Source organism: Podarcis muralis, chromosome 2 (genome assembly GCF_964188315.1).
Source record: "Podarcis muralis chromosome 2, rPodMur119.hap1.1, whole genome shotgun sequence".
Taxonomy (NCBI): domain Eukaryota; kingdom Metazoa; phylum Chordata; class Lepidosauria; order Squamata; family Lacertidae; genus Podarcis; species Podarcis muralis.
The window spans coordinates 83,079,483-83,189,305 of record NC_135656.1 but is presented as its reverse complement, the minus strand read 5'-3'; the positions used below and the strand labels follow the sequence as shown (position 1 = coordinate 83,189,305).

The 109,823-nt window shown below is 46.7% G+C and overlaps 1 protein-coding gene across 3 annotated transcripts; it reads right to left on the bottom strand.

Moving 5' to 3' along the window:
• Nucleotides 1-8,012: 8,012 nt before the first annotated feature.
• CELSR3 (cadherin EGF LAG seven-pass G-type receptor 3) lies at nt 8,013-97,264 on the bottom strand. 3 transcript variants are annotated; one of them, XM_077924947.1, is made up of 36 exons: nt 92,980-97,263; nt 65,817-66,449; nt 55,614-55,836; nt 54,468-54,583; nt 51,518-51,606; nt 50,694-50,851; nt 48,095-48,258; nt 47,259-47,384; nt 46,249-46,418; nt 45,800-45,985; nt 45,427-45,537; nt 44,713-44,881; nt 44,238-44,379; nt 43,701-43,821; nt 41,814-41,997; nt 40,698-40,799; nt 39,624-39,638; nt 35,585-35,679; nt 33,607-33,816; nt 31,638-31,821; nt 30,797-30,946; nt 29,630-29,816; nt 29,268-29,435; nt 28,559-28,685; nt 28,001-28,207; nt 27,104-27,278; nt 26,407-26,519; nt 25,340-25,419; nt 24,761-24,887; nt 23,257-23,370; nt 22,725-22,861; nt 21,843-21,949; nt 20,818-20,991; nt 19,981-20,181; nt 13,991-15,113; nt 8,013-13,504 (listed from the first exon to the last, which is right to left on the bottom strand). In XM_077924947.1, the coding sequence occupies exons 1-36, from the start codon at nt 97,031-97,033 to the stop codon at nt 13,477-13,479; spliced, it is 10,470 nt and encodes a 3,489-aa protein (XP_077781073.1). In that variant the 5' UTR covers nt 97,034-97,263; the 3' UTR covers nt 8,013-13,476. The 3 variants fall into 3 exon arrangements, with proteins under 3 accessions (XP_077781073.1, XP_028574990.2, XP_077781074.1); XM_028719157.2 differs by lacking the exon at nt 39,624-39,638; XM_077924948.1 differs by lacking the exons at nt 8,013-13,504; nt 13,991-15,113; nt 19,981-20,181; ... (2 more) ...; nt 22,725-22,861; nt 24,761-24,887 and having other exon boundaries at nt 23,262-23,370; nt 92,980-97,264.
• Between the last annotated feature and the right edge of the window lie 12,559 nt (nt 97,265-109,823).

The window sequence follows — 109,823 nt, the reverse complement described above, 5'->3', positions numbered from 1 at the left end:
TATCTGTAATCAATAAAATGGTGGCCATTTCTGATCCAGATCATTGCCTGTTTGCAACAAAGCAAGATTCCGTTTAGGTTTTGTCCTAGCAAGTTAGAATTGTTGAACATATCCATCTTGTAATAACATGTAAATCTTAAAATCTAAAGCATCTAACACAGTAATAGTTCTTAAACATTTATTGCTACAAATTTTAAAAGGAGAGCTTTTGTTTAAGTCCAAAATGTTACCCAGTTCTGTATGAAAGCTCACCTGCAGAGGTGGGGATATCAGGTGGTGGGATGACTTTTGTTTCAACTTTTATGACGCTCAATTTTGTCATGTTTGCATATTCCCTACACAAAATGTATTCCATTATTTCTAGACTAGTAATTGATAAGCCAAACTTCAGGTACGCTTTTGACCTTCAATTATAGATTGACCATCCAGCAAACTTCAGATAAACTCTGGCCTTGATCATTAAAATTCCTCAAATAACCCTTTGACCCTTAGCAACGGGGATTTAACTCAATACTCTTCCTTTTTTTACCCAAAGCCCCTTGTGGATTTTATGCTACCCAGAATTCATTATGAACTGGCTTTGTCTTTGCGTCCCCCCCTTAAAGCAATCACTATTCTTTGCTTATTTACATCTCCAAAGACTTGGCCATCCTGCATGACCGTTCTCATTTGCCTATACTATAGCCTACCTTTATAAAATAAGATATTTTCTGTTTCTTCTTCAGAGATGGATTGGTGCTGTTCTCGGTTGCCATTCTTAGCAATACTAGAAAAGCTAAATAGACGCGCCCCTTAAGGAGACTTTTTTTTTGTTTTCTTTGGTTCTCATTTAAAAAACAAAACGAAAACACAGCTGCTGCATTTTTAATTAAATATTTTATTGTAGTTTTTTTAAATTGTGGGATGTTATTGGATAAATAAAAAAAGAAAATTTACCGGTACATTTGCCCTTCTAGAAGTTTCTCAAGAAATGTGGGATAAGTAACATTGAATAGGTTGGGTTTTTTCCCCTTGGTGTAATATGGAGCCTTTTATTTCTGGTACACCTTGTGCCTCTGATGGTTTCAGCTATGAGCAGTGCTTTTTTCTGGGGTACGCATACCCCTAAACATTTTGTGAATCTAAGTTTGGCCTCATTGAGGGGAAGTATTTCAATATAAGTAGGAAATTGAGAGTACCCTGAAACCTTGTTTAAGAAAAAAAAAAAAAAAAACACTGGCTATAGGTATAAGTTTTTGTATATCCTGAAAGTCATGTGCACCACACACCTGTTCTCCCCTTTCTTATGACGCTACTCTGCACTTACCTGCCTGTATCTCATTGCAAATATCTGTGTAACCAGTTTTATCATTTTTTTTCTTGTGAATGAATATAACAGCCAATGCCAGCCTTGGTTTGATTTGGTTTAGTTTCATGTGTTTATTCCAGGAAGTTCTATTTTGTTATATGGGCTATATGGGTAACATTTAATAAAAATACTTTTAAAAACATTTTATTTCCAAGTCTCCTTGGGATAACCCGTGGGAAATAAACGAACTATGAACTAAGGATATAAACTGTACCCAATTTATTTATTTATTTTTTGAGGAACACACTTCTAGACACAGGTATCAGGCAGTGAATGGCAAGACTAGGTGCTTCTTCCCCACAAATCATTGTGACTGGAAATATTAGCAGAAAGTCAGTAACTGGGTGACTACCACCGTCTCTGCTCCATCAGTGTGGCCATGTTCACATCAGCCAGTGAGAATTCAGAAGCAGAGTGCCTTAATTGTATTAGTCTCATCTTCCTTCTCTGTCCCTTTTCCTCCTCATGAGTAGAGCCCTGCTGGATCAGGCCAAAGGCCCATCTAGTCCAGTATATTGTTCTCACAGTGGCCAATCATAGGTCAATGGGAAGCTCACAAGCAGGACTTGAGTGCAGTAGAACATGCTAGAATCTGAAGGCTTCTTCTTTGGCTTCAGAGGCCTCGGGTAGAGGTGGGCAGCCTCAGGCATGGGGTCAAAGCTGATCTTTAGGCATCTCTAACCCTCCTTCAGGACTCCCCTCAGGCCACAGCCACTCCCCAGACGACACACCTCACAGACTCTGCTCCATGTCCTCTTCTAGTACTGTTGTCTGGCTGAAATGTTTTTGCATCTGAACTCATCTGTGTATAAATAAACCATATAACATAAAGATACCAGTCTCTGTTCTAGTATCCGTTACTGAATCTGTTATTGAATCTGAGGAGACTCACATTGGAAATGCAAATGCTCCTGGCAGATGTGTCCTACAATCAGCAACCATTGGCAAGTGCTGGTGTTTGCCAAACCCTGGAGAACACGGTGTGCTCTTTTCTGTGGAATCGTGGCCCACGCTATTATGAGTTACACACATGGAAGGCCCCAATCACCTTCCTTATCTTGTTATGAAATTGTAGATCGCAGATGGCAATTCAATCCTTTATGTACTCCATGACCTTGATAACAAGATCAGATGTTGGACTGTGGTGGGTTTTGTTTTTGTTTTTTTGTCTCGTTAAGTTCTCTGTTGCTGAACAGAGGACAGCATGCCATGCCACCTTGTTATTTTTAGATTATTACAGTAGGAAATGAATTAAATGACAACAATAAAGCTTGGGTCACACACTCAAGATGCAAATGTGATACAGTCAAGCCAATGAGAGCGATCACGGGATTTTCCAGTGCTTCATATAGCCCATGCAGCAATGCCATTAGGAAATTTCAGATTGTGAACTTAATAGTCTTATGGGGGTGGAGTCATCTTTAGAATGATGACAACATATTGTTATGAATTTGTGGGTGCCAGGCTTCTAATCCCTATAAATCAAGCTTCTGCTGCTTCTGTAACTACTGGTCTTAAGTCTTATTGCTGTGATAGTAGCTTGTGTGCTACGCTTTTCTAATCTGAGCCATGCTTTCCTCAGGGAGTTGAGAATGTTGTTGATATCTGTTTTGGCACTGTCATTAAAACATCTGATTTTATTTGTCTCTGTGTGCCACAACTCTGGTCCATTCTCTTTACTCTTTTTGGCCTCTCCTCTTACACCACAAAACCTATGGCCCTCCAGATACAGCTCCCATCATTCCTGACCTTTGGCAGTGCTGGCCAGAGCCAATGGTATTTGCATCCTAGGACCCTCATCCCTGCTTTATATAGTTAGCTTTGCTTGCAGTTATTCTGTTTAAGGTATCAAAAGAATTATTCTACAGCCTCCAGCCAACTACCAGTCTCCCAAAATTCTGTTTTTCTCCATAATTCCATTACTAAGCAGTTTTTATCTAGTGCACAACCATTAAAAATGTAATAGACCTATAGGATCAAGCCAAAGGCTCATCTCTTCCATCTCTCTGCTCTCACAGTGGCTAACCGTGGTTTGTTTTGCTCTTGCTCTTGCTTTTATTTTGTATTTTGTGTTTTTTATCTTGTATTTTTATGTAGTGAACCGCCCTGAGATTTTTGGATGAAGGGCAGGATACAAATTTAACAAACAAATAAATAAAAATGAGTGTTCAAATATACGTCAGGCTAGCTTCCTCGTGAGGTGATTGCCAGGGCAAGTACAGTCGTACTTTGGTTCTCAAACAGAATGCATTCCAGGAGTCTGTTTGACTCCCGAAACCATTCGAAAACCAAAGCTCAGCTTCTGATTGGCCGCACAAGCATCCTGCAGCCTATTGGAAGCTACACCGGACATTCAGCTTTTGAAAATTGTTCAAAAACCAGAACACTCACTTCCGGGTTTCGATTGTTCGGGAGCCAATTTGTTCGGGAACCAAGCATTCTGCCTCCAAGGTATCACTGTACTGTACACATTGGAGCAAAAATGGTCAAAGTCATATATTCCGTATTATTCTCTTTGAGTTTGTTTGTTTTTGTACAATCAAGCAGTGTATAAATTCTGTGAAATTAGTAAATAAGGCTGTTCATTTTTGGACATCTAATAAAGTTGAACGTTGGACAATTCAGGACTGATGAAAGGAAATACTTCACACAGCACCTAGCTAAATTATGGAACGTTGTCCCACAAAGACAGTGGGGGGGGGTCACCAGCAGCTTGGATGGCTTCACAAGAGGATGAGTCAAATTCTCATAGGATAAGATTATCAGGGGCTACTAACCCTGATGGGTATGTTCTACCTCATCAGTGAGAGGTGGCATGCTTCTGAATAGCAGTTGCTGGAAAGTGCAGTAGGGCAGAGTGCTCTTGTGCCCAGATCCTGCTTATGGGCTCCCCTTGGACACCTGGCTGGCCACGGTGAGAACTGATCACTGGACCAGATAGGTCTTATGTCTATAGCAATATGGCTAGAGCCAAGAGCAAGGCAGACTTTAGGCTTTGTTCTTCCCCTCCTCCTATCCGGTTACTGGCTATTGGATTCCCATTAAACCACTCCTTTCCTTATCTGCTTGTTCAAGGCTGAATTGCCACTTAAGCAAGAGAGACACAACCCCTCAATTAAGCTATAAACGAGGTCCTTGCAGAAAAGGACCCAGAGACCTTTCAGTCTTATCACTTATGCTTTCACTCTCCTGTGCCTGCCTAGTTTTCTTGGTTGCTTTCTTGCAGTCGGTTCTTTCTTCTTACCCGCCCATGAGTTCTCTTGCTTCAAAGCTAATTTTCGGTCCTCTTCACAATCAGGAAGGTGCAAATCCCGTGTAGACAAATGGCATCCCAAAGCCAGCACCCTACAGCACCCTATACCCTACAGCAGCTGAACTGCCAGTTGGACTTTACCTGCTGTTATGGCTGCTGGCTGACAAGCTTAACTTTCTTTTTCAGTTCCTCAAAAATACATATAACAAACAATCCCCATATTACCACCCCCCCACAGAAACATCCCACGCATAAACAATCTTAATGATGTAGTCAAACATTATGCAGGTCTGTGTAATGGTTTAGAGTTGGTTACATCAGGTAAGTGCCTTCCACCCTCTGTTTCAACCAATTTTCCCAGAGTGAGCCATGCGGAGGTGGCGGTGAGAGGACACCATCCTTTCCAGTTCCCCGAATGGGCCATGCAGTTTCAAAGCTGTCTTTGTGTTTCTTAGCGCTCCAAGATGCTTAGTTTCTCCATAAGAGTTTGTGTTCCATCTTCCTGTGGATGCTGTTGAGATTCCTGCATTGCTGGAATTTGGGCTGGATGACCCCCGGGTCCCTTTCAGCTCCGCAATTCTACTCTGCTAGCATCCTGAAGCAAAAGAGAAGACGGGGAGTGTGAGATGCCTGCCACTGTTTGTGTGAACCCAACAGTTACATATGAACAGGGAAGGTTAGAGGTAAGTGAGATGTGTCGGCCTCACATTGCAACATATTGTAACTGCTTACTCAAAGTTCTTTTGTTTGGAATCGAGAAAGTAGGGTATGAGTCAGCAGGGGGGTAATTGAGCATGTGCAGACAGCAGAAGAAGAAACCAGACCTACGCAAGCATCAGCAGGGAACAAGGAAACGTAAACTGTGCGTGGCTGTAGTTCAAACAATTTCCGATCATTTATTTATTTGTTAAATGTGTATACCACCATTCATCAGTAGATCTCAGGGCGGTTTGCAGGATAAAATGACTGTGGTTCTCTTTGTTCGGGGCAGTTCCCATTAGACTCATTCTGTGGAGGCTGTCCTTTGCTGCAGCAGAGAATAAAGAGGGCACCTAGCTTGCTTCAGATTTTTTTAAAAAAAAGATTGTCAAGGAAATGCCCGTAGGTGTTTGTCCCAGGTGGGATTAAACAAAGACACGACCATGAGAAGTTCAAAGCAAGGCACCCAGCTAGGGGCATCCTCCGCACCACCATGCCTCTAGGGTTAAGTTAGTAGATGTTTTCCAATATTTCCATCTGCAGCCATGAAGAAGATTAGTAGGTCTTTTAGCAGTAAATTCTTATGTTCATCTATAGATTTAACAAAGCAAGCCTTGGATCAGGTTGTATATCACCTGTCCCATAACAGAAGAAACTTCTTCGGAGATTCTTTTTCCAAAATAATTGTACCAGTTTGCAACCCCAACCATATATGGAAATATGGAACATAGCTGTTGACATCCTCTTCAACAAAAAGCAGTTGAAAGAGATATTAACCTGTGGCATGTCGTGGGTGTCTGGTGCCATCTGTGAATTGTTTTAAAACCACTTTCCCTCATTTTAGCAAACACTGACTTCAAAGGGTTTCCCCACCAATTTTTTGCTAGTCTGCGTTGTCAGTTCCACAGTGTACATGCATTTCCAATACAGATTTTAATGAGATTAGATCCCTTGTGATCACATCACAGATAATCTTGTAGACATTTGAGGGAAGTTTTTTTTTTAATGTCTATTCTATGTAGAATTAAAAACTAGTTGTTCAAATGTAGAATATACTAGTTAACAGTTCAGGATGGTTGACATTCCATCAGTGGGACCTGATGTTTAGGAGATGGGCACAATTCAAAGTGTTGGTGCTGACCTTTAAAACCCTAAACGGCCTTGGCCCAGTATACCTGAAGGAGCATCTCCCCAGAGTGGTTGGGGAGGCCTGGCCAGATGGGTGGGGTATTATTTTTTATTATTATTATTATTATTATTATTATTATTATTATTATTATCATCATCATCATCATTATCATCAAAGCTTGGATAAGGTAACCTACTCTTGCTTTTATATCTGCCAGTGGCTTTTAGCAGGTATAGGCAAACTTGGCCCTCCAGAAGTTTTGGGACTACAAATCCCATCATCCCTGACCTCTGTTCCTGTTAGCTAGGGATGGTGGGTGTTGTAGTCCCAAAACATCTAGAGGGCCAAGTTTGCCTATGCCTGGCTTTTAGTCATGATGTATCAACAGAGACTCTATGTATCAGTTCCTGGAGATGGAGGACAGGGGAATGTCCCTCTATTCATGCCTTGCTTGTGACCACCCAGTCATTTGACTGGTTTCTGTTGAAAATGGGACGCTACAGTAGAGCGACCTTTGGTCTGTCCTAGCAAAGCAATTGCTCGCATGCCCTTTACAAGCTTTTCACTCTGGAGTCAGCTCAAATAGTAGCCGGAAGAAGAGAGCAAGTTTAAGATTGTTCATGGGGTGGAGTGGAGGGTGGATCCATGGTTTGCTGTAAATATTTATCCCTCTTCACTCTTCAGAGGAAAATGAAACTCCGGTATGCTCAGTAACACATTTCTTGAGTGTTCCAAAGTTGGGCAAAGCTATTGGGTTACTTTTTCTTCCTTCCATGTTTAGCTATTGTTTTCAAAGAGATACTTATCCAACTATGATGACTGACCATCAATAAAAAAAAAAACAGTAATCAATTAATGTCAGTGCTTTTTTTCTGGGGGGACACATACCCCTAAATATTTTGTGAATCTAAGTTTGGCCTCATTGAGGGGCAGTATTTCAATATGAGTAGGAAAATGAGAGTACCCCTAAACGTATTTTTAGAAAAACAGCACTGATTGATGTCATTCATGATGAAGGCTGCAAGCCTTTGTAAAGCTTACCCGTGATTAAGTTCCACTGAACTCAACAGAAATGACTTTTGAGGAGACATGCAGAGAGGAGTGTGTCCTACACACATTTACTTGGAAGCAGGTAGGCTGTACTGAAATGTGGGACTTAAATCTTGAGGAGGTAGGCACAGACTCACATTGTAAATTGAACAGAATAAGCCCTACAGTCCAATAGGTCTCCAAGTGATTCTTACTGGTTTACCAGGGTGGTTAACTAGGAGCCCTTCTGGTGTTGCTGGACTACAGCGCCCATCACCGTGGACCATTGATCACGCTAGCAGGGACTTATGGGTGCTGGAGTCCAATGACATCTGGAGGGCCATAGGCTCCCTAGTCTTGTTCAGTGGGGTACCATTTTATCCAGCGGAGAGGACCAGTCTTTTAATTTCCTCATCCACATAATGAAACTTTCAAAAACCCTGGAACTTCAGCATGGCTCATCATCATATAAGCACTTCTGCCATACTTTTTTCCATGAATGAAAAATTTAGAAGAAGTAAGAAGCAGACAGGCACAAAACGAGGGAGCCACACTGTGTTTTATCTTTTATTTCCAAATCTGTTGCTTTCATGGTACAATTTTACATGGCTGGGGAGGACGTCCACAGACCTCTCTCTGCCCCTTGCCAACAAACTGGAGAGGGGGAGGGAAAGACAAAAAAATAGAATTAACCAACCAAAACAAATGCTCTCCAGAGCCTAGGCCACCACATGTACAATCAAAGAACCGCTCTGCAGATTCGCACGGCAACTTCATCTCCCAGGAACATTCTGAGCCCTTCAAGGCAGTGATAAGAGTGCCAGCTGTCAGCAGCAACACAGCAAACACTAGGAAGGCATGAGAGAGGCTGACACTTTTGCCTACAGCTCAGTGTCATTCTTTTTGGCACACATCTCTGATGAGTTTGGTGGATCCTTTCCTTACCTCCAGAGAGGCATGCAAACCTCTTGGGCAGAAGTAACGCCTCTGAACATGACCCATCTGCTTTCTTCCTCAAACTAACAAACAGGATCGGTGTTGTTAAAGGAGTGCCCTGGTAGACCAGGACAATCTGCACACAGCTTTGGAGGGTTTGATGGCCTCGCACCCCTCCAAGACAAAACCATGTTCAACATGCTGGGAAGTAGAAGTGGAGGTTCTGAAAATGGAAGCCTCCTTCTAAGAAAGATCTGTACTGATGCAGTTATGTGTGTGTGTGTGAGAGAGAGAGATGAGGGCTTTCCTTTGATGGCATGGCCTCTTCTAGATATTGAATCGAACCCACAAGAAAACATAGCCACTCACCCAATCAAGCCCTTCCCGAAGAGAGAAAAATCTGTTTAAAATGAAAACAGAAACTCCAGTATTCTACCAACCCACCAACTAGCTTTCTTTTCTTTTCTTTGTGATGATCAATAAACATTGCAGACATCAATTGAATTATAAAGAGGGTAGAAAGTACAAACAGCATTCAAAGAAAGTTAGGAGACAATCTTTCTTGAGATCAGTGGAACAAAGAGAAAATCTGGATCCTGGTTTGGCTATATATACATACACAGATTGAAAAAACCCCAGTGTAAACAAGCTCTTTAATGGAGCCCAACAGGTCACATTCAGGGATGATGAGTACACAAAGGACTTTTGCATTCAGCACGTCTGGAATGATCTGCACTTTTACATGAGAAAGAAGTTGCATTTCATTTCTTTTACATATTTGCACAAAAGCATGCCTGGGTCTTTGCTTGCTTCTCAGCCTCGTTTCCTCCTAGCTTGATTCTTATAAACAAGTAAGTTCTGCTTAATTCTTTTTTCTGGCCCCAATCCCCCATCTTCTGCCTTTGCAAGGATCAGTGATAACTGTGCCCTCTGCTTGGCAGCAGAGGTAGATTGCCACCTGCCTCTCGGCTTGGCACATAATGGTTTCCTCCATTTCTACATGGGAGGATAAAGGCAGCTCTGACCAAAAGCTGGAGCAATCCCACCTTTGCTCAGGCAACAAGTGGGAAAGGTCAGAAGGCTAACGGGAGCCCTTTCCCTCCCAGGGTAACAGACTGTGGAATGTATTTGAGAATCATTAAAAAAGAAAAACCCCATTCCTTTTTCTTAGTCACAGTTAGACCAATCAAAAGGCGTCTGGCCTGAGCGAGTGGAAGGGGCGGCCACAAGCCAGCTGCCACCCACCTTGGACCATCACAGAAAAAAAGTCCCCCAGTGTAAACATTAAGTCAGTTTTGTTTAACATTAAGCTGTAGCATTCTGTGGTAATAAGGCAGTAAACGGAGCATTGTCGCCGCTGAAAGTGAGTTAAGAGACATCGACATGCAAGGGAAGCCTGAGATTGGAAATACCGTAGATCTTATATAGCACCAAAAGACCAGTTGCTTCTCTTATAAGCACAATCCTCTCGGCCACCAGAGCTAGAAATTTAAACATTCAGACAGATATGTGGTGCACTCCTCGTGTGTGTGTGTGTGTGTGTGTGTGTGTGTGTGTGTGGTGTTATTTGGAAGCAACCTTCTCAAATTATCCCTGTATTTGGAAGAAAACAAAATTAACATATCTGGGAGGAGGCTGCCTTCTCCCTAACGTGGAGATTTTAATGGATGGTTCTGCTTTCAAACAGGCAATTCTTGGTGATGGTTCTGAGAGAACGCATTGCCACGAAGGGACTGTATCACTTGCCCTGATGAACATTCAAGTCCTACTCTCTGATCTGGGCGAGGGCAAGGGTTTTATTGGTTGTTCTGTAACATTTCCTCAGTGTCACCACATTATTGCTGTCTGGAAAGGCACTCTTCCGCTCTGGCGCAATAAAAGTGGGGCACTTTTCCACTTACCTCAGCCCATTTGTGGAGTGAATAGTCACAGGATTTCTGCAGGAAGCTTATGGGACACACACCAACTTGTTTGTCTACCTTGAAACTTTTGCAGGAGCAAACAGTACTGGCAGGGATTGCGTATTACTGCCCTGACACCATCATGAGCGCAAATAATCACAAATGCACAATGAAAAGGTGATCTGGAGAGGCGCAGAGTCCTAAGTGGAGTTAAACATCACTAGTGGTACCCCACTATTGCTTTAAAAAAAGTGTGGTTAAAAAGAAAACAAACATTTGTGCACCGAGGCCCCAAAATTAACTGGGTGCCCTTGAGAGTTGACTAGACTGCCACACTCCCAGGACAAAGAAGAAATGAGTATATGGGCACCCAAAGGAAGAGTGGAAGAAAGTGTGAAGAGCAAATTAGAATTGCAGGTTGTTGCTTTATGTGTGTTTGTGTGCATTTTGCATTTCTATTTCAATTTAAATAAGCACAAGTGCAGTGATGAGGGCCGTTTCTTCTAATGCCTAGATTGAAAGGATGGCTTTTGACAGCAAAGCAGCTTTTCTGAATCTTTTAAGGCCATTGAGAGCTATAATTTGTTAAAAACAAAAGCACCTGGAAATGCATTTGGTTTAGAGCTGGAGAGGTGTGTGTGTGTGTCCATGTACAACTACATACAATGCTGTAAATGTTTACTTCATTTCAAGACAAGAGAGAAATGCTTACAGTCCAGGGAGTAAGAAATCATGTACTGTACTGTGAAAAAATGAGCAAGTCAAAGCTATTGACTAATTCTGGAATAAGTGAGGCGAAAGTGTACAGTTAAAATGCTTTGGTACTACTGTAATGAGACTTAGGGCTACAGTCCTTATGCATACTTACTCACTAGAGAGTAAACTCCATAAAAATAGTGGGACATTTCCATGCAAACAATAGGATTGCACCATAACATGTATAGGATTGCGCCATAACATATATAGGATTGCACCATAAATCACAACTGGATTTCACTAGTTTCTACCTAGAGAACATATTTGTGTTGTTTTGTATATATGCACACCAGGACATGAACTGCTAACTGAAAACGATGAATGAAGGATTTCCTCCCTTGTTTAATTCGGTTGTGGTCTATAGCTCATATTCGTAGGTTTTCTAGATCCGTATCAGTATCCAAACTGCAGAATTACAGAGAGAACTCCTGGAAGATTATGAATGCCAGGAGTCAGTGGCAGACCTGAGCAGCAGCATGAAAGGTATGGAGAGATGGTGGAAGCAAGTCAGGTGCCACTTCTGCGTAAGCTTGGGGTGCCACTCTGGTACCCTTCTCCAACCTGGTGCCCTCCAGATGTTTTGGGCTCCCATTGTCCCTGACCATTGGCGACTATGGTACTGATACTGATGGGAATTGGGGAAGGCTGGCACTATGGGATAAGCCTCAGATTGACATAGATACTTCCTGAGTAACCAAGAACCTCGCCACATGTGGATTACATCAGTGGTATAGCATACAACAAATATAAAAAAATGCTATTCCACGGGTGGGGAAACCATTGAAGGACCCTTTAAAAACAAGGTTTTGAAAATAATGCAGAAGAGCATCCTGTCAGTTTAGGCCAATCACTGCCAAGATGAATGAGATCAGCATCACATTAATGGAATGTCTGGAATCCTCAGAATGCTTTCTTCTTCATTTGATGAGAGGGAACATGCAGAGGTTGGGTGGAAGGAAATACGTTTTCCACAAAGGATTTCTTTTGAGACCTCAGGGCAGGAGTCCCATTCAAAATGGGATGCTTTGGAGAATTCTCCAATCTCTCTTTCAGCTTTTAGTGAAGGTTGCCCATTTCCTGCCCCCACACACCCCAGGCAGGACTTCTGAACTTTTGTTTTTTAAACATATCATTCTGAATTTTTCAATGCTGTGTGATGCCAAAAAAATTCAGCAGGTGGCTGTAGTCAGGGGTAGATCCTGATCTGCTAAAATCCTGCTGCTGTTAAACGTAAGAGCCCCACGGGGGAAAAAACAAGCCACCCTGTTTTTGAAGTTGTGTCCTAAACGCTGTATACCATGACATTCACACTCAGGGTCCAAGCAAAGCACCATGGTTAATGCCCTTGTCAAGAAGGAAGAAAATGAATGAGAAAGAGGAAGAGAAACACAAGTTTCTCACGTGCACCACGGCTAAGTTTAGGAAGAAGCACCTTAGAGGGCTCAGATTCTTCCATCTCTTCACTGTCAGCCCAGCTCACAGGATGGATGGTTCCCAATAACCACTCTGGCTGCAAAAATGTCTGAGAAGAGGATGGAGGCCATGTATGGAAGAGCATATAAAATATATGCGAGGCCTCTAAATTGAAGCAGTAAAGCTGTGCCCACATGGGGAAGCATTCACAAGAGCTCCACGAAAGCTCCTGGCTGAGGGAATTTTGGCGCATTCAAGGGTCCAATCACGGGACTGACGGCTTGGGCCAGTGGTGGGTATGTTTGGGCCTGCCCCTTCCCCAGCAAGATGGCCGCCACTTCGTGCTGCCACCATGAGGATGTCAGGCAGGGGCCAGACTAAAGGGCAGTCAGAAGAGGGCCTTCAAATGATCTGTCGCTCCATTTTTTCTACCCTGCAAGGCCCTCCGAGGAGCCTTCACTTGGAGAAGAAGCCTGCATAGAATCATGCCACAGTTCGGACGTTATCACTGCCAAAGACAAATGAGATCAGCATCACGGCAACGGAAACAGCAGGACCGTAAAAATAACCATAGAAATTTCTCTTCTCTCTGATTACAAAGTTACAAAAATGTATAAAAAACCCCTTCCCGGACCCTCCCACCCTTTCACGGTTGCACAGAGTATAGAAATGTATCAGAAAGGAAGATTTCAATTGGTCTGGGTTGTTGTTGTTGTTGTTGTTTATATGATTTGCTCATGGTGTGTTAACTTCCCCACCTCATTCCCTCGGAGCAGGGAGGGTGGCCAGTGTGGCACAGAGGTACCCCCCCCCTTCAAAGACACCTTTCTTCCACAGCCAGGTCATGCCTGACTCTCGGCCCACGAGTTCTCCACGTGGTTGATCTGGGCCCCCAATCAGCCTCAGTCCATCCGTGGTAGGTGCCCTGAGGGATTCCCAATCCTCTGCTGGAAGTGCCTGGCCCCAGCAACCATTCCTGCTTCTTCCTTTGTTCTCACAGCAGCTGGACCCCTCAGGAATGACCTTCACTTCTTGTTATTCTTTGCAGGGGGGGTTGGAAAAAAGGAAAGATATAATTAAGATGGACACTCCTTTCTTAAGACACCTAAAAACAGAACATCTCTGTTCAGAAACAACTGTGTATATGAGTTTAAGGAAATGTGCCCACCTCCCCAGATTATGCCAGCAATTCTTCACAATTTTCCAACTTCCTGACTGCTTCCCAATTTTCAGCCAAAATTTCTCCAGTGAGAATTTTCAGCTCAGTCCTGCAACTGATGGGGCTTTTAGACCACACTGAGTGGTGGTGAATCCCAAGCACCTAGTTCAAGGCAAGAAAATCACAACCCTTCCTGACATGCGAATACCTTCTCCACCCTGAATCAAGATTTTCTCTCGTTCAGCTGTTTTCTCTTCAGCAAGGAGATCCACATTTCTAAATTCACCCACCTTACTTGATAGGTCACAGGCAACATGAATTGGACCAAGGAGGGGGGAAATGCCCCCTCAGAAAGGAAGCCACTTACTCTGAGTCTGGCGAGAGCTCGGAAATACTGTGGGATGTTGCAGAGCGAGGTGGTGAAGGGCACGGCATGGAGGGTGTCGAGGAAGTCTGGGCCACGGAAGGCGTGGGTGTGGTCTGTGGGCCTGAGGGCGTGCTGGATGATTGCACAGTGGACAGAACAGAGGAGTTAAAAGATGCTAGGATGGAAGAAAGGATATCTAATTGCTCTGTGGAGGGGTGGCGGCTGGGGATGGCTTCTAGATTTTCTCTAGAAGGGAGCCTCCTGGAGAGGAGTTCAAGGTTTTCCCTGGAAGGCTGCTGTCTGGAAAGAGGCTCCAGGTTTTCCCGGGAAGCCTGCCTGCCAGGCACTATGTCCAGATGCTCTCTGGAATTAGATCTTCTGGATAAAAAGTCCAGCTGCTCTCTCGACGTCTGCCTAGCTGTTGCCAGCTGCTCCCTCAGAGGCTGCTTCCTGGAAAGCAGATCCAGCTGTTCTCGAGAAGGGTCTCGACTTGGCAGTGTGTCCGTCCGATCTCTCGAGGCTTGCCTGTTCGGCATAGTGTTTAGCCATTCCCTAGAGAACTCCCTGACTGCTCCCCCACAGTCTAGCGGTTCTCTTGACCCAAATCTACAGGGCAAAGTATCTAGATGGTCTCTAGATCCCTGCCTCCTGGGTAGGGTGTTCCCGTGATCTCTTTGATCGTGTCCAGAAGCTGCTTCTGCTACATTTTCTTGAGACCCATGCCTGCTGGGTATGCTTGCAAGGTGCTCTCTGGACCCGTGGCGGCTGAGGATGGTGTCTAGGTGCTCCCTTGACCCAGGCCTGTTCAGGATGGTGTCCAAACGCTCTCGAGAGCCGTGCCTGCTGGCAACCGCTTCGAGGCACTCGCCGGAGGTGTTGCGGCTCAGCTGCTCTCTGGACATCTGCCTCCTCATCAGCATGTCCAGCTGCTCCCGGGAAGAGTAGCGGCTCGCGGGCTGAGAGAGGCTGCCTGCCCCCGAATAGATCCTGCCGTAAGAAGCGGCGGGGACGGCCCGGTGGCCCAAGGTGGAGGTTTTGTACCAGGAAAGGTCGTTGGCCATCCTGCCCACAGAGGGCAGGCCTTGCAAAGTCGGAGGGTACTGGAGCCGGTTCTTCAGGATACCTACACAATGTAAGCAAAGCAGAAGGTGAGAAGGGTGAGACTCTTTCCCAGGGCTCTCTCCAAGAGCTTCCCATTGGCAATGCCCATCCTATCTATAGTCATCTTACTCTATCCTGTTTCCTAATAGCAGGTCACTTTTGCATTTCTATTGATAGGAGAAAACTTCCTTATCCTACATTTACTCTTCTCTGCCAATATCCCTCCTCCTGTGTCTCTCTTTATGGCCTCTTCCTGCTGTTTCTGCTTACTTGAAGAATCACCTTATCCTCTGTATGTCCACTCAACCGCTTCAGTCTGTGGAACTAGCATTTTACAAGTGCTACACAATGTTGGAAGGATTCTATCCTTCATTATGGCAGAACCTACACTCTGGAAATCCCTGTCCACGGAGGCGCCTTTTCTGTATTTTTGGCATATGCCAAAACCTTTTTTTAATGCTCCCCCAGACATGTTCATTTGGCATGTGTTATAACATGCAATTGTACTTTATTAGGCATATTTTTAAATTGGCTATTTTTTAAAAAATCTAGACTATCTTGTTTTTAACATCTTGTGTATGCTGGTATTTCAAACGTATATTTTATGTAAACTGCTTTGTGGCTTTGATGATTAAGCAGTATATAAATCCTCTTACGTGAAAAATAAGGAAGGTCAGTGGATGACATACTAACCACTGATAATAATAATACATTTACTAAATTTATTAGCCACGTGTTACGGTTGTATTTGAACAGATTATTCTGTATTGCAACACAGGGGTTTGTTTATACCAAGTCAGAACACTGGCCCATTTATCTCAGGATCCCCTCCTATACTGACCAGTAGTAGCTCTCCCTGTTTGAGACAGGAGTTTTCCCCAGCCATTTCTGGAGACATCAGGGATCTTTCTCATTCAAAGCATGTGTTCTAACACTACACTATGCCCCTGACTTTCCCTGGACTTTCCCAAGCTACCCAGCAAGCATCATGGATGAGTAGGGATTTGCCACAAAGGCCATCTTAGAGGCCCATGTAGGCCTGGGCCACTTCCTTCTGAGCTTCTGAGCCATAATAAAGGCAGTGACAATAAAATTATGACACATGAAAACAAAACAAGGTGCTCCCCCTCCCTGGACAAAAGAAATAAAAGAAAAAGGGGTGAGACATAATCTGAATAGCTTTAACAAATTCACATTTCACTGCAAATGCACTCATTACTGAGGGAAATGATGCTTTTGTGGAATTTCACAGATGATGATGATGAATTAAATTTATATACCACCCTTTACCCGAAGATCCTAGGGCGGTGTACAGCATTAAAAACATAATTGACATAGCATAATAATAAAAGACAAAGCAACAATCACGGGGGGGGGGGGGATTCATAATAACAGCTCTAAGCTGAGTGTGTGTGACACAATTTGATCCACTACTCATAAAAGCAGCTGTGATGCTTATTAAAAGTCTATATATATATATATATATGCAGGTTTTGGTGTCCTCGGGTGTCTTCCCGTGTAAAAGTTGGGGTGTCTAGGCGACGTTTCGACGAGGTCTCACTCGTCATCTTCAGGCTGGTGCTTTCGGCTTCTTGTTACTGGAACAGAGCAGGATCTCAGTGTTTGAGTTCCTATAAATACTGTTGAGGGGTGTGGTGTATAGCCTCCAATGTTCTGGGCCGAGAGGAAGTTCCCAGGCTAGTGTGCCTTTTCTTCTTTTGTTCCTTAGTTGCTTGAGGGATATCTTGAGTGATTTCTTGAGTGATATCCTGAGTACCACTTAGGTGGGTCATTAGGTGTGGATTAGTTGCTAAAGCCTTTGTGTCTTGACCTCTTGAACTTTGTGAAGAGTTTTTCTGAGAAGATGGCTGTAGTTGTGCTCTGGCTTGGCTTCGTGTATAGGGGCGAGCTGTGGTTTTGTGGCCTGTGCCAGCCAGATCTGTGTAGGGATTGCAGGGGGGTGCAGCATCCGGAGGTGCCATCATGGTTTGGCTACTGGATGGTGTCTGTAATTTATCTGTGGAGAGGGTCTGGGTTTGGGTCTGGTGTGGTTGATTGGTGATGGCGTTCTGTGTGCCTCTGGATCTGGTGTCAGTTTTTGTGGGGAGGGCTAATTTCCAGATGTCTGGCAAGCGGGATGTGTCGTCACGCTTGTTCATGTTGTGAGGGTGTTTCTCTATCTCGATGGCTTCCATGATTATTCTCTTGTGGTGATGTTCCATGTTAGAGAGCAATTTGGAATCTGCAAAATTAATTTCGTGTCCTGTTTCTTTCATGTGTTGGAAAAGAGAGGAAGTTTTTTCTTCTTTTTTGACGGCATTCTTGTGTTCTGCGATACGTGCATTTATTCGTCTGTTTGTTTGTCCAATGTACGTGGCTGGGCAGACTTTGCAGGGTATTTCATAGACCCCTTGGTTTTCCAACTGGATTTTATCCTTGGGGTTTCTGAGGATATTGGCTATCTTTTGGTTGGCGCAAAAGGCTGTTTTGATATTGTGTTTATGGAGGATTTTGCTAATTTTATCTGTAGTGCCCTTGATATAAGGAAGGAGGGCCATGCCATTGTTTTCTTCTGTGTCTTGGTTTTTGGGGGGTGTTTCTTTTTGGATTAGCTTCGTAACCCTGTTTTGCTGGTATCCATTGGCAATTAACACATTTGAGAGATTCTGTAACTCAGTTGTCAAGTGGTCTTTGTCAGCCAGGCGTTTGGTTCTGGAGATGAGAGTCTTGGCTACGGAGTTTATTTGTGCAGGGTGGTGGTGTGATTGTGCATGTAAGTAGCGGTTGGTGTGTGTTTTTTTCCGGTAGATAGTGTGTCCTAGGGAGCCATCAGGTTTTTTGTAGATTAGGACGTCAAGGAAGGGAAGTTGGTTGTTGGCTTCTATTTCCATAGTGAATTGTATTTTGGGGTGTAGGCTGTTGAGATGTGTGAGGAAGCTGTCCAGTTTTTCCTTCCCGTGTGGCCAAATTACACACGGGACAGCCATTCAAAACAAATACAATCCCCCCGAATACATCTTGGACCTGACCAACCACTGCCTAACCAACACGTACTTCATCCACAATGGACAAAGATACAAACAGATAGAAGGAGCACCTATGGGATCACCCCTCTCACCGGTCATCGCAAACCTGTACATGGAACACTTTGAAACCAATGCTTTAGACAAGTCAGAACACAAACCCAAACTTTGGCTCAGATATGTTGACGACACCTTTGTAATTTGGCCACACGGGAAGGAAAAACTGGACAGCTTCCTCACACATCTCAACAGCCTACACCCCAAAATACAATTCACTATGGAAATAGAAGCCAACAACCAACTTCCCTTCCTTGACGTCCTAATCTACAAAAAACCTGATGGCTCCCTAGGACACACTATCTACCGGAAAAAAACACACACCAACCGCTACTTACATGCACAATCACACCACCACCCTGCACAAATAAACTCCGTAGCCAAGACTCTCATCTCCAGAACCAAACGCCTGGCTGACAAAGACCACTTGACAACTGAGTTACAGAATCTCTCAAATGTGTTAATTGCCAATGGATACCAGCAAAACAGGGTTACGAAGCTAATCCAAAAAGAAACACCCCCCAAAAACCAAGACACAGAAGAAAACAATGGCATGGCCCTCCTTCCTTATATCAAGGGCACTACAGATAAAATTAGCAAAATCCTCCATAAACACAATATCAAAACAGCCTTTTGCGCCAACCAAAAGATAGCCAATATCCTCAGAAACCCCAAGGATAAAATCCAGTTGGAAAACCAAGGGGTCTATGAAATACCCTGCAAAGTCTGCCCAGCCACGTACATTGGACAAACAAACAGACGAATAAATGCACGTATCGCAGAACACAAGAATGCCGTCAAAAAAGAAGAAAAAACTTCCTCTCTTTTCCAACACATGAAAGAAACAGGACACGAAATTAATTTTGCAGATTCCAAATTGCTCTCTAACATGGAACATCACCACAAGAGAATAATCATGGAAGCCATCGAGATAGAGAAACACCCTCACAACATGAACAAGCGTGACGACACATCCCGCTTGCCAGACATCTGGAAATTAGCCCTCCCCACAAAAACTGACACCAGATCCAGAGGCACACAGAACGCCATCACCAATCAACCACACCAGACCCAAACCCAGACCCTCTCCACAGATAAATTACAGACACCATCCAGTAGCCAAACCATGATGGCACCTCCGGATGCTGCACCCCCCTGCAATCCCTACACAGATCTGGCTGGCACAGGCCACAAAACCACAGCTCGCCCCTATACACGAAGCCAAGCCAGAGCACAACTACAGCCATCTTCTCAGAAAAACTCTTCACAAAGTTCAAGAGGTCAAGACACAAAGGCTTTAGCAACTAATCCACACCTAATGACCCACCTAAGTGGTACTCAGGATATCACTCAAGAAATCACTCAAGATATCCCTCAAGCAACTAAGGAACAAAAGAAGAAAAGGCACACTAGCCTGGGAACTTCCTCTCGGCCCAGAACATTGGAGGCTATACACCACACCCCTCAACAGTATTTATAGGAACTCAAACACTGAGATCCTGCTCTGTTCCAGTAACAAGAAGCCGAAAGCACCAGCCTGAAGATGACGAGTGAGACCTCGTCGAAACGTCGCCTAGACACCCCAACTTTTACACGGGAAGACACCCGAGGACACCAAAACCTGCATACCTATACCCGTGAAAATCTACGAAAGCAAATATATATATATATATATATATATATATATATATATATATATATATATATATCAACAAGCATCTGAATGGGAAGCCCCCTTTGAGCTTGAGGCCTGGCCACATGGCTCTCCCACATTGGCCCTGCTTGCCACTACAGTGCCGTTTCTCTTACCTTTCCGCTGCCTCTGGGTCTGGGTGAGGGAGTTCTCATCGCCACTCGTCAAGGCCAAGTCCGGCTGGTTGTTGTTGGCAGCATCCTTATTGGCATCGAACCCAAGTTTCCGCTCGGAGCCCCATTTCTGGAGGGAGCAGGGGTGAACTTCGCATTCACCCAGTGCTGGCCAATAGGACATCAGGTCATTGCCATCTACATCTAGAGGGAGGACATGACTGGTATATTACAAGGTGGACAAAGTGCATCTCAGCAGATTAATGTGAGAATTCGCCAGGGTATTGACTATGTGCTGAGGGGAAGAATTGGTTAAGTTTTTCATCCTTTGCAGTGGATGGTGCAAAACTACTACGGATTGGCACATTGCCAACTCCCCCCCCCCCACTGCATGCTGCGCAACTCTGGGGGCAGAGAAATAACAAGTGCCTGGACGACACCTGTAATATACAGACCATCAGGCAGCGCCCCCTTTGGGATGTTTGCAGAGATCTCAGAGTGCCTGCATGAGTTGGAAGAGATGAGTTGCAAGAAGACTAAGACAGCAATTAAGTATTTAGTTTAATGCACATGCACAATTATTTTTCTTCTTCGCAGTGAAATGCAGGCTCCTTAATCTTAAGAGGAGCTACCCACAGGCAAATCCTTGACCACTGGGCCATGTGGGCTGTGGATTACGGGAAATGGAGTCCAAGAGACCACAAGATCTACACTCCTGTCTTAAGATGTGCGTTCCATGTTTTGTAATGGGCCCCGACATGTTAACGTAGTGCATAGCTCAGAGCTTGTTGCCCAGCTTGGCCTGAGAGTCAAGGTGTTTCTCTGCCCAGGGGCACTTGCCTTTGGGTGTGGTGTTGGAAGGGTTGGTGAGGAGCCTCTCGCTGTGTGCTGCCCTTTTGAACTGGCGCTGGAACCTGCCGCGGAGATGCACGTTTTCCTCACTCTCTGATGATGGAATCGAGAGGCTGCGCTCTTCGTCGAGAGAGAGGTCGCTGTCCGAGTCAGAGTCTTGATCTGCAGGGAGATATGTAACACATGTAAAGAAGGTGGGCTTGAGGGAACAGCTTTTCAAGTGATGGCTAATAGCTTTCCAGTACATAAGCTGCCCTCTCCTGAGCAAGCTGAAGTTATGAACTCTGCCAAACTGGAACAATGGGTCAGTCTAGCAGCACATACCATGTCACTGGTTCAAAGCCTCTAAAGGACAAAACATTAGAGCGGTGGTTCCCAAATGTTTTGGGGCCAGTGTCAGGGACTGGTTGGATGCAGAGGAATTGTGGGAAGAACCAGCTGAGGAACCCCAAAGGGAAGAAGGCTCAGAGCCCAGGGAGTGGTGGTGGGACAATGATGAGTGGTCAGATAGAGAAGACTGGGAGGAGGAGGTGTCGGAAGCTGAAGGGACAACAGGGCTGTGTGAGCTGGGAGAGTCTGTGTCAGACAGCAGTCCAGGATCAGAGGCAGAAGCTGAAGCAGGAGAAGAGGGAAGCTAAGAGGCAGAGATGAGTCAGGCTGGTGAAGAGCCACAAGTGTCTCCCCCTCCTGCTGTGACAAGATCCCACCCACTGGTCACCCAGAACTAGAAGAGGCATGAAAAGATAAGAGAAGTTAGTTTTGCACAGGCGCAGTCTCAGATTGCTTAGGAAAAATCCTGGAGGGGAGGGAACTTGCTACTTCTTCCCTTCCCTAGAAAAGTCTGCTCACTTAGTCACTTGCCCTTGTTGCAGGCCTGTTATATATAAAGATGTGTCAAGATGGCATACAGCGTTGGAAGATTTCTTTTTAATTTGGGATCTGGAGACACCCCTTCACCTTTCACAGCCACAGACTTCCCCATCAGAAGCACACCTCCTGGATTTTGGCCTTACCTGGTCCTGCATCACGATGAAACATTGCTATGTCAAGGTCTGTTGGACCAGCATGGTTGAGCAAGTTGTTATCCAGAGCAGAGCCTTGATGCGCCATCATGTTCTCTCTGAAACTCGTAAGAGAGAAATACTCAGAACTCTCGCCTGTCTCTTCAAGTGAGAGGTCAGAAATCAACGTTGGGAAGTGCACAGTGGTAAAAAGGTTTGTTAGACAGGCCTAGTCCATGGAAACCTAACATAGGGTGGAATTCAACATAGCGCTAAGGAGATTGTTCTGTCAACGCAAGCATTTCCACATGCCTGATGGAGCAATCTCCCCTCTCCTCGTCCCACGTGCTGTTCTGGGAGTTCTCTCAATGCTTCAGAGCAAATCCTTGTGTAGTAGGGAGGGAAATTGAGGAAAGCGCCATTGGGCCAGTAGGATTCCTTGCACTAGCTTCTGCTATCAGAACTGATTAAGAATCATAGAGTTGGGAAGGGAAGGTCCAACCCCTGCAATGCAGGAATTAGTTGAATCCGGCCCATAGTAAAAGTATAGTCCATGAGCTCTGTTGCTGGGTTTTTAAAATAATAATAATAATAATAATAATAATAATCATCATCATCATTATCATTATCATTATCTCTGTTCTTTTGGGAATCTCTGTCCTGCATCAAGAGAGAAATGTGGAGGTGAGGGGTGTCATTTTGAGGGATGGGAGGGAAATAACCATTCCGATCTGCATTGCCATTCCATTTGCTTTCATACCTAGCCTCGCAAACAGAGGAACTGCAATTAAGTCCCAGGGGCTGCTTTGGTCAGCAGTGTATATATAGCTGTATGTTCTCAAGTGGTGCTGGGGGTGGGCAGGACAGAGACTCATCCCTGCTGCTGCTGCTCACCTGAGGTAGCCCCGCTGGCTGGAATGGGTCCGAGCTGAGCGCACACTGCTGACAGAAGAGATGGTGGAGGCTCCCAGGGTGATACGGATGAGGCCGCTCTCCTCAAAGAGCGCTGTGTTGTTGTAGGCGTTGGGACCCTGGAGTGGGAGAGTGGGGGGGGAACACACACCACAGAGTAGCCTCTCTAGGGAGATGCTTGAGGCGCTTCCATGCCCACCTGTCAAAACTGGCCTGCCCAAGAGTGGTTCAGTTCTGGATTTGACCCTCAGACTGGAAAAAGGCTCCCTCTGCCCCAGATAAATTAAAAGGACTATTTCCTTTAGAAGTAATGAGGGCAGTAGGAAGAAGGCCTGAACCCCTTCAAGGATGCATGCCTGGGGTAGGCCAGGTGACTACAAGGCAGTCCTCCTGCACTTTTTGATCACAGTGTTAAGGTCTCCTTGGGGAGAGGACAGTATCCTAGGCTTTAGATGGAGCAAGTTATCCTCCCATCTCCCTTAACCCAACAAGTAAGATCAAACGCAGCTCCCACCTGACCGCTTCTGGTGGATTCCTCGCCCTGACCCTTCTTGCCAAGGCAGGCTAGTTTCCAGGCTTCCTGTACTTCCTTGTTCAGCACACAGAACAGAATCAGTACTGCCAAGCCCTGTGGGGGGATAGGGAAGAGGGGCTGTGAATCTGAAACTTAGAAATTGGTGTTACGCTGTGTCAGGCCATTGGTATTCGGACTAGAAGCAGCTCTCCAGATTTCAGGTAGCTATACCTGGAGATGCCAGGGGCTGAAGAGGAATCTTCTGTATGCAGCACATATGCTCTGCCACTGGCCTATGCGCATTTACTGAATCTGAGCAGCAAATGCCATTTATGAGTCACCAAAGATGGACCAGGAAAGTGGGGTGCACACCATCCACTTGTCCTGTCTTGCATGGCATATGGCAATCTAAATTCTTCCTCCGTGTTACGGAACATGCACAAAACCACTACTACATAAATACTGAGTGTTAATGATCTAATTACCAGAATGACTACATTAGCTTTCTGCTAGAGGGAGCAATTAGTCTCTATGTGAGCTCAAGGATAGGAAAACTCTACATAGAAGCAGGCAAATATGAATCATCAGATACTCTAAACATAAACTACAGGAAGCTCTGTGAGTATAGAGATCTAACAAGACTACAGCAAATCAGAAGTACTGAAATAAGCATACAGCCACCACCGGGTATCTCAAAATGTCTGCAAAGTCACACGATATTTAATCTGCCTTTAAGTAATATTTTGCAAGAATCTTAGCAAGTGAATTCCAGGGTGGTGGTAGACTAATTTCTGCTCCCCCTCTATATGTTTCACTCATTAATTCCTTGCTTCCTATTTAATTTTTTCCATGCAAATGCCTTCTGTAAAAGCTTTAATGTATGTACTTGAAAATAGGGATGCGCAAATCTGGTCAATTTTGTATTCTGTTTTTGACTGCCCCCCCCCCGCCCCCTGGTCTTAAATTCAGTTTGCCGCATTTTCAGTTTGCAATGTGTTTTACGTGCATTTATTTTGATTGGAGAAATCCATGGCAAAATTTGGAAACAGCATGAATTGTTTTGTAAAATGTGAATTAGGTAGATTCATATTGAAACACGAAATATCTTGCTTCTGGACTGGGAAGGCTGCCATCATGCATTGCTTGGTATGTTAATCACCACACACTTGCCGGCTGATATATCGACACTTGCAAAGCATGTGCAATTTACAACAAATGTGCCAGTTGCGTTTATTTAGATCTGCACACCCTCTAACGTAATGTAATGGAGCAATCACACCAGATTGGCGCATGTGACTTGATCCAGAGAAATTTGCAACCAGTTCTGTGAGTGAAGAAGGTGTAGACTTATGACTCCCAAACCACATGTGGTTCGTTTGGGGGAACTGGTGATAATTAGTTATGTTCTGCAGGATTGCTCCCACCAGAAGCCACTATCCTCTTTGTCTGCTCCACCGTATCCTGATTCCTGCCTGACCATCTTTATCCTAGCGCAGAGAGTTACCTGAAGGCTGCAGAGGACAGTGTAGAGGTAGTGGAAAGCCAGGACACTGTTGTTGACAGCCAAGAGGCCAAAGAGCCAAGCAGTGCTAATAACTAGAAGCAGAACGAAGGAGCTTCGCAGCGTCATACTGGAGAGAGAGAGAGAGAGAGACGGAGAGAAAGAGCCACCCAGAAGGACAGACACAGAGGTTAGAATCTGTAGTTGAGCTGCAGGGGAAGAGACACCAAGGAGGGTCACAAACCCATTTCTACACAATCCAGCCACACCCATAAAATGCTCTGGGAACAGGCTCCCAACAAGGCAACTCTTTACTGCTGAGGGCGCAGGGTGTTTCCCTAACTCACAAAACAAGTGACAGCGGCCAATACTAGCTGAGTACTGACAAAACTCACCACTCCTGCCTCAAGCAATTTCAGTTGTGGAGGAGGCAGACAATCCAGATGACATTTAGAAGGAGAGCATCTCAAGGCAGAGTGACAGAAAAGTGGAAGGACACTTATGGGGAATGGAAAAGTGATGCTCAGGCACTATAGAGCACGTTTCTGTCTGAGCAGATCATTGTGATAAGTTAATACTCACAGAACCGATTTCTTCTTGGCTTCCTTCTGGCCTGGTGAGCACAGCATCTTTGCAACCAGCAGAAACATCACCCCATTCATCTGGAAGCAGACTGGCTAGTTAGGAACAGGCACTCAAGGGGAAAGCTCTGTTTTGTTTTATATTTATTGTCTATATCCCACCCTTCCTCACTTTCATGATCCAGCTGGTCAACATTGCCCACACTGTCTTTGAGGATGCTGTATTTGGTGTGCATTGCACAGCTGGCTTCACTGGACTCTGCAAAAGAAAAGCTTTGTCTCCCCTCTTCCGATTCATGGGACAGGGCAAAAGATGAGAAGGATGGGGTCACAATGCTTAAAGGCTCACAAGCCTCCAGAGTCATAAAGTGTGGGAAAATACATGAAAGTTGAGCTGGATCAGGCCAGGAGCCCATCTATGTCCATCATCCCCAAACAGATGCCCATAAGAAACTTGCAAGAAGGACTTGAGCACCAGAGCACTCTCCTCTCCTGAGGTTTCCAGCAACTGGAATGCAGAAGCATATTGCCTCTTACACTGGAGCAACAGCAGCAGCATCTTGGCTGGTACCAGTGTTAGCCTTATCCTCCATGAATCTGTCTAATCCTCTTTTAAAGCCATCCTAGTTGGTAGTGATCACTGCCTCCTGTGAGAGCCAATTCCATGCTTTAACTATGCCTTCTGGGAAGAACTACTTTCTTTTGTCTGTCCTGAATCATCCAACATCCAGCTTTATTGAATGTCCACAAGTTCTAGTCTTTTAAGAGAGAGAGAGAGAGAGCTTTTCCACTTTCTCCATGCTGTGCATTATTTTATTCACTTGTATTATGTCACATATTTCTAGAGAGTGGACAGAAATGATAAAATAAGAATGAAGGGCCAAACTACGGGGGGGGGGGGGCGGCAGGGGGAGAGGAGAGAGAGGAAAAATAAGTGCAACACTAAACATTAATGACAGGAAAAGGAAGCAGAGGTACAGCAGAACGGGGACCAAATATGCTGAACAAGGAAATGGAAAGGCTACAGCATCCTGGCAAAGAGACTGAAGAAATCTGAGAAGTGCTTACCACAATGACAACAGCAATGGGCCCTGCAAAACTCCAGATCAGTTTATCATGGATGGAAATCCAGCAGAAATCTGGATTCCCAAAGCCCTCTGGATCTAAGCCAACAGATAATCCTGTCCAAAAGGAAGGAAGGAAGGTCATCTGAACAATGTATTATGTTCTACATTCCTAGTCAATATACTTTCCACATCCTTGTAGGTCAGTGTAAACCTGCTTCCTCCGTTCTCCTTTGATCTACTCAGCTTCTGATGCAATCATGAGCAGGAACGCTACAAACAGAACTCTCCAGTGGTCTTGCTTTTGAAAAGGCTTTTATACCCCAGGAGGCTCATTTCTATGACAAAGTTTGAGAACCTCTGATCTGTGAGACTTGCTGCTGACTAGCCACACAAAAGAAGACCTGAAGTCTAGGCTCCCCAAAGACATAGGCTTATGACTGACACAAACAGTTACCCGCAGCATTTCAGCTGAGCAACGGCTGTGGGAACTGGGGCGATCCAGACTGCAATGCCTGCAGCTTATGCATAACGTCTTGGTCACATGGCATCGCAGAAAAGGCACAGTTTGAAGCGCTACTGTAGGTTTGTTCCAAACTAAGCACATTCTACATGTGAATTGCCAGGATACATGTCTTTCTAGAGGCAGAGAGAGAGAGGGAAAAAGGAAACCCTCACTTCCTAAACACATCTGCACTTACCAGTGATGATGGCAGGGACGCCCCAGCCAATGGCGTAGTAGAACCTCATCGCTCCATAGTTGATGTTGCGGGCCTCCGTCTGCATGCGGTAGATGTGGAGGCCTTGCACAAAAAGCCAAGCAAAAGTGGACAGGAAGAAGTAGTGGAGCAAGATGGCAATCACAGTGCAGAAGAACTGAAACAAGCAAGAGCACCACAATTCAAGGATGTCCTCTAAAACAGCGTGAGTAGCTTTCCCCTGATCTGAAACTAATATTTTACAACATTTCCCTTAAGATATCTATTGCTTCAAGGGACGTGGGTGGCGCTGTGGGTTAAACCACTGAGCCTAGGGCTTGCCAATCAGAAGGTCGGCGGTTCAAATCCCCACAACGGGGTGAGCTCCCGTTGCTCGGTCCCTGCTCCTGCCAACCTAGCAGTTCGAAAGCACGTCAAAGTGCAAGTAGATAAATAGGTACCGCTCCAGCGGGAAGGTAAACGGCATTTCCGTGTGCTGTTCTGGTTCACCAGAAGCGGCTTAGTCATGCTGGCCACATGACCCGGAAGCTGTATGCCGGCTCCCTCGGCCAATAAAGCGAGATGAGCGCCGCAACCCCCGAGTCGGTCACGACTGGACCGAATGGTCAGGGGTCCCTTTACCTTTACCTTATCGATTGCTTCAGGAGCCCAAGGCATTTTGTGGCCTGAGGCAAAGATCAAGATGCCTCCTTCAAAATTCCATGTGCAGCAGCTGACAAGTTTGGCAGCTGAATCTTATTTCAGTACTGGCAATGGGACAGTGTCCTAGACTAAGAGCAGCAGTCTTAGTTGGGGGGTGCAGACCGTGTGGCACACATAGCTCAAAGCCTCCAAACATGCTGAACCTAGGACTTGCCTCTTGCTCCTCCTCCTCCTCACCTGGTTTTCAGTGCGGTTGATACCCAAGAGGAAGAGCAGCTCGGAGAAGAAGAGGGTGACCGAGATGTTGCAGTGGATGCCCCGCGTGTTGGACTTGAGACCTTTCAGGCATATCAGGAAGGAGAAGGCCAGCAGCAAGAACAGAAGGGAGAGGGACACCAAGGAATAGGTCACAATGGCCAAAGTCTCCAGGTCACCTTCCAGTTGCTGCAAGGAGAAACCAAAGGCAAAAGGAGAAGTCAGAGAAGGAAGCACACAGTAACCTGATGGGCATGTTAACACCAAGCCATGGTTTATTAACCATGGTTTACTAAATGCCAACAACACTCTTGTGGCTCCATGGCGTTTCCTTGCCAGCCACTCCTGGAAATTAGACCTCCCACTCATTCCCTGCTTTATACACTGCACATGAGTAAACAAACATGGCTGTCTCTGACACATCTAGTTTGGTCTTTAGCGATACCAAGGCCCACTGTTTTGCTTTTTATATCTGGCTTCTCTGATCACACCTCACTTATCACTTGCTAGGTCTTGCTGTGACCTTGTCATGAGTATTACCTCTCGGTGGGAGCTGTCCATCAGGACCCCAAAGGTGCCAAACTGGGAGCAATGGCAGCGGACGTGCGTGGCGTTTCGATAAACAAGATCACAGTCCCGGGCTGTCCAGAAGCCAGTGGGCTCAATCCTGCAGTCACAAAGAAATCCAAAAAGAGAGGCCTCAAAGGAAAGAGTCTTCAAGGTGACATTTTCTTTTAGAGGCAGGCATGAGGATACTCACTATGAATTATGCTTGAATTATTGACCTTTTCGGGTCAGACTCAGGTCCATTGATTTTAATGCATTTTCTCTGAGTATAACTAACAATAGCTATCACCCTATATCTTTAAGTTACTACAGAGGGTGCCTGTGAATGGAATTCAGCGTGGCATTGAGATGAACAGTCCATCAATGCAAGGATTTCTTTTAGTGCCATGGAATCTACCCCCACCTCTTCCCTGCACCCCCCCCTAAATCTGTTCTAGGGGTTCCCTCCAATGTTCTGGAGCAGATTTGGGGATGGCGCAGGGCATGTGCAGGGGGAGGAACACCTAACTTGAAGACCGCTAATTGTATTTATGCTTTGAATAATTTTTATGCCCATCATGGAATCCATTGGGCAAAGGGTGGCTTAGAAGCATTTCAAATGAATAGAATAATGTCAAAGGCCTCAAAGTAAAAAAGGAAGTGAAGGATGGCTCCCTGGGAAAGAGGCAGCAAAGCAACTTACTGGCTGGAGTGATTCCACTGGACACAGAGGGGCTTGCTGCGGTTGGCTGTCTCCAGCAGGCGGAATTCTAGCACTAATGGGGTTGCCAAAGTGCTCTGGAGGAAAGTGTGGTTGCTGAAGACAGATACGCTCACTATGGGGGAGTTCATAACAGGGTTTTTGGGCAGCCTGCAAAGAACAAAGGCAGCTTGTTACTTGACGCCACCTGGCAACACCACTGGGCCCAGACTGGTCCATGCAATGGGAGAGTGGGCTGTTGCTGACCAGTCCTTGATAAACTGTTTATGGTCCATTTAAGTAGAAGATGTAGAACTTGAGATGGTAGCAAAGAGCCCAGAAGAGGAGTAAGCAATGAGTGGTACCTGAGATTGCGCCGATCCACCTGGTAGCGGGCAGGAAGAAGTCCTCCTAGAGTACGGTAAATTATGAGGATGAGGATGGTTACAGCAGGCTCAGGTTCCGGCAGGAAGTGCTTGGGAGGGGAGGTTTCCACAGTGTCATTGGTTTCACTGTTTACCAGTGTCAGTGCTGCTGTGCTGGGAGCTGGAGCTGGGAAGGCAGAACAGGAAGGAACCAATGGTATGCACCATTTTGAGGCAGGACAGAAGAGGAGAGAGGTGCCTAGCATTGTAGTGGTATCATCTCTCAAGTTCTTATACTTTGACTGAGCTGAGCCCATTGAGCCCAACGGGCCAATCCTTTGAAGCAGAAGGAAATTCCTCTCCTTTCAACACAGGGGTAGGGAACCTATTTGGCCCAGCAGGCCAGGTATTTATCTTCCTCTAACCCCAGGAGTGAATTCTTGACAGATGGGCGAGATCACACACCTGTCAATCATCTGACATCATAGTGACACCAAGTGATTGACTGGTGGGTGGTCCTGACCACTTGTCAAAGTCAACCAGTGGGGTGGGCGTGGGGTGATAATGACCAAATAGCATTGAAACCCCCCAACCAATCACCTGATAGGCAGAGGGTTCAAGTCTGTTTTCTTTAGGCATTGACCATCAAACCCTCCCATCTGCCAATATCACCCACCCATTGAGCGGAGGTAATCTGATTAAACAAGGTGTGGTTTCACAAAAACGGCAACATGGGCCAAATTGGAATCCCTGGTGGGCCAAGATCAGCCCATGGGCTAAACGTTCCCCACTTCTGGTCCCAAAAGAGAGCTGTCTTTTTGTTGCTCAGAAGGTGCTGCTTCCCACCAGAAACTTCTCCTGGCCTTTCTTTCATGGGAAGCAAAGGGCTTCTTCTGTTACAAAGCCAACTGATCATAAACTTCTAACAATGCTTCAAGTAAATTAAACAGCCCTTCTCCAAGGCTCCAAAAGAAGAACAGGAAGCTCTCCGAGGGGGTTCCAGCCATGAGACATCCGTGTGCACTTTGCTCTTTCCCCACAGCACTGTGCAAAGGAACATAAATGGGTGCCCAGTGCAACCTGAATGAAGCATGCTGGGAAGGAGGCAATCACTTCCTGGTTACCTTGGTTACCTTGGTCTGGGCCTGGTGGAGCTCAGTCACTTACCTTCCACTTTGTGGGGTGTAAGGACTGAGAGGGGAAGCACGACGTGGGTGTGTGGGTCCCACATGACCTGGCCACGGAAGAGGGTGCTGTGATATCGGGGGTAACGCCTCCTGAAGTGGGTGTGGTTCTCCATGCGGTCAATGCTGAGCACTGCATGGAGGGGGAGAGAGAGAGAGAGGAGCAGATTCGAGGTCTCTGAGTTGGCCTACCTGAGTGAATGATGAGAAATGAAAAGGGCCCCTTGGCCAGAGAGATCCTTCCAGCTTTGATGGAAAAACATGCATAAGGATCAAGTAAGGCACAAATATGCTGGCTTATGTTTACTGTTGGAGCATGTTTGATGCTCTCAGAGCTACTTTCCACAGTGGTTTCTAGCAAACAGAGATTTGCACAAGCAATGTAGTCATAGGCATCTGTTTGTAAGAGAAGGCCTGCTTTGGGAGGTTTCCTGCCCAACTGCAGAAAACATACCTGTATTACTTCTGCATGCATGAAGCATGAAGCACCTACATGGGACGAAGCCAATGGCTTGCCAACACTTGCCCACAAAACTTGAAAGGAACAGTGTAAGGCAGGCCAAGAAATGCATTCACACCTGACCTCCCACTGGTGTGGCATTCTAGCAGTCCACTCCACCTGTGCTGCCTTGCCCCCACGATTGAGCCTGTGTTACTCCAGCCTCTAGCCCAGAAACCCAATGCAGCCTCAGCAAGCCCATGGCTGCCTGCAAACCAGGAGTTGACAGATGGTGGCACAGATCATACAGACCTTCAGGGTGGTCAGTGAGCTGCTTGCGGCCTTCCAGCAACACCTCCCCTCCCCGCACAGTGCTTCTACTTACCAATATTGGGGGTCACCACGCCAACAGGGTTGAGGTAGGTGAGTTTCATGTTGCTGGCCAGTGTGCCCGTGTACTCTCTCAGCTGTTCCATCAGTCCTGCGCTGCTGTGGTCATTCTGCAACAATGCTTCCCAGTGCTCTTGGTTATCTAAGGCCAGCACCGAGCTGCCGGCCCGCAGCAGGTTCTACAGGGCAAAGATCAGAGGTGGAACATCAGAGGACGTAAAAATCCTCCTCGCACAATGGGCTGCATCCAATTCAGTTCTACTTAGAGTAGACACAAAGAAATTAATGATCCTAAGCAAGTCATGCCTATTAATTTCAGCAGATCTGCTCTGTTTCTGCTTCAGTTTCCAGAACCATTCGGTTTTTAAACCATTTATTTCATTTGTAGCCCGCCATTCTTCCATGATGGAGCTCAGGGGAGCATACATTGGTTCCCAGGCAATCTCCCATCCAGGCACTGACCAGATGGGGAAAGGCTGTATCTCGGTGGCTGAGCACATATTTTTAATGCAGATGGTCTCAGGTTTGATCCCTGGCATCTCAGTCTTAAACTGAATGGGTACATGGATCTTTTAGGTGGGAGGCTAATCACAGAAGAAAGGTAATGAGCTGCCTTTTCAAATCAGGCACTTCTTGTCTAGACACCTGCCTCAAGAATCTATTAGAGGCTACTTGTTCTGAGGCTTTTGTAAACTGCAGACAGTAGGTGCAAGAGGCTTTATTTCAGAATTATGCAAGTGTTGTATAAGGTGGATTTGGGGTGGAGGGAAGACCTGGGTACAGAGGTGACAGAGGAGGGGTGGCTGGATATTTGAAGAGCAAATGCTTCTGATCAGAGGCTTTCCCTATAAGCCTGTGAGCAGATGGGTATACCACACAGGAACCAATTAAAAGTATGTGTAGAAAGGGCAATAGGAAATGTCGGAAAGGTTGCGAAGAAAATAAGATTATTTTCTCATGTGGCAGTCATGCAAATAAATAAAACAGCGCAAGGGAAAGGGGGATTTGGATAAAACAAAACAGGTGAGAGAAAATAAAGGGCCTCTAGATTCACAAGTTATCCCATTAAAATGGTTGTTTGAAAGAAACATTGCTGTCATGAGAAAATGCTCACAGATAAGGTGCACACAGTGAAAAGAAAGAAAAAGAGCACTTGTGGAAACTTGGCACTTTGCTCCAAAACTCCTAATGACCACCCCCAATGGCTTCATATAGATGCTAAATAACACTGGGGACAAAATGGTGCCCCCTGGAACCTCTGTGCTGCGGGGACAAAGACCATTCCCCAGTGTTACCCCCTGGACTTGAACATGCTGGTGGAAGAGGAACCACTGTAGTACTCAGATACCTACCCCAGAAGTTGATGCAGGAGGGCACCATGGTCAAGGGTATCAAAGGCAATAGCATAATGTGATAACATTGAAGAAGCATTGTAGTATAACCAATGAAGTCCAGTGTAACTCCATCCTAGTATATGCAGTTGTGTACACCTCACTTGGCTGGCGCTACTGCACTGCAAAATTCACACTAGCACGAATTTCAGTTTGCGTATTGTTTTGAAAAGCGCTGATTAGGTATATTCCGCTTGAAATGCAAACTGAATCAAATCGCTCCCCCCATCCTTACCTACAGCTAAGCCATCTTTGCTCAAGATGTTTTAAATATCTTAAATCATTTTTATTGTAAGCTGCCCAATCTAGAGATATGGTAAGGAAATAAATAAGCAAGCCCTGTAGCATGAGCGTAGCAGGTAGGAAATGTCCACTTATGTTTTGTGGTTTTTTGGCAGCATCTTCTGTGCTCAGCTTCATAGAGAAAAGCATCTAAGCCCAGAGACTCCCCCTGCCACCCACTTCCTTGAGGTTTCTACCTGCCAGTAGGATGGGCGAGCAGCTTCCTTGCAGCCTAAATCCCCCTCCATCTATGTTCCTAGCATGCTCAGTAACCAGAAAAAGTCCCCTCACCTCGTTGAAGTGGGCATCCTGGGTGGCTGTCAGGCCAAAGCCATGCTGCCTGCTCTCAAACGCCATCAAGTGGGACAAAAGGCGATAGGTGATGTGAACGTCATTGCCGAAGTAGCGCTCCATCTGATCGGTCACTGCCCGCAGTTGGTGGGCCAGCTTCTTGGCTTCTATGGTGTTCAGTTCTGTCTCATTCCTTTCCAGACCTTCCAGCTACCAACACAGAAAACAAGGGAGGTGGGTGTGTGGGGGACCATGCAGTGGCTCTAGGAACTGAAACATAGCTCCTGTTTTTAAAGAGGTGCAAATCACATGGAGAGGAAAGTGGCTTCTTATGATGTTGCTGATGAAGTGGTGGGGATTTGGGACCGCTGGAAACCGTGAAACAGAACTAGCTAGAGGTGAAACTGCCACTGTGTCCATGGCCAAGTTCTAGCATTTACTGTGTCAACAAGGGAATGAGAGAAGAGAAAAATCTAGTTAACAGATGGTTCTGATATTTAATCCCCTGGGGAAAAAGGAAGCAGAAAAAGAGAGAGAGAGAGAGAGAGACAGAGAGAGAGAGAGAGAATTTTATGGTAAAGCAATAGCTCATGTTGAAACCTATCAATTGAAATGAGTGAGTACTGAAAGAGTTTCAACAGCATGATTGGTCTATTTCATCCCTTAATAGGTAAAAGGTAAAAAAAAAAAAAAAAGTCCAGTTAAGTCCAGTCAAAGGCAACTATGGGATTGCGGCGCTCATCTCGCTTTCAGGCTGAGGGAGCCAGCGTTTGTCCAAAGATTGCTTTCTGGGTCATGTGGCCAGCATGACTAAAGCGCATGTAGCGCAATGGAAAACCGTGATAGAAACCAGAGTGCATGGAAATGCCGTTTACCTTCCAACCACAGCGGTACCTATTTATCTACTTGCACTGGTATGCTTTTGAACTGCTAGGTTGGCAGGAGCTGGGACAGAGCAATGGGAGCTCACTCCATTACGGGGATTAGAACCACCAACCTTCCGATCGGCAAGCCCAAGAGGCTCAGTGGTTTAGACCACAGCGCCACCCGCGTCCCTATCTCTTAATAATATATAACCCTTAACACTTGCCAGCATCTATCCTCACATTTCTGTACTTTATCCCCACCCCCACCCACCCACCCACCCTGCTTTTCTCTATGAAAGAGCCATATGGATCTTAGGTAGAAGTACCTATGCTAAGTTTCTTTACCATGCCTGGTGTATATGATGTCATGTAAGCAGGATGCGTAAAGGCATTTGTTTCTATAGAGTGATGGGAGCAGATTCCCTCTTATTGATAGAGTGGTAGAAGTATCCATCTAAGTATTTGGCTAATGGTATAACAATGGACGCAGGAGCCCCACTGCAGAGTGATGGGGTGGGCAGAAGCTGTTCATTCTGCTTTCCTAACGTTCAATTAGCTGTCTCTTCTAATTCCAGGCAACTCAACTGAGTGGTGATTGATCTGACTGGATGGTACACAGTTTATGGCCTAGTCAGTTTCAGCCCTAAGGGGAAGTTTTGCACTTTGAATGCCCTCAATGGGCTACTTAATTTAGTTAGACCTCAGCATCCTTTATGCTTCAGAAGTTATTGCTGTACAAGCCGCTGCTTGCACTGTCACCTTTGCTGTGGGTCAGCAGAATCAAACCAACAGATTTGGTGCAGGCTTTTTGCAGGAACGAGTTCAGAGTCATTGCACAAAACAGGCCAGGAAAGTTTGAAAACCACTGTTTTAGCATAAACGTAGGCATAACACTTGGGAGAGAAGCCATGCACTGCTGACAACATTCATTCTGAAGCAGGCTGTATGTGTGCAGCGCATAACACAGATTATCTGCTGTGCAGACATACTAGGGCAGTTAGTGTAGGCTTTGCACAGATACAGTGTTGCTTATGCAACTCAGAAATACCACAACTGTGAGCCAAGCAAAGCCCACCCAGACAGGAGACAGACAGACAAACAGAGAGGGTTACCAATGCTGAGAGCTCCTTAAAGGCAGGTGATGTGCAGTTGAAGAGATCGGGTTCCAACCAGCCTCTTTCCTCATCGCAGTGCCGAACTGCTGCACCTAAGAGAAGGAAGAATGCCTAAGTTAAGAAATGCGTGACTGAGGACGTTCCCTGCTGTTGCTGCTGCCTCCCACTAAGAGATTGTCAGGGCAACAGCATCATGCCAGGTCAGGCTCACTGAACGAAGCATTGGCAATACCACCAACACAGAACACCAGCATCAGTGAGGGAACAGATTCAGAGGAGGCTGCACAGACCCTGCATTAGCATCTACGAGCCCTTTGCTAAGGTCACCACCCTGATTTCACATTCACAAATTTGAATTTGTGAAAGTCCCCTCCAATGCTGGGCTTACTTGTTTTCAAGCTGGATCTGGGAGAACTCACCAGTCACAGATTCTCTGCCATGTATCTAGCACATCACATGATATTTCAGTTACCCCATGAAGGGACAGATAAAAGCTTTTGAAGGAGAGGGGTAAATATTATGTTTTGTAAACCCTTATCAAGCTCAAAAACAATTTCTGATTTGTAAGACTTTCTGGACTACCGTAAGAGTCACTTGAAACGACTCCACAAAGAAGGATCAATGCACAGCTACAGCAAATCAGAACTGATGTAGAATTAAAATTTCATTGGCCAAGCTAATATAGCTCATTATCAGCCTCTGGCTGAATGTGGTCTTTTCTGTTTTTTTGCCTTGTGCACTCCTGAGAATGAACCATCTCTCACTGTACGCCTGCAGAGCTGATCAAAGAAGGGGAGGAAGTTTTGAATCATGATAATGATTTGTCAAGTGCTACTGGGAGGGACAACTGCTCTCCAAACTGAGATTGCAATTTATTTATTTTTTAAATGAAAACTGGGTTAGTTCTCATACAGACATCCAGTAAGTCTGACCAACTGGTTGTATGGGACTTTAGCATGACTAGGTTTCTCTGGATTGGGGCAAGATTTTATTCCCTTATCAATTATGTTTGCAGAACTGATGCTTCTTTGACAGTGACACATTTGATAAGGAAAGTTGGGGAGGACTCTAGAGGGTAGGAGGCATGTACAAACATCGGGAGAAGGAAGGAAGAGCTGAGGATCTGAGTGAAGCATGAAAGATCCACACCCAGGACAAGTGGGGATCCCTCACTAAACCTCTTTTGGGAAAAGGCAACAGCTCAGTGGTAGGACATCTGCTTTGCATGCAGAGGATTTCAAGTTCAATTCCCAGCATTGCCAGGTAGAGCTGAGAGATTCCCCTGTCTGAAATCCTGGGGAGCTGCTGCCTGTCAGTGCAGACAACACTGAGCTAGATAGGCCAAAGGTTAGACTCAGAGCAAGGCAGTTTTCTATGTTCCTCTTAGATTCTGAGTGACAGCCAGATCAGATGTTACAGGCAATTGTCTAATTTGGAGAGACAAAAACGGAAGATGACGGAAGAGGCTGCATGGACAATTTGGAGCAGAAAAATGCCATCTTTCCTCCACTGTTTCTCCACTCCACATCACCTCCTCCACATCACAAGCCATTTTTCAGTGGGGAGGAGAGGTATGTTTGGGGCAAAGTACACATGTTTGCACATAACGTCTGGCTTAGCCCCGACATGCCACCTGCATGTTTTAAATTTTTCTGCAACCCAAAGGGCTAAAGACTTGCATGTTTTAAGTCAAAGAAACGTGACAGTCCCAAATTGTGTCTAAGCCACAGAACACGGCACTGGAGCGCAAGGTCCCACCATTTGTGGCACCAATCACAGCCATGCAGCGTTCTAGAACACTTGAATGTCACCAGCATCACAGAAAGCCAGAAGGCCCACACTACCAATATCTATACAGAAGTGATATAGATATCTAGTGGGAGCATTAAGACACCCTTAATGCTATATTCCATATCACAAACAGCACTGACACCATTATCAGCATGACCTGCGCCATCTGCCATCCTCACCGGTGGCACTAGAAGTGTGTTCAGCAATGACCTGAATGGGAAAGACATCAGCAAAGTAACAACAGCTGTGATCTCTAATAGTTCAAAAGCATGGCAGGCGAATCTGTCATCTCTGCTGCTTTACAAATGGGTTGGGGAAATGAAGTTGTGGCAGGGCCGGGATTGCGTAAATCAATGCTGGAGTCAAACGAATGCTGCTCCTTAGCAAGTACGGGCTTCTATATCTGAGCTGAGATCTCCTGTGTTGAATAGAGTGTCCACAGTCCAGTCAACTGAGATCCCCCAGGCAGTCGCTAAAGCTTCCACAGTGGAAGGCTACCCATTCTGCTAGCTCAAGATTCTAGGCTCATTCCTCCACACTTTTTGTTAAACGCTCTCAGGGAGAAAGTCTGAGAAAGTCCTTTCCAAGGGCTAGGATATCATGAGCCCTGCAGATCTATTTTGCTCAGCTGGTCCATTGGTGCGACGGGTGGATTGTCTGGCCCTCATCTGTTGCCTATCGGGCCAGCTATTACGACAGGCTGTATGGCCGAGGCTGGACTGCTCCCTAAGCCACCCAATTTTTGAACATATATAACCATCTTCCCTGAATCAAGATCTGGGGGAACCTGTCCTGAGTTTCAGCAGCAGTCAGAATTACGATGAATGTCTGGCCCTTGTGTCAGTCCCCAGCCCCTTCACAGAGCAGTGTAAAAAAACTACCTGTAAAAAACTGAGGGGAAGCATCAAGGAAAAGGTTTGAGCAGTTAATCATGCAAGGCTCTTGAGGTTAAACGACAATAGCAAGAAAGCAGTCGGCCTGCCTGAAGCACAAGAACTAGAATCCAGAGATTGTACATGTGGTGTTATAAGGTGGGGTAGAAACTGAGCTTACTCCACAGTAGAAAATGTTGCATGTGCTCCTAGGTGAAGATAAGTCTGCATGCAGCCAAACCATCTTATTGTACAATTCAATGTCCTTCTTTCCTTTTCCTCTTTATTAGAAAGTGGCACCGTGGGCTGCTTTTTGAGGTGTGCACCTAAGACATTTAAGCAGACACAGAGGGAGGCTGGTGCCCATTGGGATGGATAGGGTGGAAAGCAGCGAGGCAACACTACATGGAACCACAGCCAATGATAGATGGAGCCTGCTCTGATTTTGTCCCCATCATCCTCCACCTTGCTGAATTCTACAAGAGCAAAACTGAGACTAAGGAGGAGCATGCTGACAGCCAGTGCCACCCCCTAAGTAAGGAGGCAAGTACATGGGGGTTGACTAAGGGCAGGCAAAGTTTGGTGGGGTAGTGCCCCATCTGCCCAATAGACCAGCCTCCACTGGCATATACCTAAAAATGTGAAGGGTGAATGCAGCAACTGAGGGTCTGCAAACAGGTGTATTTATGTATCTTCACCCAGTGAGTCAGGACTGGCTGCATCTCCTTGCTGAGTTGGTCAAACATGTGGCATGGCCAAGACAATAATTAGCAGAAAGCAAGAAAGCCAACACAACAGGCAACAACCAAGCTGATTTCTTATGTTCGTACTAGCTTTTGTCAACCTGTGCTCCAGCATCATCACCATCATCACCATCACCACCATCATCATCATCATCATCATTATTATTATTATTATTATTATTAATTTCCTGAAACTGAGAGGTGGAAAGCAGGCACAGTCTACACCATTGGCTGTGCTGGCATTCCACCTCTCAGTTTCAGGGCTCATTGGTTGCTGGGATGGTTGAGGAATTTCTCATAATTCCTAAGAGAACATCAAGGCAGTAAGCAGAAGCGGAAGCAGGTTATACAAGCGCAGAGGGAGTGGGAGGAAATAAAAAGGGGGAATTGCAGGCCATTTCCTGCAGGTTAGTGTCTGGTGAAAGGCAAAGAAGCTGAAGGTTCAGGCAGGATTACAAGGAAATCAGGGCCAAGCAAGGCAAGAACGATAGTGCCAGCAGCCCTTGCAGCTGATGGGGAAAGTGTGGGGTCCAGCGGTGTCTCAAGCAGGAAGCAGGGAATGGAGAAGCCACACAAAGCAGCCCTTATAAAGCAGGTGAAGGGAGGAAAAGAGACAGCGATAGGCCTTACCTGCACCCCGCAAACCTGCACAGGTGGAAGAGAAAGAAATGTAGAGAAAAGGGACAACATTAAAAGTTCTAAAGCAATGCTAATGCACTGTGAGTTTCCCAGGACAGAGTCTCTGCTGAAAGGCAACTGTGTAGAAGGTTCCCACTCCTGTGTGTGTATCGATCCTTTGCTTTTAGGGTACCACAAAACTTATCCAAAGAGCATATTTTGATCCAAGTGAGCAATGGCTTAAACAAAACAACGGTGTGACTCCCCCCCCCCCCATCTGTAAACATTCCAAGGCAACCCATCTCATCGAGCCTTAAAGACAACACTTCCCCAAATCATTCTGCCAAATGCTGTGCCTCAATGAGAGCATCTATATGTGGGAATGGATGGGACCACCCAATGCCCTGCAACCCACTCCCCCACTAAGGATGGCAGTAGTACAAGGCAGTGCTAGAACTAATAGGTGAGAATGAAATGCTTGCGCTGACTAAGTGATCTCCTTAACACCTCTTTGAATTCCACCCTACATCTCTCACCTTTCCACCCAGTGGCAATCAAGGTGGCTAGCCACAAGAATTCAAAGGCAGTAAAAAATACTAGAACAGCAACAAAAGTACAAAGGGAAGCACAGCAAAAAGAAGGCTAAGATAATGCAAAACAACCACCACTTGTTAAAAACACCATCCATATATTTACAAATCAGCTTGTTGGATGGCTATCTGACAGGGATGCTATGGAGATTTCTGCACTGAGCCGGGGGTGGGCTGGAGGATCTCCAAAGGTCCCTTCCAACTCAAAAAGCCTGAACCTTGGCAGCATCACCAACACATTTCTATTTACTGTCAGAAATAGTCTATTGCCAGGACAACAAACATCTTTGAGCCTACTTCAGAAGGCCCAATTTCTTCAAAATCTTATTGATGACAATGGCTCCCAGAAATCAGCTAGGCCAGTGTTGGAAAAAAGAAGACAGAAAAGATATGCCTTAGAAGAAGGGAGACTAGCAGTGACTTGGGTCTGCTGAAACCCAACAGGACAGATCCAATCTGTCCATAAAGTCATCGCCCTGCAAGTGGAAACACTTACCCAGTGAACCTTTGGGACAAGGCACCACAGCTGTCAAGCCAAACTTGGTTTGAGGCCACCACACCCCAGATCTCAAAGATTTAGGACATGCATCGTAGAGCACTGTGAAGTCAAACACAGAAACATAAGTCACAGGGAATCTAAAGGAGGGGTTTTATTCCACACAATGCCTCGATTGAAGACAGGGAGGCCTTCGAAGAACTCTCAAAACTGATCAGTGTAACATCAAATAAAATAAAACATTGTCTAAAATGAAATTTCAATTTTCAATGGTATTTAATAGCTTATAAAGCACAAAAAAGGAACCTAGAGCACAAAACTACAGAGGCAGCAGATTTTATGCACATACAGTGGCCTTCTGAGAAAAATCTAAAATTACTGCGGGGGATGACAGAACTCATTAAAGAAATATTAGGCTGTGAACTGCTGAAGGGACCCAGAGGGGCAACTTCCAAATCCTTTGCAGCATAGACCCAAGTTGTGTGATACAGAATCTGTGCAGAGTTGTGTTCTGCAGAAAGAATTTCATATAGTACTTGAGCAGTAGTGACCAGGAAGCCTCTATGACGGATAAATGTCTCAAATATGGTCATGCTAACTAATTATGTTAAAATAAGGAATGAATAAAGGTGGGAAGGTTGGCTCATTGGGAATGAGATGATTTGCATTTAGTCCTGGAACAAGAAATGTAATGATCCAGTTCAGATTTTTTTTCCATGTTGCCTGTAGTGTAATTGCTTGTCTTTCAGCTTAAGCTGCCATCTTCCATGAAGTTTCAGTGCTGAAGCCGCTCTCATGAAGAACCCCTCTAAAGCACCCTGAGTTTACTCTCCCATCAACCTACGACAAAGCCATTGGTGAATGAGAGGAGAGATATATCCCCCCCCCCTTTGAAAAATTGGGGGAAATGACTATTCCCCTCAAATCGGCTATTACATTCACCTGACCCCCCCCCCCCAAAATTTATTTGGACTTCCTGAAGGGCCAGAAGCAAAAACGGGCAAAGCAAGTCCAGCTCTGAGGAATGGACAGCTACAGGTGGAGCAATCTCCCCAGTTTGACAGGGGAGACGGGAGGCTCCCTCAGAACTGTTTAGAAACGTGGACGCCTACTCACCCTGGCACCCGCTGGGTGTCACCTCGGCAAAAGGGCTGTCGCAGCTGTTGCACTGCCGGCCAATCACGCCAGGCCTGCAGTGGCACTGGCCCACTTCCTGGTCGCAGGAACGGGAGGAGGAGCCAATGGGGTAGCAGTCACAGGGGAGGCAAGTGTCGCTCCCTTTGGGGCGGTAGTGGAACTCCTGTGGGGAGAAGGGAGAGGGGCAGGGGAGGCGGTTAGAGAGCCGGGTCGCAGGAGGAGGAGTGGGGCAGCAGAGGGAGCGAAGGGCAAACTGTGGGCAAGAAGGGAGGGCTAACATAAGGGAGCCCAACGAAAGAAGCAGGAGAAAGGGAGCAGGGCCTGGTGGGACAAAGAGAGGAGCACTGTTAGGGCAGCAGAAAGCAGAGGCCGGCCCAGCCCAGTCCAGTCGGTCAGTCAGAACAGGGAGATTCTATACGGTGTTTCTCCAACTTGGGACCTGGCTGTTGTTGGACTACAACTCCCATCATCCCAATAGTCCTGCTAGCTAGTGATCAGGGGTGATGGGAGTTGTAGTCCAACAATAGCTGGAGACCCAAGTTGCAGAAACACATAAGTTGTTCCTGCCTCCCAGGCCTGGTACCGGCAGCCAGTCAGCTTAGGGACACTGGTTCAGAGTCCCAGGGGCTCAGAAGGTTCCTTTGCCGACCTGATCCAGCTCTGCTGCTGGGCCCTGCCCTGCCTCAGGCAGCTGCTTTTGAGTGAGAGCCAAACTTGGCTGCACAAGTGGGTGTGGGTGTTAGTAGGAGGGTGGCATTGGCAGCACTGTGCCAGCCCTGCTCCCTCCATTCCAGTGCTCCCAAAGTGCTTTCGGCTGTCTGATGCTGCAGGGTCCTTCCAATCCACCATGCCTAGTAGGCGCCAGAGTGAACAGCAGCTTCTCAGTTCCTTAAACAGTCTCTATCCTGGTTCAAGCACTATTCCTAAGCCTGCAGCGTTGGGTTCGGGTCAAGGAGTCCTGATAACAGGCAAGAAGGCAGGCAGGGACAGGTATTGAGAGAAGGAAATGGAAGACTCTTGCCAGGTGGCGCATAGAAACATAGAAATGGAAGGGACCACAAGGGTCATCTATTCCAGCCTCCTGCAATGCAGGAAACTTTTGTCCAACGTGTGACTTAAACCCAGGACACTGAGATTATGGGTCTCATACTCTACTATCCCAGCAATCACACAATTTTTATTGATTTATTTCCCACCTTTCCTCCAAGAGGCTCAAGGCTGGAATACAGTGGTACCTCGGGTTAAGTACTTAATTCGTTCTGGAGGTCCGTTCTTAACCTGAAACTGCTCTTAACCTGAAGCACCACTTTAGCTAATGGGGCCTCCTGCTGCCGCCGTGCCACCAGAGCATGATTTCTGTTCTCATCCTGAAGCAAAGTTCTTAACCTGAAGCACTATTTCTGGGTTAGCGGAGTCTGTAACCTGAAGCGTATTTAACCTGAAGCGTATGTAACCCGGGGTACCACTGTACATGGTTCTTGTGATTCTTCCCACCGCCCATTTATCTTCGTAACAATCCTGCGAGGTAGGCTAGACGGAGTGAGATGGACCAGGCTAAGATCACTCAGGGAGCTTCATGGCTGAGTGGGGATTTGAACCCTGGTCATCTCAGGTCCGAGTCCAAGACCCTAACCGCTATGCTGCACTGGGTCAGGAGACCTGAGAACAAAATCTGGAAATGCATGAGAATGAATATCAAGGTGAGGTTTACATTCCCACAGCTTGGTGCAAGCATTAGGACATTGCAGAGGGTTGAAAGGCTATATTGCGGGTGGTGGGCAAAGTGAGTCAAGTGCTGCCTCAGATCCTAAGGGGAGCAAAGCCCCAAAACATTTCACAGAGAGAAAGAAAGGTCCGTTTTCTTACCTTACAGCGACATTGCCCATTGGTCTTATTACAGTCTGGGTCAAATCCTTTGGCCGCATCGCAGTTGCAGGGCCCACAAGTTGGATTCCCCCACCAGCCCTTGGGACACTGCTGATCCATCCTGCAGGGGGGAAAGTCAGATGGATCCCTGATGTTATACACCCAGCACAGCACAACAGCCATCTTTATCAGTCTTCCAGGAGCTTGATGGCCTTCTTGGTTTTCCTCTCTTCCCCAAATTGCATAAAGGGGGCTGCTGGCCACCTGCCTTGGTGGGTCACGAATTGTGTGGGCCTGCCCAATCTCACACTGATACGCTCAGATCACTTCACTGCTAATTAGCCATGTCCAAAGTAAGCTGCTAATCAACTCTAACGGGAGGAACAAATTGATGCACAAAGAATGAAATTCTCTGGTTTTTCTCCTCAGTGGCCTATCTGTTAAAGACTGGAGTGGAGGAAACCAAATGAATAGGGAAAAGAGCTTTACCTAGGCCCATAGGATGTTGAGAAGTACGGGAGCAGTCCTGGATCTCACCTGTGCTCACAATATTGCCCAAAGTGATTCTCTCCACATTCGCAGACATAGCCGTGGGGAGCCCCAGGCTTCCGCCGACACACTGACTTGTTCTTGCAGGGGTTCAGATGACAGGCGTCAACGCAGTTGGCACCATAGTAACCTGGAAGGACAGGTTAGAAGTAAGGTTCTAACTGAGCCCAGTGAGTTTATTAAGGTGGAGTGGATCGCAGTGCCAAGCCCTTATCAATTCTCTCTTTCACCCACCCATCCAAAAAGAAAATCCTGCAACAGAAGAAGCCAAAGGCTATGGTTGACGTATAGGGATTGTGCAAATCTGCTTGATTTACACACCTTTGGCTGAAAAATTTGGCTTATTTGATCACTGAATTGAGAAGGACAACCCCCCTCTCCACCTCCACACACACACAATGACTGGGCAGCTTGTGAAAATCATGGGCAAGTGAAGGATCTGTGTTGCTTGTGCATCTCCTACCTGGCTGGCAGACGCAAGTGTAGCTTTGCCACTTGTCCTGGCACAGACTGTTGGCAGGGCAAGGGTTGGAGTCACAAGGGTTGGGCACAGTACATCCTGCTTCCACGTTCAGAGCGTTGCTGGGCTTGGGTAATGCCATCCCTGTGGCTGTGTCACCCAGGCGTACTCCCTGAAAGCCAAGTGAAAGGGGTATTATACGGGATCTCTTTAGGAAAGCCAGTGGACCATTTGGCCAGCCTCTCAAGCGACTCTTTTATAAAATTGCCCAGTAGCCTTTGCCAAGCTTTCCTGATATTTTCTCTCCCCTTATTACCAACTATTCAGGTGTCCTATAGAAAGCCGCCCCACCACCTCTGCCCACAAAGAGTGGCAGTCCCTGCAAGGGAAAAAATCTGTGGCTTGCGTCACATCCATACTATAGATTTAAAGCACTCTTATACCACTTTAACAGTCATGGCTTCCCCCAAAGAATCCTGGGAGCTGTAGTTTGTTAAGGATGCTGAACTCCTAAATACTCAATTTCCAGCACCCTTAACCAATGAAGGTCCCCAAGATTCTCCGTGATTGTTAAAAGTGGTAGAGTGATGCTTTAATGTATGGTACGGATGTGACCTTTGTGTTTCTTTGTTTTCTTAAATCTCCCCTTTGCGAATACTGCCTGTCACAGAATCAAGACAGAGAAGGTTTGACATTTGGAAAATTGCCAGGACTTACCTGGATGCAACCCTCCAAACCGTGATGCACTTTACCAGACTCTAGGATTCCCCCAACGTGGAGATGCTTCACTTTCAGGCCATGTAGCTCATTTCCAACAACTACAGTGTCCTGAGAAAAGAAACCCAACCGATAGCAATTTCATACTTTACATGTTCTCTACACGTTTGAAAAAGAAGCTCTCAGTTACAAGGCTGGAAGAGACAATTGGTATTGGTGAGAGAGAGAGAGAGAGAGAGAGAGAGAGAGAGAGAGAGAGAGAGAGAAAAGGAAACAGGCAACAAGGTTCTGTTAAGAACACTCAAAAGGGTGGAAGAAGACTCACAAAATGTGGATCATTTGGGGATAATGTGCCCCCACCTTCAGGGCTCACCTGGTAAAAGCCAAAGTCCAGGTTGAGGGTGATGATGTAACGTGTCTCTCGACCACTCCGGACGTCCTGTAGCTGTAGCTGGAGGTCGTGCCACGTCCCATCATTCAAGTGCATCTGATCCAGGAGGAGCTTGGTGGTGCGTCCAGAGCCCCTGTTCACCATGAAGGAGAGCAGGCCGGAGTCCAGCTAAAGAAAGGGCAACGTTAGAATGGAGGAAATTCTACCCAGGGAGCAAGACCCAAGAAAGCTCAGAGCGAGGCTGGTAAGAGATGGATCCAAGGGAGATTTCCAAAGGCCAGAGAGGCCTGGAGGCTGGAAGGTCACACTCAGTCCCTGAGCTAGATGATCTTTGGTTTTACAGCTTTAAGTGGAATGAATAGCTCTCACAACATTTGCTCACAGCACAGAGCGGAAGCAGACGATAGGCTTATGGGTACTGGGAACGGTACCTGGCAGAGTATGGTGGTGTACTGGCCAGCATGTGCCTGAAGCAGCACTCCGTTCAGTTTGCGTGTCCGGAATGCCAGGCCCATATACCAGGGGGTGGAGATCTTCACTTCATTCTTGAAGTCCCAGAAAAGGATGCTGTTGCCACGGAAATGGTGAGGGTGATGCATGGCTGGAAAAGAAAAGAGGAGCATCAGAACAGATGCTGGAGATCAGAACAGTGTGATGAAGCTTGTGATGGGAGATGCCCCAAAGCCCCCCTTGCTTCTTTCACTTCAATGGCTTTTGTGCCATTTTGTGCCAAGGAAATGCCCCTGGATTAGGCCTGGGGAGAGGAGCTGGAGGTTTAATCTCACTTAAAATGCCGAGGAGTGGACGCACTGTGCAGAAGGAAGGCAAGCAACATGACCAGATGACAGGTCTAGCAGGTCTGGGTCAAACACTTGAGAACTGCAAATTTTGATGGTTCTACAGACTAAAAAAACATTTGAGGGCTGGCTTTTTTTTTTTAAGCTACGTGTTAGAGCACGTGCTTTGCATGTAGAAGGTCCCAGGTTCAATCCCATGCATCTCCAAGTTGGGCTGGGAGAGACCCTGGTCTGAAATCCTGAACGGTTGCTGCCAGTCAGTGAGATAATACTGAGCAAGATGGGCCAATGGCCTGACTCAGTCAAGCCTATGTTCCTCTGTGAAATTGTGCTTTTCTCTTCAACATCCTCAAAACTGATGCCTGATTCTTTCCTGACCACCACTCACATGCAGTTTGAAGGGGAAAGTCACAATTTAGATATACATATGTGCTCTATAAGGCAGCATGTTTTGACACTGAATACAAAACGTACTATCAGTTTTGCCTGACTTTCCTTGGGAACCCACATCCCCTTCCAACAGAACCTTTCCAAGGCCGAAGTGTTGCATTTCGTTTTGACTATACCTCCTGGCTTGCACTCCCATGACAGTCCCGGCCACCCCTTCCATGTGCCTCCTGAATATTCCACAAAGTTACACTCACCATGCCTGCACTCCTTGCCTCCAAAGCCTACTGGGCATTCGCAGGAGAAGGAAGACCAGCCCACAGTGCAGGTGCCACTGTTCTTGCAGGGGTTGGAATCACAGAAGGAGTGCTTGGCATGGCAACCTGGGGACATTGCAGATGGACAGCACAAGTGAAGACAAAGGATGTTACTTGGAATAGCTTCTTCTTTGGCTTCAACTCCCAACTTTCCTAAACTATGATAACAGGCCCTCAAAGCTGAACATTAACAATAGGCAGGAACATCTCCCGATGCCATCAATTTCCTCATTCAGTCCTTCAAGCCCTGCCTTTCTTCACAATGTCTGGAAGCTGCAGCAGACACCAAGAATGGTCCTCTCCAAGTCTCACCTTTCCCTCTGGAAATGCCTTTCTGGTTAGGCACAACAAGTATGAAGTCCCCAAGAAATCCACAGTGGGAAAGACTAATTTGGGATGGTGACCCCATTAGGTCAGTGGTTTGGGTCTGGCCCACGTCCTGCCCGGGCAATGAGAAAGCAGAGGTGCCCCTATTAGTATTACAATTGTAGCGTCAGCCAAATGGTCATGCACGTTCGTTAGATAAAACAAAGGGCCAATAAACATACAGAGCTGAACCTCTCTTCTTCCAGGAGTCTTGCCAGAGCTGCGAAAGAGAGGGCCAGCTGGTACTGGTGCAGCCTATGGTATAATTAAAACAACGGCCTGGTTCCCTGAACCATCAAGCCAGCTATAGCCAAGCTCTTTGCAACACTGCAATGGAAGGCAAGGATGATATGGGAGAGGAATGAGCCATGGCTTGGGAGAGCCATCCATGGTTAAGCAGCTGACATTACCTGTTGCGGTCCCATTGTTTGCAATGTAGGAAGCCAGGTCAATGCGTTTACTGTCAATGTACAGATCTCTCATGCACCCCACAAACTCCCTGTGCTCCACTGGAAAGTTCTCAGGCAGATTGGGGACCCCTCCAAGGAGCAAAGGCCCAGTGAGGTCCAGCGATCTGGAGGAAGAAAAGGCCCGTAAGTGGTATTTGCTGCGGGTCAGCTTTCCAAAAGGTTACCTTTAAGCTAGAAATGGGGAAAGGGGACAAGCGTTTTGCTTAATCTACAGATCAGGGAAATGCAGAAGCCCCGTGCACAGGCGTTTTGACATTAAATGCAGCCATACTGTTCCGGTAGTCCCACCCTCCCTGAGCCAAGCATGCAGGATTTAGGACAAGCCATTGGCAGCCAGGACTGTGGTGGGACACCAGATCTTCCACGTATCACCACAAGGAAGGAAGAAAAAATGAAATTCATCCCACCAGCCCACACTCTCATTGATGCTGTTAGATATTTAGCATATAGAGTCCTCTAGGGTTCTGCCATTATAACTTTGACAAATGGTATGTAATATCAACCTACCTTGCAAGGTTGCCGTAAGCATTACTGAGATGACATATAATTAGTGCTTGAAACATTCAAAACATGCTATATAAACTACTCAGAAGCCTAGTTTGGTATCAAGCGGTGGAAAATAAATATATAAATAAAATGAAGCTATCACAGTTGTCTTTACTACAGAATAGTTACCAGCCACAATTTTAATTTTTATCCCCACTTTGTATACGTGAACTGAAATGACAGGAAGACCTCAAGACTTTCACTGAATTAACCACCCCTGATTTTGTATGTTACAAGGTTGTTAAAGGGTAGACCAATTTGTGTTCAATGGTCTTAGACATTCTGAAGAACACCATGAGAAAGGCCGGTGTAGTGGGAAATTTGGGGTTTTCTTAATGAAAGTCATTGATAAAAAACCTTTACACGCCCACCATTTCATTCAGTTCACTGAAAAGCAAGTGTTAGCATCCAAGAGCCAATGCAAATAAGGCTATCAGACGATTACTTGAGACCCATGACTGATTCTGGCACTCACAAACAAACATCAGTTGGTAACACAATATACTAATCCCAACTAAGGAAAATCCTGAAAACGAAGCTTGACTTGTATAAAGTCTTTGACAGTGTTCTTTCCAAAACAGACACTCCAATATTAAGAGGCCTCTTGTTATTTCAGAAGTCATGTTCAAACTTTTCTCATGTCCCATTCCCTTGCATCTATTTTTCATTATATCCAGCTCTTCTTTTGAGTGGAAGCTTGCATGTAGTGTGTGTGTGTGTGTGTGTGTGTGTGTGTGTGTGTGTGTCCCTAGTCCACTATAAGGACTATCTTCTTTCCTTGCCATTCATTCCTATTTGCTTCTAACTTTCTCTGCCTTTTAGTGTGTTTGCAATCTTCGCTTCCCCTCTTCCCACCCTTTCCTTAACCCCCATTCCATTTTTGCCCTGCTATCCTCCTCCCCACTTTCCTCTCTTGGCCCCCTTTCTGTAGGTGACTTCTGATGCATGACTTAGTTACACAGAAACAGCCACAAGCAAAACAAAATTCGCAAAACGAAAAGCTAATATTTCCCTTGCCTGGATCGAAGCTCTGGACTGCCTTGTGCATATGCAATGCTTTCTAGCCAGTCTGAGACATCACACACAGGCAAGTGCAGTGGACCTGACAAGTAGGGTGTCCAGAGGATTGCCCGAGGTTCCTGCTTGCAATTGCTACACTGTTCTAAAGGTACTGCTTTATTGTGCATTTTAATTATGGATATTTGTATTTCTGTGGTTTGTGCAACTTAGTTTTGTAAAGTCTATTTGGGCATTAGACAGCATGTGTGTATGTGTGTGTATTGGGGTAGCCAAAGTTGTGCCCTCCAGATGTTCCTGGACTACAACTCCCAGCATCCCTGACCATTGACTATTTATTTATTATTTATTGATTTCTATCCCACTGTTTCTTCCAAGGAGCTCAAGATGACATACATGGTTCTCCCCCTCCTCAATTAATCCCCACAACAGACCTATTGAGGTGGATTAGGCTGAGAGGCAGTGGCTCGCCCAAGGTCACCCAGTGAGCTTCATGGCAGAGTAGGGATTTGAACCCTGATCTCCCAGGCCCTAGTCTGACACTCTTATCACTACACCACACTGGCTGGTGTGGTGTTATGCTGGCTGGTCGGGGTTGAAGAGAGTCCAACTACATATGGAGGGTCACAGATTAGCCATTCCTCCTATACAGGATACAGAGCTGAGTAATAAAAACTGCAGCTGCCTCTGTAGCTGTGGGATGGGGAGGCAGGCAAAAACCCAGAGAGAAACAATGGCACAGAGCAGTCTGTGTGGGTAACTGTGAGACTCCCGCTCACACTGCAGTAGGGTGTGGCCTATTATAAATCACGTGACCACACTCCAAGCTTCTCATTCCCAACCTCCACTTGAGAATGAACTGGAGAGGGAGCTTTGACTGCATTTGGGGGTGGGGCGTAAGGAAAGGTGTTTCTACTTAGCTCTTTGAAAAGTGGGCAGCACATTTCTGGTCTAGCTGCAAGTGGGAAACACTCACTTTTTGGAACTGGACTGCACCCCCTCTGCTGCACAGGAGTAGTTCCCAATCTCGTTGCCGAACTGCAGGGCCACAGATGCATCGCATTTGTCCACCATCAGAATGGCCACTTTTTCTTTGGAAGGTCCCTGCACAGAACCCAGGGAGCTGATCTTGGGCTGGAATGATAAAGCACGGACTAAGCAGGCATCACCCAAACAAAAAAGCCACATTGCCTTATTCTCAATTCACTAATGTCCCAATGAAACATTTAGGGGGAAAAGACAAGTCAGAATGCAAGATGTGGGTGGGTGGGGAGCAGAATCCCCACAGATAGAAAACTAGCAAGGGACAAAGAACATCAGATTCTTATTTAATGTAACCCTCCCGACGCATGTCTGCAGAAAACCCTTCCTTTGAAGCAACGGTTAGCATTAGAGGGGAAATTTGCTGCAAAGCAAAGACCGTTTTCAGAACAGAGGGTTTTTTCCTCAAGACTGCAACTAGGCTAATTTCCCTCTCCAGAAGGAAAGGGTTCAACTACCTCTCCATTCCTGGTCTGATACCATTAATTATCAACACTACACCCCTGCTAATGCAATTCACATTTTTTTAAAGCCAGCGTATTTGATGCGAAGAAGTGGTTTGCTGGGTGGGGCAGCAGTTAGCCAGGTAAAAAAAAGTACAAGAAACAAAATCAGGCCAGAGAGAAAAATCTGATAGAATGAATCTGTATCATATTTCCCCTTAAAATCCATGGCGCTTGGAAAAGAACTGCAGAGGAAGACAGAACCAGGATAACAAAATAATCGCAATGGCAGAAAGCCGAAGGTGCTAGCACCTACCTTGTTGTAATAGTGAAGCTGAACCGTATGCCATTGCCCATCACTCACACCTCTGGGCACATAGGGAGCAACAATGGTGCTAGACTCTCCTGCAAGGAGAGACATCATGAAATGTCAGCCAGGAAGACTTTAGGTCAAACTAGACAATATGTAAAATGCATGAATTTTAAAAACGTGTCCCTTTTCCTTCTTTAAAAATGGCACACATAGGGAACCAAACAGGAGCAGGACCACAGCACAGGGTGGCGTGCTAATTCTTCTCCACTGTGCTGCAGACCCACCAAGAAGGGTTAAATCGCACCCCAGTTGTCATTGCCACGTCCTGCAATCCTGATCCTGCTTGGGAGCCTCCTACAGCTGTTCCTTTTGAAGGAAAAGGGCACATTTGGCCCTTTGTCAAACCCTAAGGGAACACTGCTAATGTGCGGTAGCAGTATCACTCTTCTAAACATATCAAGATAAGAGAGTCTCACTTTGGCCCATATAATGACTGACAGTTCATCACATGTAGGAATGAATGTAAAAGAGCACAACTTGTGAAAGACAGCATGATAACACATGTGCTGTGCATATGCACAAAGACAGAGAGGGAGAGAAGTTGCTTTGAAACGTGCAGTAGCATTAATTTAGTATTTCTAGATACACTTTCTAAGAAATGAATAAGGCACTACAATGTTAGGAAGAAGGCATGCACCCTTCAAAGCGATTCCGTCGAATGGTTCCAAGTACTGTATATTGGCAAGGGAACATAGGAAAGGCCTTGGAGCTAATCTTTGCCTGGCCCTTCCAAACATCAGCTCCCCGTGTTGAACAGCTTGTGAAAAAAGAACCTGTTACAGCCAAATCCTGTCTAGGATATGTAACAACTTGGTAGTGTCTTTTTGAAGAGGATTAAATTTGAGGAACAGGAGGTGATTGGCGGCTTTTAGTATGACTTTTTAAAAAGATAACAGAGAGAATCAACCCCCTAAAAAATGTGTGGTTCCCGCCTTCATTCTTTGTATTTTTGAACATTTATTAAATAGGTTGATTTTTTAATTTAATTGGTTATGGGATATTAGGACTGAAAGGCAGAATGTAAATAATATAAATATACACATGCACATAAACATGCATGCACCCCTAGCAAAGCCGAGGAGTCCAGTATCACAGTGTTGATCTGATTATTTCCCCTGCAACTAAGCAAGCAAACAAGCTGATGCTCTTGGGTTCCTATTTGTGGCTGTGGTCAGCTATCGCACCCCGGCCATCGACTCAGATACATTAAGAGTCCCGGAAATAACAGCCTTTTCAGTAACTATATTTAAGGCACTTGACATCTGAACATTGCCTTTGAAGTTGAGCAACCCACAAAAGGCTATATCTCTTCAGATGGAACCTGATGTATAACGGACATGGTTTTGGGTGGGTGGTCTTGTGTCATATAACAGGATGCCTTTTAAACCACAGCTTAAAACAGAACATGGCTTCCCACTGACACAGCTCCATCATTCATCCTAACACGAAAAGCATGCTTAACTAGTCCTCTGAGACACAATCTAATTTGACTGTTTGTAACCTTCAGACCCAACATGATACGACGACGTACAAATACATATTATACAGGCACGCGAACACAAACATTGCTGCGCATACAAATATGTTCCCTTGCAATCTACACCATTTGATGCTTTTTTTCCCCAGCTTCATGCCTGCTCACACCCTATACCTACATATAAATAGTACCCTTGTGGTTTCCCATTAACACTCTTTAATTATAATAATAATTTATTAAATTTCTATACTGCCCTTCATCCGAAGTTCAAAGGGCAGTTTACAACATAGAATCATAGAATCATAGAGTTGGAATAGACCACAAGGGCCATCGAGTCCAACCCCCTGCCAAGCAGGAAACACCATCAGAGCACTCCTGACATATGGTTGTCAAGCCTCTGCTTAAAGACCTCCGAAGAAGGAGACTCCACCACACTCCTTGGCAGCAAATTCCACTGTCGAACAGCTCTTACTGTCAGGAAGTTCTTCCTAATGTTTAGGTGGAATCTTCTTTCTTGTAGTTTGGATCCACAATACATACCATAATAATGAACAAAAACTATACATGCCCTCAGTTTAAAAGGCCAGGGATTAGCTAAAGGCCTGAGAATGTCTTTGCCTAAAGGTATGTTGTGAAGGTGCCAAGTGAACATCCTTGGGGTAGCTTTTGCACTCAGCCCTTTTGCCCTGTGCAAAGCATCACCCAGCATTCCTCTTCAGTCCCAGTGGTTACAAATGCACCACCATTGATTGCAAACACAGTGCAACACAGAAACCCAGCCCACCAGCTTATCCCATTCTACCCCTGCCTTCAATGTCTCACCACACAGATTCACAAAGAATCACACATTCAGGTTACAGACCCTGAAGACACAAGGCACAAACCAGGAGTTCGAACATGAATGCTATCCTGAAGCCCCATGCTCCTCTGCAGGGCTGCTAATATGGTTTTCTGGGCCAGGTACACTGTTGGTGTTCAGTCCTTACCCCCAACCCATCACGTGTTAGTCTTTTTGAGCTCTGGAACCCACTTGAGTTCTAGTGGATCCCCACAACAGTTTCACTTGCACCTCCTTTCTGCAGTCCTGCATTGCTGATTCTGCTTTCTCTCCAATAAATCTCCTTCCATCCCATCCTATTCTACCATGAACATGTTTTGCAGTACCAGGGGTCCCAAAAAACCACAGACATTGGCCACCACTCCTCTGTTGCTAAGAGAATGGAGCCTAGTGCCCCTTGGAGCTGGTAGGGCAGAAGGCAGGGAGGCCAACAGTAGGTGGCGCCAGACCCAATGTCAGGCAGAGCCAACTCATTCTGGTTTCGCCCTCTTCCTCCTCCCTGCTGAGCTCTACAAAGGAGGCACCCCCATTGTAAGAAAGTAGGCAAGTAGTACTGCAGACCCATCTAGATCACCTACCTGTGGAGTACTTCAGCTGGACCTGCCCATCCACAATCTCCACAGCCAAGAAGTCATGCTTCTCATTTAGACGTCCGTTGTAGATTAGGAGGCCACTGCGCTCTAAGGTGGCAAATCTAAACAAAGCAATACAGTGATAAAGCAGAGAAAGAATAAGCATTTCTGAAAGTTCTTAATTAGCTAGCCTGGGCCTGAGATGAATTATGACATTCCCTGGGGCAAAACTTCATCGGGTACAATTGACTGAAGAGAATGTTGCAACTGCAGAATGATTAAGATTCAACCATCAAGAAAAAGGAGGGTTGGTGTCTTTCTTTTTCTGCCTTAAATGGCAAGCCAACATTCAACAAGTGAGAGCTAACATTGCATCCCATATCTGGTAAAGCTGCACTTGTTGAATTTCTACTGTATTGTGTTTTTTAATTTCTGCAACCCACCTTGGGACCTTATGGTGAAGGGTGGGTATGATAGATTAAGATGATGATAAGATAAGAGCCATTCTGCAAGGAAAAAGGGGGTTGGCAATTCTAATAATAATTTTAATAATGCGGAACGCGGGTGGCGCTGTGGTCTAAACCACTGAGCCTAGGGCTTGCCGATCGGAAGGTCGGTGGTTCGAATCCCTGCGACGTGGTGAGCTCCCGTTGCTCGGTCCCTGCTCCTGCCAACCTAGCAGTTCAAAAGCACGTCAAATTGCAAGTAAATAAATAGGTACTACTCTGGCAGGAAGGTAAACAGCGTTTCCGTGCGCTGCTCTGGTTTCGCCAGAAATGGCTTAGTCATGCTGGCCACATGACCCGGAAAAACTGTCTGTGGACAAACGTCAGGTCCCTTGGCTAGTAAAGCGAGATGAGCACCGCAACCCCAGAGACGTTCACGACTGGACTTAACTGTCAGGGGTCCTTTACCTTTACCTTAATTCTAATAATCTTCTTTTCTTCCAGCTAGATTTTAAAAAGTCATATTTGAAGAGTAGACACTCAGCTAGAGCTCATATCTCAGCCCAATCTAGTATGAAGGAGAAACCCAGAAAGGTCAGGCAAATGCATTTTGGAGAGCAGAATGGAAAATGATTATCATCAGCTGCAGCTGAAAGATGGCTGTTCTGTTAACTGACATGACAAGGCTCCAGCTCAAATAACTTACGAGAGGGAGAGGGTCAGGTGGAACCTCTGGCGAAGTCCTCGGAACATGATGAAAGATTTTGGGGGGAAGGAACGTGTAGACACTTCACAGTAAGGCTTTTCGAAGCCCCCCGGTGGGCAGTGACACTGAAAGCCGCCATCGGCAGAATTGGTGCAGGTGCCTCCATTCCTACATACGCCAGGGACACAGCGTCCTGCCCGACTATCCACCTCACAATTATCACCTGTTTGGGGGAAAAACAGAAGAAAAGAGATCAAGGGGCTTCTGGGAGTGGAAGAGGCAAAGGCTGAGAGTTCCTGGAGTGGAGTAATATATATAGATTGCTAAGACAAGGCACCTAATATGTCTGCATACTGTCAATCATGTTTGTGGTGCTCCAGAAAAGCCAACCAGCTACAACAGCTTCCAGCCTGATAAGCCTCTTCCTCCTGATTATACCCTATGTAAAACTTCATGCATTGAAGATTTCTAGTTTAGGAAGCCATGCTTTGGAGATCTAAAACCCCGCCCACTGCCATATACACCAAGGAGAACCATGAAAACTCAAAGCATGGCTTCTCCTTCAGACTCCATCACCCTGAAAGCTGCTGGTCACTCCGCATAGCCGAGGAAAAACTTATGCTGAACTCTCAGCGAATATCTCCTGTGAAGTAATTTGAAAAGATCTGTTAGATCAGCTCCTTTACACACAAGGCAAGCATTTACTCGTATTAGAATTGGTGTCTTCCAGTCACCCAAAGAAAGAGATTGTGTGAAGTTCCTGATGGGCTGGCCATGACAGCAGATCCCTCAGTCGAGTCCTCCTTCCCAGGAACAAAATCCTTTTATATAGTTCCAAGTATGTTTGCAGGAATTTTCCCATGAGCGACTGGCAAAGTAAAACACTGAAAGGCAGAGTGACCATTTCTCATTTTAAGAAATGAGAATAATACCTGTACATTTTGTCTCATGTCTCAGGTTCTACAAGTGCTCAAAGCTTGCTTAAAAATCAAAGGCTGGTAAATATGGTTCATACAGGAGAGGGTAAACTGCCTCCCTCCTGTGGACACCCATGCATGGTTCTCCTCACAAAAGCACATTAAACTCAGCTGAGGAATTTCCCTCAGGTTTATAAACATATCAAAAGCCCTTGTTCTTGTCAAACCAGCTACATAGGCCTACTCTCCTGAGGCTTCAGCAGGCCTCATTTCCAGGCATATACGCTAAAAACAGCTTGGGATGGGGACTAGCAATTCCCTCACCATTTCATGCATTAAAAAGATTTGTTTTCTAACACGGGTATCGCCAGAGCCATCACCTGGGGACTCATAATTAGCTGATAAGAGCATGAAACACCAAGGTCATCCATCCAGATAGAAATGTTCAGCGGGGAGCATTTTGTAAGAGCTAGTATGACAATGTGCATATATTAGCAGTTTCCACTTGCAGGCAGGGTACATGGGGCTGCCATCATCACCGTGCTTGTTGACTACCGAGGAGGCAGCAAGAGGCCTATTGCTCTGGTTTAAAGCAGGCCAGGCAGCCACCCTAGGGAAAATGGACATCATCTATCTCTTTCAAAAGAAGAACCACAGTTGCTGGACGGGCACCATCAGGTGCTCCTGGCAGTGGTTAGCAACAGCAAATCTCTCTGCTCATTACAGCTGCCAAGCTGAGGCAGTTTTCAACACAACTGGAATCTGTGTCCCTAAATGTGGCTTCTGGAAGATCTCTCCTGTTTGTATTGTTGTGTCCCCAAAGAGCCACTGGGTGTCGCCATCTACCATTTGGTGCCTTGGGGAACCTGAAGCAGAGCCATCAGATTCCACACGCACCTCCTTCCGACAAGCTGAACTGACAAGCTGAACTCTTCGCTGTCGTCACCAATACCAGGCATGTCAGGTTTGCTGCTATAGTTTTCCCTTGGCTGAGCAGGAATGCAGAGTGTGGAGAAAGGGGAGTTCTCTTTGCCAGTGGTTTGTCAGTGCGTACACAGGTGAGGAGACAACAACTCTCGGGCCCAACTGAGAGATAATTCCTTCAAACCGTTTGTCGGCAAGGCTCATATCCTATGCATCGCAGCACACCTGAGTTCAAATACTTCTCTGGTTCACTAGAGCACAGAGTCTAGCCCTCGCATGGGTATTAAACTCACTCGCACCTTCCAAGTCTGACAGAAGTATGCTACTGGGCTCATGTTTTCCTTGTGGACTTTTCATGGGTCATTTGAGAGCAGACTGCTGGACTAAATGAGCCTTTTAATCTGATCCAGCAAGTCTCTTTGAATGTTCGTAGGACTAATGCTGATTACAGAAGATGGTATGGGCTGAGTACGGGGGGATGGGTCCCTGCTCTTCCACCAATATTCCGTTATGATGAGGGCCACACAGCCTTGAATCCAACAGGGAGAGAAGCAATTGCTTCATGCCAGATTGTGGCAGGAAAAGACAACTAGTTTGCAAATGTCAATATCCTCCCACCTCCACTTCTCTGAAGCTGAAACAAGAGAGGAGTTCAAGAGACAGAGGCAAAGAGAGGGCTGGCTAGGATCTAAGGAGCCCATCATGCCTATAGTTTGCTGAAAGAGGCTCTCTGGAATGGCAGTATTACAAATCTAGGCTGATCTAGAGCTGTGGATGGAAAACTAACCACAAGGAGCATGGAAAGATGAACACCTCCTGCTACACTACTGGACAGTTGCCACAGCTACCAGGCCATCATACAGCTCACCCCTTCCATTGGTTTTGTTACTAACAAACTGGTATCAAGCAGCATTGGAGGACATGTGCTATGCATCTCCAGCAGCACTATTTAAGCAGAGGGTTTTTGTAAAAGACTGTCTCTGAAGCCAGTAAGAGATCTGGAAGGCTAAGGGTCTCGTGGGGGGGGGGGGAGAGAGATGGGGCACATAGTTATGTACTTTATAAAATTTCTTAATGCTTTATGTCCAAAAGAATCTCAAAGCAACGTACCAAACAGAAATGGATACAATTTGATGAATACCAGATTAAAACCTATTAAAATAGCATTATACTGTTCCGAAATTAATAGTGACCAGGCCAGGATCATCATTCTAGGAAGGCCTGGTGAAATAAAAAGGTCCCCAATGGGTGCCGAATTCCCAAAAGGGTTGGAACCCGTCTGATATTCACCAGAAGGCAGTTCCAAAACACTTATTCAAAAGACAAGGCTTGTAATTACAGATTATAGTCATCCCTGGTTGACAGATCAAACTTCTGTTGTTTTCACAATCCAAATTTACGGTCATCTCACCATACAAATCTGTCTGGCTGACACTGGAATATGCCCTAATGCTAGTAAACAACAATGCAATAAAGAAGGTAATCTAGAAAACTCAGCAGGGCTGGAACAGATTAAATGAGAGAGAAAAAATGCTTTCCCAAGTGGCCCTAGGATAGCTTTCTTTTTAATATCCAGGAGATTTGTTATTTGTCTCTGCACCACAACACTCAGAGATGGTCCTACCCATCATAGGTAATGATTGTGATGATTTAGAGGAAGCTGAGTAATGAGTGCTAGAGTCATAGTCCTTAAAAGGACTATGATTCATCCAGAAGGAGATAAAGTCTATAGAGGACGGACCAAATTACCTGCACACACAATCCGACACAAGCAAAGGTAAAGGTAAAGTGACCCCTGACCATTAGGTCCAGTCGTAGACGACTCTGGGGTTGCAGCGCTCATCTTGCTTTATTGGCCGAGGGAGCCGGAGTACAGCTTCCAGGTCATGTGGCCAGCATGACTAAGCCGCTTCTGGCGAACCAGAGCAGCACACGGAAACACCGTTTACCTTCCAGCCAGAGCGGTACCTATTTATCTACTTGCACTTTGATGTGCTTTCAAACTGCTAGGTTGGCAGGAGCAGGGACCGAGGAACAGGAGCTCACCCTGTCACAGGGATTCGAACCGCCTATCTTCTGATCGGCAAGTCCTAGGCTCTGTGGTTTAACCCACAGCCCCACCCACGTCCCCTGACACAAGCAAGCAATGCCTATTTGGGCTCAGACGGCATCCTGATTCAGGGCTGAGAAAAGCGCTGTTTGCAAGACACCTTCCTTCATCAGTCTGCTCCTCCATTTCATCCCCTTTCTGCTAAATATCAAGGATGATCTATGCAGCTATTGAAGAGGGAGCTGCCACCTCTTTAAATCGAGGAAGAGGGAATGGTGGGGCTCTGCGTAGTCCCCCCCCCCAGGGGAACCTGAGGCATTTCCCATTGTCTCTGAAATGAAAGCGCCCTCTCTTTGATGAGATCTGTAATGATTCCCTCCAGTCTGATACCGGGGGGGGGGGGGAGTGAAGACGGGAGCGGGAGCCACATTTAATCTGTTACAACTGGAAAGACAGAAGCTACCTGCTTTGCAAAATATTCATGGGCTTCAAACTTCCATAGCACCAGCTGCTGCTGCTGTCTCTACACCTCTGGTTCTTTTTGGCTGTACCAGACTAATGACCCTTTCTTGGGTCTTGAATCAAAGACATTCACCAGGTATGCTAGCTCCAGCAGGACGGACGCGTTCCTGCTTTTCAGTCCTCTATCTGAAGGGCTATCTGGTCTTCAGTTCAGAGAGAAAGACCCACAAGAAGGGAGAGCAGCAGGGGCCTTGTGGATGCTCATTAGCAGTTAGAAACTCCTGCACAGAAGAACAAGCTGTTTTGCTTCTATCCGAAGTCTCTTGCTTGTGAGCCCCAACCTGAACCCATGGGAGCCAAGGTTAGGCAATTGCAGGTTGCTCCAATGACTCCCAAATTGCAGATATCATTTCAGGAGGCCCATTCTGTGTGATGTAGGAATTGGCCCTTTAGTGTGGCAGCATCTGCCCTCTGGAATGACCTTCCTGCCACCTCCACTCTTGTCCTTTAGCACCTTCCTACTTCAAACAGCCTTTCAAGAGGAGATTTCTTTCTATCCCAGTTTGTATCTGCACTGAAGTTGTTTTTATCTATGAAATTGTTTTAATGGTTGACGCTTCTGTTGGAAACTTATAGGAAACAATTCATAAATGCAAATAAATGCAGCGCATCTCTTTGGCTATACCTTTGAATGTGCACATTTTATGTAAATCTGTTTCTGCCTTTTCCCTCTTATGATAGCGATGCCTTTCTGGGGATAGCAATGGTGCAATGCTGAGGGTGTGCTTCTGTGTCCTGTTTGTGGCCATAATCTAGTTGGCAATGAGGGCAGCAGGAGAGTGGACCCGACGGACCTTTGATCGGACCCCGCTTAGCTCTCCTTGCCCCCTAATGGTCACTTCCGGTTGGCCTGCCAGTTCCAGGTCTTGAGCATCACCACATGGGAGTTCATAGGGTTGCCAGTTCACATACCACAGATGCTGCTCATACCTTTGCCAGTTGTGAAGTAGTATGGGAGAAAGGGTAAGTGTGACTTCTCCTACTCTGTTCTCTCTTACCTATTGAAGGCAATGATCAGAGGAAGCAGTGGGACTGGGCAACCCTCGTCTCCCATGGCCACTGCACAGGTGAAAGCAGCATCTCTGCGTTGTGGCCTGGTGACCCAGGAGCTTACCCACAGTAATGCTAAAAATTAGAAGAGCAGAAGCAGTGGCTCAAAAGGAAGACCCCTCATGTGCAGCAAGATTGCGCACCAGGCTGACTGACTACAAAGGAAGATATTTCACAGCTGTATAGAAGAGGGGGATTTTGGCAAGCAAAGCTTGCCACGCATGGGCGAGAAAACCTGAAACCTATTCAGAAATACCAAAGGCCCTGCCTTCCTCCGCATCTGCTCACCTTATGTCTCCTGTTTTCATTGCTGTGTTGTTTTATTGGGGTTGCTTTATTGCCGATTCTAATGATAGATGTTTGAATGGGGTTGCTTTGCTGTGTGTGCTTGTATTTCAGTGTCATTGATTTTTACGCTTGTATAACTGGTCAGAAGCCTATTGAGTGGCTTACAAATTAAATAATGAATGTAAGTATTCATAATAGTAACATAAATAGCGAGAGTGATAAACACAGAGAATCTGATGGGGAGGCACTTCTTCATCCACCAGTCCGTCTGTTGGGTAGGCTTAGTTCAGCAGAGAGCTACTTAGCAACAGCCTGTAAGGGGAGGGGCAGAATGAAACCATCCCCTCCCTCCTCTAATTCCTCCACTGGTTCTTTGCTCTGTTCTTTTGGTCCCGTCCACTCTCCTAAGGAAATGGGGGAGATGCCAGGAAGTGACAGGGAAGCAAGTGCACATTAACCCTCCTCCTAATGTGGGCTTGCACTTCAGACGCTCAGGGTTAATTACCATTGACTTTGCTTATCTCTTCCCCAGCCAGGCTTGGAGGCGGGTCTCTCCCTCCTGGCAGGCCGAGGTGTGCAAAGCCAGTTTACCCATTGCCTCATCCTTTTATCAACCGCCAGCCCCTGGCTCCTCTGTTTCTGATTGTCTGTCCGGTGAATACGTGATCTACCCTGTAGATCAAGGGAACAGGAGGCTTGCTAGGGATGATATGTTAATAGCTGTCTCAGCTGCAAGAAAGCATCCATGTGTGTGTATCTAAGCGAAATAACTGCAATGCCTATCTTCACATCCATCCTGCTCATGAAAAGACCATGTCACAATTACTTGAACGAAGCCTCATTAAGCTCAATAGGCCTTCCTTCTGTGTATAAAAGGCTCAGGATCAGGCTTGCATTTCTGTAAACCATTAGGCTGCTTAAATCCTGTTAAAGTCCATTCAGCTAAGTTTTACTCAGCATGGATCTACTATAAAGAATGAATATGACTGTGTTAGGTCCGTTAACTTCAATAGGTCTACTCTGGCTAAAACTTAGGTTGCTTTATATTGTTGTAGTTCTGTTATAGTTTAATTACACTTTTATATGTTTTAAACCTTCTGTGTTTTAATTTGTGTAAGCTGCCTGGAGTCCCAGTCTGACTACCAGTGGAACATCTAAGAAGCTTGATTAATGCAACAGAAAAACTGCTGTCACAACTCTGCAACCTTTGGAACACAACAGCCAAGACCACATAACACCGGTTCTGAAAGACTTACATTGGCTCCCAGTACACTTCCGAGCACAATTCAAAGTGTTGGTGTTCACCTTTAAAACCCGAAACAGCCTCAGCCCAGTAAACCTGAAGGAGCATCTCCACCACCATTGTTCAGCCCGGACCCTGAGGTCCAGCTCCGAGGGTCTTCTGGTGGTTCCTTCATTGTGAGAAGTGAGGTTACAGGGAACAAGGCAAAGGGTCTTCTTAGTAGTGGGGCCCGCCCTGTGGAATGCCCTCCCATCAGATGTCAAGGAAATAAACAACTACCTGACTTTTAGAAGACATCTGAAGGCAGCCCTGTTCAGGGAAGTTTTTAATGTTTGATGTTTTATTGTGTTTTTAATATTTTGTTGGAAGCCGCCCAGAGTGGCTGGGGAAACCCCGCCAGATGGGCAGGGTATGTATGTATGTATGTATGTATGTATGTATAAATAAATAAATAAATATTATTACAGCTCTGTGTCTATGCCTAAAGCAACCTTTTTCTTAGGATAGCATTAAGTAACACACTGGAATACTAAGCAGGTTTCCCAAGAACAAGTACACAGATATTTGATGACGTTTCTTCAAGTATATTTTACTTCCAAACTCTAGGCATCTGCTGGCGAAATCAACATTTCAACCTCAGTTATTCCTGCAGCCCTGAGAACAACCTCTCATCCATGGGATAGCTCAGTTGGAAGAGCATGAAACATGTAATCCCAGGGTCATGGTATGAGCCTCACCTTGGGCAAAAGATTCCTGCATTGCAGGAGGTTGGACTAGATGAACCTTGTAGTCCCTTCTGACTTTACAGTTCTATTATTCTCATCTCCGATGACAAGCAGACTCTGGGAACACAACCCTGATGTCTGTATTTCTAATTTGGTGAACTAATCTCTTGCTGTAACACACCACAACCTCTGTCCCTTCTGTTGCCATCCTAGAGCCTGCACTTTTCAGTCTTGAGCAGACTGGCATGAACGATTCCCCTGGAGGAAAGTGTGGTTGCAAAGATTTATAACTCACAGCCTGTCCATCTCTGCAATTCTCTCAATACCTTCTTTTGCAAGATAGCCTGCCTGTTGAGCCTTAAGCTGGAACCCTGCTAGTAAGTAACTAGGTCTGCTTGAAAATCTTCTCCATTGCTGCTGGCCATGTAGCCTGACTATGGAACATGGAAAGTACCTGCCGATCACCATCACATTTTCCTCTCCTCCCAGCTGGCTCCCTGCTACTCTCTACCTGCTGGCAGATGAGTGCTTACATTATAGTAAACCCAAAGCTCTAAAGCAAGAATGGGGAATCATTTCTAGCCTGCAGACCAGATATTTATCTTCCCCACCCCAGCGGTGCCAATTTTGACAGGTGGGCAGGGAACTTAACTGGATCCCACCACTCCAGCCCTTACAACAGGGATGTGGGACCTGTGGCCCTGCAGACCATCAGTCTTCCAGTTAGCCTTAAAACTCTTGAGTGAACAGCATTTTTTTTTCTTAAAAAAAAGATAAATAAAACATTAGCACAATATCGCTTAAAGGAAAGTTTTACAATGCTAACTTTCTAAAAGAATAAATGGGGAGGACCTGGTCACCATGGGTTCTTCCTCCTGATTAAACTCTTCCAATCAACAATTCTGATTTTAAAAATGAAATGTTAGTTAAATAACACTTAAATAAAAGAACATTAGAGATTTATAGCAAAATAATGCTAATAAAGGGGGGACACTTTTCAGTCACCGTCATTTTAGCAACATTATTCCACCCTCACCAATTAAATGCTTCCAGTCACAAACGAAAATTAACTACTTTTGTTTATGGGCATTTCATGGGTAGCAATGGGGAATCATGCTTAAATTAATAAGTGCTAGGCGTGCGTGCGTGCACACACACACACACACCTTTTAAAAAAAGGGATTCCTTGGATTCTGCCTTGCCCACTTCCAAATGGCTGCTCAGGTGGGCTGGATCTTCCCTCCCCCTTCCACAGCCGCTGTGTCGTGCCCATGAACAGGCAGAAAAAGTACAATATCCCCAGTAGTGTAGAAAGTCAATTGCAATTCCACTTATAGCTTACAGTGGAAAAGCAGTGATTTATTAGCGCTCAGAGCCTCCCGTTTGGAAGCAGCTTTGGTATAAGCTTTGGTTGGTTAGTCAGGCTTGCAGACCAATAATCCAATATCTTGCGAGAAGGTGATTGAGGGAAAGTTTTTCTTCTAGTCACAGTTGTTGTAACTTAAAGCCCCCGTAACTGAGGTTGTGCACAAACCATGCACTTAAAGCACCAAGAATCATTGGTGTTGGTAGTTATCGGTGCTGGGAATGGTAGCTCTTTGAGGGATAAACTACAGTTCCCAAGATTATTGAGAGCAAGTGGTGTGGCTATTAAAAAAAGTAATAGGCAAGATGATGATGATAATAATGATAATAATAATAATAATAATAATAATAATAATAATAATAATAATAATGTATCTATACTCTGGTTTCCCCAGCCACTCTGGGCAGCTCCCAACAGAATATTAAAAACATGATAAAACATCAGACATTAAAAACTTCCCTAAACAGGGCTGCTGCCCTTCAGATGTCTTCTAAAAGTCAGATTGTTTCCTTGACATCTGATGGGAGGGCGTTCCACAGGGTGGGCACCACTACTGAGAAGGCCCTCTGCCTGGTTCCCTGTAACCTCACTTCTTGCAGTGAGGGAACTGCCAAAAGGCCCTCGGAGCTGGACCTTAGTGTCCAGGCTGAATGATGGGGGTGGAAACGCTCCTTCAGGTATACTGGGCTGAGGCCATTTAGGACTTTAAAGGTCAGCCCCAACACTTTGAATTGCACTCGGAAACGTACTGGGAGCCAATGTAGGCTTTTCAGGACCGGTGATATATGGTCTCGGCGGCCACAAGCATGTTCTATCATAAGAATATTCCAGGAGGCAGATCAGAGTCCAATCTCCCTCCATGTTTACGGGTAGTGACTATATTGAGCCTTAATTATTATTATTATTAAAATCACTGTGACGAGAAACAGGAACCCACACAAGTAAAGCATGTCTAGTATCCTCAGTGCAGAATGTGGATCCCTTTGGCACACGGACTCCGCCTGGTCCTAAGTAGGCATATGGAAGCCCCTGAGAGCAGAATTTCATTTGGGAGAACGCTGCCCACCCCCATCCCACAGCAAGCCTCCTCTTTTGCTGAGCTTTGACCACGGCCTTACCTGTGAAGTGCTGGTGGCAGATGCAGGTATAGCCGCCCTCCTTGCGGGTGCAGACCCCTCCGTTGCGGCAGGGGTTGGAGTAGCAGAGGTTGATCTCCATCTCGCAGTAGTCTCCGGTGAAGCCCTGGGGGCAGCGGCAGCGCAGGCCCGTGATGGGGTGGATGGGCCGGAAGAGGGTGGAGACAGAGGCGATGAAGGGAGCCGAGCTGTCAAACTTGAGCACCGAGATGCACTTCATGTAGTTCTGGCAGGGCTCGCGGAGGCAGACGTTGTCGTCGAAGGGGAGCACCTCCAGCATGGAGACAGCGGTCAGGGTCATGCGCTTCATGTACAGCTGCTCCTGGAGCTCCTCCGAGCTGAAGAAATGGCCGCTGCGGGGCGCCATGGCAGAGAAGCTGACGTTCAGCACCTGCCCGCCGACGTCCGTGTCGTTCTGAATGTTGAAGATGAAGACGTCCTCCTTTGGGGTGGCCAGGACAGTGGCCACGCCCTCCAGGAAGTTGGCCAGGAGGGGAGAGAGGAAGCGCTCCTGCCACATGTTCTCCAGCCGCACCGTGATGCTGTTGGCCAGCATGTCCTCGGTGATGACAATGACGCGCAGGACGCACTGGGCTGTCACACTGTGGATCCCGTCTGCAGGGCAGAGAAGGGAGAGGTTAGAAGAAGAAGAAAAAGAAGAGTTTGGATTTGATATCCCGCCTTTCACTCCCCTTAAGGAGTCTCAAAGCGGCTAACATTCTCCTTTCCCTTCCTCCCCCGCAACAAACACTCTGTGAGGTGAGTGGGGCTGAGAGACTTCAGAGAAGTGTGACTAGCCCAAGGTCACCCAGCAGCTGCATGTGGAGGAGCGGAGATGCGAACCCAGTTCCCCAGATTACGAGACTACCGCTCTTAACCACTACACCACACTGGCTAGGACAGGGGTTTGGAGGGAAGGGCTTTGGCGGGAAGGGCTTCAAACGCAAACGCTTGATGCAAGAGAAATTGGCTCACAAATTGAGACTGGCAAGAGGAGCAAAGCACAACAACAACAACAGCAACAACCATTTATTTAATTATTATTTATACCCCGCCCATCTGGCTGGGTTTCCCCAGCCACTCTGGGTGGCTCCCAACAGAATATTAAAAACACAATAAAACATCAAATATTAAAAACTTCCCAAAACAGGGCTGCTGCCCTTCAGATGTCTTCTAAAAGTCAGATAGTTGTTTATTTCCTTGTGGGAGGGTGTTCCACTACCGAGAAAGCCCTCTGTCTGGTTCCCTGTAACCTCACTTCTCACAGTGAGGGAACTACCAGAAGGCCCTCGGAGCTGGACCTCAGTGCCCAGGTTGAACAATGGGGGTGCATACCTTTGCGGGAGAACGGCGGAGCTTTATTCCTTTTACTAATCCTCCAGGAAATCACAGACCAGTTCCAAAGCTTGTGGGTCAATTAACAGAAACGTGTTTTTCAGAAGTACACTGCTAAAAGTTGTGGTGTTATGTATGGGAATATGAGTTTTGCATACTGTATTTTTTTGGGGGGGGGAGTCTCTGAATGGGGAGGGAGGAGCAGAGGTTCTGGAAGTGGATTATCACAAGCTCCCACAAATCAAGAGCATAGAACACTCTGTCCCCCATAAAGGCAGCTAAGGGGAACAATGCACATGTGGAGGGTCACTTCGGATATGGTGAACCAATCACCTGATGAAACCAACCAAGAATACTACAGCAACTTAAGCACTAACTGCTTTAGTCTAAGCTTTCGTTGAATAGAGCCCACTTCATCCAATGCATCTCACAGATGCGCACAGGTGGAAAAAGGCAGGTGATTCGTGTGAATTCCTTCCACCTCCTGCAGCTTCTATACAATGATTAAAGTTGCAGGAGCCTGCCCTCTTTGGCACTGGACCAGCCTAGCCAGCAGGAGAATCCTATGAGCGGAGTTCTACTCTCAGGTAGTTATGGCCCAAGTTTCTACAATAAAGTATATAGCTATGGTGGAACAGACACAAGTCATGCCCATACCAAGCACACCTGATGCACACTTAAAGTGCATGGCTCCCCCTCCCCAAAGAATCCTGGAAACTGTAGTTTCACCTTCACAGAGCTACTGTTCCCAGCTGCCTTAACAAACAAGAGTTCCCAGGATGCTTGGGGGGACGACTGCATACTTTAAACACACTTTAAATCAGGCATAGGCAAACTCGGCCCTCCAGATGTTTTGGGACTACAACTCCCATCATCCCTGACCACTGGTCCTGTTAGCTAGGGATGATGGGAGTTGTAGTCTCAAAAACATCTGGAGGGCCGAGTTTGCCTATGCCTGCTTTAAATATATAGCGTGGATGTGGGACTGGTGTTTCTAATGCACACAAGTTTTTCACACATCAAAATGCCACCCCATATTTCCCCACCCCCATTTAATCCAGTGGAAATCCAATAAGAAAGAAGTCTGTTGCCAATTACTGATTTGCCACAACTCAATGGCTCGCTTGCAGTATTAAACTCGCACCTGAAAGCACCAAGGGAATTGAAAAAGGGGGTGGATCTGGGCTGCTCCATTGGAATGGAAGGTAAGGCTGTGTGCTGGGGAAAGTGGAAGGCAACGAGCTGTGGCTCAGTGGTATAACACCAATGGGCTAATCCTCTGTTTTGGCATAATATAGCTCCCTCTGTCCCTGTTAGCCATCTATTGGTATTAATTGCAGCTTCCAGACTCCAGAGGTTCAGACCAGAGGAGAGAGCTGGGTCCCAGCGGCATGCTTTTCCGCAGCCTGCACAAACTTCTGCAAAAAACATTGCTAGAATCTCGTGAGTGATTTGCCTTGAAATACATCTTTCGCCTGTAAGCTCTTCAGGGCAGGGTTGTTGCTTATGGATACTCAGCAAGAGACGGAGGAAATTTACAGGACTGTAGCAATGTTTTACAATCACCATAAGGAGCCTTGCCATTCACCACCAAATGGAGTACTCCATCTTCAGACTTAACTTGCATGCTATTTGTCTTAAAACACACACACACACACATGCACCAAGTGCTCTCTGCCTAGTGGCTTTGCTTGCCTTGCGATTGCCAGCTACCCTTCTCTTCCTGGAGCAGGGTGGGGGCTGTATGAGGGTTAGGAAAGGGGTAGAAATTAAATACGGTTCACGGCTAAAGGCAAACCTCCCTCCTTGTCCCAAATACACCCAGACCAGTGAGAACAATTAACTGGAGCCCTGAAGGGTTGTACAGTGGTACCTTGGGTTACAGATGCTTCAGGTTACAGACTCCGCTAACCCGGAAGTAGTACCTTGGGTTAAGAACTTTGCTTCAGGATGATAACAGAAATCACACGACAGCAGCAGGAGGCCCCATTAGCTAAAGTGGTGCTTCAGGTTAAGAACAGTATCAGGTAAGAATGGATCTCCAGAACAAATTAAGTTCTTAACCCGAGGTACCACTGTACTGTTATGGGGCCCCCAATGAGGTCTGGGTAGCCACTGTTATCTTCTTCAAATAGGGTTGTTTACAACAACCTTTATAACATCTGTGCTACTAACTCTCAAGCTGTGGGATAGTTGAAATACATGCAACCAAAAAATCAATTTGAGTTGTGCAACTCAAATTGCGTCTACTAAACCCATTTTATTTAAGCAATGTGGACTAAAGTTGTTTCTGGGGTCCCTCAAGGATTAGGGGCCCTGAAACTTAAGCTTCATTAGTTTCATAGTAGATCAGCCCCTGACCTAGCTGTCTAGGCAACCTAGGACCGTTGACCTGTGCCCCGTCTCAGACTATTGGAGCCACAGCGTAGGACCCAGCCCACCTTCTTAAACTTCCTTGTCTGACTGTGCAATCAAAGACCTGAAGGCTCCTCTCTAACTGTTCCCTTCTAGCATGGTGATAACAGTGGGAGTAACTCAGGGGGTTCCAAAGACACAAATCTCTCTGAGAGCGCCACAGCCTCCCCAGACTCTGAGACCCAGCACAGCTCTTTTCCTGTCTCCTCCTACCCTCTCTCTGGCTGCCCGGTCTCCTCCTCTCAACTCCCCTCTTCCACCACCACCACCACCAGTGGCAGCTGCCTCGTGGATGGCACAGAACCCCACAAATCACTGGCCCCTCCCCTGGATCATCCTCCCCCCCACCTGCCTTCTCGGCCCATGCATCTCCCCACTTCTCAGGCTCCTGCCCATCACTGACTCCCATTCGCACTTTCTGGAACAGTACGCAAGCTGAAACACAGCCATCCTTCAAAATTTGTACTTCTCTGAATTTTGCAATGCAGTTCTCCAATTGAGTGTACAAAAAATGCATATACTAGGGTAAAGCGTGCATTAAAATACATATATCAGTGAAAGTGGCATTAAAATCCATTATGGGGGGGAATGTTTTTGCAAAAATGAGTATTTTTGGCAAATTTGCGGACAAATGCTTTTATTAGGAGAAGTTCGCTAGTGGATTTCGCACGAGGAATTTAGAATAAAATCACATACGGGTGTTGAAATGTGTAGAACTGAACTTAAGATTGTGGGGGGTGAGAAATGGTTCAAATGGTAGCATTCTGTGGTAGATCTAGGAAGAACCCCTGCCTGAAACCCTGGGAAGCTGCAGCCAGTCAGAGCATATCCCAATATAAACCAATGGCTCAGCTTGGTCTAAGACAGATTCTCATGTTTCTACACTTGGACCTGTGTTATGGACAATTGTTTCTCTTTGCTGGTGCCCTCTTTCCATGCCTGAACCTCCCCCTCTTTCTGACAGTCCCCGACAATAGCTGGAGAGAAAGAGAGAGAGAGAGAGAGAGAGAGAGGGAGGGAGGGAGGGAGAGAGAGAGAGAAAGCAGGGAGAGATGGCATGACTGTGATGGAATGGTCCCCTCCTGGAAAAGAGTTTCTGAGGAATAAGAAGTCAAGCCATTACTCCCTGCCCATATGTCTTTGCTCTCTTTGTGCTTTTATTTATACACATTTCATATTTTCTCCCGGAGCTGAAAAATGGCGAGGTGCAGCTGTGGCTATTTATAACCAGAGTGTGCGCTCCTCTCAGCTATAACAAAGCACCACGGGACATCCAGCCAGAGCGGCCACTGCATTAGCAGAACTCTGTGCCCTCGGCAATGCGCTGTGGTTGCACAATAGTTATAATGGTGCCCGCAAGTGTCAACAGGTAGCGAACTGCCTTAACTCTCCACAAAGGACTTTTTGAGTTAGCACCAGGTGGGGGAGAGAAGATTCTAGGAACATATAGGAAGCTGCCTTATCCAGAGTCAGGTAAAGGACCCCTGGATGGTTAAGCCCAATCAAAAGCGGCTATGGGGTGCGGCACTCATCTCACTTTCAGGCCGAGGGAGCCGACGTTTGTCCACAGACAGCTTTCTGGGTCATGTGGCCAGCATGACTAAACCACTTTTTGGTGCAACGGAACACCATGACAGAAACCAGAGCACACGGAAACACTGTTTACCTTCCTGCCATAGCAGTACCTATTTATCTACTCACCCTGGTATGCTTTCGAACTGCTAGGTTGGCAGGAGCTGGGACAGAGCAACAGGAACTCACTCTGTTGCCGGGATTCGAACTGCCAACCTTCCGAGTAGCAAGCCTGGGGCTCAGTGGTTTAGACCACAGTGCCACCCATGTCCAGAGTCAGACCATTATTCCAGCTGCCCCAGTATTGTCTGCACTGACAGGAAGAAGATCTCCAGGGTTTTAGGCAGGAACTCTTTCTCAGCTCTACCTGGAGACCTAGGGGATACAACTCAGATGCTCTATGGCCCTCTCTCACAAATTCCACATGGTGGAGTAGTGGATTACAGGCATGCTCCCTGTTCAGGATGCCAGCCACTCCCCTCCGTCCCCTGCTCCTGGTTATCCATTTCCCCCTACACAATCAGTCAACATTCTATTATTCTATTATGAATTTATAAGCTGCCCTTTATCTGAAAATCACAGGGCAGTTAAAAACATAACAATGCAAAACAAGAACACAAAATACATAATACATAATAAAACAAAAACAAACCAATAATGCCCCCTCCCACATTCTATGGCCACTGAGCATGCTCAGTCCTGATTAGGCTGTTCAGGGGCTTCTGCAAACATTGGGATTCTCCCAAGCCTTCCAATACTTCCCCTTTGTGCCTAGATGCTGCTGTTTTAGCTACATAAGCCATGGCTCATGTGCCACACCCTGTAAACACCAGGAATTATACCTCCCCAATCCCAGATTGCCCTGTTCTAAAGGTTTTTGTGATGAATTCTGCATGCTGAGGTGTGCAGCAGGACTTCTGAATCCTGTCTCTCCAATAGCAACTCCCCAAGCCTACGGGGCCTTCTTTGTGGCAGCCCCAAAACTGTCAAACTCACTCCCTATAGAGTCTTTTGGACTTACACCATAAGTCTTTGGTTGTCCTCCATGTAAATGGTGTTATTAGTTGTATTTGTTTAATGCTTTGATTGCTGTCATTTTATGGTTTGCTGAATATTCATTGTTTCATTATTGGATTTTGTTTTATGTCACCTGCTCTGGCACCAGAAGGGGGAGAGTAGGTAAGAAATACCAGAAATAAGCTGCCCCAACTCTTAGCAATGTGATTCCACACAGCCCCACACAGAAAACTGCTTAGAAACATTTCCCAATAGATTACTCTACGTATACTGGTACTTGCTGGGAACCAGATCTGCAGCAAAGTTCGGAGGCTCATGTGGGGGTGGGTGGAGAGGGAGAGAGAGAGAGAGAGAGAGAGAGAGAGAGAGAGAGAGAGAGAGAGACTAAGATTGGTAGGGTAGGGTGAGAAGATTGTGTCCAAATTTTCATTAGTATTTCCCCCTATCATTCTCTGACAAGCTCACTCAAGGTAACTAGCAAAGCAAAATACACATCATGCTGGCAAGGACTGATGAGAATTGTAGTCCAAGTCACCTGAAGGACACTAGGTTGAGGAAGGCTGCTAGAAGCTATGAATCAAAAAGAAATCCAGCACACTCCTAAAAAACATGATAAACTGTTTAAAAAATATGTACCGTATTTTTTGCTCTATAAGACTCACTTTTTCCCTCCCAAAAAGTAAGGGGAAATGTTTGTGCGTCTTATGGAGTGAATACAGGTTGCACAGCTATCCCAGAAGCCAGAACATCAAGAGAGATTGCTGCTTTCACTGCGCAGCGATACCTCTTGCTGTTCTGGCTTCTGAGATTCAGCATATTATTTTTTCTTGTTTTCCTCCTCCAAAAACTGGGTGCATCTTATGGTCCGGTGCGTCTTATAGAGCGAAAAATACGGTATATTTTAAAAGCCTTTTTGGAACTAATTTCTAGCAGCAACCATAGTGACAACATTGACACAGGTCAGTTACCTTGCAGTAGGTGGAAGGTAGACGAATCTTTTCCTTTAGCATGCATATGTGAGCCCTTCCCCAAGCACCCAAAAAGTTATCTGCACCCAGTTACTGTAGTTCAGTCAGGCTTCGTTCAACTGGAAGATGCTCAAGAGCTTGACGAAACTAATGATTCTTAAGATGCCATTAACATATCTAATAAAGTTCTTGCCAAAGTGTTCTTATGATTCCACACTCTCCCAGCATATGAAGAACAGATGCTTTAGATGAGTCACAGCAACAACAGCCACAACTTGTCACTCCATTAGCAAACAGGCACCGTGGAGTCCAATAAGCTCCGTGGCAGTATCATCAACGCAATTAGTTCAAAGCGAGGATCAGAACAGAGGATTGCATGTTCTGCAATATTACAGAGGAACGATTTTAAAAAATGTATTAGAAACAGCAACACAGTGTAGTCAGGACTTTCAAAGGGTCCCTCCTGACTGGCGTTGTTGTTGCTGCTGTTTGCAGGGTTGTATCCTGCATCGTGCCACTAAAACAATATTTGTGCATCAGTGGTGGATTTATCCTGGACTGTCCACACATCATTTCCCTTCATGAGTGCACTGTCATTGCATCATTGTCTCTTGCCCTGCAGTGGGACAAAAGTGGGATAGCATCCAAATATTTGAAATATAAAAAGTTACAGGAATTCAGTGTGCGCTCGTTGGTCAACACAGCCTTTTGTCCGCCCCAGAACCTTTGCAGGCACAAACAGTTCTGGAAAGCGGGATTGCATGGAACTGCCCTGATACTATCAGGAGCAAGAAATCACCACAACTACACAATAAAAAAAAGACCCCTGGAGGGTCTCTGTGTTCATTTCCTCTCCCACCTTCAAAGCTTATAGGCCACTATGGTAGAGTTGGAATAAAATATTGCAACTGAAATACATGCACATTCTCTTCTTCCTGTTTGCCATTACATCCTTTCCCTCTCTTCTCTCCTCTATATTGAATTTTAGACTGTAAGCTCTTCAGGGAAAGGGTCCTTTTCTTTCTGGACTTTGCAAAGCATTTGGATGGTGTTAAATAAACAAGCAATGCCTTAGGAGGCATTACGATAGATTGTCTAGGAGGGCTCATTCATTGCATTGCTCATAACAAGACATTCTGTGAATAGAACTCGTGAGTTGGCCATGGATAGAGGTGGGGGCGGGCATGGAACTATCCAGTTAGAGCACTGACCCAAGTTTGGGGGAGATCCAGAGTTCAAATCCCACCTACCCACAAAGCCCCCTGGGTGACTTTGGGCCAGTCACCATTGATCTGCCGAAACCGCCTCGTGATCCTTGGATAAAGAGCAGTATAGGCATTTAATAAATAAACAACCTCCCAGGGTTCTTGTGAGGATACAACGGGAGGGGGGAGAGCTGTGTACCCCACCTCAAGCACCTTGGAGGAATTGAGGGATATAAATGTCCTCATAAATAAATGACATAGAAATCATCATTTTCGGTGTGAAAAACAAAAGGAGAAATGCCCCCCTTCCTTACCCTATATTAATGGTGCCACTGCAGAGATGCAATTCTGAGACGTATCTACAGACTACTCCAATGGATTGTAATACTGGAGGCAGCACGTTGTCAATTGCATAATTGTACCAAGCTTGGTAGTTTTGAGCACTTAAAATATATATATGATGACCGTAGGTGACAGAAGAGACCTTGGAAGAGGTGCTAAGAGAGGACTGGCAGGCTGAGCATCTTCAGCAAGCCATACAGGTACATCTCTGTGTCAGCACCCCACTCCTCCTGTTCCCAGGTTGAAGCCTGGCAATGAAAAGTGGCTCAAGCTTAAGCCCTGGGCTCTGTCACCTAAGCCAGCTTCCTCAATAGACTTGTGACAGGAAAAGCCCGGGGGTCATGAGCTGTTAACACGGCGCATAGGGAGGCATTGTATTGCAGGGACAGCACAGCGGGAGCATCTTTTCCGCTCCCCTCTCTATGCATGAGCTGCCAGCCCTGCAGAATGGCAGATAATTGCATCTGGTGTCTCCCGCAGCGCTGACATAACCTAGACTTCAAGGCAGAGCACACAACAAATGGGCCCTGTCTGCCGGGGAGACCCACAAGGGGGTTCGTGCTCCACTTGTCACGCTGGACGGCAGGCTGCAAGGGAGGCTCGTCTGGGGAGCATCAAGGCCGGCTCCCCGCCACCACCCACAGTGCAAAAGTGGAGTGCAAAAGGCAGCGACATCCAATCCAAAACCCCACCTACGTTTCAGAGAGATGAACAGGTAGCAGTGTGGATTAATCCCATTTAGTGTGCATATAGGGCTCCAGGCACTTTGCAACCTCCCTATACAGTGGTACCGCGGGTTACATATGCTTCAGGTTACATACGCTTCAGGTTACAGACTCCACTAACCCAGAAATAGTACCTCAGGTTAAGAATTTTGCTTCAGGATAAGAACAGAAATCATGTTCCGGTGGCGCGGCGGCAGCAGGAGGCCCCATTAGTTAAAGTGGTGCTTCAGGTTAAGAACAGTTTCAGACCTCCGGAACGAATTAAGTACTTAACCTGAGGTACCACTGTATAGGCCAATATTCGAGAGGGAATGTATTTGTTCAGAGACATCCCAAAAGTTATCACGTAGGGTATGTTATACACATTACACAGATGACAGGCTGGGAGGCTTGCCTAGGGCCACCTAGTGAGTTCATGGCTGATTGGGATTTGAGCAGAGGATTTTCTGTCTGACAGCTCAGGTTAGCCAGCACACTCCACTAACTTGCCCCCTGCAGAAGCTGCAAATGCATTTCCCACATTCTATCAATGCACCGTTTTTTAAAAACAGCCAGAGGCATTAGAGCTGGAAGGGAATGGGGATCTGAACACAGGCCGGACTGCCTTTCCTAAGAGAGGTCCTCTGCACCATGACGTTTTTAATGCATTAGCTCACATCATCCATGGGATTGCTAAACACCCTTGAAGAGGTGTCTCTAGAATAGTAAACCAATACAGAAAGCTCAGGTAATCAGCCAATGCTGCATGCTCCCTGGGAGGTTAGGGCTGCATCAAAAGGCAGAGAGATTCCCCCCTGCGGCATCTCAGGCCAGGAAATGCTTCACCCACTGAATGCTCACTTACTGTGTGACTGTTAAAGATGTAAAAGAAGGTGCTAACCTCCTAAGGGATTCAGTGAAATGACCTCCTAAATACAGGACAGAAATAGGGGAAGCTGCCTTATACTAGATAAGGTTATTAGATCCACGTGGCTCAGTATTGTTTGCTCTGTTGCCTGTTCATTTCAACAGGACACGGCAGGGATTGAAGCTGAGGTCTTCTCCATGCAAAACATGTGCCATGCGGTCAAGTTGTGCTCCATCCCTTAAATGGGCCTTGCCCATTGTGGGGCTCTCCAGCTGTTCTGGACTACGATTCTGGTCAGACTCATGACCAAAGATAAGGGGATGATGGGGACTGTGGTCCAAAACATCTGGAGAAACCAGACTGGGTAAGGCTGCCCTAAAGCACTCAGGACCTGAACCTGAAATCAAAAGCCGCTCTTGCATTCTGCCTGCTATCCCACCTGCAGCTGCAGTAACGGCTGATGTTTCTGAAGACATCGTCTTTTCCTACACCTCAGTTGCTACCTTCAAGACCTAATCCATTCCTACATCAGAGGTGGGAATAAGCTAGGCAGGACTCCGCTACTGGAGTACGAATCCATTTCTGATGGACAACCAAGTCGTAGAATGTTCGCACAGAATGCTGGATTTGGCAGCTTTTTATTAACATTTTCTTATTATTACTTATTAAATTTGTATACTGCCCTTCATCCAAAGATCACACCCAAAGATCACAACATAAAAATACAAAACAAGAACACAAAATAATACATAATAAAAACAAAAACATACCCCCAAAACCCCGTCTCTCACAAACACATTTAAACAGCCATAAAATGTTAATCAGCCAAAGGCCTGATTAATTAAAGGCCTGATAGAGAACATTTTCACCTGGTGCCTAAGTATATGTAACAAAGGCGTCAGGTAAGCCTCTCTGGGGAGAGCATTCTGCAAACGGGGAGCCACTGCAGAAAAGGCCTCTTCTCGTGTTGACACCCTTCAGACCTCTCAAGGAGGCACATGAAAAAAAGGCCTCAGAAGATGATCAGAGGGTCCGGGACAGGGAGAGGTGGTCCTTGATCTGATCCAAGGCAGCATACATAGGATCAGTTTGTCATGTCTATTGATTCCAGAGTAAAGTGGGGTTAGGATCACAGCCTTCATCATGTCCATTGATTTCAATGAGCCTACTCTGAGCATGCCTAAGCATTAGATATGGCCCTACCTTTCCTCTTCAGGTGTTCATGGTTCAAGAACATCTCTGTAAGGGAACTTGGTGCAAGTCCCCCTGTAAATAATAGTAATACTAATACTACTACTAATAATACAGTGGTACCTTGGGTTACAGACGCTTCAGGTTACATACATTTCAGGTTACAGACTCTGCTAACCCGGAAATAGTACCTCGGGTTAAGAACTTTGCTTCAGGATGAGAACAGAAATTGTGCAGCGGCGGCGCAGCAGCAGCAGGAGGCCCCATTAGCTACAGTGGTCCCTGAGGTTAAGAACAGTTTAAGGTTAAGAACGGACCTCCAGAACGAATTAAGTTCTTAACCCGAGGTACCACTGTATTTATATATATATTTCTACCCTGCCCATTTGGCTGGGTTTCCCCAGCCACTCAGGGTGGCTCCCAACAGAATATTAAAAATGCAATAAAACATCAAACATTAAAAACTTCCCTAAACAGGGCTGCCTTCAGATGTCTTCGTCAGATAGTTGTTTATTTCCTTGACATCTGATGGGAGGGCATTCCACAGGGTGGGCGCCACTACCAAGAAGGCCCTCTGCCTGGTTCCCTGTAACCTCATTTCTTGCCGTGAGGGAACCACCAAGAAGGCCCTTGGAGCTGGACCTCAGTGTCCAGGCTGAACGATGGCGGTGGAGACGCTCCTTCAGGTATACTGGGCTGAGGCCATTTAGGACTTTAAAGGTCAGCACCAACACTTTGAATTGTGCTCGGAAATGTACTGGGAACCAGTGTCCGGAGTGAACAATGGGGGTGGAGATGCTCCTTCAGGTATACTATCATGTTTGCAGGTTTTGGTGGAAGCAAAAACAGCCAGCCATGGATACGGCCAGGGTAATAAGCAAGGGTGCTTCCATCACAGCCCTCCAAAGCACCCCAGGCCCCCACACTTTGAAGCTGCTCTAATTGGGAACCAATATTCCAGGAAGGAAACAGTGTTGTAAAAGAGAGAGAGAGAAACGCCTTCCTTCTGCTGACCCGAAGAGCAGCTAGTTGATGGCACTCCCTCCATGTACGGCTCAGGTCTGATTGTCTTCTTCTCCCTTGGCAGCCACAGAGCCCAGACACAAGCGCTTTGATTCCTCCCGTTCCTGTTTGAAGTTAACGGCTCAGGAAGATTTAACGATGGAAATAGCTCTTCCTTCCCCTTCTTCTTCTTTTGTCCTTTAAAGAGTGAGATTTCCTTTGGCAGCCCTGGAAAATTCCAGAGGAAGCCTCAGGTGCTGGCACCAACAACCCCTGGAGCTCTGGAGATAAGACAGAGCTGGTGGAAGGGGGGTGGGAATGTGTGGAGGGAGGAATAAGAGAGCAAGGGAGGAATAAGAGAGCAAATAGAGGCACCGGTGCAATAACACAGGAACTAATCTTCTCGATGGCGGAGTCAGAGATGTAGGGGGGTGTGGAGCACAGGGGGCTTTCATTTCTCTTTTGAATCATCCCTTTTTAAGCCTCATGTGGAACCAAAGCAGGAAATTCTGCTGTGCATCCTCATGCCTTGAGAAAGACATTTCCCCACCCCCACCTTCTCCTCTGCCTCAGGGAAAGAAATACAGTTAAGTAATGCTAAATCTGGACTTCATGGTCTTGGGGTTGCTAATGCTTTGGGGGCTGTAGGTGCACTTACAAACTGGAGGGTCTGCCTTCGACATCTCAGATGTTTCTTCTATTCTCGTGATTGTGCTGTTATAAAATTTTAGGGTGCGCACACATAGCAGACACACACTCCACAGTAAATCCAGTCCTTCACCCTTCAAAACTGAGGAAATATTCCCTGCGAAAATTACACTTTATTTTAGCGCATAGAACAATCCACATTTTGTCTCTTCTAATGACTCTAAATATTTCCTCCTCAGCCATGAAGCCTAACCAGCCACACAGAGTTATTGTGAGGATAAAAGAAGTATACATGTACAGTGGTACCTCAGGTTACAGACGCTTCAGGTTACAGACTCCGCTAACCCAGAAATAGTACCTCGGGTTAAGAACTTTGCTTCAGGATGAGAACAGAAATCACATGGCGGCAGCGGGAGGCCCCATTAGCTAAAGTAGTACCTCAGGTTAAGAACAGTTTCAGGTTAAGAACGGACCTCCAGAAATAATTACGTTCTTAACCCGAGGTACCACTGTAATAATAAACAAACTACCAGTTCATTTAAAAGAATAGACATATGGCCTGTGATACCAGATTATATCATATCTATATGCTACTCCTCCTGTAGGCACCTCAGATTGACATATAGGGGGATTCCCATGCAGATTCCCAACAGAGATTTACCAGATTGAGATGTATTCAAATGCTTACAACGTAACAGCAGCACCACACACCCAAGCACCTCCAATTGCTCTGTGGGCAGCTCATCCGTCCCACTGTGGGAGAGATGCACAACTTCCCTGTTTGAATATTACACCAGAAGAAGGACAAAAAGAAACAGAAGTAATTCTATTTCTCAATGTGGCATCCAAAGATCCACTTCCTGGTTCTCTCCTCCCAAAGAACAAAGAGAAATGCTTTCCCTAGGCCTCACGTTGCACCTCACCCGCTGCTTCTCCATGCTCACCCCTGACCCCACACATGGCCTTTATACCATCTCGCTTGTTCCCAGAGGCCCAGCCACCTCTTCTTCCCGCCCCTTCCTGGAGCCGCCTGTTCCTGCCCTTTGCAGAACAGACAGCTACAGTGCCCACTCCCACTGCTCACATCTGGGCCAGGCAGCATCTTATCGATAGCAAACATTGATTTGCCCCAGCAGGTCACAGTGTGTCAGGGATCACTGCTGCTGCTGCACAAGGATAGTTTTGGGTTATGGCAGTGGGTTTAAATGAAGGATGGAAACAACTGAACGATGCTCGGTGGACCTGGGTAAACTTTCCTTATAGAAGGTCCTGCTTTCAAACCCTGGCACTGACAACTTAGGGACACTAGGAGGATGGGCTGGAGAAATCACCTGCCCAAGACTCTGGGAGGGGCTGACAGGCAGAGAGTAAGCAGGGCAGCACTAGATGGACCATTAGGCTGACAGGGGGGCTGCTGATGCCTCTGATGTAGCAACAGAGCAATAGAGAAGAAAAAAGCCTTCCCCACACAGAGCATGGCATTACTCATTATGCAAAGCAAGCTGCAGAGCAGAAACGGCCTTCCTGAGAGGAGGCAAGGCAGAACAACCATCTCAAGCAGTGAGGTTGGGAGGCAATCAACCTTTTAGTGTGCCATCACCTACTCTCTGGAACCCATGAATATTAGACACCATCTGGTCCTTTAATTAATCGTTTCCTGATGGCCCTTTAATTAGTTGTTTCCTTCTTGTAGCCCAAGCAACCTTACTATTTATATATTATCATAATTGTGCAATTGTGATGATGATGGTGATGGGAAGAAGAAGAAGAAGAAGAAGAAGAAGAAGAAGAAGAAGAAGAAGAATGGGACTGCTTAGGCTTTGAGTAGGAAGCAACTAATTAAATGGCCAGTTGTGCCTGGAAGTTGCCCACGATGATTTATTAAAGATTCAGTAGCAAAGAGAATTCACAGTTGCATTTTGCCACTCTATATGGGCCCTGTGGTTGTCTTTAAAGTGTCATGTCACACAACCCAGCCACAGGACTGAGCTGCCATTAGATGCCCTGATGGATGAACTTTACAGAAAGCAACCTTGCTTCTCAGCCTCTCTGCGGCTTTTCATAGTATCCCCCTGGACTGGCTTCATAGAATGGGAACTGAGGGAAGGAACTCTGTTACAGTGGTTCCGGCCCTTCCTATGGAACTGAGTCCAGACAGGAGCATTGGGAGAACGATTTCTGCTTCCTTGGTGGTTCTATCCCCAGGACTACTGAATATTTCTATGAAGCTGCTGGCAGTGGTCATTAGGAGTCTTGGGGCAAGGGACCATCAGTATACTGACAACACTGAGCTCTATTTCTCCATAGCATCTGACTCAGGAGAGGCTGTGTGAGTCATGGACCAGTGTCTGGATGCAGTGGTGGATGAAAGAAGATAAGCTGAGCTTGAATCCTGGCAAGACTGTGGCACTGTGCGTGAGTGGTTCCTTTGGCAGAGAAACTGGTCAACTCCCTGCCCTGGATGGGGCTGCACCCCCTCTGAAGGAGCAGGTACACAGTTTGGGGGTGCTTCTGGACCCAGCTCAGTCATTGGAGGCCCAGGTAGTCTCAGTGGGTAGAAGCATCTTTTACCACCTGCGATTTCTGCAATAGCCACAGCATTCCTGGACTGGGAAGGCTTGACTGCAGCAGTTCACTGTGCTATTTTGAATGCCCGCTTAGAACATTTTTATTTAGGCTTGCCTATCCAGACACATAAAAAGGGACGCGGGTGGCGCTATGGTCTAAACCACAGAGCCTGGGGCTTGCCAATCAGGAGGTCGGCAGTTTGAATCCCCATGACGGGGTGAGCTCCCTTTGCTCAGTCCAGGCTCCTGCCAACCTAGCAGTTCGAAAGCACATCAAAGTGCAAGTAGATAAATAGGTACCGCTCTGGCAGGAAGGTAAATGGTATTTCTGTGCGCTGCTCTGGTTCACCAGAAGCGGCTTAGTCATGCTGGCCACATGACCCAGAAGCTGTACGCCGGCTCCCTAGGCCAGTAAAGCGAGATGAGCGCCACAACCCCAGAGTCATTCGCGACTGGACTTAATGGTTCGGGGTCCCTTTACCTTTACCGTATCCAGACACATCAAAGCTACGCATGTTTTATTTCTTTTTAACTGCTGCAGCTGTTAACCATCTTTTGAACATTTCAAAATGCCTGCTTTCTATCTATAATTTTAATACTTTATATTTTTGTAAACTGCTTAGAGGTTTTGTTGTTTGTTTTACAATCAAGCAGTCTATAGATAGTCTTAAATATAAAAATAAAAATAAATGGAGAGAACATGGCAACAGAGAGAACATTGGATTGTAGGGATTCGACGGCGATGTCATCTGGCTCTTCTGTAAGAAGTGAGCGAACAAATTAAACCCACCTAGGAGAAAATGGCTTGGAAAGCAGCGCATATCAGCACTCATCGAATATCTTGTAAAGTGGGGAGGAGAACAGCATTTACCACACATTCAGTTCTGGACAGAGGTCTCTAGGATTAAGGGAGCGGTCAATTCTTCTGACCAATTCATTCCCCACATAGCTCCGAGCACATAGTGGTAAGCTGGCAATCTCGCAAGCTTTCTTGGGAACAATGCGTCATCATGAAACACTGTGTGCAAGCAAGGCGGTCTTGTGGGCAGAACAGGTGCACATGCACATGCAGAAGCACACATGCAAATGTACGCTACGAGGGTTATTTTTAGGGGCTGTGTTACGTTGCGAGTAGCGCTTGCCGTGCAATCCTGACTGGTAGCTCCGGCCTCTTGCCCAGACTCACAATCTGTTCAACATTAAAGGGAAGCAGATGGTTAAGAGGAAGACCCCCCTCCCCCCTCCCCACCTTTCAATCGACACACAAAGGCAGCCCAAAGCCTGCTGGAAGCGCCAACCCCCCCAGGAGTAATTTTAATCAGAGAGCCTCAGCCATTCTCGACAAACGCAGGCCCTGGCAACTGATGAAGAGCCAGAGGCTGGTGAATATTCATGTCCCTCTCCCACAGGGAGCTTCCTCAACATGTAGTTGCAGGCGCACGAAGGAAGGCACAGCAAGTGGTTGCATGGACAGGTCACGGTGGCTTTCGCCAAACATTTATGCGCATCTAGAGTGGGGTTATGGTTGCAGAGAGCTAAGCGGAATGTTCCTCTGCTCCTGGGATATTACAGGAGTGAGCCCAGGCAGGACTTGGTGGCAAAGGGAGCATCCACACTTATGCTTGTCCCCTGCCTAGAAATCACAGGTCCGAGCACTTTCCTGCTTGTCCCATGTTCTCTAGGCATGGCTCTGAGCATTTTTGCCCTTTCCCTTTAGCATTAAATCAGAGCTAATGTCAATCCGGAGAAAACCCAAGTGACGTTTGCTGATTCAGCAGTAAGCAGGGGCTTCGCCGGGGGAAAGTGGCAGGGCAAGTAGAAGTGCGGATGAGCCCAGGGGTGAAACTAGGCTTTATTTCATCTGGGTCAAAGACTCAGTTTGGCACTCCCAGCATGCACATTTGCGTACACACACATCTTGACACATTTGACTGTGCCTGCAGCTTATAAGCTTCAGCTTGGTAGGAACTGGCTGCAAATTAACTCTGGGAGGTGTCTTCCCTTCTCCCCTCCCCTCTCCCAATTAACCTCTGTCTCCAGGGTTTGTCCCTGTGACATCACCAGGGGCCACCCCTTGGTCTCAGGTTTGGATCCTGAAATCTCAGGGTCAGGGATGCTGCTGATCTGTCAACCCTATTTCCCATTTCCTGTTTTGCTGGCCATCTTAGAAGTAGTTTTCAGAAGATACTCTGTGAACCTTTTTGGCTAAAGGGTGGGCTATTAATGCCTTGGAGGCTTCACCCAGGGCAAAAAACAAAACAAAACCCCAGCTAGCACCCCCTGTAGCCATGGCACTGGGTGAGCCAGTGGATCCATGGCACTGGATGATACAAATGGGGAAAGGGATCAATGCTCAGCTGCTTTGATAAATTCCCCCAGGAAGGAAGCTCCTCTTCGTCTCCTTACAAAACATACACAGGCCACATGCTAAGTGCGGGTGGATGCTCACATGCATCACTGCATGGTTCATTGATGCTCTCCCTTAAGAGACAAGAGTGATTACATTTTCTCAGCCTAGCCTAGAACAGAATAATAATAATAATAATAATAATAATAATAATAATAATAATAATAATAATAAATTTTATTATTTCTACGATGCCCATTTGGCTAGGTTTCCTCAGTCACTCTGGGCGACTTCCAACAGAAGGTTAAAAATACATTAAAACATCAGTTATTAAAAACTTCCCTGGACAGGGCTGCCTTCAGATGCCTTGTAAATGTCAGAAAGTTGTTTATTTCTTTGACATCTGATGGGAGGGCGTTCCACAGGATTGGTGCCACTACCACTACCACAGAAGTCAACAACTCAGTTGCATTCAGTGAAATGGCTACTGATGCAAAAGGGGAAGGCCCAAACAGGACGTCATTCAAATCTATGATAAGCCTGAACCCACTCAATTTACTTCTCCAGTCCATTGTTTCTAGAGGAAGTTGGGATTTTTCACACAAGAACTCTGCCCAATCTAAAATCAACACTTGGAATAAAAATTCAGCTGTGTTCATAGCTGTAGGGTGGCCAGATTGACTAAAAGGTAAAGGTAAAGGAACCTCTGACAATTAAGTCCAACCGCAAACAACTCTGGGGTTGCGGCGCTCATCTCACTTTACAGGCCGAGGGAGCTGGCACTTGTCCGCTTCCACAGACAGTTTTTCCGGGTCATGTGGCCAGAATGACTAAGTCGCTTCTGGTGAAACCAGAGCAGCGCACGGAAATGCCGTTTACCTTCCTGCCGGAGCTGTACCTATTTATCTACTTGCACTTTGACATGCTTTTGAACTGCTAGGTTGGCAGGAGCAGGGACTGAGCAACGGGAGCTCACCCTGTCACAGGGATTTGAACCGTGACCTTTCGATAGGCAAGCCCAAGCGGCCCAGTGGTTTAACCCACAGCACCACCTGCATCCAGATGGACTACTACACCCTTAATAGTTGTGCGGAGGAGGGGTTTGGGGCAGGGGTAACTTGTGGTTCAGCACTAGCAACTCAATAGTGGAAGACCTTCAGAGTATCTAGAAAATCAAATCAGGAAGGTTGAACCCCAACTGGTCCCAGTCCTAGGTAGCGCTGCACCACCTGGTATATGGCCCTCTTAGTGCAACATGAGAAGATAGTCCAAAGACTTCTAGGGATAGCCTCTCACCTCTCATGCCTGCCCATCTTGCAAGCTGCTGTTTGGCCTGCCAGAGGAGATAACTGCACACCATTTCTGATCTGGCAGGTGTCACCCCGGCACAAATAATACTTTTGTGCTGGGAAAGGCACTTGATATGTGAGGATTGGAGCAAGAGCTGGGGTTGCTTTTTGGCCTTGCAGTGTTATTTCCTGCGCAAATGTTTGTCGGGGGTGTTTAATGCTAGGCCACTTTGACACCATCCTTGCCAATTGGCGCCTATGAAATGAAGCGACACATTTGCGCATACATATATATAGATAGATATGTGGGATCTATGCACCACCGGTCAAATCATACACATGATTATGCACATGAGCACTTTCAGGAGCAGCTGCAAGGAGGAAAGCAACTGGGAAATGGGCCTCATCTTGTCCTAACATTTGCACTAGCTGGTTCCCTTTTCATGCCGTTCACATGCTACAGTGACTGGTAAAGGAGATTGGTCTTGGCTCGACGGCATTTCTATTTTTCAACACACACTGAGTGCTGGGAAACGATGCCTCTTGGCGGATCGGTTTACCCAGGGCAATTGGACTACACACAAAAGAGCACTCTAGCCTTGACAAAAGGATGCTGTGGCCATGAATTTGTGTCCAAGTGGATGGAACTAATTGGTCCCTAATGCGGGACCATCCATATTGGCTTTTGAGTACGGAAGCACTCCAGGGGACAGTTAACGGTGTGTGGTTATAACTGTGCAATGTTTTAGCCCCACATCAGAATAATTTCAGCAGGATGTGCTCCCCCCACCCCAACCCCCATCCCCACCAGGACTAAGAGCTTTTCCTCTTCCATATACAGCATGAAATCCAAGTCGCAGCAGTAGTGACAGCAACAAGAATGTGGGATGCCAGACTGCCACTGTTTTCAAGAAAAAGTTTAGATTTGTACAATTTAAACTGATTAAAGCACTCTAGCACTGGTGCAACAAATCCACTTTAAAAACAAGAACAGACAACCCAGCAGACTTCTTGTGGTTAGGAAAGTGCACTGGAAATGAATGATTAATGGGAAGACACATAAACACCCTGCAAGCAAGTCGCGGTGGATGCTCCCCAAAGACTGGACTAACTTTTGTTTAAGTTTTGTGCGAGCAAATCAGGATGGATTCTGTATAAGCAGTTCGCCTGGAGGCGCCCATAATTGCCCAGGCAGGCACGAAGGATATCACACACAGAGACCAATGATTTTCAGGTCATAAAAGAAGGGAAATGACTCATCTTTAAAGTCTGTATGTTTTCATGGGATTTTTGTGGACTAAACTTGCAATCCAAAACACATGTACCAGGATGTCAACTAACCAAATTTAATTGGCATATGCCTCTGGGTTAAAATGGTTCTGATTGCTCACTGCCCCATGAAAAAAAGAGGAATGGCAAAAACAAAAGCTGCTTGTTTTTGAAGCAAATGCTTCTTTGCTTGGTCCCCCCCCCCATTATTTTCTTCTGCAAGGCATCCACAGCTCTTTAAAGTTCCTGGTGATTATTTGGGGGAATTAAGCAATTTTGCAAATCAGGTCAAATTTGGCTTTCACGATGCATTATTACTAATTTAATTAAAGTGCCTCTTGCCTTGGAAACTTTAAATGCGGAGATTAAAACACACAATCCAAGGACACTACAAAACTGTTAATTAACAGCTAACCTAAATACATGCAGCTTGCATGACACCCTGAAAATGACTAGCCTGGAGCTCTGGCAGACCTACAAGGGAGCAAATCCCAAAGATGGGACCCCTCCAGAGAAACATCTGGCACAAAACAGAGGGTGAACTCAGCTCCAGGGTAATTTGATTGACTACAGTGGAGAAACACACATGAAGCTTTTCAAGTTGAAGTCTTGACAGCAAGCGCATTCCGGGGGCGCTAGATGTCCATGACAGCTTGAGAATTCCAGATCTTCAAAGACGTTCTACGATGTGAATTTCAGCCATCTCCTCACCCTGATACCTGTTTTTAACCACCTCAGGAAAAATCAGGTTGCAGAGGATGGCATGTAGACTTCCGACAGTCCTTGTGGTTCCACCTGCAGTCCATAGGATCATTGTCAGTGGTCCTAAGTGACTTCATCCCAGTTTGCATGAAGGAATGATGGAAAGCTGCATGCAACCCGCTGTGGTTTTACAACGCCAGTCTGTAAATTGACTGACAGCCTAATTTCAGAACTCGGTTGGAAGGCTTGTGCTGAGCTTAGCCCTTAGGGTTCCCAAGCCATTTTTCCTGCTTGCTGAGTCTCAAGCCCCAAGCATCTGAGGATCTTCATATTTCACACTGCAATTGTGCTTGCCAGTGTTATTATACCAGTGGCTGCTGTGGTATACATGGAAAACATTAGTGCACATCTCTGAATTCTAGTGTGTGTGCCAGGGAACCACGACTGGGTCCATGCCTCCCTGACACATACCCACTGGGTGTCTGGAGATGCGCGATGCCTTCCTTGTGCTGCAGACAGCAGTGCAAAACTGGTGCAACCATGAAACCCACGATTGGGGTGAAGCAACCGATTTGGCTCCACCCATGAAGAGTAAGAACTTTGACGCAGCTGTGCCTGGTAGGGGTGCTGGATTTACTTGGAAGCCAGCGTTGCTGCTGGAAGGGGGAGGCAATACCAAAGGGGTGTTTCATGAGCAGAGCACCTAATCCCCAACAATTGGTGCGCGCAAAAACGGGTCACCTTGTGTCATTGGGACATCAGATGATGGGAAGGGGTTGGCCCCATCCACCTGTCACACTTGGCCCACGGAGTGTGCATGGAGAAAAGGATCCAGTCAGATCTCTGAACGAGGGGCTACAAAGAAGGAGAAAGGAACTGCATACAGAGTAGGGCTTTTTCTTTTCTGTGACTGTCTCATCTTCCTTATGATATCAAGCTTTGCCCTTGGTCTGTTAGAAGAGCTTCCCACCACCAGGCTGGTTAGGCAGCTTTGTATCTCCAGAATTAATTTTTCTAAGCAGCAGCAGCAGACATCCGCTTGCGCTTCCTGTCTCTACGGAACAAGCTCCCGCCTCGGCACTAGCTGTTTTGACATGAGGCCTTTCACAGAAATAATTGAAGAATCTGGGAGGAATCCTGCCCTCCCACTTCCAAGGAAACTCCGTTAGCTGATTCATACTCACTTCCCTTTGGGAAGAATCATTTTAATCGTAGTAATGTAAAGTTTTAGTCAAGCCTATTAGTATGATGCAGCTCATTCTCTCTATTTATCAATAGCTTTATTAAGTCTGTTCCTAAAGGGATAGCGTTGGCTTACACCTTTCATTTTAATTCTTCGCATGAACAGGATTCAACCCACTCATGACAGCATCTTCTGATCCAGCATCAGTAGCTAGGGTAGTATACACATTTACCCTGTAATTTGGCGAGCTTAAGGCTATAATCTTAGTATCATGTATATACCATGCTGACTCTCCAAAGTGCTTTACACTTTTAGCACATGGGGGATCTGTGCATGGGTGCTCAACCACATTGCGATGCTCCTCTGGGCCTTCCTGAATTGTTGGGATGTGTCTTTTGAGCTGGGTGGCAATGCACACCCTTTCCCCACGGTGGCTCCCTGCTGTGTGAGACCATCTCCATGCATCCACAGCAAAAACAGAACCGATGAGTGCTCCAAAAGTGGTGGCACTGAATCAGCTGCTTAGTTGAGATATGAACCTGGCTTTGTAGCTCTCACAGTCATCGGACGCCATTGGCACCATCAGCAAGAGTGTCTTTTAAAAAGGAGATTGCAGGCACTGGGGCACCTAATCTGGATCAGGACCCTGGCATGGAGGGTGGGGAGGCCTTTAGCACTTTCCCACCATTTTGGCCCCAATCCATTTTGAGATTTACACATTTACAACTTACTTTTTCAAAAAAGCATTTTGCAGAATTACTGATATGTCCAGCCTGGCCCTCAGTTAAATGTTCCATCTATTGGAAGTTGCTGAGTTCATGGGATGAGAAGGAATGAAAGATAATAATAATAATAATAATAATAATAATAATAATAATGATGATGCAATACAGTCGTACCTTGGTTGTTGAACGCCTTGGTACTCATATATTTTGGCTCCTGAATGCCGCAAACCCAGAAGTGAGTGCTCCGGTTTGCGAACATTCTTTGGAACCCAAACATCCGACAGGGCTTCCACAGCTTCTGATTGACTGTAGGTAGCTCTTGCAGCCAATTGGAAGCCGTGCCTTGGTTTTCAAACATTTTTGGAAGTCAAATGGACTTCCAGAACAGATTCTGTTCGAGAACCAAGGTACGACTGTAATAATAACAACAGTTGCTGATCTTCTGAAATAAATGTGTGCCCCATGATGCAGACTGAGGCTTGCCATCTTAATTTCTGCGTGGGTCCTGTGCATTATTGAGCAAGGTAGTAAGTCTGGGGTTTCCATCCATTAAGATCCTTTTTCGTAAATTACTCCCTCCTCTTCCCTAGACATGACTAATTGTGCATTGATTCCAGCCACCAGCTCTGGCACTTGTTTCCACTGAATGAACTTGGCATGGGAGGTACTCCACAAACAATAGATTCTTTTCTTTAAAAAAGAAAAGAAAAAACACAACAAAAATAAAACCCAGGGGTTGCAAGAAGTGCTTGAACAAAATGGCCTGAGCATTCTCAGCCACCACCAGAGCCAACAAAAAGCGCCATGTTCCCCCTCCCCCACTCCCCCTACACCTCTCCCCCACCTCCTCGCCTGCCCCCAGGGAGGGCTCCTTTCCCTAATTCCCTTTCCATGCTTCTCCTCGCCTGCATGAGCTTAGCCTTTTCTCTCCTCATTTCCACACTGGAAGCTGGGGAAATGACAACACCGTCCTTTTCGAGAGCCTTGTTGTTCTAAGGCAGTTTAATGCGAGACCCGAAAATGTGATTTCTCCCTGCCTTTGTGCGGGGTTAAGTGTGTTAGGGAGGCAGAGCCAGCGTCAGCAGCGCACCCTGGCAGAAGCATGAAAAGGTCAGCTTAGCTCTCCAGTAATCAGCGCCCAATGCCTGCCTGTGTGCCTGAATACGATATCGCCCTGCCCTGCAGTTACAATTAACCCCTGAAGAACCCCAATCTAGCAATGAGCCCCAGCAGAACACATCGCCTGCACCCCCCATCCTTTTGAAGGAAACAAGGGCTGCCTTTTCCGAGCCCACTCCCTAAATTAGTCGGGGGGGGGGGTTATAGGAGAGAGCTAGATGATAGCTAAGGATGTGGGGAAAGTCATGAATAATGTAAGTCTCCCTAGACACAGCTGGGTAACTAAGCCTGTGAGCCACTGATACATACAACCTCCTTCCTCTGTCTCTCCCCACTCCCCATAAACAGGGGCCTCCTCCCACACCCGTTTGCACAAGTCACAGTTGGGTTATTTGGCATAATTAGGTTCCATTTTCAAGCACACCTATTGCTAGCAACAGAAGGAAGGGGGTGGCCTTACGGAAAGAGCGAAAGATTGGAGCAGCTCAAGCAATCTATGTCCTATTCCTGGCCGTAACGTAGATTTTCCTTGATGGCCTTTGGCTATTGGTGTAATTCCTCTCCTATGACTGCTTCTCACTAATAAAATTAAAATAACATCTCCTTACAGTGCAGGGGAAGTTTTCTAGAGACACATTTGTTTTTTATATGTCTAGACCTGACCTACCAAAGTGCCATCTATGGTATTACACTCAGGCACAAAACTAGTTTATGCCAGTACAGCAAATGGGCCTTTGAAAAATGGACCCGGCAAAATCGATAATGATAAAGGTAACATTAAAAAGGAGTAGGATTAATACCCCAAGCCCATGTTTAGTAGGAGGGCAGGGAGGACAAAGAAGGGACTGGAGCCAAGACAGACATGCTGACATGTTAACATGACCAATTAAGTGAATTAAATGAAAAAGAGCAGTTTTGATGAAATCTGACCATCAGGCCAAATCCTGATGAACATGAGTGAGTTGTGGCTTGGGCAGAGCCTTTTAAGACTCCAAATAACACTGGGAATAATTTTCCATCTTACAGCAAGGGGGGGACTGATGTTTTCAGTGCCTAGGTCTGAGGCAGCATCTAAGAGCCAGCTAGAGTAATATCAGTTTGGCCATGGGGGATCAACTTGTTTTTAAGAGAAAACTCCAAAGCATTCAATTATGTGTACCTGAGCCGTGAGAGAGAGGGAGTCAAGACCTTGAGAAAGGCAGCTGATCCATAGGCTTAGAGATGCATTTAATGGACATGTCTAGCATGGGATTCTTAAAAGAAGAGGAGCTGGGGTTGAATATATGACCAGATGTCATGTCTTCTGTCCCAGAAGCCTTTAACTCTCAAAGCCAGATGTGCAAAGGCTGTTATTAACTCAGAGCCACTCTCTTCATTACTACTTCCTCTTTTAAGGCTGAGCCCTGACATCCTAGACAATTCTGAGGCTAAGTTCTAATTGGCATTCAAACAAAAAAAACACTAATGGGTTGGCACTTTCTTTTCTTCTTCTTTTTTGCATTTTGCTAGCAAGGCAGCTTGCAAAAGTAACTCCGCCTTGCCATGGTTTGCAGGTGGGAAAGCTGAGGTCTGGGAGATGGGAGACTTGTTGGCATATGCTTGAGGGTAATAAGCCATCATTGCCATCACGATATCCCTAAGCCAATTTAAAGGGAACTCCCTGCAGCATGGCAACAAGAGTAGATCTTTCCATGACACTCAGTTCCTTGCTGGGAAGGCCAGAATGACAGATAGTCATGGACAGTTGCACCAAATCTCAGAACAAAATCCTTTCCCCCCCCCACCCCCAGTCTGCAGCCAGGGTACTTTTTGGTGCTGAGCATGCTAAACCACTGTGCCAGAGACCCACAAGCCCTGTGGAAACTGTGGTAGTCATCATGTTGCTTCCAGCTAGTCCAGGCTAGTCCAATGGAAGGCTGGGAGATTTAAAATCAACAGAGGAGCATGGTCTGAACAAAACAGCAACCGTGCCTCAGAAATCCTGCACTAGGTGGTATCTTTTTCTCCGGGCAGCCCTTAACCTGCTCCCTCCCTCTTTCCCACCCAATTCCAATTAAGTTCCACAGCTGTGGGGAAAGCTCCTAGGAAAGCAAATCTCTCCAGGCTACAGCACTTGTTGCAACCAAACCCAGACGCAGATTCTCCTCTTGCAAAGGCCTTGCTGGAACACACTCTACATTTAGGGAGCTGTTTCCAGCACTGAACAAAAGAAAGCCAAGAAAAGAGCCGGGAAGCCACTCCAGCCATTCCCCCCCCTTTTTTAATCCTCCCCGCAACAAGCAGGTTTGTCTCAGCCCATTTGCATCCGTTCTCCCTTCCTTTGTGTGCACTTTATCTAATTTAGATTGTAAACTCTTCAGGGCAGGAACCTGGCTCTGCCTAATAAATTATGAAATGAGTCTGCCACGAGATAATAGCGAGCAATCAAATCTTGCCTTTTTGGTAGCCCACTGAGCTATTACGCCCTAAAGGAAGCAGGGGAAAAATAAATAAAAGATCCACCAGCATAATTACCATCAAAGTCTCTCCCCATCCCCCTTATCCTCCACCCCCGGCATAATGGTCCAGTACTGAGAGTCTGGTGCCGTTTAACATGGCTAAAAGGCTGGCTCAATTGTCATAAGTCAAGGAAATGCAACCTTTCTACAGTCACCAAAAGCACTGAAACTGCCTTTACCTGTGACGGTCACCAGCATGGAGGCCACCAAAGGACGATTGTTGTCCAGCTTGCGACTCAGCCGGAGTTCCCCACTAGTCTGGTTGACAATCAACAAGTGCAGCTCATTTCCTCGTTCAAAGGTGTAGAACAGTCTGTCAGATGCATCTGGGTCATACGCAGGGATCTTCCCTATAACCCCAGAAGGGAAGGTGTTGGATTTGTTGGAGACGTAGTTGTTAAAGAGAATCTGGAAGTTTTTAAGGATGGGGCTGTTATCATTCTGGTCAATGAGCTTGATGTGGACTGTGGCTCTGCTGACTAGGGGGGCAGAGGTGGCCTGGACTACAATCACATACTCTGCCTTGCTCTCATAGTCCAGGTCAATCAGGGCTGTGAGCTCACCCGAAAATATGTCCATCTGGAAAATTTCAGGGATGTTGCCTTCCACAATCTGATACATGATCTGTGCATTGGGCCCTTCATCTGGATCAACAGCTGTAATCTGAGCCACCACAGAGCCCACAATGCTATTTTCCTTCACTAAAACCTCAAACTCTTCAGCTGGGAAGACAGGAGCATTGTCATTCACATCTTGCACGGTGACTTGAATATGGACAGGTGTCCTCTGGGGAGGGATGCCTCTGTCCACGGCATAGGCAGTGAGTTCGTAGACTGGGATGCTCTCCCGGTCCAGCCTGCGGACAGTGCGAATAATCCCAGACGTGGGTTCTATTGTGAAATCTCCATCCCCATCATCCCCATTCTGGAAGGTGTACTGCACTCGTCCATTGGCATGGGCATCCCGGTCCGTGGCGGAGATCTGGAGCACGCTGGTGAAGGGAGGGCTGTCTTCCGAGATGATGCCTTGGTAGTGAGCGCTAACAAACTGAGGGGCATTGTCATTGACATCGTTCACCATGATTTCTACGTAGGTGGTGTCTGCTTTCTGAGGGATGCCGTTATCTTTGGCTGTAATGGCCAGGGTGTAGGTCACTTGGTCCTCGTAATCCAGCTGTGCTTGCAATGTGATGGCGCCAGTGTCTGCATCAATGCGAAACTGAGGAATGTTGTCTTCCAAGTAGTATGTAATCCTGGCATTTTCCCCTACATCATCATCAGTGGCACTGATCACCACCACAGTGCTGCCGACAGGGCGGTCCTCGTTAACACTTACTGAGTAATGGGCGCTCTGGAACACTGGCCGATGGGTGTTGGCATCAGTGATGTTGATATGGACGTGACAAGTGTCATGCAAAGTCCGGTCAGAGGCTGTCACCGTCAGCACAAAGCGCCTCTCCTGCTTGTAATCCAGGGGCAAAGAGAGGGTGATTAGTCCCACTCCTGCCTGGGTACTGATGGCAAAACGGTTCCGGGTGTTCCCACCTGTTACCTGATAGCTGATGGCACTGTTCACATCCCGGTCAATTGCCGTGACACTCAGAACACTGGTCCCCACGGAAGCATCTTCGTTGAGACGGATAAAATATTCTTTCTGGGTAAATTCAGGCCGATTGTCATTTACATCCATTACAGTGATGGTGACACTTGCAGAGGCAGACAACGCTGGGGAGCCGTGATCCCGGGCCTCTACTCCAAAGAAGTAGTGCTCCACCGTTTCTCGATCCAAGGGGCCGCTCACAGTAATCCACCCAGTGGCACTGTTCACCACAAAGGGGGTGTCGGATGAGACCCCAGTGAGTTTGTACTCCAGGCGAGAGTTCTCTCCATAATCTGCATCCACAGCCTGGATGTGGATCACCGAGTGGCCAAAAGGGGCATTTTCTAACACTGATATTTGAAAAGGGGTGCTGACAAAGATGGGAGCATGATCGTTGATGTCCACTACTTGGATGCTGATCATGCCCGTGTTGTTGGACAGAGGAGGCCGCCCTGCATCCTGGGCACGTATCCTCAGTGCATATTCCCGCTCAACCTCAAAATCCAAAGGTGCCACTACCTGTATTTCCCCAGTCACACTGTCAATGGAAAACTGGCCCCTGCTGTTCCCACTGATGATGTTATAATGAACTAAAGCATTATTGTCTTTGTCCAAGTCAGTGGCAGTAACTCTCAAAATTTCCGAGTGGGGTCTGATATCCTCTCTTACCTGGACTATGTACCGCTTCTCACTGAACTGTGGGACATTGTCATTCTCGTCAAGGACTGTGATATAGACTCTAACTGTGGCCGATCGAGGGCCAGGCTCCTTACCTTGATCATTTGCCTCCACCACTAAAGAATATTTCTCCATTTTCTCCCTGTCCACTTGCCCACTGGTGGTGATCAGCCCTGACCGGGAGTCTATTTCAAAGACAGAGTGAGCTGCTTGCTCATTTACAAAACGATATCTGATGTTGGCATTGGGTGGGGAGTCCACATCTGTGGCCCTCAGCTGTAAGATAGGGTAGCCCTCTTCAACATTTTCTCGGATAGTCTCTCTGTACTCACTCTGCTCAAATACTGGATTGTGGTCATTCCTGTCTGCCACTGTAATGGCAACCATGGTGGTGGCAGAAAGACGGGGAACCCCGTGATCCACTGCGGTCACTCGAAAGTAGTGCAGGTCCATATTTTCTCTGTCCAAAACTTCAGTGGTGGTGATGAGGCCATTTTGGGAATCAATACTAAACAACTCCAGGGACCTGCTGTTCATCAGCGCATCCATGGAATAGAGCAGGCGCCCACCTTCACCTGAATCGGGGTCTTGGGCTGCCATCGTGATCACAGGGGTCCCGGGAGGCTGGTTTTCGGCCACTTGGACCTGGTAATTATACTGAGGGAAGAGCGGGTGGCGATTGGCTGCTCTCCGAGTCCTTAGCAAAGGGAGCAATGCCCCGTCTCTCCTCCGTTTCTTGGCACACGAGGAATGGGTTAGCTCATTCTGCATAGTTGGGTGAGTAGGTTTTAGCGGCAGGTAGGGAAAGAAATCTGGAGTGGAGGGACTCCTAAAGCCTACGCCGAAACAAAGAGTTTGTAAACAGCCTTTGGTGGAGTCGAGCGGGTGGAAGAGAAGGCAGAGCTCCGGCTTCCTCCGTTCTTCGTCTGGGTGGGCGCCCAGCGAGACGCCGGGAGCTGTCCTGCGCGGTGGTGGTGCTGAAACAGCTCCTGCCCAGCCTCTCCCTCCCCAAGGCTGGAGGCAGCATTGCTCCTGGCCGGCTCCGCAGCACTCGCCGCCGGCACAGCGACGGGAAGCCCCCGAGTGCCCCGCTTGCCCCGCGCGGAGTTGGAGGCAGGTCAGCAAGGCGAGCCATCCGCAGAAGGGCGAGCGGGAAAAAGAAGCGAGGCGCATTCTCGAGAGCCAAAGGGGCTTCGCCGGCGTCGCGGCTCCTTTCGTCGCTCTTGCGCCGGATCTCAGCACCCCACGCGGGCCCGTGTCATTCCACACGCGGGGAAATCTCTGCCCGCAGAGGCGCACTCGCCGGCTCCGGGTGTGGAGACCCGATGCGCGCAGGAGGGATTGGGATGGGGCCGCCCGGCTAGTCTCTCTATAAGCTCCATTGTCCGGCTTTCCGACGCCGGGCTTGCAAGGGCTGGAGGAGGTGCCCGCCTGCTCCCAGTCCGCCCCGAGCCTGGCTCGCTGGAGAAGGCATTCCCGGGTAGTCCGGTGGCACCACCACGCCGGGCGTGGGGGATCCGGAAGAAGTGCGGAAGCGTTTATAATCCACAAGCAGCAGGAGCAGCTGCCCCACGCCCCCGGGGCGCTCGCTGGACGCCGGCTCCTCTTCTTATCCGGCGGTGGGGTCACGTAGCCAGCCCAGGAGGCACCGCCGGCCCCCGGCGGGGGCTGAGAGAAGGTGCCGTCGCAGCCCCAGCCGCCCCCTCGGGCACTGGCTACGGAGGAGGCTCCCCACCGTCCCCCGACGAGAGCGCAGCAGCGCAGCTCGCAGCTCGGCCCTCCCGGCGCAGCCAAGCGGGCGCAGCCCAAGCCCCCTCTGTCCGACGGCTCCCCCAGGCTGAGGGGAAACAAAGGGAGGAGAAGGAGCAGCAGCAGCCCCAGCCGGCGGCACTGGCGAGGACGGCGGCGGCGGCGGTTTGGTAGTCCCGGCTGCTGCTGCTGCCGCCGTTCAGCCATGGTCCCTCGGCCCCTTCCCCGCCCCCCTGCCCGGGCCTGGCGCTGCTCCGGCCCCGCCTCGCCTCTGGCTCTGCCCCCTTCTCCGCCTGCGCCGCCGCCGCCACCACCATCTATCTAGAAGCGGCGGCGGCTCCTGCCTTCCCTGCGGGCCTGGCTGCTCCGCGGCGGCGGCGGCAGCATCGCCTCCTCCCGCAGCCCCAACATGGCTCCCGGCTGCCCCGATGGTCCGCTCCGCCCTCCCTCCCACTCCCTGCCGTGGTAGCGCCCACCCGTCTGGCGTAGGCGGCTGAAGCCACCGCCTCCGCCATCTTCGCTGTGGGCAGGTGGGATCGGAAGGGAAGGGGCTGGAGGAGGAAGAGGAGGAGGAGGGGTCGTCTGGCTGAGGCTGGCGGAAGGTCTCGTCGGGGCTGGAAGGGGGCGTGCCCGCCGCGACGCCGGGCTTGGCTAAGCGCTCCGAGGGCGCCGAGAGCTGTCCGACGTGCTGATCTAGAACTACGCTTTGGGCTGTTTAGGAAATAGGTGGGGTCTCCGCTGGAGTCGTTTGGGGAGAATTAGATGGGGTAGAACGCGCCATCAAGACGCTGGTGTAGAGGCAAGGAGCGGACTGTTTTGAGAACTCGATCTCATTGCATATGTTCAAAGTCCTCACAATGCAAGGTTATCCTGTAGCACAATCTAAACAAAACAAAAAAAAATTCTTCCAGTAGCACCTTAAAGACCAACTAAGTTAGTTCTTGGTATGAGCTTTCGTGTGCATGCACACTTCTTCAGATACTTCTTCAGGTATCTGAAGAAGTGTGCATGTACACGAAAGCTCATACCAAGAACTAACTTAGTTGGTCTTTAAGGTGCTACTGGAAGAAATTTTTTTGTTTTGACTATGGCAGACCAACACGGCTACCTATCTGAAACACAATCTAAACAGTTTTTTGTACACACACAGGTAGGGTGAAGTGGGTACCCACCTGTTTAATGCAGGCAAAAGGTAAAGAAAGTTAAGGTAAAGGACCCCTGGATGGTTAAGTCCAGTCAAAACTGACTATGGGGTGAGGTGCTCATCTTGCTTCAGGCTGAGAGAGCCTGCATTTGTCCACAGACAGCTTTCCGGGTCATGACTAAACCGCTTCTGGTGCAATGGGACAGATGACGAGTGCCAGAGTGCACAGAAACACCATTTGCCTTCCTGCCACAGTGGTACCTATTTATCTACTTGCACTGGTGTGCTTTTGAACTGCTAGGTTGGCAGAAGCTGGGACAGAACAACAGGAGCTTACCCCCTCACGTGGATTTGAACCACCGACCTTCCTATCAGCAAGCCCAAGAGCCTCAGTGGTTTAGATCACAGCGCCATCCGCAGGCATATGGGCATTATGCACCAGGTTAGTGATTGAAATGAATCAGCTGAGTGGTTATTTTCTCCAGATTAAAGCAGAGAACAGTGGTTAGGTGGTATATGCTGTTTACTTTTATTTAAAAATAAAAAAGGCACCAGCTATTTTTTTCTATCCCAACAAAAGTAGTTCCAGACTACTTTTTAAAATATCATTAGTCTATAAGAAATGAGACATTCAGGCTAACTGATCTGCCACCAGATCCCATGTGTGTTTGTTCAGAAGTAAATCCCACCAAGACCAATGAGGTTTGTGCCCATGTGTGAGTGCTGAGGACCAAAGACTTAATTAGATCTCCATTCATTAAGAGCATTCAATGAAGCTTGGTGTGCTCCTGGCCACAGTGAAGCAAGTTGTTTCTACAGGATTAGAATATGTTGCAGGGGCCAGGGGAATGAAAGATCTAGAGACAAATTATACGACACTGGAAGATTATAAGGATGCCAAAATTAGCATAGCTGCTGAAGATGACAGTGGCAAGATGTTTGGGGGAAGGGTCATGTAGAATGAGGATCGGAGGGGCAGGATGAGGAAGGTAAAACCTCACTGGAGGGCAGCAAAGAATAAAGCTACAGGGAGTGTGTTGGGAATAAAGGACTCCTAGTCAATGAATTGAGCTCCCGTTGCTCGGTCCCTGCTCCTGCCAACTTAGCAGTTCGAAAGCACGTCAAAGTGCAAGTAGATAAATAGGTACCGCTCTGGCGGGAAGGTAAACGGCGTTTCCGTGCGCTGCTCTGGTTTGCCAGAAGTGGCTTAGTCATGCTGGCCACATGACCCGGAAGCTGTACGCCGGCTCCCTCGGCCAATAAAGTGAGATGAGTGCCGCAACCCCAGAGTCGGTCACGACTGGACCTAATGGTCAGGGGTCCCTTTACCTTTACCTTTAGTCAATGAATTATAGGATATGGGGCAGCCCCAAACTTATTTGACAGCACAGCAGCAATTAAACACCAGTTTCTTATTCAACAGCTCAGGGAGTTTTCTTTTGAATAAGCAAACAAAACTGGACTATGACTCCCAGCACCCTGATCATCAGCCATGGTAGTTGGGCTTGTGGGAAGTGAAGCTCAGCAACCTCTGGCGGGAATAAGTTTCTCCAGCCCTGATCAAAATGATGCTTCACCTGCTATTCTTAGGACACCTGCCTTCCTGTTTGCCATGTGCCATTTTCTTTCATTTGATCATTTCCCCTTGCCATCCTGCTTCTTTGCCCCTTTCCCTTTTCTCCCTCCCCTCCTATCCTTGCTTTTTGGTCAACCAATGTGGAAAAGATATGAAATCCATTCCTTGGGGCACCAGTCGTTTCCCTTTGACTCTTCCCTTCCCTTCCCAGGAGTTGGGATGACCTGCTGATTTAGTCTAAGTCTCCCCCAAGCTGACCTCCCCCCCCCCCATCACATCTCCCTCAACATGCATTTTTAATGCATCAGTGGTGGGGAATTAACACCTTCTCAGGAAATTCAGTTTTTAATTAAAATGGGGAACCAGGAAATTGATGGTGGACTGACATGCTCTTACTGCTGATTGAAGACACGAAACATAGCTTTGGCTTCCTCTTGTTTTGTCCACCCCCCACCCCCACAATGTCATGCTGCTCATAAAAATCCCCAATCAAGGGAGATGAGGTACAACATTTCTGACAGGGTGCAGATCGGCTGTCTGCCAAATGTCATTATACACAATAGTGCTGGAGGAGATGAAATAGATGGCTAACTTTCTTTTAACTCTGCCTCCCTAATAAAATTGCTGAGGAAAAGAAATATTGCTTCATTGAAGAGGTGCAGGCTTGCAGTCCATCATCCCAGGTCTTTGGCTGTGATGGCTAGGACTGAAGGGAGTTGGTGTCCAACAGGAGACCCCAAAAACAGTAGCAGCAGCCTTGGTGAAGTCCAGAACATGACACCAACATGCCTATGTGTGTGCTGTCCTTTATATGATTGGACACAAACCTGCCATATGTTCACCACAATTGGCTCAGGCAGCATGCTTTGTTGCACCTTCATGTAAGAGCAAGAAGTCCCATGGACATGGTCCTATCGTGGTCACCTCTGTCTGTAATACTGTGCTATTGGCTGCCTGGTTTGGTAGGCTAGACCAGGGGTAGTCAGTGTGGGGCACTTCAGATGGCATTGGACTCCAACTTCCAACAGCATAGCCAACAACCTGGGTGGATGAGAACTGTAGACCAGCAACATTTAGAAGGCACCATGTTGGCTACCCATGAGCTAGAGGAGAGAAAAAAAATGCTCCAAGGCACAAGGAAGCTGTATATGTACTGCTGTGGTATGCAGGAGACAAGCCCGGGACCATGCATGAAATATGTGAAGGCATTTCACCCCTCCCACTCTCCTAAGTGTAAATAGCAGTGATGGGAGAGCTGTCATCAGGACCAAAACCAGGCAGCATGGGGAGTGGGTTAACCCTCTGTGCTGCAGTCTCAGTTAAATTGTCCTCAAGCTCAGGAGGTTCCATTGATTCTAAGGAGTGCTTCCTTTTCAGGATGAATAGCAGCTTCAAAGAGAGGCGGTCCCCTCCCCCCCCCCACAAACCCCACCCAAATAAACTACTGCTAGAATACCATAGTGCTGGGATAGGTGGCATTTCTGGTAATTTCAAGTGAGATCCTTGGATGCTGAAGACCAGTGCAAGGGAGCTTGTGGTCCTCCTTATATTGTTGGACTTTAACTCCTCCTCCCCCCCGCCATATTTCGTGGGACTGAAGGGAGCTGAAGTTCCCCAGTCCTGCTGAAAACTGTGGTAGGGAGGCTTGTTGTACCTGAGCCCATCTTACACACGACACAAATGCAAACACATGGAATGACAGAGATGTGGTTATTCAAGAACGTGGGCCTCGAGTTGTGGCATTCTTCATGGATGTTGCCTTGTGCTTTAATTACCAATGGGGTTGAGTATTAGTTCACCAAATCCAAATCCGGGTAGAGCGGAAGGCTTATTATAAAATACCAGAATGATTACAGTGAGTAAAATGCTTAAAATCCATAACATTCAAATGGCTAGAGAGGATAAAATTGTCAAAATTTTAACATGGACTAACAGGTTAAAATTGCTCATCTCTATGGATGCAAAAATAGATGGAAGCAAGGAATATTATTGTTGCCATATAAGGAGACGATACTGGGGATGTAACAGGCGGCCTGGAGGCCTAAATGCAACAGGAAAAACTAGTATACAAATGGTATGGGCAATATGCCTATGATGGGAGACCAAACATAGACACACGTTCACTGGTTACCCTGAACCCCATGTGGTACAGTATGCAATCAAGCAGCCTGGCTTCTCCTTGAACCTCCCCCCACCCACTACCATGGCTAAGAACAGAAAAATGACTAAAAGGAAAGCACATGGTTTTGTATTCCCTTTAGGTTCCTGACTAGACCTGAAATGGGCCAGCACAGAGAAGAGGCAAGGGGACAGGGTAGAAGAGGGAGGAAGGAGATGCTTGCTGGAGTTGAAGTATTCCTGGGTCCTGGAGTATTCCATGGAATCCTGGCAGACTGAACCTCATGGCCCATTGGGGACAAGAACTTAAGGAATGGGTTCCCAAAACAAAAGGCCAGCAAGGTTGACAGGAGAAGGGTGGAATTTGCAAAATAAAATGTATGTATGCTAAGTAGCTGGAAGTAGGCTACTTTAAGTTTCTGGCCACAGAACAGTATGCAGCAGCTTTAAGTAGCAGAAGAAAGTTGAATAGGGAGACCCTGAGCGCCAACTGCAAAAGCAACCAGTGCAAAGAGAGTTGTGTACAAAAGCAAAGAGGAAATGGAGAATCCTAAACTTAAGAAATGCAAATAGCTAGGGTTGCCATATTTCAAAAAGTAAAAACCAGGACTTGCTTGCTCATTGAGAAGGTGCTTTTGTTTGCCCAAATAGAGCTCCATGTCTGGGTTGGTGATGTGCACAGGAACTGGGTACATACATCTGAAGCACCTTCTCTTCTCAGACAATGAAGGCAAGTTTATCTCCTATTAGGGAGGATACCTAGTGGGAGCCAAGATGAGCTTCCTCTGTCATGCTTACAAAAGCCACACAGTTTGCACAGTGAAGCTCGATGTTGTGGAGTTCAGGGGCACGCTCAGGGTGTCAGGAGGCCTGAGAACCTTGGTAACAGGCTGGATTCCAATGACCTTTTGTAACCAAACAGAGCTTGATTGTAGCCCAGAATTACATCTATGTTCTTTGCTAAGAACCACAAACCCACAGATTCTCCCATGAACATATGGCAGTTTGAAATACTTCCTTCCAAATGGTAACATGGCCAGGGCAGGAATTAGATTTCAACTGGGGAAATCAGGAGTGTGTCTTTAGGAGGAAGAGTAAACCCCCATTTCTTGCAGGAATGGAAGGGACTTGAGTTTCATGTACATTAATGGATGACCCAGGTCACAGTGACAAACACATTAGCTTTCACCTACTTTCTCCCCTTGCTTGAGAGTCGATCTCAGTTAATCACTAGATCCGATGACTCCAATGCGAGGAGGCTAATTATGCATTGCACTGAGCTCAGGGTTTGGTTACATCAGATATTTCCCGGAATCGGCAGTCAGACAAATTACATACCGCCTTTTTCAGACCCTGGCTCCTCGTATAGGATTTTCTCTGCTCTTTTAGAGCTTGCACGAACAGCTCATTTGCTGTGTGTTAGTAATACAAAATATGACAAAAAGCCATTGAGTGGAAATCAATGGGACGAAAAAAGCTGCATTTCCTGGGCTGCCACTCAGGAAGCTGAGATTTTGAGAAATCTTTTTGATGTATGAAAAATCTAATGCTCCAGTGCCTCGTGGTTTGTTCTAGGTTTTGAGAGCAATATTTTTTTTTAGGCATCTATTCTTGTTTTTTTAAAATAGTTTTGTGCCTGAGGCTTCAGCCTGATGCACACTGACAGCCCTCCGTGCAACTTGCTGAGTCAACATACAGAGGATTGAGTTGTAACTCTTTGCCTCTGTCCTTCATAAAGCTTTTTGATTACTGCAGGACTATTTCCAAAAGGTCTTCTGCCATGTCTTGCAGGATGGTCCTTTGACTCTTGGTCACATACATGGCAGTCCAGACATTTGGGAGAAGACCAATCAAGCGGGGTTGGTCAGAGGAGTGTCTGTGTAGAAATCACTAGCCTTTGCATGGCTGGAATGTAGGCCACTGTACAAAAAGTAAGGGTTACCTCTGTTGCTCTGCCCATGTTTGCCTATGGTCTCATCCATCACAATCATGTGCCCCAGAAGGCAGTTCCACATGTGGCAATGTAAGCCCATGATCTGAGAAAGGTTCCCTCACTCTTGCTGTAGGGAGTGACCATAGATCTGTGACAGAGTACATAGTAATTTTAAAACATTTTTTTAAAAAGGTATTGTTATGGGTTTGTAGGGGGCAAGGATCCCCTAAAATTCCTGGGTTCCAAGTTCCCCCCATAATTTCTGAAATTAGTAAATGTGGAGTTTGATCAATGGATTTAGCAAGGCTTAAAAAAATAAGTCGGGGACGCGGGTGGCGCTGTGGGTAAAACCTCAGTGCCTAGGACTTGCCGATCGTCAGGTCAGCGGTTCGAATCCCCGCGGTGGGGTGCGCTCCCGTCGTTCGGTCCCAGCACCTGCCAACCTAGCAGTTCGAAAGCACCTCCGGATGCAAGTAGATAAATAGGGACCGCTTACCAGCGGGAAGGTAAACGGCGTTCCGTGTGCTGCGCTGGCTCGCCAGATGCAGCTTGTCACGCTGGCCACGTGACCCGGAAGTGTCTGCGGACAGCGCTGGCTCCCGGCCTATAGAGTGAGATGAGCGCACAACCCTAGAGTCTGGCAAGACTGGCCCGTACGGGCAGGGGTACCTTAAAAAAAAAAAAGTCAAGGCAGCTTCCTCAAGATTGATTGATTGATTGATTGATTGATTGATGGATTGATTGGATTACTATACCACCCTTCATCATAAGATCTCAGGGTGGTTCACAGAATAAAATACAGGATAGAAACAAGTAAGTAAAACAAACAAACAAAAGCAATACAATAACACCTCCCCTTCCCACAGACACGTTTAAAAGTAGTATATTAATCAGCCAAATGTCTGGCTGAAGAGGAATGTTTTTGCCTGGCTCCTAAAATATATATAAGGAAGGGGCCAGGTGACCCTCCCTGGGGAGAGCATTCCACAAATGGGGGGGGGGGCGCTGCAGAAAAGGCCCGTTTTCATGTTGCTACCCCCCCCCCAGACCTCACATGGAGGAAGCGCACAAAAATGTGGCTGAGAGATGTGCTATCAAAGAACAAAACAGGTGATGAGAGAGTCATTACCTTGACAAAAGGTGGAGCATTCAAGATCAGACAAGAAGAGGAGTAGAGTCCCTCCCCCAGCTGTGTGTTAGTTAGCAAAAATACAATAGCAGACCTGGGAGGGAGCCAGGGTTACAAGGGGGTGTGATGTCACTGCAGGGGAAAAAAGTATCCTCTTTGCATGAGGCTTGGGTTGCGTTTTAGCAAGTGTTTGGGGGAAGAAACATGGGCCCCTGTGCGATGCAGAATGCTGGATGGACATGCTGTGTAAAGGAGACACAGATATGGTGCTTTGGCTGCCTTCAATGCTGTGCAGTTGTGGGAAGCAAGCTCCTCTTAAGATGTGATGCTTGGTCCCCTCTCTCTACCCTGACATGTGAATAAACCATATTTCATAAAGACACTACGGTCTGCACTGTGCCTCTTCTCCTCCCCCCAAAGGAAACACAAACCCTGGTTAAGTGCCAAGACCCCTGGAATCCCACATTGCCCGGTAGAGATTGGGGTGGCCAGTAAGAGTATAAAGTCCTTCTAGTTAAAGGTGGGCAACTGAGCATGTGTAACAGTAACTCTCAGGATTGCAGGCACAACGTTTTGAAGTTTGCATGTCTCATCTGCTTAATTAGGAGAGAAGGAGATGCAAAGAAGAAGAAGAAAGAAATATGATAGCTGAAATCAACAGGTTTAGGTTATATGGCTGGTTTACATATTGAAACCTGACAGGCAATCCTAACTAGGAGTTCAAATGAATTGCTCAGAAATAGGTGTGGCTTGTTTCATTACACATTCGGTGAACAAAGGATAGGTTGCACTGGGGCAGGGGTCTGCAACCTTTAAGACAAAAAGAGCCACTTGGACCCGTTTCCGAAGAAAAAAACACCTGGGAGCCGCAAAACCATTGCGACATTTAAAGCATGCGCGCCGCTGCCCTCCGATCTGACAGCGGGCGGGAAGGTGACATCGGGACGGTGCGTGACTAACGCACGCACCGCCCCCATGCGACGTCACAGCCAGTACAGCGCCCGCCACAGTGGGGAGTGTCGGGGCGCACAATGCGCCTCCTCCCCTCACTAGTATCTGCCCCGGAGCCGCGACAAAGGTGTAAAAGAGCCACATGCGGCTCCAGAGCCGCGGGTTGCAGACCCCTGCACTGGGGGCTTAAAAACCACTGAGCTGATGGAGATATGCACACCGCACAGAGGACTCCTTTTGCAGACAAGATGGTTGCAGCATTGTTGCATAGAACTGGTATATAATAACAAGAATACAGTGCTTTTTTTCTAGAAAAATAGAAGTCAGTACTCACCATGAAGTTGTTAAAGTAAGTGCTACACTTTTTAACATCGAAAAAGGAGGTTGCCAGTACTGTGTACCCTTGGGTACCCCCTGGGGAAAAAAGCACTGCAAATACATGTATATTTATAAAATGGGATGCTGAACAGTGATTTCCCTTTAACTGAACAATCTCTCCCATTTGAACAGCACCAGTCAAAACATTGGGTTGGAGCCAGACTTGTCTGTGTTTAGATCGGACCAGTTAAAATCAATGAGAGTTAAAATTAGCCATAGATTTCATGAAGTTTCCATTAAGTCTGGCTATATCTGCATTCAACCCATTCTAAACTTTCATCTGGAGGAATTGAGATTCTAAAGTTGTTAGGATAGGCAAAGTACAAATAATTTATCCCCCCCCAATCACCTAGCTTTGTTTATAACTCAGACACTCTTAATATTTCAAAGCATTTCTCTCCCTGCAGTGGCTAAAGCGGTCAATGAAATCGGAAATGCCCTGTGCATCATAGGGTTAACCATCCCTTGCCAGTTCCAATGATGGCTTCCAGTGGTACAGCCCTGGCCACCCCTGGCTATGGCATGTGGATGGCATGAGCCAGTGCTCAGCTGGCTAATAGGAGGCTGCTACAATGATTTAATAGAAGCCGGGCTGGGAAGAGAATTCCAATCAGAGGCTCATTGTCCCCATTATTATAGTGGAAGGAAACCACCCAATTCACGCCCACCAATACCCAGCACAAGGGGCCGTCAGCCGCTCATTGTCTACCTTGTAGACTCTGCAAGGCTCAGATTCTGGAGCTTGATGCTGGCTCTCATTGTGTGCACTCAGTGATGCAAATGTTTGGGATTTTTAAAAAAATCTCTTGCATTTTAATTCTGTTAATGCTCTACTTTATGTTCAGGTGGCTAAGAGAAAACAAACCAGCCTCCCAGCTTCAGGAAATCTGACAGTTTTTAGCAGTACCTATTGGGCAAAGGCCCTGAGTGTGGCAGGAAGGAGGGGGGGGGGAATCTAATTATTTGCTCAAATGAGATAATATTTAATAGGTCCCCAGCCTCTTTTAATCTAAGTTGTGTAGCCATTACTTTGCGTTTAGAGTTCCATGTTTGAATAATGGGGTGATCTTGCCAACTTGCAAAAATCCAATTATACAACTCAGATAGCGATCTGGCCACCACAGCCCAGCCAATTAATGCCGTGGAAACTTTAGCACCTGTGCAAGCGGCGGGTCATTCTGGGGAGCAGAGGGCGGATGGAACTTCTTGAGTGAAGTGGGCTGCTTTCATTCCTTCAGACAAGAGGAGCGAAAGCAAACCGGCGGCAATGGCTGCTCTCTGAGAACGTGATTGGAATAAGCTCTGCTGCCGTCTGAATGAGCCCTGATAATGACAGAATCAAAAAAGGCAGTGTTAAAATGTCACCCTACCTCAGCCACGGTTATATCATCATTGGCCAATGAAATGCAGACACTAAACAGACTTTATTTTCCTCACAGTGCAATGTTCCTCATTAACTGCCAGTTACTTGCAAAAGGGGACAAATTGGATGGTGGGAAGGAAACCAGCTTCACTGGAAACACAAATGGAAGGGGCAGAGAAGTGTGAGAGGAATGAGAAAGTTGGGGAAATTGGCTGGGGGAAGATCTTCCACAGGGATACAGGACAGCAAAGGTCCTGTGCCCTGGACAGCTGATAAGAACTGAAGGTGGGGCCGATTTTCATATTTTTTATATGGAAGTGGTGACAACTGCCTGAAGGTCTCCAGCTCCTGTCACTTTCTCTTCAGTAGGCATCCGCCTCCCAACAGTTGCGTAAGTCCCCTCCTCTTCAGGGTTTTCCCCAAGCAATCTGAGACTACGCCAGCATGCCTGCCTTTGCTCCTCCTGTTCCATGCCTCTCCTGGTCCGGGGAAACCAGGGGGGGAGGGGAACTCGTAGCAGCAGGAGGGGGAGACACCCTTGCTTCTTCACCAGCCTGACTCATCTCTGTCTCTTGGTCTCTCCCAAGAGACTTCTCTTTGTCACGGACTCTCCTTTCCCACTAAGCCCTGTTGCCTCTTCAGCTTCTGCCACCTCCTCTTCCCAGTCTTCTCCTCTTCTCCCTCTGACCACTCATTGTTCTCCCACATTGACAGTACCCCTGGGTCACCTACCAGTATCAATGACAAAAAAGAAGTTAAAGATTCCTTAAGCAGACATTTGTTTTAAAAGCACCGTCAGCTTCTCAGATAGGATGCTTTTTATCACCAGATCCTAAAACAGTTAAGACAGAGTTCTCAAGGGGAAAAGGATGTTCCTCTGCATTCAGTTTCCAAATAATCTTTTGCTGCTATTTTCTAGCTCAATGTGATTTATTAGCAGCCTTCTTTAATACATTGTTTCAGCGGGAAGATAACCGCACAGACCACAGACTACAATGAAATGCTTATTACGCAGGAAGCATTCTTCACAGAGCCACATGAATTAATTATGGTGACATTATAAAGCCAGTGGTAGGACTGTGGACACGTCCAAACTGCTGCTCAGGTTGCACAGTTAAATTTGGGTTGGAGATGGTGTACAATAAACCCACTTCCCCCCAAAGACTTGTCTTCTTCTTGCGACAAGGAAAGCGATGGGAAAACATGAGATAGCATTTGCTTTATGTAACATTGTCTAAATAGCCAGTGTAATCTAACCACTCAGCAAACAAACTGGGATGTAAACAGGTCATCTTGAAGCCCGCTGTGTGTAAAGCCCATTTGTTGGAAAAGGTTCAGAAAAGAGCAACCAACATGGTCAAGGGAAGGCAGAGACTCCCCTATGGGGAAAGGCTGCTACGTTTGTGACTTGCTAGTTTGGAGAAAAGGCGAGTAAGCGGTCCGGAGGGTGGCAACATGATAACAGGCCTTTTCTGCAGTGGCTCCCTGTTTGTGGGATGCTCTCCCCAGGGAGGCTCACCTGGCTATACACTATACATAGTCAGGAGCCAGGCAAAAACGTTTCTCTTCTCTTAGCCACCTTTTTTATGTGTTTATGGGATGGCGTGTTATGAGTCTGCTTTGTTTTTGTTCTTGCTTTTACTATGTATTTTGTACCTTTATGTGGTGAACTGCCCTGAGATCTTTGGATGAAGGGCATCATGCAAATTTAATAAATAAAATAAAATAAAGTGAATAAAAGTACAGTATGCAGAGCATGAAGAAAGTGGGCAGGGAAACAGTTTTCTCCCTTTTGCATAACAATTGAACTTGTAGTTGTCCAGTGAAGATTAATTTTCGAAGATAAAAGAAAGGACTTCTTTACGCAGCTTGTATGTTTGCCATGGGCATCTGGTTGGCCACTGTGAGAAGAGGATGTTGGACTGAAAGGGGCATTGGCCTGATCCAGCAAACTTTTTTCTTATGTTCTTACTTAGTGAGTCTATTTGCAGGGGTCTTTCCTTCCTCCCATGGCCAGAGTCCATATCTGGGTACCAGCTGCTGGGAACAACTGTGGGAGATGCCCTCAGGCCCCTATGCATGTGGTTGCTCCCTGTCTGGAAGAGGATTCTAGACTAGATAGGCCAGCAAGGCTCCTCTCACATTATTTTATATGTTCCATCAATCACCTGCATCTGCCCTGTCAACTGGAGTGCAAGTTTCTCAAGGAAGCAGAGATAATGAAATCTCAAATGCTCTGTCAGGCTGCTCAGCCACCAGCACATCTATATTTTGCAATGCCTTTTTCAGTTTTTAGATGGGCCAGAATTCCTGAAGGATCACAACCTGCCCTATATACTTGGCCACACTTTTGAGCTGCCTCCAAACTGTCACTGTTTTCCAGGGAGGAATTAAATCACATGCTG

Coding starts and splice junctions, on each gene's coding strand:
- CELSR3 (XM_077924947.1), bottom strand. CDS start 97,033: ATGGCTGAACGGCGGCAGCAGCAGCAGCCGGGACTACCAAACCGCCGC. Junction 48,259..50,693: donor GTGCAGTCCAGTTCCAAAAA/GTGAGTGTTTCC, acceptor TTCTTCCTCCAG/ATCGCTGGACCTCACTGGGC. Junction 23,371..24,760: donor CTGTCCTCTGCAGCCTTCAG/GTAACTCTCTGC, acceptor ATCCCCCCACAG/GGCTTGGCAGTACTGATTCT.